Here is a 120,472-nt window from a genome sequence, read left to right as displayed (position 1 = left end):
CAGCCCCAGTCTCAGCCCCAGTCTCAGCCCCAGCCCCAGTCCCAGTCCCAGCCCCAGTCCCAGCCCCAGTCCCAGTCCCAGTCCCAGTCCCAGCCCCAGCCCCAGTCCCAGTCTCAGCCCCAGTCTCAGCCCCAGTCCCAGCCCCAGTCCCAGTCCCAGTCCCAGTCTCAGTCTCAGTCCCAGTCTCAGCCCCAGTCCCAGCCCCAGTCCCAGTCCCAGCCCCAGTCGATACAGATGGCAGTCAGATTATGGCCGTCGTTTATCACGTTGCAGAGGGTAAAATAGGAGACTATCTTTAATAACCAGCTATTAGAATGATGAAAGGGGACTTTGTTGTTTTATGAACAGTGCAGTCACACTAATGCACGCCTGATGTGTAGGTACTTCGGCATCTTCCATCTGTGGCAGTCACGGACTGGAGCCGTCACATGCTGGATGGTCGATGGTCTGCTATGAGCAAGAGAATGAAGGACTATAAACCAGGATTTAAGACTATAGCCCCAATTCTATTTCCTTGTCATTTTCCCCAAATACAATTATTACGAAGCCTTCTATTTTCTTCAAAATCTCACATTATTTCACTCTGAAAGGCACTGGGCGATAAAAAATAGACCTTATTAGTTTCTCTCCACTCTCTGCCATCTTCTCTTTAATGAACTGGTTTCGCTCTATTTTAATGGACACATTAAAACATGTCGACGACTAAAAATCATTCGGTCTTAGAGTTTACATTTACTGTCAGCAATCAGTCAGGGACACATCCCCGGTCCCCCTCGGTAGAAATGTCAGACGAATAAGGTACAAAACTAGTGACATCATCCACACGGTTGTTAAATGACACAACGAAGCGGCACATTCCTCTGCCGTAGCCTGGCAACGGGACTATGTCTGTCCAGCGTCCACCCACAGAAGAGGAGTAAGGGGACGGGCTGGTTGCCGTGAGTGACGGCATCCCGTTTCATTCATCAGCTCCACTTTGGCTCCTTGCATGACAAAGTGGATGTAGGCTACTGTACACTGATGACTGAAGCTGAATGGACTTGAGCTGTTGGTTAAACCAGGGATCCACAGTGAAGCACCTGTTGTGTCACTTGCATGCCTACTCCTTATTATCTGTAGGTCAAAACTACCCGAGGACTCACTCAAACCTTCTACTTCCTCATTGTTTACTGAATGGTACTTTCTCGGCCCTCAGCAGTTCAAAGTATCCCGGGATTTCCTAAGCTAACACACTAGCATGACGGGTCAGTGCTTAAAGACTGGGCTGAAGCACTTTGGGGAGCTAATTTACTGAATGTTACTTTCTCTGCCATCTCCCCTCAGTGGGAGGCCAGCGCACCAAACCGCTAAGAAATGACTAATAAAAAGCATTAGAACCCCACAATGGCTACGAGCCTGAAGCATTTGACATGGGACAAAGGGTTGCTGGGACCAATGTGAGTTGTGTGAGTTGTAATGTGATGAGGGATGCAGGAGAGCGGCTGTGAGGCTGGGACCGACTGCTAAGATTAAAGGATTATTTGCATTCTCGGTCCCATGGAAACTGTCGAATTTGAGACGGTAACAATCGCTTCCTGCAAGCAAAGAGGTTTTATTAATTAAATCTCCCCCCATGATCAGGATGGGAAAACGACATATGCAGAGGCCTCACGTCATCTCTTACTCTCAATGTAATCACATATAACAGTGATGTCTCAGAGGAAGGTACATGTATTGTTTGTTACTGTACGGCACCATCTACTATCCACTGTCTCCAAGGACCCCATCTTGTCATGAATCAACCCCACACAAGTCACGCTATTTCCAGCCAGCGGCAGCGGATGTGTCCCTGAACTCCACCTCCGCTCTGAGACGGATGCAGGTGGCTGGTAGAGGTCAATGGAGGATTATATAGTGCCTTTTAACCATTCCCATCTTTTATATGCCCCGCTAGCACACAGTTAATGAGGGCAGAATCCTTTCTCCCAGGACAGCGCTTAATATCCCCTATCATTGGGACAGAGGCCCTGTTGTACCATGATGGAGCATCACAACCATCCATCTTGGCTCTAAAAAGACTCCCAGTTTCCTCTAGCTACTACCTCCTTATCTGCCTGTGGTGTGAAGCTGGTCCTCTTCTCTTCCCTGTGCTGCCCAGAGCTTAGAGCCTATCCCAGCATACCACAGTGGATTAGGCCCCTCACCAGTGACAATGACCAATTCTGCACTGTAGGCCATGTGACCTACATGGAGACGGTAAATCTGTCACATTGGTTTGGCATCAACCTTTTTGTTCAGCCCTTATAAACTGGTCGCTACTCTAAACACCGTAGTCTGGAGATGTCTACGTGATGTAGTGCCTGCGTCTGTGATCTGAATCACATTGTATCGTTTCTTATCTCTCCAGAGTGGGTGTTTCCATAATTGTCCCCAGTCACCGTTTCAGGACATAGAAGAAGAAAAAAATCCATAACATGAAGCACAATTTCAGGAAAGTGATTGTGAAAACCTTCCTTACACCAGGAGCGCTTTCCTCGCTCGCACCATCACGAAGCCAGAGAAAAAAACTAATAACGATTTGAGTCATTGCAGAGCACAAATTCATCTCCCAGAAACAACCTTGTAATCACTCTCTCCCTCAGCTAGAGTTTAAAGGAAAGCTTGGGAATAAAAAATGAAAAGAAGAATGATATTGGGGAGGGGAGAGTGGGTGTTGTATTGACCCGTCAGGTGTGGGTTACTGAATTGATGTTGCTCCTTTAAACTCTATTTGCAGCGGTGGAGGTGGAGGTATGCAGGGCTGCACACCTAAAAACAGCTGGGCTCCCAGTGAATCCTGGAGATCTGGAATGTGAGGCCTGGCGACCTTCCAGAGCCCAAAGGAGGATGGAGTCTGAGTCCCAGGTTTCTCACCATTCTCTCCAAATAAGATTGACCTCACCTCTCATTTGTCCCCATGCAAGCCGTGGGCAAGACGTGTGTGTGTGTGTGTGTGTGTGTGTGTGAGTGTGCCTGTGCCTGTGCCTGTGCCTGTGCCTGTGCCTGTGCCTGTGCCTGTGCCTGTGCCTGTGCCTGTGCCTGTGCCTGTGCCTGTGCCTGTGCCTGCCTGTGCCTGTGCCTGTGCCTGTGCCTGTGCCTGTGCCTGTGCCTCTGCCTCTGTGCCTGTGCCTGTGCCTCTGTCTCTGTCTCTGTCTCTGTGTCTGTGTGTGAGCGAGCATGTGTGCGTGTATATTCCAGTGATCAACACACATTTGGCCTCTGAGTAAGAATCCATAAATAAAATGGCTTCTGGGGAAACTTTCTGCCATTGGTTTCATGTCTGTCTGAGATTGTTGTCAAGAGTTCCTCCACCCATACAGAGAAGGGATAAAAAAAAAAATCAATATGACCGAAAAGGTAACTGGTACTTGGTAAGCAGCCAGCCTGGCCAGTCTGGTGATATTGTGCATTTCATCCAATTTATATAGAGGCCTCAACTCATGTGTGAAAAGCAGAAATGAAATTCTCCTCTGATTAAATGGATGTGCTTGAGGTTTATTTCCTTTGACGCTGGTGGTCCTCTACTACTCAGAACGTGAAGGGAATGGAAATGATTGGTCGACACGTCACACAACTATTTTTTTCTGAGTAGGAAATATTGATAAGACCAAGACATACATGACATGACATACAGACCAAGCACCATGGCCTTCTTCCATCTCGGGGCTGTAACAATTACAGTTGTGTTTCAACTTGAGGATATTCATCTGCTAATGTCTTCCACTATTTACCCAAGGACTACTCTACAGGCCTGTTCTGTTGGTAGTTTCTCACTCTGTGATCATTTGAGGCGCTCTCTCTCTCTCTCTCTCTCTCTCTCTCTCTCTCTCTCTCTCTCTCTGTAGCACAGCAGATTAATACCTTATTGAATCGGTTTATACGAGGCTGCAATAAATGTGATACTCCGTTATACTCTATTGATAATAACATTATCAATAGAGTGGGCCCCAGCACCCTGTTCTCTCACAGGACACGTGGGAGAAGTGCCAGTGTTGTAGTACTCAGTCCAGGTTAGGGGCTTGACTACAACGCTGGGCAGTGCTCAGCACACTGTCATACTGTGCTCAGTTTTTTTTTTGGCAAGGAAAATATCAGATATCGGTATCGGACAAGAATATAATATCGGTGCATCACTAATAATTAATGTAGCAGGTTAGGAGACAAAAATGTCTGTCCCATGTACTATCAGCTCTGTAATGCCCTGATAGTGGTGTGAGACTGGTGGAGGGGTCCTGATACTCTCCAGAAGGCATCCGTCACTGAGACGAGTCCCAGGGAGGATAGTAAGAGAGAACACTGCATGTCAAACTGCCCAAGCTCATTAGAACCTAGGGGGATTGACAGCCATTCTCAGACCCAATGAGGCTCCTAGTTGCCTGGCTGCCTGGGAGAACATTGAACGGTATGAGAGAAGTAATGAATCACTAAGCCTGCGTCCGTCGCACTGCCTCCCTGCCACTCTCCATCAGAGAGAGAGAGAGAGAGACAGAGAGAGAGACAATACTTAGTTGAGGCTGTTGGAATTGCTTGCTAATAAGAGGACAGTAACCCTTGGTCTCTGACATATTTGAAACAAATTGGATTTACTTTAGGATCATTTTTCATCTAGATTTAAAAGTATGTAATATATAATAACAGCATATCTCATTGGGTGATCATGTTTGTATATTTGGCACAGGAGATTGGTGGCACCTTAATTGGGGAGGATGGGCTCGTGGTAATGGTTGGAGCGGAATAGGAAGAATGGTATCAAATACATCAAACACATGGTTTGATGCCATTAAATTCACTCCATTCCAGCCATTATTCAGAGCCGTCCTCCCCTCAGCAGCCTCCACTGGTTGGTAGTATTGTGCAAACACCCCTGAGCCTGAGCCTTAGTTTCTGTCTGGAGCAGGCAGGGGGAAATGTGACTGTAAGTTTTGGTTTTGTTGCCTAGCAACTCATGGGAATGACATATAGAAACTGCTGGTCATTGTGGGTGGAGTCCATTTCAACACTATCAAACTGCACTTTGATCCAGCAAGCCACCACAACTTACATCGCCTCGTTGATCAATTCTAACATCGAACCAAGAGGAGGAGGGCATTTAGGGACAGACACTGGGCCCCAGCACTCTGTTCTCTCACAGGACACTTGGGAGCAGTGCCAGTGTTGTAGTACTCAGTCCAGGTTAGGGACTTGACTACAACGCTGGGCAGTGCTCAGCAAACTCTCATACTGTGCTGTCAGCTTAAGAAGAAGCTGACATTTTGGGACAGGCACGGGGAACCAGCACCCTCTCCTCTCCCCAGGACCCTTGGGGAAGTGCACCGCACACTCACTTTGTACTGTGGAAAAACACTCTTTTCACCACAGACATTTTTTGGTATCCTTCCCCAGATCTGTGCCTCAACACAATCCTGTCTCTGAGCTCTACAGACAATTCCTTCTACCTCATGGCTTGGTTTTTGCTCTGACATGACCTGTGAACTGTGGGACCTTATACAGACAGATGTGTGCTTTTCCAAATCATGTCCAATCAATTGAATTTACCACAGGTGGACTCCAATCAAGTTGTAGAAACATCTCAAGGATTATCAATGGAAACAGGATGCACCTGAGCTCCATTTCAAGTCTCATAGGAAAGGGTCGTAATTTAATACATTTTAGAATAAGGCTGTAACGTAACAAAATGTGGAAAAGGTCAAGAGGTCTGAATACTTTCCGAATGCACTGTGTGTGTGTGTGTGTGTGAGTGTATCGGAGGGGTTGTGGAAAAAAGCAGAAGACATATTTTCATCTCATATGGACTAATACAGTATATCTTATCTTATTAAATCATTACTATACATAATATTATAAATTGATACTGAATCATTGTTATGTCAGGTCAACAGATTCTGTATAATGCAGTTTATTATGTTAGTGTACTCAGTATGTGCATTCTTAATAATACAAATTAATACATTAAATTCCATGTTGTGCTGTCCATGTCAATTGAATATTGTTTTCCCCATGTCCTTTCAACTTGTTCAATTGAATTGAACTCCCTTAAACGTGGTTGATTGACAGATGATACATGTATTGCATCCACTGCCATTTCAAATTCTCACAACTAGATGAGGATATCGATCTACACAGAGAATATAGTAGTTTATACAGAAGATCTATACAGAGACAGACATCCAAACCCAAGTGGACTCTAAACTGAACACTTGAAATGCAAACGTGAAATTATTAAATTAATCTGAAACACCAGAGTCCAGATTGAAGAATTCACTTCAACACATAATGCCTTATTGATGTTTCAAAGAGGCAACATATTGTGAAATCCAACCATTACTATCATTTAAAGGATATACTGATGATGGGGAAAATGGTCAAGATAAGAATTAAATATACATGTGAACAACACTAAGCCTGCATTCATCACTCTGCCTGCCTGCCACTCCATCTTAGAGAGAGAGAGAGAGACAGAGAGAGACAGAGAGAGAGAGACAGAGAGAGAGAGACAGAGAGAGAGAGACAGAGAGAGAGAGACAGAGAGAGAGAGAGAGACAGAGAGAGAGACAGAGAGAGACAGAGAGAGAGAGAGACAGAGAGAGAGAGAGACAGAGAGAGAGAGACAGAGAGAGACAGAGAGAGAGAGACAGAGAGAGACAGAGAGAGAGAGACAGAGAGAGAGAGACAGAGAGAGAGAGAGACAGAGAGAGAGAGACAGAGACAGAGAGAGACAGAGAGAGAGACAGAGAGATAGAGACAGAGAGAGAGACAGAGAGAGAGAGAGACAGAAACAGAGAGAGACAGAGAGAGAGAGACAGAAACAGAGAAAGAGAGACAGAGACAGAGAAAGAGAGAGAGCGACTGCAATAGCATTTAGTCTAGGAATTGTTTGTTAGTAGGATGTACGTTGGTGTGTTGAAGGGCAGGTTCAAAGTAAATTGACTATTTTCCAACTAGATTTAAAAGTACAGTACATATAATAACAGCATATCTCATTGGGTGACCATGTCTGTATACTTATACACTATTAAGCAATACTGCCATGTCTTCACCAGCAGTCTACAATGTCGTTTTGCAATGCTTTTCACAGTAATAACCGTTACTCTTTGCAATGGCTGGATACCTACTGACATCTAGTGGTAAAGTCCTTGTTTGATTTAACATGGTTTTTATTGTTGTTTTATATCCCTCTAGTGTGTGTTAGATAATGCATTATTGTTGGTTGGTACATTACACACATCTGCATTCCTGCCAGTTTAGCCTTAAAGAGTCTCTGTGAATCGGTCCAGAGAGGGAGTGAAAAGGAGAAAGGATCCCAGGATATGTTTTGATGACAAGCAGCCCATCTGTGTTGTCTGTCACATATCAAAGAAACATAAAGGCCATGACTGCTTTCCCACTGAGGAGGCTCTGCCTGATTTTAAGGTCAGTTTGTGAAAGTATCTGTTCCCTTTGCTTTTATTTTAACTGGTAATTTCAATATCATTATGTGACTGAGTAGAGAGTGACTGGCTGGATTAAAAGACTGGTCTGGTTTTTACCAGGTTTACAATAATCCCTTTTCATTTATCTTTAGAGTGAAATCCAGCGTGTGAGTTCCACTTTGAAGAAGGAATTAGAAAGCATGAACACAGCCAGGATGTGCCATCCAACCTGGGAGGAGCATATACAGGTATCTGTCATTAAAAAAAAAAGTGTTTTTAAATATGGAAACATTTGAGCGGTGTTCAAGTTTAATCTTGTCTATTAGGGTCAAGCCCAGTGTGGAGAGGAGCAGATAAGGGAGGAGTTTAAGACACCACCAGTTCCTGGAAGATGAAGAGACAGCCAGGACAGCTGCCCTGAGAAAGGAAGTGCAACAGAAATGTCAAGTGATGCGAGAAAGAGCTGAGCCTTTGACCAAGCAGATTTCAACCCTAATAGAGACTATTCAGATGATCAAGGACATGGATGTTGACCCTATCACATTCCTTCAGGTAAGGGTAAAGATTTTTTAAATTACAAAGATGTAAATTCCCAACATGAGCTCATGAACTCACTGCAAAAACTGATCGTCCAAAAGACACAAGCGTCACACTGCTAGGCTACAGTCAAATGTCGTATAACGCCTTGAAATTCTCAACCAGGTCGGAAATTGCTGGTGAATAATTTCACAACTGTAAATGATTTATTCCTCTGAGTTTTTCAATTATCTCAGTGTCATCTGACATAACATAGTGACATATGTCCTTGTTTTTGTAGAATTACAAGGTCATACTTAATAGGTATGTTGTAAATTAAGTCCCATTTCATCCCTACTAAATACATGTTACGCTCCATTTACAACAGCACTGATGTTAATTATTCCTATAGAGCCGAATCCACAGCAACAGACACTGCAGATGCTGAGGTAGTGTCAGGAGCATTCATTGACATAGCCAAGCATGTGGGATCTCTGAAATTCAAGGTCTGGAAGAAGATGCTTGGGATCATTTACTATAGTAAGTTTTTCACAAATGTTGTTTTTTAATATCTTGACTATCTTACTGTAGCAAATAAGGCCACATTACTTTGGAATTAAATGTATTTTTTCAATAGTTATTTGAAATGGTTTTATCTCCCAACACACCCACACACTTCAGTATTAAAGTACAATATTAAAGTACAATGAACTTTCCCCTTAAGCTTCGGTGACCATGGATCCAAAACACAGTGTCTGCAAGGCTCATAATGACTCATGACCTGACCACTGTGACATACAGCGAGGAGAGTCAGAACCTTCCAGAAAATCCTGAGAGGCTTAAAATGGGAGTGTTGGGTTCTGAAGGTCACAGTAAAAGGCAGACATTTTTGGGATGTAGAGGTAGGAGAAAGTGATAACTGGACCCTGGGAGTAGCCAAAGAGTCAATTGTGCGCAACAAGCCACTCAAAATGGAGCCTCAGAGCGGATTGTGGAGCATCAGGTATATTAGTGGGAAACACAGAGTATGTGTAAAACCACGCATCCAGATCAAGCTGGATGAGAGCCCACGAGTGATCAGAGAACATCTGGACTGTGACCAAGGGGAGCTGACATTCTGTGATCCCACTAAGAGCACTATTCTGTACACCTTCAATGATACATTCACTGAAAAAGTGTTCCCATACTTTTACAGTACAAATCAGTTTGTCCCACTGCACCTTTTGTCAGTTAGCCCCAACTTTGGGCAGAATATAAACATGAGTGGAGACAGGTTGCCAGGTTTATAATATGTGGGGACAAATATCTACTAACGTGTATCAACTAGAGGGACCCCATTGTGTGAACTTTAGTTGAATCCAGCTCCATGTAAATAGCTGTAAAACTTGCCTCAACACAAAGCATACTATGGGTATAAGTAGTGTAATCTAATTGATGCCAATGGAATGTGGTATGGTAACAACTGTCTACCTCATAATGCTTGTATGCTTGTACATAATGCTTGTTTAAAGCAGTTGTTACATTATGTAAAATATGTAAAGTACAGTCAATTATCTAAATAAAATTTTAAAGTTTCTGTTGCATTTCATGTTGTGCTTTTTTATTTACTGAATGGACCTTCCTAATTATTTAAGTGGGTTTAGCTAATTTAATTAATTTACACATTATAAAATAAAGTTTCAATTTGGTACCATTGCAAATGTTCACCACTAAACGGGTATCTCCAACTACCGGTATACAGTGGTATACAGTAGAGACCACTGTTGCTCAATGCCACACTGTAAAATGGGCCTATAGACAACGAGTGGGCATACAACTAAAATGTAAATATCAATGGAGAAAATACATCCCATGGCTATGACATTAACATTCAAATAGTCGTTGATTTATATGATGTATTTGTAGTGCTCGTGGCATGACAACTAATTAGTGAAACATGACTTTTAATATGAATAAATATTTTTTTTAGAAAGTCAACAATGACAAACACAAACAATGGAGTAACAGTCTAGTACCACCAAATAATTAAACCAATGTGAACACGAAGTGGAACTGGTGGTAAAGTGTTAAAGAATGGTCTGCCTGGCTCCACCCCCATAATGATGTGTCACACCATAACAGGAAGAAGGAAGTCGAAACTGGTCTTGGCGTCGCAGATCAAACAAGGAGCTAGTTACGTGTGTTTGGTCGCTGTCTCCTGTAGACGTGTCTTGGATAGCAGGTGAGTGTCGCTGTAACTTGTTCTATTAAAGCACTCCCAAACTAAACATCGACTTGGCCTAGGACCTAGGCAGTAAGTATGGCTATTTTGAAGTTCAGACAGTATGTTGTTGAGCCCAAATAATTAGCTGGATAAAGTTTAAGTAAATACTGTACCTTACAGAGGCCATTAGCTAACTAGAACACAAACAAGGGCTGGCTCTGGCTTTGTCTAATACCTAGAGCTCTGTGTGTCCCTTTGCCCTACATTCCCTTCCAGAGGAGGAGTCATTTTCGTGTGAAGAAGGCATGGCTGCCAGATTCTCTCTCCCAGAGAAGGACCTCTGTTGCCCTGTGTGCTGCGATATTTTCAGGGATCCTGTGGTCCTCAAGTGCAGCCACAGTTTCTGTGCAGCCTGCTTAGAGCAGTACTGGTCTGGGAAAGGGTCGGCCCGTGACTGCCCTCTCTGTAGGAGGGAGTTTGTGGACGAGCCGGTGGCCAGCCTCACCCTGAAGAACCTGTGTGACTCCTACATCCAGGAGAGTGGAGCACTTGGACCTACAGGGGAGCTGTGTGAACTGGGTGAGCTGTGCTCCCTGCACGGGGAGAGGCTGAAACTGTTCTGTCTGCAGGACAAGGAGCCCATCTGTTTGGTCTGTCACACCTCCAGGAAGCATAAAAACCATGAGTGCTGCCCGGTGGGAGAAGCTATAGGTGACATGAAGGTAATCTGGTGTTTTGATAGGCAGCCCTATAAATTGAGTTCTCTAGATAGCATTTTATGAGTTCAGAGGTGACCATGAAGGTAAAGGGGACAATGCTAGGAGTTTGAACTAATCTGTTTTATGCCTTCTGCAACTATTTGCCTTTGTAGAACTGATATGTTTTGTTTATTCTTAGTCCAATTGTCTTTTTAATGTTCTTTGAAGGAGGAGATTAAGTCTGTGCTTACTTGTTTACAAGAGAAGACGGAGGCTTTTGACAAAATGAAGCAAAACTATGAAAATACAGTGACACACATTCAGGTAGTGTTGGTGGTTGGCCATAGTATTAAATCTAAATATCTCGTATGTTAACACACAATCCTAACAAAGGTCTCATTTCAGGTCCAGGCCCGGTTTGTGGCAAAGAGGATTCATGAGGAGTTTGAGACGCTCCACCATTTCCTCCAAGCTGAAGAGGCTGCTAGGCTTGCAGCTCTGAAAGAGGAGGAGGAGAGTAAGAGTGAGATGTTGAGGCAGAGTATGAGGGAGATGGACAGAACCCTGGCCTCCCTGTCTGACACAATCAGAGCTATGGAGGAGGAGATGGCTTTGGAGGATACTTTTTTTCTCCAGAAATGCAAGCAGACGGTGAGAAGGTGAGTATATTACAACCCCTGGTGGTTTCACTGTCTACAGACCATTACATGATGAGTACCTACTCCTAGTTTTTCTGTCTGTATAGTGCTCAGTCTAGCACACTGCAGGACCCAGTTATGGTCCCGGGAGCACTCATCGATGTGGCCAAGTACCTGGGCTCACTTCAATACAAAGTGTGGGAGAAGATGCAAGGGATTGTTAAATACAGTGAGTACTAACTGCAGAGTGTGTTGAACATCACTCGGTGTCAAGACTAGTCTATTTCGTTACATGATAGACTGAAACCGTAACTTTTTAAGCACTTAAAGTGCTTCTTAATGTGTATTGACACAGCAATTACAGTGGTGAGAACCACTACATCATGGTAACTGCTGTACTTTCTCCTCAGCGCCAGTGACTCTGGACCCCAACACGGCTGCCCCCTGGCTCCTGCTGTCTGAAGACCTCACCAGTGTGAGGGACAGCGATGACAAACGGAAGCTTCCAGACAACCCCGAGAGGTTTGACCCTGACACAGGCGTACTGGGCTCTGAGGGCTTCAGCTCAGGAAAGCATGTCTGGGACGTGGAGGTTGGAGAGAACAGTGCCTGGGTCCTCGGCGTAGCCAAAGAGTCCATCCAGAGGAAAGACAAGGTCTCCTCCGTACTGAAGAATGGATACCTGTCCGTGTACTTTTACCACAAGATGTACTTTGCCGGGACCTCACCCCTGACACGACTCAATCTGAAGAAGAGCCCTCGGAGGATCAGAGTGCAGCTAGACTGGGAGAAGGGGAGAGTGTGCTTCTCTGACCCAACTGACAACACGCAGATCTACACTTTCAAACACACCTTTTCTGAGAGGGTCTTCCCCTATTTCTGGGTTGGCTGTAAGCAGTGTCCGCTGAGGATTGAGCCATTAGAGGTCTCAGTGAAAGCTGTAGATCACACCTGAGAATGTTATGGAATTTTCTGTCTCTAAAAAGTGTCTTTCTTGATGAGTTTCTGTCATAAGAAAAAATGGAATGGATAAATAATATTTAAATATCTGCCGCTCGTTGCCTTTAAATTAACACTGACATTTGATTTTCTAATGGACAAGTGTTGACAATTATTTTATTGTGCATGGAATCAGTTATTAGTTTTCTGTGTGGAATAAAACTAAAGAAAAATGGACTATATCAGACTTGCTGTGGTGATCTTTCTTTTATTAGAAAATACAAAGATGTGTTTGTGTGCAGTTGTCATCAATTTCAAATAGTTGGGCTAAACCATTCCTGTAATAACACCGTCAAATGGTATCCCCTGAAATCTACAAATGATCCTGTAAGAATATTGTCTGAAGACGACTTCCAGATCTTTTTTAGGCTTAAATTTAAATGGCTTATTTAGTTACTCACCAATCAATACTTTTTTTGAGTAAAGCAAAATGTGGACAGATTCATTAAGCCTGAAACACTGCACGTTAACAGATAAAAAGTTAATTCATGTTCTGTTTATGCGTCATGTGATGCAAGTCATTTAGCAAATTCGAGGACAGGAGAAACATGACAGTTTCAAGCATTTGTATTAATTGGTACCTTTTTCATTAAATGTCTACAGGATATCTCTATAAAAGTTTTTAGATTTCAGCAAATTTGATTTTGGTTATGTGATGAGTGTTGCTTTTCAAATTATTAGGCTTTTGTTTTGTCATTGACTCAGGATAGGATTGGGACATTTATTTAGTCCTTCGGGTACCATGCTATGCCAACAAACTATTTACCCTCAAAAGATATTGAAGATGACTGACCTTTCATCAATCAAAGGGAAGAAGAGGGGACCTACAACCGTGATCACAGAGGCCTGTCCGAAGTCTCCCAAGGTCAGCTTCCTCACTCCTGTACTGCTCATGGAGGTCCCTTCTGACACCAACACCAGTCTGCCAGTGTGGGACGCCATGCACTCCCAACAAGTGGACATTGTCTGGACTGTGACACCATACAGTATCAATGTCCGCTTCACTCCTCTCCCCTCCAAGTCAGGGCAGACTACTAATGCCAGCAATACGCCTATCTGCTCTCTTGGCAAAAGCAGCAACACCACCAGGATCATCCAGATGTCGTCAGACCCATCCTCAGCCAGACCCAAATGATCATCCAACCTCTACCACAGCAAATGACCCCAACCAAAATCACAGCCAGTGTGCTCCTCACCTTTCCTCAAAGCACCCTCTTTCCTCAACCTGGAGCAGTCACCATCTCACCTCACAAGCCCCAGAACATGACACCAGGCCCAGTCAAAACCACCTCTCTCATTTTCCCCGTCTGTCATCATCCCCCAGCCACAGCCTGTCCACCAGCCGACCACCCCAGCCCAAACCCAAGCCATTAGCACTAATCAGCCCCCTGGTCCATCAAAGACGGCAGTCAGTCTGACCTTCCACACAAACACCTCCGACGACATACAGATCTGCGACCACTTTCTCACTTACTTCTGCAGGACGGGGAGAAACTGCAAGCAGCACCACACGCCATACCCCTTCCACTAGCAGCTGTGGTGGGTCAACAGTCACCCATGGGTAGACTTCACCCACCGCGCCCAGGTTAATCTATAGAGGGCCTACTGCAATGTCAACCGGGAGGAGATTGGAGTCAAGGAAGGGTGAGTAGTACAGGTAGTAGATGTTAATCATAAAACACTGTCCATCAGTCCTCAAAATCTGAGATGTACATGCTTGTTGTTCCTCATAGCTCCATGAGTACTGCTGAATTTTAATTACACAATAGTTTGTCCATGTATAAAATATTGTGCATTTACAGAGTATATGAAGAAGAAGAAAAATACAGGAACTGAGACTCACCTATACACACACACACACACACACACACACACACACACACACACACACACACACACACACACACAGGGAAGTGCCAGAGATGACATCAAGGATTTGATGCCTGTCTTTTTTAACGTAGCGCTACTTGCTACTACACCATAATTCTTAATGTTTTTTTTCCATGTGTCAGTACTGATTAGAGCTGGGAATTAGCAGGTACCTCACGATATGATACTTAGGTGCGTTTTTACTGTTTTACTGTGGATATAGATACTTTTGTACTTGTTTCCTCCAGCATCTTCACAAGGTCCTTTGCTGTTGTTCTGCGATTGATTTGCACTTTTTGCACCAAAGTACATTAATCTCTAGGAGACAGAACGAGTCTCCTTCCTGAGTGGTATGATGGCTGCGTGGTCCCATGGTGTTTATACTTGCATACTATTGTTTGTAAAGATGAACATGGTACCGTTTGGAAATTGCTCCCAAGGATGAACTAGACTTGTGGAGGTTTAAAATTTCTCTGATTTCCTTTGATTTTCCAATGATGTCAAGCAAAGAGGCACTGAGTTTGAAGGTAGGCCTTGAAATACATCCACAGGTACACCTCCAATTGACTCAAATGATGTCAGTAAGTCCGTCAGAAGCTTCTAAAGCCATGACATAATTTTCTGGAATTTTCCAAGCTGTTTAAAGGCACAGTCAATTTAGTGTATGTAAACTTCTGACCCACTGGAATTGTGATACAGTGAGTTATAAGTGAAATAATCTGTCTGTAAACAATTGTTAGAAAAAGTACTTGTGTCATGCACAAAGTAGATGTCCTAACCGACTTGCCAAAACTATAGTTTGTTAACAAGAAATTTGTGGAGTGGTTGAAAAATAAGTTATAATGACTCCAACCTAAGTGGACGTAAACTTCTGACTTCAACTGTAAGTATTCACATAAGAGTCAATACATGTTAGAATCATCTTTGGCAGCAAATTACAGCTGTGAGTCTTTCTGGACAAGTCTTTAAGAGCTTTTCCCACCTGGATTGTACAATATTTGCACATTATTGTTAAAAAAATTCTTCAAGCTCTGTCAGGTTCGAAGGGGTGTCCACATACTTTTAGTCATGTAGTGTTACTCATAATTGGGGCCAGGAGAAATTCTCCACTATTTTTCAAACCAGTAGTTCTGTCCTACAGCACCAAAAGGTTGATAGTGTCATCTCAAGCCACCTGTTGGCATTTAGACCCTGAAGGGGACGCATCTGTGTGGGAGGGGCTAGAAAGATACTCCTGACCTGTAAAATGACTAACCACGACTAACCATGTGTTCATTATGTTGAAATGTGTTTGAAAGAAGCTGTAGTGTCACCAGTAAAATGATTGAATGAACTGCAGGTTAATGTCATAGGTCAGGTGGTAGAGCATTTCTTAGTGTCCTACTCATGATGCTGGAATCACACCATATTAGTTCTAGTTCATCAATAATAACATCAACTACATTCACTAAAACAACCATCTACTTGTCTTGTATAGGACAGGTATCCTGCTGGATGGTCTGGCCGGCACATCCACCGAGCCAACTTCAGTGTAGACCCCCGGGGGGAGTTCAGCACCTGGTACCCCCCAGTGTGGACCCCTAGCTCCGCCTCATATCAAGACTACAGCATGGTGGATGTGCCGGCCAGCACCCAGGCCTTCCAGAAGGTCTACAGCCTGTTCCACAAGACCCTGTCAGAGACCCGGGTGGAGATAGTCAGCCTCCACCAGATCCAGAATGTCCTCCACTGGGACAAGTTCCAAAGGTGTGGATGGGGACTCCCTCTGGCCCTCTTTGAAATGTATTCTTGTGAGAATAGCCATTCATTTTCCTCCTCTACTGTATCTGACCGTCATGTGGGAATGGGATAAAGGACAGGGAAAAGATAGATAACATGGTGCGACATTACATCACACAACAGATCAATATAATTGTTTTGATCAGGTTATCCAAAGGAGATGAAGGCTTTTTATTTTCCTGCTCCATTTGACAATGAATAAATGTAATACTGATAAAAACCGATTGAATTTAATTTAAGATGAATACATACATTAGGTGGCATTGTTTGTGTTGTAGGTACAAGGAGCACATACGGAAGCTCGGCGACACCAAGGAAGACGGGGCTCTGGACAGGCACCTGTTCCACGGGACCGTCGGGGACTTCATTGAGGACATCTGCCACAACAACTTTGACCCGCGCGTCTCGGGAGCCAACGGGTTCGTGTACGGCTACGGCTCCTACTTCGCCCGCGACGCCTCCTACTCCAACACATTCGCTGCGGTGTCACCTGACGCTGGGGTGCGTCACATGTTCCTGGCCAAGGTGCTGGTGGGATAGGTGAGCGCGGGCAAGTGCAAATACCGCTGGCCGCCACCAGTCAGATCCACGAAGGAGGACTACAACCTATACGACACCTGTATGGACCAGCTGGTCAACTCCACCATCTTTGTAGTTTTTGACCGGTGCTAGTGCTACCCCTACTACCTGATCAAATACAAAGAACTGCTAGTGGTGGACGTCAATGAGTAGGTTTACCCTGGGAGAGCTTGTGTTGCTGCCTGTGACGGTAACTGTTGTTGTTCACTGGATGTTCATTCCACACCAGACCGTAATGCAGCACCTTGCAATAAGGTGAAAGACAGCATTAAGAATAGATCAGTCAAAACTGCATCAAACAAAATGTTTGTGTATCCAGGTCAAAGGATAATGTTCAAAGCCTTCCAAAGACTTGGAATGTTTTTAGAAAAAATGTGTTTTATGAAGTTTTACAATTACCGTTTTTACAGTAAGTTTCTACAAAGTCCCATTTTAAAATGGAATTATAAATGTAACACGAAAACAAGTTTGATATATTTTCTAAATGTTTTAATAATCAAAGCAATTGTAACACTTGGTCATATAGAAAAAATAACTGTAAAGTTCTAGATGTTGCTTTCAACATGTTATTGAAAATAAATGGGTTTACTGAATACATCAGGGGCAGTCGGTTCCGTTTATGATTAGGGAGGACATTATTATTTTTTTAAAACAAGCATGGCCTTATTTCTATTACAGAATATTGGATAACTGTCATTCATATTCCATTCACCCAGTTGAATGTAACACCGATAGGTTTAGGCTACTACATGATACTAACATTCTCCCTGTACCCATCATGAGGTTGCTACAACCTGGCCTATGAATGGAAGTTTATACAGTCGTGCTGTGAAAAAGTTTTTGCCACCTTTCTATTTTTGATACTGAATGTTATCAGATCTTCAACCAAAACCCAATATTAGATAAAAAAAGCAAAAATAAATTGCTAAAAGGCAACCAATTTGAAGTTTTGGAATGGTCTAGTCAAAGTCAGGACCTAATCTCAATTGTCAGAGTTAAACCAGTTGTGCATGCAAGAAGGCCAAAATTCCTCCACAGTGACGTGAGAGACTGATCAACAACTACAGGAAGCGTTTGGTTGGAGTCATTGTAGCTAACTGGCACAACCAGTAATTGAGCTTAAGGGGACACTTTTTCCCACAGGGGCATTGGATGTTGCATAACTTTGTTTATTAAATAAATTATATAAGTATGTAATTGTGTTATTTGTTCACTCAGGTTCCCTTTATCTAATATTAGGTTTTGGTTGAAGATCTGATAACATTTAGTATAAAAAAATATGCAAAAGTAGAGAATTAGAAAGGGTGCAAATAAATGTTTTTTACTGAATACATTCATTACTTAAACTTACAAGGGGAGTCTTGTTCACTTTACAATATCTTCATTTATTCTATTTACAGTCATATTTCTGAAATTCAATTCCCCCAAAATCGTCAGAAAGTTAAGTTATGAATGGAATGCAATTCCCCTTAAGTATCTTGTAGTAAAACTGTATATTTCTCTTTTATATATTTTGTACAAACAAACCCTTTCCCTCTTTCTAACGGTACATCTTGTGAATTAACTTTGTTTCCCGACACTGTCACACATAATCAGTGGCCAGGAATCAAATGCATCCTGCAGGCTACCCCAGGAATGTTCCTCATCCTCCAAGAACAAGAATCACACTACTGGACAGAAGCATCTCTATAGCATATCCATCCAGCTGAAACTTCAATCAAAGCAAAATAGTTCAAACCTGTGCAAAAAAATACTGTAAAAGTAATAATTTGGCATTGTGATGTAATTTTAAACTTTTCTTCAGCAACGAGCGTTGTAAAAAAGGCCACTATTTATTCATTTTTCAGTGTACTAAAAACTCTACTTAAATGACTTTTTATTTATCACCTTTAAATATATTTTTTGCACATATTTGAACTATTTTGCACCTTAAATGTCGCCCCAAAAGTAATTTCCCACGGGGCACAGACGTCAGTTCAACATCTAGTTTTGATTTACATTTGGTTGAGTCGTGAATTCAACGTGAAATCAACAAAACATTTGACCCAGTCATTGGATTTAAAGGTTGGGTTAAAAAAAAATCCCTTTTGCAAATCCAATCAGTGTTCCACGTTGATTCAGGGTCATCACCTCAAATGTTGGGGTTGAAATGACGTAGAAACATTGTGGATTCAACCAGTTCTTGCCCAGTGGGTTCTCAATGACCTCATGGTACAGTACAAGTGTAGTCTGCTGAACAGAGTAACACTTCCAGTTACAGTACAAATAAAATGTGTTATTATTCAATCTGGTATCATTTAACATGGGTAGATAAGTTTGGCATATAATGTAGACTGAGTACAGGGCGACCGTTGTCACTTGGAATCCAAACGGAATATTCCTCTATTGTTTGGATTCCAACTTATGTATTCCACACATTGAAATGACATTTAGACTGATATTTCATGATATTTGAAAATGAGCCGTATGTCCAAACATTAAGATATATCTTATATAAAACTATAGTGAAATCCTTTAATCGTGCTTGCTGGGCAACTCTATTGACTTTCCCGTGTGGTTTTAACTTGACATGGGGCTAAGACATCACAAAATGACATGTACAAAGGAATTGCAGTAAGAAATGTTCCCTTCCAAACTCCTCAGAATGCTACTGAGATACTTTTACTAACGTGTTTTTTTAAAACAAGGAAACAAGATGAGGACACATTGGATGGACATGCATGACTTCAAGACTTTCTGATATGCAGGCAAATAAATGTGATTACGAGAAATTCATCTTCAAGAGGAAGAAAAACGATGTCAACCCTTTTTTATTAACGTTAGACTTATTGAACATCTTGATGCTGCTATTAACGTTAGACTTATTGAACATCTTGATGCTGCTAAATGTCTGGAAACCAAAGCCACGTGACCATTTGAAGACAGTGAGGTCAATTTTAGGATATAGACCATAAAGTTTCCAGAGTTCGTCAAAAGAATCGCACAACAGTGATTGTAGAAGGCAACAGAATGTAAAATGGGAGTAAAATGACACTTGGAACCAACATTAAAGGCAACTTTAAAAACATCTGCTAAAAACGAACAAACTCATAAGTTCATCAGACATGTTTTGAGGCCTATAAAACATTCAAATCTGATATAAATCAAAGACACCATCTCCTGTGACCTGGTCTAGTCTGTGTTAGAAGTCCTGTCCCTAACAGGGAGTACCCACGACAGTTTGGTCTATGATGCTTGGTGTCATTTTTCCCTTTCAACCAATTTCAATACACATAAAATCACCAATATACAACAGCTAAAGCAACAAAAAGCAATACAAACTCAATGAAACAGAACTACAGATAAATACAAATGAAAACAAAGGCGCCTTGATGATTTGACAAGTTTCCCTTTGCGGACGGTAATTTCATTTTTCTGCCGATAAGGAAAATCCTATATCCTCCACCCAAATCTACTTGCTTTAGTCCTCTCTTTCACACACCCACTCTCTTCATCCGCTCTCCAAGTCAGCGTGATTTGTGTGCCATGATTGGATGTACCACGTACGGGTGAGAGGTCATAATTCATGATTATTTTCATAGTGGCAGACTGTTGGTGAGCTGTACAAGGAAGGCGCTGAATCCTGTGAGGGGGAGGTGGAGGGGCGGTGTTGTGGAGTTGGCGTTGTCCTGGAGGAGGGGGGGGGGGGGTTGAAAAGGCCATGGAGGGAATGGCGAGTTAGGAGTCGTGATGGGGTTGGTCACTCGCAGGCCAGTTTGCTGTCGAAACTGGACAGGCCAATGGCGAAGGCTTGCAGGGCACACATGGGGTAGTTGTAGTCTAAGGTGAATACGTCCTCGGCCACTCTGCCAAACTGCATTACGATGTAGTCCGCTGAGGGAAGAGAGAAGAGATGACTCAATAATGTGAAATCATTATTCCATTCTACTCAAGGAGAGGGAGTGAGAGAGTGGGAAATAGAGAATGTGAAAAAGAGCAAGAGAGAAAGAGTCAAGAGAAGCACTGACGGATCGACTCACGATTGTTGTCGTGGACGATCTGAAAGTTCTTGACGGAGGCCTGTGTGACGCGGCCGTGGAAATTGAGCACGTAGGACTGGGTGTCGTCATTCCACACGGGGGCCTTGTTGTGCAGCTCGATCAGGTTCTCCAGTGAATGGTTCTGCCACTTACTTAGAAGGCTGTCCTGTTCCTGGAAACACACAAACAGGGTTGTATTCATTAGGACTGAAACAGGGAGTGACAACCTTGACTTATCCAATAAGAACGCTCAATTTAGTTTTCCGTTGCGTGCCCTAATAAATACGACCCAGACATCCAAACCATCTGACATCACTCCCCAGTGACCACATCTCACAGCACTTAGTGGGTTAGCCTCAGTTTCCATTACATGATGTTGACTTCAATACTCACTCCATTATTCAGATTGTGCTCAATGATTTTCTATTTCAAGGTGTAAGAATGCCAGAGTCTTAAAAACCTTTTAGGGCTAGGCGTCCCGCTAGCGGGACAACTTCCGGTGAATCTGGAGGGCGCGCAGGTCAAATAAATAATCAGAAACATATGGACATTAAACATTTAAGTACATATAAGTGTCTCATCAGTTGAAAGCTTAAATTCTTGTTAATCTAACTGCACTGTCTGATTTACAGTAGCTATTACAGCGAAAACATGCCATGCGATTGTTTGAGGATGGCGCCCCACATCAAAACATTTTTCCACCGGCACAGGTTTCATAAATTCACAAATAGCTATTAAATATTCACTTACTTTTTGAAAACTGTTCCTCTGATTTGATATCAAAAGGGTCCCAACTATAACATGGTGTCGTTTTTTTTAGATAAAATCCTTCTTTATATCCCAAAAAAGTCTGTTTAGTTGGCGCCATCGATTTGAGTAATCCACTCGTTCAACATGCAGAGAAAGGAATCCGAAAATCTACCCCTAAACTTTGTTTCAACAAATTAAAATATGTTTCTATGCACTCCTTGGATACCCTAAAATGTAATCAAACTATAATATTTCTTACGGAAAGAAGTATGTTCAATAGGAAACTGATTTTAGAAGGTGTGTCCTGTCTTCATGGCACGCACAAACACAAATTTCCAAGACTGTGTCCCCGTACTAAAACTGATATTTCTTATTTGTTTTTTAAATTACAAGCCTTAAACCTTGAACACAGACTGCTGACACCCTGTGGAAGCCATAGGAATTGCATCCAGGAAGATCATTTTCAGTATGAACTTGTACTTGCCATTCTAAGAGGATGGTCTCTCCAAAAAAAGAAAATTACGGTTGGTTTATCTTTCGATTTTCTCCTACCCTATCTATTGTGTTATATTCTCCTACATTATTTTAACATTTCTACAAACTTCAAAGTGTTTTATTTGCAATGGTACCAATTATATGCATATCCTGGCTTCAGGGCCTGAGCAACAGGCAGTTTACTTTGGGCACGTCATTCAGGCGGAAATTTAGAAAAAAAGGGGCCTAGCCCCTCAATCATGCCCTCTGACACGCCCCTCTCCCTTACTGTGCATAACAGGTACAGTGACTACAAATGTTAGGAGAAGTGATTGGAGTTGTACAGTCCCATGGGGCTGATACATACACAGTTTGGACGGACAGGAACCCTCTCAAAGTTCATGTTCATGCCTGGGATGATGACGGTCATCTTGCGGGGACCTTTGAACCCCAGAACGTTGGTCTCCTGCAGAGAGAACACAAGAGATCAGAATGTCACACAACCTTACAGGTTCAATAATATTAGCGTGTGTGTGTGTGTGTGTGTGTGTGCGTGTGTGCACTCACATAGCAGATGGCTGCGAGTTCCTGTCGTGTGTTGCTCTCCTCCAGCAAAGCTCCAGGGTTCTTACAGGGGTTGGTGCCTTGGTCATACACCGTGAACTTGGTCCCCATCAGGTTAGACCTGCAGGATGACCAGACCAATCACATTAGAGTCTACAATGACCCTCCAGCACTCACAATCACACCCAATAGAGTTATCAGATGCAGCCGAGGGCTCAAAACAATATGTAAATTGTTCATCAGCAAGGATTTAGAATTATATTTAGCAGAGTTGTGACAGAGTGAGACGAGTGAGATATGGTCCTACCTCAGTTTCCCCATGAAGCTCTCTCCCTCGCGTGACAGGTCCGTGGCGTCCACTGAGATCAGGTAGTTGGACGTCTTGCTCTTTTTCCTCTTCCTCCCAGCCAGAAGAAACAGCTGGGTGAAACAAAGAGAGTAAACTCAGGGTGAGAGGGAAACTCACAAACCATCATTTTAATCACTGCAGTCAAAACAGATGTTACTTTTACTTTATTTTCTCATACCATTTCAAATGTAGCTATTGAGGAAAAGACAGGCCCATGAAATACGATTAAAAATAAATCTATTTTGACTGTAAATCTATCTAGGTCTTCTCCATGTTAATCCCCCATGACATGATGTGAGATCAAATGTACCTTCCTGCCGTCCTCTCTCTCCATGTGCATAAAGTAGGTGGGGTACAGGCCGCGGTCCATTCCCTTCTTGTCCCGGGATATGCGGCACTTGACGGTGACGCCGCGGAGGGCGGGACGCACCACAAACTCCTCCAGGTTGTCCACTTCGATCAGGGCGCTCTCCGCCGTGGGCGACCCCGGTGTCACGCACTCCTGTAAGGGGGGGAAAAAAACACACAATGCTAAGTCACAAAACATACCGGCCAATCACTGTTATAAAGGAGATACGGTCCAGGAGTAGGGGGGACAACATTCATCTGCCATCTTGTTGTTTCAGTGTCTTCATGCATTTCTATACGTCTTCAAGTGACAAGTTGATTTGCCATGTGAGATTTCTAACGTATTCATTGCACAAGCCATAGCCACATAGCTATGTACAGTGGAGCAAAAAAGTATTTAGTCAGCCACCAATTGTGCAAGTTCTCCCACTTAAAAAGATGAGAGAGGCCTGTAATTTTCATCATAGGTACACTTCAACTGTGACAGACAAAATGAGAAAAAAAATCCTGAAAATCACATTGTAGGATTTTTTATGAATTTATTTCCAAATTATGGTGGAAAATAAATTAATCCTGCAGTGCCAGACGTGTCCCCCTGCTTAAGCCAGTACATGTCCAGGCCCGTCTGAAGTTTGCTAGAGAGCATTTGGATGATCCAGAAGAAGATTGGGAGAATGTCATATGGTCAGATGAAACCAAAATATAACTTTTTGGTAAAAACTCAACTCGTCATGTTTGGAGAACAAAGAATGCTGAGTTGCATCCAAAGAACACCATACCTACTGTGAAGCATGGGGGTGGAAACATCATGCTTTGGGGCTGTTTTTCTGCAAAGGGACCAGGACAACTGATCCGTGTAAAGGAAAGAATGAATGGGTGAAAACCTCCTTCCATCACCAAGGGCATTGAAGATGAAACGTGGCTGGGTCTTTCAGCATGACAATGATCCCAAACACACCGCCCGGGCAACGAAGGAGTGGCTTCGTAAGAAGCATTTCAAGGTCCTGGAGTGGCCTAGCCAGTGTCCAGATCTCAACCCCATAGAACATCTTTGGAGGGAGTTGAAAGTCCGTGTTTCCCAGCAACATCCCCAAAACATTACTGCTCTAGAGGAGATCTGCATGGAGGAATGGGCCAAAATACCAGCAACAGTGTGTGAAAACCGTGTGAAGACTTACAGAAAACATTTGACCTCTGTCATTGCCAACAAAGGATATATAACAAAGTATTGAGATAAACTTTTGTTATTGACCAAATACTTATTTTCCACCATAATTTGCAAATAAATTCATTAAAAATCCTACAATGTGATTTTCAGGATTTGTTTTTCTCATTTTGTCTGTCATAGTTGAAGTGTACCTATGATGAAAATGACCGGCCTCTCTCATCTTTTTAAGTGGGAGAACTTGCACAATTGGTGGCTGACTAAATACTTTTTTGCCCCACTGTATGTGCTCCTAATGATATGACAGGACAGAGACAACTATATGGTTGGACTCACTGTGTTGGACTTTGAGCTGGAGGCAGACGCAGGCCGTGTTGTCTCTGGGTTGGGGGACAGCGAGCGTGGCCGGTCTTCATCAACGTGTTCTTCATCCTCACCAGCCTCTTCGTAGTTCATACTGCCTGACAGACCTGGTCAGGGGAGAAAGAATGCACTATGGGAGATGTGGCCTACAGCTTACACTCCATTGGTTGGGATCAGGAGGACCCAGGGTTCTATGCAGACATGAGAGATCATCTCAGATGCCCAGTCAAGCTGAAAACTCCTCCATATCTCCTCAGTAATCCCATAGGTTCTTATTGCCATGACTCAAGGAGAGATTTTTTTTCTCCTGGGACCCATTGTGATTAGCCTGCATGTAATGGATATGGGCAATGCATTTCTTCAAATGTATGCAGATTTTGTTTTTGATAACATAGCCTTTGATTTGTTCCAACTAAGTCATCATACTACCCCAGTTGAAAATATGAACTGATGCAATATTTCCTGTATCGGAAAAGGCCACATATTACAATATGCAGCTAAAACTGCTCTCTATAACATTTAGTAGTCCCCCCAAAATTTGAGGAGACAACCTAACCTTAAAACAGCTGGCAGAGGATAGAAAGGAAAGCGGATGCGAAATAGTGCTGAGTAACTGTTGAGACCCATTGAGGACGAACTTTTCTGTATGGAACAGACGAGACTACCCAGTAACCAGGTTACGATAGAAGAGACCTGTTATGAACCTCTAGCCATCCCAGCAGCCTTCATTATCCCCAGACACCACTGTTAGTCCACTTCAGACCCCTATACATTTCCACAATGGAAAGAATACTGTGAAATACAAGACAATATATTCTCCATCTTCATTGTGTTTTATCCATCACTGAGAGCTGGTTTCCTGGGCCCAGATTAAGCCTTGTACTAAATGCACGTTAAGCATGCTTTTCAGTCCAGGAGTAATCTGTGTCCACGAAACCGGCCCTGATAGTCCAATGTAAAGGGGTTAGTTAGGAACGAGGGAAAGCAGAAATCCTATTGAGAGATGCCAGCCAGACAGACACAACACGGTGTGGTCAGACAGGCCTCTGTGGGAGCTGCTCTGGACAGGTGTCAGTAATGCTGCTAATTGGATTTACCAGCCGTGACTCTGGCTGGTGCTGTGGAATATTTTAATGAGAAAGCATTTTTTAGATGCGATAGCAGAATTCAAAGTGAGCAGGGGAAAAATGCCCGCTCTCAATGTGTTCCATTGTTGATGATACAAGAAATATTAACCTGTTTTCCTCGGTGTGTCTTGAAGCCAGAGTATGATATCTAGCACTTTACATCCAATGACTATGTTATTACCAGTAACTATATAATTCACTGTTGCTGTATCCTCAGTTTCACCTCTGCTCCATAGAGTTAGTGCTGCAGAGAGAGGAAAGGAGGGAGGGAGAGAGACAGAAACCCAACAACCTTCACTCCAGCCCTGTCACCATGGGAACGGCAGGCTGCTCTCTACTACCTGACTGGAGTAGTTTCTCCCTGGCAGACAGTGGGCGCTCTGGCCCCTCCTCCGGCCCCTCCTCTGGGCCCTCCTCCACTGCACCAACCAACTGGACCACCCTGCCGTTGGCGGGGTCAATCAGAGAGGGGGAGGGGCTGAGAGAGATGTCCCACGCCTCTGCAGACAGACACATATGTATTGGCCAACGTGGCTAGAAACAATATGTACACAGTGGTGTTCACTCCATCTAGCCCCAGAGATGTCTAAATGTCAGGGTACTGACAAACATTAAATACAGACCGCAAATGTCAGCTACATTCTAATAGTGACTCAAAGGCATCAATTAAAACAACAATGTTTTGTATAGTCACTTCTTTTACTAAACCAGCCAAATGGAAATGCCAATACGTTCTGATAATACAACTTTTCTAAAAAGAAAGGGCTCGATGCTCAGGTTGTAAAACCAAAACTTACAACGTGATAATTTCAACCACTTTCTCGGTCTAGCAGCACATGAAGAACTTTACCTTGGGAACTCGCTGACCAGTTTTGATTGAATAGCGTCCCCAAGTCAAATCCAAATGGAGGCAGTAGGCTATTACTAATCCTTTGCTGTTTCCATTTCAATTCGTTTACACTGGGAAATAAAACTGATTGGGCAGCCAGGCACTATCTAAGGCACCTGAGGACAGGCTGGATCTCAGTAGCACTAAGCAGACCAGACATTCATTCATGATGACGGTTTGCATTATTGAGAGGGGAGTGTCACCTCTGCCCTCTTGTTGCTGTCCAGGAGAAGATCCTTAAAAACTGAGGCTAATGCAGTAATACACTGCCCTTAATCTGGGTCTCAGGTTTAACTAGGTAATACATCTCGCTCCCAGATATAGACCTGGCTATCTTAATTTAGTTTGTCATTTCGCACAGTAACAGTACAAAATGATATTGAATTAGTCTCAGGAAATGAAAGAGACTTCTAACACTCTTCGTGGACCAGCCAGAAGGAAGGAAGGTAAGGTGGCATAAATAGGTACTGTGGTAGGTGGATGCTACTCTTGCCCCTTACAAAATGATCAATTTCTCATTGTCACCATCAACCTCGCCCTCCGCCGGCTCTCTAACTGCACACTGCAGCACCACAGCCCTGGGAGGAGAAAGTATCCCAGAGCAGGGAAAAGGTTTTAGCACTGTGCAATGGCTTTTAATGAGAGCAACTGAAAGGACAGCAGCAACAATAAACCACAACCTCCAAAGTTCTTGAGACTGTCCCTGAACAACGATGTTGACCAGATATGCTCCCATTTCTCATCTGTCCTCCTTATCTTCTCACCCCATCCTGCATTCTCTCTCTCTGTCAGTTCAGCCTGTCCTCTCACTAGACTACAAAGTGCCTCTACCAGCCCAGAGGTGTGAAAGAGACACTTATATCGAGTGCCCTGTCGGTGTAGCCGTGAGGCCTGCCAGAGCAGCGGACGGGATGTGATCTCTGAAGCTGTTTGGTATTCGACCCAGAGGATTTATCAGGGTAGATGATGATATAACTGACTGACTCGCATGTATACACACTCTCCTAGGTCTTCTGTCTATAGCACTACTGCGTATGAGACACTGTCTGTGCTGTGTAGGTCATAGGGCTAGGACTATTTCCTGGTCACATGGTCTGACCATAACTAGGCCCCAGAGTATTCACCTCGTTTCTGCAGCAGCTCGTGGATGTCCGTCTTGGGCTCCAGCAGAGTCTCCGTGTCCCCGTCCCGGTCAGGCTCCTCGGCGAGGGGAGACTGGTGCAGCGGCTGGGACAGCGACAGGGGCTGGGACTTGCTCACCGACAGAATCTGGATCTTGGTACCCAGGTCTGGGGCCTCAGAGCCCATGAAGGCAGCAGGGCCGTCGATACCTGCAGGGTGGGGTGCATTCATAGACAGGTTTTTTTATGTCTTGAATTATGTTAATGACTTTGCTTGTCTGTGTGTTTGAGCATCCAGCTGTTTACTTCTCCAAGAGCTGTTCTGTATTCCTGTCTGTGCTTCCCTGAGGTGATTTGATTTGTACCTACTCCTTATTACTTAGCCGTCTGCTTGCAGCTGCGTTTCTCTGTAGTACCTCTCCTCTATGTTCATGTCAGAGCTTAGCCTTGTGCCATGGAGTGATATGCTGCACTGAGCAGGTGGCCCTTTTCTTGCCTGAGAGTCTGAACGCTGCTCTGCCTCTCTGAATGTGACTCTCTCCTCCCCATCTGAAGGCCCCTCTGGGCATCAGAGAGAACAGCTTCCTGGGTGTCTCCTCCACTACCGTGAACAGGCGCTTCTCCACACGTCCCAAGACTGAGGGAGGTGTAATTAGACACACGCACCACACACACACCTCAATATATTAGTTTCCTGGTTGTTTGGAGGAACATTTTATAACATTGTATCCCAGTATGTGAGAGACTAACATACGTTGCATGCCAATGTACAGGTGATTGGTATCAGAAGTGGGATGCACCAATGTTTATAACCCTATTCTCTAGTCTTGTATTTCCTGACTGGTCTCCTCTACCTCGATCTGGAAGACCACTCTGCTCCTCCAGAGTGAGCTCCATGACTGGCCCTCTCCCTGCTTTCCTGGGCAACATGGGGCCTGGCCCCACCTTCTCCCACCACTCCCTCTCACTGTCCTCACCTGACGTACTGCCCTCACTCTGGACTGGAAAGCAAATGGATCATTAAAGTATTCTTCTTCATAGCCAACAACTGTTTATCTCTGACTGTGGACTGGGGTGCAATCACTCAGCACTGATCCTGCTTCCTCAGACCCATTACTTTATCCCGATCGTGTGATCTGACCCCGGAAAAACTAGCTAGCACAGTAGCTAACCCCAAGAACCAAGGCTCACCGTCCATGATGACATCGCTGGTGATGCTGAGGCGCGACTCCACCAGCGGGGCCTGCTCCTCACTGCGCCGAGGCCTGGAGCGCCTGGGCCGGGGCTCTGGGTTGGGCTGCACCATCAGAGGCTCCTGCCGCTTCCGCCGCTGCTTCTGCTCCAACAGCGCCCTCTGTGGACGGGGGGATTACGACAGTGAGAGTATACCATGCAAATATTGTCTGTCCGGCCGGCCGGCCCTGCCCCAGACTGACAGCTGGACTGACAGCTGGTGATAAGGCTCTAGTGATCCTCTCTCTCTGGACCCTACCTGTATCTGTCCAGGTATACCTGGCCTCTCTTCCCCACAGTCCATGAGGACACCATCCCTTTCCCTCATTAAAACACTCTTTAATCATAGAGGTCTGGCTGCTATGTAATGCATACCACTAGACTGTGTACTTCCAGTCATTGCTCGAACACTAGTTAGCATTGGCTCGCAAAACTACAGCTAACTTCCTTCCTACTGGATGAGGAGACATACAACTGGTAACCACGAGTTCATCTGACTGGGGAAGAATTACTTTATGATGACTTCCTCATCATCAAGCCAGACACTCATCTATATTCAACCTTATACAGACAGCCTTACACCTTTTCCAGATCACTCAAAATGCTGAGAACCAGACAATCAGTAACGACTCTGTCCTTATCAGATACTTGGGACACTGATCGAAAAACCACCGGTGTTGCTGTTTTGAAAAACAAAGCTATCTTAAGCAATATGACAAAACAAGTGAGCAAAAAACACAGTATCGTAGCTTGCCAGCTTCGTTTCAGGGGTGTCAAACAAGATGCATGTTCCTATGGTAACCGTGTCAGTGTCCTTGATAGACTCCACATTCTTTGTGGTTGTCTTTTCACCACTCCCACTGTTGTTGGGGGAGAGGACAGAACATGATGGCCATTCAATGTGTATCTCAAAATGGAACCCCAGATGGCTGGCAAATCATTCAGCCACAGTAAAATGTAATGTTTTCTTCCTTCAGTATCTTTGACACTAAATTGGAAGGCAGAATATGCAACTCGCATAGAAACAGAACAGGTGAGGTAAGGTTGGCTAGGCTATATTTATCTCATAGTAAAGGTCACAGAATAATGGACATTTGTATCCTAGCATTACCACTAGAGGAAATGGGATATAAGAGAGTTGGCTACTCAGTGAAGGAACCTTCAGCAAGTAAGCCTAGACTGTTGTAAAAGATGCTGAGACAAAGTAACAGGGTGCTTAAAATACAGTGCAAACAATTCAAACTACTTTAATAAACCTAGAGTTGGAAATGCTGCTTCCTGTGGAACCATATAACTCTGTGCTGTGCTGACTGAGGCTCTGTTCAGTACAGGGACAGAGAAACTGGGGACAGAGGACAGTGACAAGGCAGTGGGATCATTAGAGCTGACATTGTCACAGCCATCACAAACGCTCTGGGAAACTAGGGACAACAGCGACGAGGGTTGACCCCCTTTAGATTATGGCTACATAATACACAGCACAATGTCTCTATGAATATAATAAAGCTTCACACTAGAGAAATGGTCCATTTCCATGAATTATGGTGACATTTATCAGTTGGCCCTGCAGTCCTGGTCTCTGGTCAAAGCAGGCGATGGGTTATGTAACTGCCTCAATTAGTGGGGAGCATCAAAACAACAAGTGGTGTTTAGTGATGAACTGGGCTGGAAAGAGACGAGAGGTCCTTGTCTCTCTGAAGCCTCATTGGGCTGATTAACCACCACTACAGAAAGGTTTTATTACTCAGGGCTAACGCAACACACACATTCAGGGTCAATGCAACGCAGGCGCACACACACAAAAGCACAGACACGCACGCTCGCACCTACACACACACACGCACGCACGTGCACACACACACTACCATGGCCTGCTTCTATTTGACACCTGAAAAATAATATTCATTAAATACCCAGTCTTGGATTAAAATGCAAATAAGACCAGATGAAAGGCCTCTGGGAGCTTAATGGTTTCAACTTGGAGTCTGATGGTTTACATTTCAAACAGGCTTTGTTTTAAAGGGACATTTCGGGCTTTTGGCAATAAAGCCCTTTATTTACTTCCCCAGAGTCAGATGAACACATAAATAGCATTTTTATGTCTCTGCATTCAGTATGAAGGAAGTTAGAGGTAGTTTCACGAGCCAATGCTAACTAGCGTTAGCCAAATGACTGGACGTCTATGGCATCTACTAGCATGCTAGCCATTACAAGAGACTTCCAGTCATTGCGTTAACACTACTTATCTATTGCGATAACGCTAGTTAGAAACTTCCTTCAAACTGCACGTAGAGACATATAAATTGTATCCACAAGTTCATCTGACTCTGGGGAAGTAGATACAATCCCGAAATATCCCTTTAAGAGGGGAAAACGGCTCACCTCTTCGTTTTCTTCCAAGGCTAAATATAGCAGACAAATGAATAAATCATCTGAATGTATTATCATAATGAAACAGACTGTTAATTTGGACACAGGATAGAGATTCCATGTAAACAAGAAACAAAAGCCCGACAATGCTTCACAATGAGATCCTACTTAAAAATGAGCCACACATCTGACCCAGGATCTGATTAAACTTTGAAGCCCTTTTGTCTAGTTTTTTTCTTTGTCTTCCCTCTTTGCTCTGGCCAGCAGTAGTCATCCTGTGTAAACTGGCTAGCAGTAGTCTTCCTGTGTAAACTGGCTAGCAGTAGTCTTCCTGTGTAAACTGGCTAGCAGTAGTCTTCCTGTGTAAACTGTCTAGCAGTAGTCTTCCTGTGTAAACTGTCTAGCAGTAGTCTTTCTGTGTAAACTGTCTAGCAGTAGTCTTTCTGTGTAAACTGTCTAGCAGTAGTCTTCCTGTGTAAACTGTCTAGCAGTAGTCTTCCTGTGTAAACTGGCTAGCAGTAGTCTTCCTGTGTAAACTGTCTAGCAGTAGTCTTCCTGTGTAAACTGGCTAGCAGTAGTCTTCCTGTGTAAACTGGCTAGCAGTAGTCATCCTGTGTAAACTGGCTAGCAGTAGTCATCCTGTGTAAACTGGCTAGGAGTAGTCTTCCTGTGTAAACTGGCTAGCAGTAGTCATCCTGTGTAAACTGGCTAGCAGTAGTCATCCTGTGTAAACTGGCTAGCAGTAGTCATCCTGTGTAAACTGGCTAGCAGTAGTCATCCTGTGTAAACTGGCTAACAGTGTAGTATTCCTGTGTAAACTGGCTAGCAGTAGTCTTCCTGTGTAAACCGGCTAGCAGTAGTCTTCCTGTGTAAACCGACTAGCAGTAGTCTTCCTGTGTAAACCGGCTAGCAGTAGTCTTCCTGTGTAAACCGGCTAGCAGTAGTCTTCCTGTGTAAACCGGCTAGCAGTAGTCTTCCTGTGTAAACCGGCTAGCAGTAGTCTTCCTGTGTAAACCGGCTAGCAGTAGTCTTCCTGTGTAAACCGGCTAGCAGTAGTCATCCTGTGTAAACCGGCTAGCAGTAGTCTTCCTGTGTAAACCGGCTAGCAGTAGTCATCCTGTGTAAACTGGCTAGCAGTAGTCATTCTGTGTAAACTGGCTAGCAGTAGTCATCCTGTGTAAACTGGCTAGCAGTGTAGTATTCCTGTGTAAACTGGCTAGCAGTAGTCTTCCTGTGTAAACTGGCTAGCAGTAGTCTTCCTGTGTAAACCGGCTAGCAGTAGTCTTCCTGTGTAAACCGGCTAGCAGTAGTCTTCCTGTGTAAACCGACTAGCAGTAGTCATCCTGTGTAAACCGGCTAGCAGTAGTCATCCTGTGTAAACTGGCTAGCAGTAGTTTTCCTGTGTAAACTGGCTAGCAGTAGTCTTCCTGTGTAAACTGGCTAGCAGTAGTCTTCCTGTGTAAACTGTCTAGCAGTAGTCTTCCTGTGTAAACTGGCTAGCAGTAGTCTTCCTGTGTAAACTGGCTAGCAGTAGTCTTCCTGTGTAAACTGGCTAGCAGTAGTCTTCCTGTGTAAACTGGCTAGCAGTAGTCTTCCTGTGTAAACTGGCTAGCAGTAGTCATCCTGTGTAAACTGGCTAGCAGTAGTCATCCTGTGTAAACTGGCTAGCAGTAGTCTTCCTGTGTAAACTGGCTAGCAGTAGTCTTCCTGTGTAAACTGGCTAGCAGTAGTCTTCCTGTGTAAACTGGCTAGCAGTAGACTTCCTGTGTAAACTGGCTAGCAGTTGTCTTTCTGTGTAAACTGGCTAGCAGTAGTCTTCCTGTGTAAACTGTCTGGGAAATGCTAGCCATATTCATGTAAGCTGTTTTTCTCTCACTGATGTGATATTGATCTGTAACTAAGATGATATTGCTGCTGGAATCTTAGCAATGGCCACTCCTGGATTTAACTAATAATAACGTTTTTACAGAACGGTTACCTCACAAGAACTGACAGCAGTAGAGCAGAAACTGAACTGTCTCACTCGCTGACAGAACTCATCAGTGGCAATGACACTTCACTTCACTGAATTAACCCTATCCAAACTGAACAGAACTCAAACCTAGTTCCTAGCTTGCTTGGACTACACTCTTAGCACCTTTTTTCTATCTAGAACGTTGAACAGTTATACGGCTGTCCCTATAGGAGAACCCTTTAAATAACCCTTTTTGGTTCCAGGTAGAACCCATTGAGTTCCAGGTATAGAAGGAACCCTTCTGGGTTCCAGGTATAGAAGGAACCCTTCTGGGTTCCTTGTAGAACCCTTTCTACAGAGGATTCTACATGGAACCTAAAAAAGGGTTCTCCTATAGGGACAGTCGAAGAACCCCTTTGGAACCCTTTTTTCTAAGAGTGTATAACCAGAACATAGAGTATGGCTGGAAAATTAGGAATATTTAGGCTACTCATTGTTCAACTATGTGCATTTTCAAACAGTAACATAAAGAGTTGATAGAATCTGTTGAATAGGCTATTAGAACCCAGTACACCACCATTACACAGATCATACCTCTAAATAATTAAATATCAGAATATTTTTTGAAAAACTGGAGAAAAGAGAGTAGGCTACTTGAAACAAAACTGCCCTACAATTAAAACAATCCATTGTATTATTGTCAATTTAAAACAAAAGACTTAAGAGGATAGGATATGAGAAAAGGATATGACTCAATATACTGTTTCATTCACCGTCCTGAGGCTTTGGGAGAAAGACATTGTACAGACCTAAAACAAGACACAGGAGGCTAATGAAAATAGCAGACTAGGAGATATCCCACATCCACGGAAGTGTCCCCCACCAGAGACAGGCTATAACAATGATATCACCAGGATGAGCTGAAATCAAATGCTCGCACACATGCACAGTACACACACGCAAGCACGTACATATGCAAACACACACAGAAATATACACACCAAAATACACACGCGCAAGCATGTACCAGTGCACACAGACACACACACACACACACACAACTTCCCATGTTACTCTCAGATCAAAATAGTCAACCATAAATGAGATAAACAGAACAGAGAATAAGAGGTGCTGACCCACCCTGTCCATTGGTGTCCGGAGTGAGACAGAGAGTAACAGTGAAGTGCAGAAGTTTCTCTGTGGAGCTCAGGGTTCCATGCTCTGTGAGACCCCGTCACGTCTAAACTCTCCCCCACTGAGCAGCACTCTTGCCGGGCATGCCTCTGTCTCCCTGCCCTCCACTACCCCTGGATCAGGCTTTCAGATCAGACAACTAACACAAGGATAACCACGCAACACCAGCTTCCCTCTCACTCTGAGTCCGTGTCTCCTCCTCGGCGTGTGTGTGAGAGAGAACTAGAGTGTATGTGCGTGTGTCTGGGTGGTCACTGTCACTAACTGAATCAGCGGTTGTAAGCACCCCGGGGCAGAGTGAGGGAGAGAGAGAGAGAGAATGAGTGAGATGGAGAAAGGGAGGGAGGGGGATAGAGGTGCTGCCAGTGTCAGACAGCAAGAGCTATTTTTTGGGGGGGCTCTGTTTGTGTGTGTGGGTTGGTTTTTCTATCCTTGTGGGGACCTAAAGTCCCCACAAGGATAGTAAAACAAGGAAAATTCTCCCTTGTGGGGACATTTCTCATGTCCTCATAAGGACAAAGGCCATTTTAAGTTAGGGGTTAGGTTAAGAGTTAGAATTAAGGTTAGAGTAAGGGGTTAGTGGTTAGGGTTAGGAGTTTGGTTTAGGGTTACAAACTTTAGAAGCCTTTTTAAAACTCAAATGCACTACAAATCTCAGCAACAAATGTGATTAAATTCAGATCCTACATCTGTAGGCATACAGTGCACTACACAGACTCTGTCTACTGAAACCTTTCTACTGTTAATCCCTACATAGTGCACTACTTTGTTAGGCTCTGGTCAGAAGTAGTGCACCATGTAGGGAACAGGGTGCCATTTGGGACGCAAGCATCGAGTCAGTCTATGTGCCTACCAATCATCTCATCCATCTTTTACTCCATTGTGTGACTGTTGCTTTAGGCTGGTTTCTTAAACCAAATCAGTCCGTTTCACTTTAAAGCAGCGTGGTGATAAGGATACTGCAGGCAGGAGGGATTGTAAGGGACAATCATCAGACACGCAGACCAGGAAGAGCTGTTCGTTGAGAAAGGAGCAGATTTGTGCTTTATCTCTACAATGAGTGCTAAAACAATTAACTTCCGGACAAATACTTTTCTTTCTACTAATTGGATAAATTGTACTGCCTTCGAAAATAAAAGAGTTCAAAGACACCCTGTTTTCCCTCGGTTTCATGACAATCAGCCTTACTGTGCTGATGGTTGGAAATTCATAGCCTGAGTGACACCGGAGGCAGAAAACAAGGTCATTTATACACTCGCTGCCAGTCAAATGTTTAAGCTTGACAGGCTCACAGCTATAAACATGGACTGAGACCTCAAAAACAATTCTGACAAAAGATGAAAAGACACCAAAAACAACCAAAACATCAAACGCAAAATGCCTCTAGATATAAATAATATGGACTAGTCTGGTCATTTCTGCATCATAAATAGAATACTCATGACATATACCCTGAACAAGTCTATTGGAGCCGTAGTGTTTATATGGGAGTCGTAGTGTCTATAGAGGCTATGATGTTGAACAGGTGCTGTATGTGGCGTAACTAGTTAAATGTGTTTAATAAAGTTAGTCATTACCTGCTTTTCCAGCTTCTGCTGCCTGAGGCTGGTGCTTTCATCATCAAAGGCACTGAGAAGAGACGAAAGACAAAATGGTTACTATCCACTCATAACTCATATCTGACTGAGACATAATACAAGTGGTTCTGTGGTTAATATGAATCTGTTATCTGGGTCTCATCTGTTATCTGTTATTTTTCCAATAAGAAACTATTTTCTACAGTGGTCACTAATGAATGCACCCCCGATCGAGGTTGGGTGGCATGCAGATTTTCATACCGTTTCTGTGCCATACCGGGGGTATTTGGTATTACCGGAAGTGCACACAAGGGGCCTTATTTCTTTTTAAAAAAGGTATTGAAAATCATACCATCGGTATATCTAAATACCCCAGTACATGGTATATCGCCCAAGCCTACCCTGTTGTCACTTATAATGACATTAATGATTTTCAATGGAATTCCACCAGGGGGCATCGCTACTGTGAATAATAACTGAGGACAACGCACTGAAATCTCCTGGCAGAGCTAGAATTGAACGTTACCAAGGTGTTCGCTTGAAAAAGCAGTTACACTGCAGCGCATAACTAAGACTGTCATACAGGATTACTGTCATACCTTAGGCTATAACTGTTTGAGCTTAGCCTGACTGCATGATCTGCACACTGTAAAAAAAACATGTAGTTGTTAATAGATATCATTTTGTCCAGGAGTTGTTCATGACCACGTAGGCTAACTTGACTGAGAAAAGCTTAGGGCTCCAGCTACAAAACTCCTCACTTTCCTTGTGAGGTCAAAAATGATACTGTATCAGGACTGTATAATGCAATAGAACAACGCATCAGACAGCAGCACCACCGTGCTACAAAGCAACAGCAGTTACATCTAAAACACAGTTCTCTATAGAGTCCTGTCTCTGGCCGTCAGAGTGGTGGCTGTTGTTTGGGACTACTTTTCCTGGACTCCTGTGAAAAGGCCAGCTGGGTACATGTTGCTAAGCTACAAGGGAGAAGGAGAAGAAGGTGGGAGTAGCAGTGGGAGTCTATTCAGAGGCACAGAGCGAGTTAGAGGAACCCACCGCTACTCTACCCAGCCACAGACATAACCTACAAGACAGACATAACCTACAAGACACTCTCACTGACAGACATAACCTACAAGACACTCTCACTGACAGACATAACCTACAAGACACTCTCACTGACAGACATAACCTACAAGACACTCTCACTGCAAGAGCACAGCCTTGGGGGGGGTGATGGAGGATGGGGGGAGTGTGTGATGGAGGATGGGGGAGTGTGTGATGGAAGGATGGGGGAGTGTGTGATGGAGGGATGGGGGAGTGTGTGATGGAGGACGGGGGAGTGTGTGATGGAGGACGAGGGAGTGTGTGATGGAGGACGGGGGAGTGTGTGATGGAGGACGGGGGAGTGTGTGATGGAGGATGGGGGAGTGTGTGATGGAGGATGGGGGAGTGTGTGATGGAGGATGGGGGAGTGTGTGATGGAGTGTGTGATGGAGGATGGGGGAGTGTGTGATGGAGGATGGGGGAGTGTGTGATGGAGGATGGGGGAGTGTGTGATGGAGTGTGTGATGGAGGATGGGGGAGTGTGTGATGGAGGATGGGGGAGTGTGTGATGGAGGATGGGGGAGTGTGTGATGGAGGATGGGGGAGTGTGTGATGGAGTGTGTGATGGAGGATGGGGGAGTGTGTGATGGAGGATGGGGAGTGTGTGATGGAGGATGGGGGAGTGTGTGATGGAGTGTGTGATGGAGGATGGGTGAGTGTGTGATGGAGGATGGGTGAGTGTGTGATGGAGGATGGGGGAGTGTGTGATGGAGGATGGGGGAGTGTGTGATGGAGGATGGGGGAGTGTGTGATGGAGGATGGGGGAGTGTGTGATGGAGGATGGGGGAGTGTGTGATGGAGGATGGGGGAGTGTGTGATGGAGGATGGGGGAGTGTGTGATGGAGTGTGTGATGGAGGATGGGGGAGTGTGTGATGGAGGATGGGGAGTGTGTGATGGAGGATGGGGGAGTGTGTGATGGAGGATGGGGGAGTGTGTGATGGAGTGTGTGATGGAGGATGGGGGAGTGTGTGATGGAGGATGGGGAGTGTGTGATGGAGGATGGGGGAGTGTGTGATGGAGGATGGGGGAGTGTGTGATGGAGTGTGTGATAGAGGATGGGGGAGTGTGTGATGGAGGATGGGGGAGTGTGTGATGGAGGATGGGGGAGTGTGTGATGGAGTGTGTGATGGAGGATGGGGGAGTGTGTGATGGAGGATGGGGGAGTGTGTGATGGAGGATGGGGGAGTGTGTGATGGAGGATGGTTGAAGATTGTGAGAACATAAAAAAACAAGGTTCTGCAACAAGCTGCTGAAATCTCTCAGAACAATTTATCTCTGGGCTTCACTAATTTCTCTGTCAGTCCACATGCTCATAACATCTGTTGCTGTCAAACAGCCTGGGCTGTACTTTACCCTTTACATCTCCCATTCAGACACAATGTGTTAGAGGAGTAGGACAAGAAGAACTTCATTAAGCACAACTATCTACAGTAAATAACAATCTCTCCATACCACTGATTTACTCTCGCTCTCCCTCTGAGCTGTAAATCTCATACTTCTGGTGTCTGGGATAAGGTCCGTGACACATCACTCTGCTGGAGGATATAAGGGCCTCATTACGTCATCAGCACCGCTTCTGACGGACAGTCACCAAATGCCAAGAGGAATAGAAAGCAGAACGATCATCTGCTGAGAGGCATACATCATCCGTCTATTACGTGACCTCAGATTATTACAGACAACAACATAGATGACTTGGCTACGTCCTCTGACATCCTCAGAATGATTAATTCAAATCATTAAGCTAAGCAAGTAAGTCAACTATTACAGATTGAGATCCCACATTTTGTGGCAATAAGAATTGTTGCCAATGTCAACGAACCAATGAGTTTTGGACCGGACTTTGCGAGTTGCTTGTTTATTCATTCAACAACAACCCCTGTTTGGTCAGCTTAACATGAATGATCAGTCATCTCAGAAGCTGCAGAGCACTCCGTTTTAGTGTACTGATTGTTACAGCCCTCTTCAAGTCTAATGAGCCCAGTGCAGCGCTATCCATACAGGCGTGCAGATCTGTCCACAGGGAATCCATTACATGGCCCTGAGGTGTTGGTGACAGTAGTGACGAGGGAAGGATGATGGGAGGTGTTAATTACACATCCGGGATGGTCATTACACTCGTAGGAAGAAAAAAAAGGTGCTATCTAGAACCTTAAAGGGTTCTTCGGCTGTCCCCATAGGAGTACCCTTTTTGGTTCCATGCAGAACCTTTCTATAGATGGTTTTACACGGAACCAAAAAGGGTGCTACCTAGAATCAAAACAGGTTCTACCTAGAACCACAAAAGGTTATCCTATGGGGACAGCCGAAGAACCCTTTTAGAACTGCTTTTTCTAAGAGTGTAGGGTGGCCAGAGGAGGGCCAGGGGGAAGAGCGGAAGAGGAGCAGGGGACTCTTTCTTTTCAGCGGCTGTCCAGCTTGGGACCTGGGTGGAGACGCGATGGGAATACTCTCCACTGGGGAAAGGCTGGAGACTTGGTGTGTATGGTTACTACCAAAGGGTGTTTGACCTCTTTTGGAACACTGACCTATTGGAGCTTACTAGGAATACAAAAAGTATACTTCGGCCATGAAATTACTAGTTGGTGGAAGCTGTGGATGCCTGGGTGGATGGTTAATTATAGGTATTCTAATGGATGGGTGCTAAAGATGTAGGATCTTAATTTGAGCCAGTTTGCTACAGCAGGAGAATAATCTTGAAGCAACAGGAAATGTGAATTATTATGTAGATTATAATTAATGGACAAGTTTCAAAGTGGAAATGACAAACTTCAGAAGCCTTTATAAACCTCAAATACACTCCAAGTTTTACATTTCCTGCATTGCAGGAAAGTTCTCCTGCAACAGGGTGATCAAATTAAGATCCAACATCTGTGCTACTTACCTTGCTGTTGAGGTAGGGGAGAAACTGGCGGAGCTGGAGGGTCTTCAGGGCCATGGGGTTTTCGAACAGGAACACAGGACACAGAGAAGAATAGAGTTAGCAAGAGATCAGTGATACCAAAAAGAACAATGCTAAAACGGACCTCTGGCAGTCTCTATGGGGGTGCCACAGGATTCAATTCTCGGGCCGACTCTTTTGTCTGTATATATCAATGATGTCGCTCTTGCTGCTGGTGATTCTCTGATCCACCTCTACACAGACGTCACTATTCTGTATACCTCTGGCCCTTCTTTGGACACTGTTAACAAACCTCCAGACGAGCTTCAATGCCATACAACACTCCTTCCGTGGCCTCCAACTGCTCTTAAATGCTAGTAAAATTAAATGCATGCTCTTCAACCGATCGCTGCCCGCACCCGCCCGACTAGCATCACTACTCTGGATGGTTCTGACTTAGAATATGAGGACAACTACAAATACCTGGGTGTCTGGTTAGACTGTAAACTCTCCTTCCAGACTCACATTAAGCATCTCCAATCCAAAATTAAATCTAGAATCGGCTACCTATTTCGCAACAAAGCATCCTTCACTTATGCTGCTAAACATACCCTCGTAAAACTGACTATCCTTGACTTCGGCGATGTCATTTACAAAATAGCCTCCAACACTCTACTCAGCAAATTGGATGGTCTATCACAGTGCAATCAGTTTTGTCACCAAAGCCCCATATACTACCCACCACTGCGACCTGTATGCTCTCATTGGCTGGCCCTCGCTTCATATTCGTCGCCAAACCCACTGGCTCCACGTCATCTATAAGTCTTTGCTAGGTAAAGCTCTGCCTTATCTCAGCTCACTGGTCACCATAGCAACATCCACTGCAGCACACGCTCCAGCAGGTATATTTCACTGGTCATCCCCAAAGCCAACACTTACTTTGGCCACCTTTCCTTCCAGTTCTCTGCTGCCAATGACTGGAACGAATTGCGAAAATCACTGAAGCTGGAGTCTTATCTCCCTCACTAACTTTAAACATCAGCTGTCAGAGCAGCTTACCGATCATTGCACCTGTACACAGCCCATCTATAAATAGCCCACCCAACTACCTCATCCCCATATTATATTTTTTTTTCTCTTTTGCACCCCAGTAGCTCTACTTGCACATCATCATCTGCACATCTATCACTCCAGTGTTAATGCTAAATTGTAATTATTTCACCACTATGGCCTATTTATTGCCTTACCTCCCTAATCTTACTACATTTGCACACACTGTATATAGATGTTTCTATTGTGTTATTGACTGTACATTTGTTTATCCCATGTGTAACTCTGTGTTATTGTTTGTGTCGCACTGCTTTGCTTTATCTTGGCCAGGACGCAGTTGTAAATGAGAACTTGTTCTCAACTGGCCTACCTGGTTAAATAAAGGTGAAATAAATAACACTGACACAGTGCTGTAAAAGACTTACTGAGAGACAAGCAAACAAAACGCAGCCCAATAATAGCCTGTTACGTTGTCACGAACAAGTTTTAAGATACCCTTCATGTCATGGCATTGTCCTCGGTCTGTTGGGGAAAAGGTTTGTGAATAGGATGAGACTACTGCATTCAGATGACAATATGATGCAGTTCCAAACGTCTCTGGCATTTAGCATAAAATTAGAGACTTTATTATCAGACGAGCGACAACAGAGTATTAACAAACTGCAATAAACGGATTCTCATTCATATACTTCACAGCTTTGGACTAATTTAAATCATGTTTTAAAGTTCATTGAATAAAGTAAATGTAATTTCCCCTTTGGCAAATGACTTTCCGGGGTTAAAAAGAAAGACTGAACGAAGTCTAATTAAAATTCTATTTCCCCAGAGGTTGGACAGAATGGCTTCAGTTCCAGTTCAGCCAGTGAAATCACAAGAGAGAGGGATTATTCAAAACAGGGTGATGACATGGGTGAGATTAGGCAGCTTTTGATTACCTGGCATTCAGATCAGCTCCTCATCACGTTAAAGCTAGAATATGGGATTCGTTTTTTGTGTGAACCGGCAGCCCTGCTAAATACCAAGAATTGAAATGACCATTAAAACAGATTTCCAGATCGCAGATTGTGCTTTTAAGGAAGCCAGACGAAAAGACACCAGCTGAATAAATGATCAACTCATGGTGAGGTGTAGAGCATGAACAACACTGTTTAACTAGGCCTAGGATATTATAGGACTCATACAAGATAAACAACAGTCTTTTCAACACAAGCAACTTCAATCAAATTCTTTCATGTCAGCTACTTGGTCAAATATTATTCTTAGCACGTCCTTAGTTAGAGCAAACAGCTGTAAAACAAAACCTCACAAGAAACTAGTTACAGTACAAGTGGTAGAGCTCTGAATAAGTAACGACGATGCAGCAGATGAAACATGAGCGTGGGAGAGATACTTAAAGAGATCTTTTTTTTATTAGCCCTGTTGACACTGCATTTTGCCGGTGACACTTTGCTTCTTGAAATTCCAATATCTTTCAAACTTGACTGCTGACATACAAAACATTTTGGGGCTGTATCAACAGTGGACTAATGAAAAAAGTGGATTCCCTTTAACAGCAGGTAAGCCATTCAGTCCAAGGAGAACAGAGAACAGAGGTGTGGGTAAGAGGTAGGAGCAGTGGGAACAAGAGGAGATGCTCAAAGCCTATCTGTCTGTCACAAGCACAACTAACACCTGATTCACAGGACACAGACTCCTCTCAGTTCCTCTACCAAATTACAGTACACTTTTATGAGAAATCAAGCACACAGAGAGAGTGTGTGTGTGTGTGTGTGTGTGTGTACAATATGATAATGTCTACGAGCGTGTGCCTACGTAGGCCTGCTGAATACCTGTAGGACCAGCGGCTGTAGACAGGCTGGGAGACACCACTCTTTACACTGTCCATGATGCTGTATCAGCCAGTCTAGGTGTGTGATAGATAGTCAGTCCAGCAGCAGCTCCGGTAATGTATGCTACTCCCAACCTGGTCCAGAGTCAGTCTGAAGGTCTACCTGGAGCTACAACTACAACCCTGCTACCCTGATGCTGGAGGGAGTCCCATCCTGGGGATTGACAGCGCCACACAGCTGAGGGTGAGGTCTCTGAGTAGCAGCAGTTGCCATAACGCCACACTTGAGGCTAGCCTCTGAACACAACACAGTGAACTCACAGGGATTTGTTAGGGGAGTCTAAATGTGGTGTGAATTCATGCCAAGACAAAATACCGGGCATAAAATCCCTAAACTTGGTCCTCTGACTTAGTTATATGTCTGTCTTTCTTCAGTTTCTAAGATGTATCAGATATATAGACTGATAGGCCACGTGCTAAAACTGGACATGACTGTATCGGAAGAGCTAAAAATGCTTTCTGCAGAACTCCACAGACGCCATTTCCTCTGACTCGGAGGGAGATATTGCACATATCAAAACCGCAGACCATTGACTAAAAAACTGAATTTAACACCAATTGGGAAAGTTTATGTTTTGTGAGCTTTAACCTAGGCCTAGTATCTTAAGTTAAAATATTCCAACACTTTTATTTTGACAGAAAATGCCAGAACATGGAATTTGCTTAGTCATAGCAAAATGAACCAAACTGTTTCTTGTCAATGTGAAACCACATTATTCTGGTTTTCTGCCTTTCTACATAGGCTTTCCTTATATGCTCCTTGAATCCGTGTAAGTAGAGCGGTTTCTGGATGACAACCACAGTTACTCCCAATTACCAGAAGTATAAACAAACAACCCCCTCATTCCTAAAACTGGCAAGAAGTGGGGGACCTTGATCCTGTTGCTAGGAGACCACAGGACCTTTAAGTCATATCGTCTTCTGTTAGTGTACGTGTGTTTGCGTGCCTGTGAAGGGAAAATGGCATTCTCCTCAGCTGAGGGCAATCTGGGGAATGATTCACCTGAGAGTAATTAAACACCGTCAAAACAAATGATGGAAACAGGAGTTAAGTGTCGACTGGTAGGCACTCGGAAGCATCGCCTTACGTCCATATAACAATGATGAAAACCCAAAGACCGAAACTACAGAAGCTCGCTATCTCATGCATCCCATTGAGTCACGGCAGGTTCTTTGGTCTACACGCAGAATCTGCCCACACGGGATTAGGTAGGCTAAAATGGAGTAGCCTACATGATACAGTTGAGAACCAGCCTACCTATTGCAAATACCAGATTATTTTCCTCTGTCTGTCAGTCCCTGACTCAACTGGGTGGATTGTCCAAGCCACTGCGGAGGCATGTGTTCGGAATGTGCTGGAAAACAGAAAGTAAATTGCAACCCATTTTCTCACCCACAGGTCTTGTACAGTTAGATACTTGAGGTCCAGGTGGTTTGTTATAGGTCTGCTGAGCCATTGTGAAATAGGGATACAACAACCACACCTTTATGGAAAGGGAATTCCTGTCTGTGAGACTGTGAGTGCATGATTATCTTTGGTCACTGACCATGATAATCGTGTGCAATTTACCTTACAGACACCCTGATTTTCATTTGTCAGCCATGCGCTTGTTCAGTACAGTTTCATGTGAGGCATTTTCCCCTCTACTCTCAGGTTTGTGGTATCAGCCTCATATACTGCTGTGTTAAGGTCACTTTCCACCTCTCTGTTCAGCTCTTAAAACAGACACTCGTGTCCTCTGCCAATTGAGTCACCCAAGCATGAAACCCACAGCAGAGAGAGAAGAGAGCCCTTACGGTGAAAGAGAGAAGGATAGGATACTGGAAAGGGCTTGAGAGATAGGTTAGATGTTTTACATGCCAGGATTTAAAACTCCCATGTTTCCTCTCTGAACAGACCTTGCAGCTGTGCCATCTGCGTGTATGACAGCTGGACACAAACAAATAGTGTCTGGCTGGTTGGGGGGCTTGGACATGGTGGCGAACCAGGCCTGGTGTGTTGTTTTTGCCTGACAAACCCAGGCTCTAGGTTTCCTTTAGCCGGTAAATGACAGCTTCCGGGCCAAAAAATAAATAAAAAGCCGCTAAATAAAATTGTGACCGGACCCATTGTCCTGAAAAGAAATAAAATAATCTATTGCAAAATAATGAGTTTTATTTATTGATGAAGATACCAGTCAATGTGCTCCAACTTCATAGGCAAATACATTTCATTAGGTTAATAAATCCTCAAGCTGCTTGGAAATTAGTGTCAGTGTGCGTTTCTATTTTTACTCACGCAAAAAGATGCGAGGTCCTCACAAGGGACTTCAGCTAAGTGTACCCTGACTGGGCAAAATTGGTGAAGATTGTGTTGATGATCCCTGTTTCTAGTGTGCCCATCGAGAGGGGATTCTTTCTCCAAATCAGAGTAAATACGGCCTCAAGATCGCGCCTTCTTGAGGACAAAGTAACGAGGCTGATGTGCATCAAGCTGCTCCAAGGAGTTGGACAGTTTTGACTTCCCAACAGCAGCAGCAGCTCACTTTGAGCAGGCCAAGGTCTGCCGCAAATGCAAGTAAATTAGAAGCAAATTATTATGTTTGACAGGCCCAGTCCTAGCAGTTCTGCTGCCGCCCTAGGCAAGATCACCATGTATAGTAGGCCAGGCCTATATAGATTTGGAATGGATTGATAGACCAGAGTAGAGTAATGATGTGTATCGTGCACTATTGATGCATTTCAGTTGAGCTTATTCAGTGGCATTTAGAAACTAAACATTGAGCTTTGGAAACAAGTGCTTTTATAAAAGCATGGCGCATTTCACGTTTCACAGGAGCATTGTCATATAAGCTTTCTATTATTGAACCAGCTGTAACAATTTTTTAAAATTTACATATGAAATTTGATTGTCCAACATCAGTTTGATAATTTCTTCATTTTGTGGCCGCCTAGAGTGGCCTCTTACCACTGCTGTGGTGCTGAATCACAGCTGGAATTGGGAGCGAGGCGGGCTGGCCCCGGAGTTCGTAGACAGCCATGTTGTATTATTTATTAGCCTAATTAAAACCTTTATGCCTAGGCTAAATTAAATTAGAGAGGCCTAGATTGTATTTGAAACCAGCTGTGGCTTTTTATTTATTAATTCAAATGTTCATACAAATAGGACAGGTCGTTTGCAAATGATATTATACAAATATTATATTTTGAAGTTGTGTTTTATTACTGTGTAAGTGACTTGTTCTTCTAGGATAAATGTTTCTTTTTTTTTAATGATATTCATTTACGATTTATTGCAGGGATGAAGACGCATTGGGCAATGTTTTTCTTTACGATAAAACCCGTCATGTTGATATAAGAACATCAGTGTACTTTATTTTATTAAACCTTTACAGGCAAATTTCTATTCTGTTAAGATGAATTACAATAATCTAAAATGTGCTTTTGAGCACCATGGGAGGACACCCTATATTACGCACCCAATGCGTATGGATGTCCCGGTAAGTTTGTCATCCGGTAAATTAAAATCTTGCTGGTCAGTGTCCGGCACCAAATTTTCCAAACGGAAACCCTTCCCAGGCTACATGTCTGTTCTTTACACTAATCCTCTACACATATCCTCTGAAAGACTACACAAGCAGATTACATCAAATAATCACAGTCCACATTGCAGCATTCAAAACAGGAAAGGGTGGGAACTGCCCTCTCATTTTATTCTCCTCTCAGGGTAAAAATGGACCTATGGATTTCACACTTTTTCTGCCGAGCTTACAGTAACCTCCTACGCACACAGCACCATGCTCTGCTCTCAGGGCACCTCTGGCCAGCACAGTCCTAATGCACTGACATCAAACAGACATCAATAGGAGTGCTGGGGAACCATAGGGGGAGTTGGTTTCCCTCAGACAAGCCATTACATTAAGGACAGTGCCCTCAGTTCTGAAACTGATTGAGAAGCTAGTGTAAGAGGAGGGAGGGAGAGGCATGGTCCAACACGTCATGTCAGTGTTTCCCCTGTATTCATAACACGTTTTCAGTGTAAACTTAAACAACTAAAACCAGATATAAAGAATAGAGGTTGACCGATTATGATTTTTCAACGCTGATACCGATACTGATTATTGGAGGACCAAAAAAAGCTGATACCGATTAATTACATTTTTTTTGTAATAATGACAATTACAACAATACTGAATGAACGCTTATTTTTACTTAATATAATACATCAATAAAAATCTATTTAGCCTCAAATAAATAATGAAACATGTTAAATTTGGTTTAAATAATGCAAAAACTAGCTAGCCATTTCACATCGGTTACACCAGCCTAATCTCGGGAGTTGATAGGATTGAAGTCATAAACAGTGCAATGCTTGACGCACAACGAAGAGCTGCTGGCAAAACACACGGAAGTGCTGTTTGAATGAATGCTTACGAGCCTGCTGCTGCCTACCACCACTCAGTCAGACTGCTCTATCAAATATCAAATCATAGACTTAATTATAACATAATATCACACAGAAATACGAGCCTTTGGTCATTAATATGGTCGAATCCAGAAACTATCATTTCGAAAACAAAACGTTTATTATTATCGCATATACCCATGACTCTGTGTGCAATGAACGCAAGAGAAGTGACACAATTTCACCTGGTTAATATTGCCTGCTAACATGGATTTATTTGAGCTAAATATGCAGGTTTAAAAATATGTACTTCTGTGTATTGATTTTAAGAAATGTTTATGGTTAGGTACACGTTGGAGCAACAACAGTCCTTTTTCCGCGAATGCCCACCGCATCGAATATATGCAATGCAGGACACGCTAGATAAACTAGTAATATCATCAACCATATGTAGTTAACTAGTGATTATGATTGATTGATTTTTATAAGATATGTTTAATGCTAGCTAGCAACTTACCTTGGCTTCTTACTGCATTCGCGTAACAGGCAGGCTTCTCGTGGAGTGCAATGAGAGGCAGGTGGTTAGAGCGTTGGACTAGTTAACTGTAAGGTTGCAAGATTGAATCCCCGAGCTGACAAGGTAAAAATCTGTCGTTCTGTCCCTGAACAAGGCAGTTAACCCACTGTTCCTAGGCCGTCATTGAAAATAAGAATGTGTTCTAAACTGACTTGCCTCGTTAAATAAAAGGTGTATTTTTTTTTAAACAAAAAATAATAAATAGGCCAGATCAGTGTACAAAAATACTGATTTCCGATTGTTATGAAAACTTGAAATCGGCCATAATTAATCGGCCATTCCGATTAACCCGGTCGACCTCTAATAAAGAATGCGGAAACGATAATGAGGGTATATATTTTTAAATAAGATCATCTTTGAGAACTAGCTAACAACCACCAGAATAAAAACTGGCATGGGGCCCCTATTGATTTTGTTACGTTTGAGTCACTCAGATAGCATAAGAACACAGCATAAGCCCTGGCAAAATGTGTAGAATTGCATGACATTTGCATAAAAGTAGCTATCCAGTGTTTCCAGATTAATACGAAATATGACCTATAACGAATTACAATATGAGTAAAATAGCTTTCCTTCCCAAAAAATGCTTTTCTGTGTTGGAATGGTTTAGGCGTACCCCAACAACAGAATGGTGTGGGCATATACCGATCATTAAAAATATTAATACGAGTAGACTGCTGATTGGACAGCTCAACCTCCTTAGGAGTATTACATCATACTCCATCAGGAAAAATCAAGCATTTTTTAATAAACGGTCTGTTTGAGATGCAAGTTTGAAGTGTTTATTCTCCAATTTATGCTTTGGCCACAAATATGAGTATAGGACGAGTCTATAACATTATTTGGATATGAGTTAACAGAATACTAACTTTTAAAATGAGATTTTCACTGGACAGTTACTTTAAAACGGCACATTTTCTCACAGTCCCATTGTAAAATGTGTAGAATTGTAGGAAAGGATTAGCAAGTTACTAGAATAACATCAGCACAAATATGGAAAACATCAGATGTGATCCATATCCGATAGAAATTTAATTTTGTGTTAACAGGTTACCCTAGCTAGCTAGCTAACGCTACTTTAATTTGCTCATCAAAAGAACCTTGGATACTTTTTTAACTAACTGCTGTTGCATTGAAAGTCTTGCTTGCTAAGTTGCAGCCCATCAACACAGGTCGAAAGTTGTCAGCACCTGATTTGTCATCACCTCAACGGTATAGGTGTCATTTAGCCATTATAGCTAACCATCTTTTTCTGCCCCAGGTGGGAAAATGTCAATGTGGCTGTATTTTATGCGTTGGCCACAAATACAAGTATAGGACAAGTCAACAACATTATTTGGGAGTTAACAGCATATAAACTTTTTAAAGTGAGATTTTCTCTGGCCAGTTACTTTAAAACTGCTAATGCGCTCTCATCCCCATGGCAAAATGTTTAGAATAGCATGAAACTAGCTATAAAACAGTAAAATGTTCCCTCTGCCCCATGGCAAATGTGTAGAATTGCAGGAAATTAACTTTAAAACTGTAACATTTTGTCTCAGCGTCCAAGAGGGCCTCTAAAATGTTCGGTGGAAATCCTAGAGGAAATACTGCATTTCCTGTGCCTACATGTTTGCCTATTAATTTTCCTGAACCATTTTCCACAGTGTGCATTGATGTCACAAAGGGAATAGCCAATAATATTGTTTGTTGTGGGTGCAATGGTATTGCAACATTCGTGGGCACGCTTTAAAAACCAAAGACTGTGGAATTCATAACATTCAGCCATCCTACATTCCAATCCACAATCATATGGGGGTGGAGTGTCATTATTTTGACCAGGAATGCACAGCATATGGAAAACGTTTGCTAGTGTAATAAGCAGTAAGAATCCCTAAATTAAACTCAACTTCACAGGGTGAAATGAGATTGCAAAAGCAATGCAGTGGATTTCACTTGTGGGTGCTAGTGTAACACATTAAGCTGCTCAAAAGAACAGTGTTTGTCATAATAGCAGGGTCATAAACAGTATAAAGTCAGTTGTAATTTTAATGACAAACTGTCATGACTGTGTTTATGACAACTGATTCTGTTATGCCCAATGGTTCTGGTAGTGTTAAATAAGAATCATACTCTGACACATTATCATTTGTCTATTGCCTCCATGTAGCCTATCACATAACTATCACATCATTAACCACGAACTGAACCATCCAACACCCTAATCAACATCGGATTGTCCCCATGTTGGCCACAATTCCATACCATCATCATGCTATGACATTAGCTTGATTCACCTGCTTTTGTTGATGTTGTTCATCCTGTCACTTCTTCCGTTTCGGGAGACTTCTTCGGTAGTGACCGTGCCAAGTGATGTTGCCAAGATTGCCCCCCCTCATAGGCCCTAACACTGTATTTTTTAGCAAGCTACCCACATTTCTGCGATGCCGTCTCTAAGGAGAATGGCGCAAGCTCCTATGACAAAGACACAGTAACTCGAGAAATCGAGTGTAATATATTCCCCATCTGATGGCTTTCGTGACGCAATAATGTAACGTTAGCAACCCAACATATTCAAGACTTGAGCCTTAGATGTTTATAACGTCGTTATAGCTTCGTTGTCAACATGTATGTTCATACAATTTGGACATTTTTCAGATGGAACGTTATAGCTAGATAGCTAGTTAAAATAAAAAAAAAGATTCCCTCATTTTCAAACACATTCCTGTTACAAAAAAATATTAAAAAGTTTACGAGCAATCCGTGAAGAATTGTGCGCTTTCTGCTTTACCGTTAACAAGCACGCTAACATTAGCTAGCCAACAATCGATGGGGTTTTCCTAGCTACAATTCACTGCCCAATTCACTGCCCAAATGGTTAATGATACGCGTTTAACTCTGCTTGATTCTTATATATAATAGTTAGCTACATTTCAAGTTGTGGAAAATATGTATTTTAGTTTTTGCTTGGTATTATCTTCCATGATTGATTTACCACTCAGCGTGCTCGGCTATCTTCAGGCAAGCAAGAAACGTTAGCTAGCTAGCCTAACATTAGCCAAACTAGCATCAGTCTTCTCGAGCAACAGTGCCTTCTGAATAAGTTAAGTGAGACTAGTCTCGCGCACCACCCACCAGACACGCTTCGCCCATGCAATTTGGACACTGCATGTCTACATAATATAATGGGCAAAGAACTATATATATATATATATATATATATACACACATGTTTTACTTACCTTATGCTGTAGTAACTCATGTTTATCCACGGTTGCTATGGATCCCAGCTGGTGGTGCAGCATACAACTTTCCTTGACACGCTTGGAAAATTGTTCCCCACAGCCCTAGTTACCGCACATGACTACAACGGACTATCCTATTGGATGGCAGGTTATATAGACTTGAGTGATTGGACAGGTTTCTTTGCCTCTGCATTCCATGTTACCACAAATGTAGCTAGTAAATAGACCCCTCTATTTATACCAAAAGTTACTAGCTAGTGTTGTAACACTCACACCACAAAAATGCATTATGCATTTATGTAAAATTGAAAAACAACCCATTTTAAAAAAGATTTAATGTGGACCCATGATACAAAGAAAACAAGAACCTAGACAGAGCCGCATCCACAATGGGCTGAACTACCAACTGCACATGGACAACGTTATTCCGAGCAGCAAAACAATTGAGTGGACTCAATAATATTATAGTTATTGCAACATATCACTTTCAATCAGTGGACTAATTTATTCATGTGGTGTTAACTACAATTCAGTGTTAATTGCAGAACATGATAGTAAAATGATGTCAACATTTACAGTTATGTTGATTAGATGCTAATTAGTGCCTCTGCACTTGAAAGATAACCTCGGTCCATCAGCAACCTCATCAGCCCTTTCCTCCTCCTCCATGTAACCTTGACTCCATAGTCCCTCTCTGGGGTGTCTGTTGCTAAAATCTCTGAAGTCACAGTATGTGGCGGGGTCATCGGCTGTGGCAACAGGAGGCGAAGAAAGGAGGAACTTCCATCATGGTGTAACTCTGGAGTCACTACATCAATTGGGGAGAAAACATTGTCCGTGCCAGGGGTGTGGTGTGTTGCTGAGGCAGGAGTCTGAGCAGAGCATGACGTTGGGCTCTTGCCATGTCTGGCAACATTGGCAGCTGACGTTCTAAGGACCCCCACACATCTGCTGGAGGTTGATGCTGCATCTTCCGGTGTTACCTCTGACAACCGTCTCCTCTCAGCTGTCCCTTTCCTGAGAGAAGTTATCTGTGTTGGTGTCTCCGTTTCATCTTGGTTACTTAGGTACTCTGTACTTAGAGAACCAAGCTTATGAACTTGCAAGCCCTGCTGCTCCTCATGGGCCCCAAGAGCAGATTCTACAGCTTTCTTTCTATGTGCATGCTTTTGATGGAGAGGTTGGGCTGTTGACCTTCTCTGAAAGGATAAGGCTTGGAACTTGCAAACACTACCTTTTCTGGATAAGTGAGAACTCCTGTCAAGAATGCTTGGTGCAGAGAGGCACTTCTTCCTCCCTCGCCTTCCTCTGGGTGCAGGGGGCGGTAACTGATCAAACTGTGGACTCACCTGAAATTGAGTGAGTGAGAGACATCTTTGAACATGTTTGTCATACATTATTTATAGTCTATGGTTTGAAAGGACAACATTCAGAAGATAGTAAATAATTACATTAAAAACATGATCATCATCATACACATTAACAGTTATAAACTGTGATTACCCAAGAACTACAGGCTGTGCAGCTGTTCTGTCGCTGCTCCTCATCTAGAAATGACTTGGGATTGAGTGCGCCTCTCACTTGAGGCACATTGTGGTATCTGGCGTCATCAAGTGGTGGCTCAAAAAACAACAGCGACGGCTTCTGTGAGTATGGCAAAGATTTCTTTCTTGTTTTACGGGGCATCAGAGGTCATGGTTGAGGAGCTGATGGGATCAAGAGAAGGTTAAATATATGATGACGTATTAAAGGAGTGCAGTATGAAACAAATGTGGCATATAAGAAACGTTTTAACGCTATAGCTTGCTTTGGGTTAAGTAGCTAGTTAGCTACAACAACAAAAAATAACAGAGTGAACACATGGAAGAGTACTTACGCCTTCGTATATCACACGACGTACCTGGGTGTAAACTGCATGTCAGAAGTAGCTAGCTATCAATGTTTTGAATAAATAATGTCAGAATCAGAAAGGGCAAACATTTTGCATTTGCTTCGCTGTCCTCCAAGTCTTGCCGTTAACATAATGGTTAACACTGATTGGTTTTCACATCCACTGGGTTCACCCATTGGATATGCAAAGACCACATGACCGGAATCGCAAATACTGCGCCAAAATTCAAAATCCCATTCACTTTCACACTGAATGAAAGGAGATTGAGATATACAAACTGCCTGTCAACTTTCATTTTCGATTATTGTCATTGTTTAATTAAGGAGTCAAATAACCCAGAACAAAAGCGCATTGCATCACCATAATATGAAGGTTTGTGATATGCAACTTGGTTAAAGTTGCTAGCTAGCTTGCTAATTAACTGGACTAACGTTAGCTTGCAAACTAAACGCGTTAACTATTACCGCTATCTAACTAACTACTAGTTTAGTTTGGGGAATATTTTTCTACCTTCTTTGTATGTTAGCTAGCTAACTATAAACCCGTGGATTAGCAACTATCTAATTTAGCTAACACCATCATGTTCTAGAAGACTGCGTCATAACCATAGCTGATATTTGAAAGACTGGTATTTCTATTCTAAAATCGTTAGCTAGCTAGCTATAGTAACAATTATCTGGCTGCTTTATTTTTAATTGATACAATGAAATAGATTTCATTATAGTTAGGTTAGCAAGTTACTAGAGTAACGTCAACACAAGTATGGAAAATATCAGTTCATGATGTGATCCATACCCGATATACATTTAATTCAGCGTTGTTATCAACGCTACTTTAATTTGCCCATCAAAAGAACCTTGGATAATTTTTTTGAACTAACAGCTTTTGCATCGACAGGCTTGCTTACTTAGTTGCAGCATATCAACTCAGGTAGAAAGTTGTCAGCGCCTGATTCGTCATCAGATCAGTTTAGCTATCATTTAGCCATTATAGCTAACTAGCTCAAACCTAACCAGCTTTGTCTGCCCCAGGGAAAATGTAGTTTTGGCTGTAACGTTACATTCTAACTTTAACGTTACCTGTTATCTCTTCAGACATCAAGTGAAGTCAAAGGGCCAGTTCTGTAATCTGGGCAGAATGAGACAGAGCCCAAGAAGGCCCCTGATCCTTAGGAGGAGGAAGCTTCCTTTTCAGCTAAATGAACCAGCAATTGATGAGCCGGATGGACTACGACACAAGGAAGCATCCACATCCAAACCCTCAGGTGGCCAGTGTTTTCCTGATGGCATCCGTATCATGGACCATCCCACTATGCCTGGCACACAAGTGGTTGTCATCCCCAAAACTGCAGACCTCCAGAGTGTAATTGGGGCCCTCACTGCCAAGGGGAAGGAGTGTGGCTCTCAAGGACCAAACAAATTCATCCTTCTAAGTGGTGGTGGCTGTATCAAGGATGGTGCAGATTCTTTCTGTCAATCTAGCTATATGAGCGGTTGCAGCTCTGGTAGGGGTAGCATGGCTCTTGTCACACAGCCAGAGAAGGCAACAACAATGGACTGCCTAAAGGATACTAAGGCTTTGACTACAATTAAACCATGTATGTTTATTTGCTTTCATGATTTTGGGTTAAATGACCCTCTACTTTTCCAGTGTTGTTTAATTAACTGTTTGATGATGAACATTGTTGATGCGCACAGTTTTTATTATTTCACAGTGAATAGGGACCTTGATTGCAGTCCTCTAGATGACAGCCTTACTAACATCCAGTGGCTTGGGAGGATGAATACAGACGGTCTTGACCCAGATCCTGCTAAGAAAGCTGCCAACAAAGAGAATCATGACACTTGCCAACAGATTCTCCAGGTTTGGCTCCTCTTTTAGCTTCTCGGTGTGATTGTCAACTGACGTATGTAAACAGTGATGCTCAAGGAGGGTGTCACCAGCAACGTGTTATATGTTTATCTAGAATGTTTCAAGTGTTGCACTCAAGTGTGATATTAGCTCTGTGTGCTTGCTGCATATGTTGAGTCTTAAAAGAGTAGTATCTAAATAGGCCAAACAAAACCAACCTCTCTTTTTTTTTGTTCTGTTTTGCACACAGTCACAAAGTGAGCGAATGGAAGCACACAGGGTTGTCAAAGACCCCTTGTCAGAGAGACCACCCTACTCATACATGGCAATGATTCAGTTTGCCATCAACAGTAAGAAGAGCAGGAGGATGACATTGAAAGAGATCTACACTTGGATTGAGGATCACTTTCCATATTTCAGAAAGGTGGCCAAGCCAGGCTGGAAGGTAAACATCCACTATAAGCCCTTGGTCACATAAAGATTTTATTGGTGCCACTGTAGTAGTTGAGGACCAGATCATGTTACAATAGAAGCAGAAAAATACCCCTTAAGCACCAAACAAAAACTTGTATAATTGCCAATGGCATAAGCCACATCCTCTTAGTTTGATATTGTCTATGCTCCTCTGCCAGAATTCCATCCGCCACAATCTCTCCCTGCATGACATGTTCATCCGTGAGACAACACAAGATGGCAAGATCTCCTACTGGACCATCCGCCCAGAGGCCAATCGCTGCCTTACTCTTGACCAGGTTTACAAGGTTGGCATGTTACCCACTTTTCTGTTCTAAGTCATATTTTGTCGCTGGCCAATTACAACTATGGGACTCCACAAAAGGGCAAATGCCTGCAAATAACTGTCTTCACTCTGAAATCTACTTTTTGATTATTATCTTTATGATAACTCTGTCCCTTTTGACCAATTTTCCACCCCACAGACTGAGTCTGATCCAACTTCCACCTCGTCTCGGACCATGCAGGTCTGTGACCAACATGTAAGATCGTTTTACCCTTCTTTTCATCTGTGGCAGTCAGTCAGGGAGGACAGGACAGTCGGAGAGAGGACAGGACATGCTTTCCATCTGCTCTTGTTTAGCTCATTAAGCTGACAATTAATTTCAGGGGAGATGTGAGGTGTAGGCAGAGAGAGGCAGACGTCACAGTACATAGTAACTTCTCCTACACAGGTCGAACTCATGCCGTCTTCATATGTTGTCTTTGAGAAGAGAAAGGACCATTTCAATTAGAATAGTTGTGTTGGGAATAAGAAGTTAACATCTCAATTGTTTCCCGCAGCAACAAAAGAGAATTGCTCCTGACATCAAGAAAACATCTGCCAGTGTCCCTGGTGAGTGAGGGAAAGACGTGGGGGGAAACAAGCAGCTGGACGATTACCAAACCTTTGAGAGTTGGAAATGATTGATGTGTAGCTGTTGCCTCATTACTTATTTTTTTCCTGCCATCCATATGTTCAGAGAGGAAGATGAAGCCCCTTCTTCCTCGTGCAGACTCCTACCTGGTCCCCATCCAGCTGCCTTTCACCCAGTCACTCTTCCTGTCCTCGTCCACACGGCTCCCCCTCTCTGCCCCCCAGCAGAAATCTAGCTCCTCAGGAGGGGGCAAGAGGGTCCGTATAGCTCCCAAGGTAAAGTCTCACCATACCTTTTTTTTTATTGTAAAGTGTCTGGAGGTTACTTGATTCCCTATAATTATTAAATTAATACATGTTGTGACTGCGTTTGGCAGGTTACGTACAGTGATGCCTCCACAGTGATGCTGTATGCTCCTCCAGTTGAGGAGATGAAGGAGGAGCAGGTCTGTGTGCCCCTGATCTCCGTTACCCCTAGGGCCATTCTGACCAACACCAGGAAGGAAGTCAGCAGCTCCCGTCGCAAGCAGCGCCTCGTCCTGCCTTCCAACGAGGAGCCCGTGCTCCTCTTCCCTGACAGCACCTTCTGCGACTCGGGCCTGGCCTCCGACGGCTCCGCCTTACAGGACGCCGAGCTCGACCCCCGGCCGGAGCCTGACAGCCCCTGCAGGGAGTTCTCTTTCAAGACCCCCATCAAGAGCAGCCACCCAGCCTCCTCCACCCCCAGCAAGCCACCCACTGTGCTGTTAGAGCCCTGGAGGGTGACCCCGCTGGGCAAGGAGAGAGGCGGCATGCTGGACTTCAGCCCCATCCGCACTCCCGGCCCCAGCTTCACCCCGGACCGCCATGACCACACCCCCTTCAGCTTCAGTAGCACTCCCTTTAAGGACCTGCCCTTGTTCAACTCCCCTCGCGAGCTGCTCACCTCTGCACGCTCCACATCTGCGGCTGGCCCCACCGGCACCTGCTCCCCGGGGCCAGAGCGTCTGCAGGGCTGCTCCAGAGAGCTCCAAATCGGGGGTCCCTCCACATCCAACCGCTCCCTTACGGAGGGCTTGGTCCTGGACACCATGAACGACAGCCTGAGCAAGATCTTGGTGGATATCAGCTTCTCTGGCCTGGAGGATGATGATCTGGGTATGGGGAACATCAGCTGGTCTCAGCTCATCCCTGAACTCAAGTAGCCACTGCCGAGCAGAGAGCGCAACCCTTTCAAAGTTTTTTGCTAGATGAGGATGTCATAGTCTCATCATTACCCAAGCTGCTCACATTGTCTTCCAATCTGTAAATGTGGGAGTTTTCTTTCTAACTTAGATTTGACCTTTGTCTTTGGTTGCTTTTGTCACTACTAACCAGTCTTTTTCCTCTCTCTTGGTTGTGTTTCATGCCACAAGCTTAAGTGACCATATTTTGATTACAATTCACTGTCTCCCACGATAGTCTTGAAGGAACTTCTAGGGAACTGAAAAGTATGCCTGAGTTGTATGTTGATGTATGTTTAATTTGCACATGTTGGAATATGTTTTGCTCTTTAAAATGTACATTTATACATAGATAAATCATCACTATCCAGTGAGACCGACACTACCATGCTAGAATATAAGATGTGGTGCCTCCTCGGAAAGTGAGCGAGTCGCCATTTGATTGGACCTCTGAAAGGACGTAACATGATGTACAGATCAACCACCAATGAGAGAAAGTAATAAACAACAAGGACTGTCTACACCCAAAGGAGATGCCATTTTTGATTGACCAAGTCAACACTTATTCTAGTGCACTTTTGTAACTTATTCTAGGCATGACAATGTCCAATCTGCTTTGTGAACTTTTAAAGAGGGGTGGTGGTAGTAGTGAGTGAGAAACTATGTAAAAGCATGAAGTAGTATGGTGATGTCTTGCATCCGTCTGTAGAAGGGAAATATATTTGAATTTTTAAAAATGTATGTTTGAATTGTCATTGGAAGTTTTTTGGCTAGAAGATTAAACATGCATTAAATGAGTTTATGGTTTTATCTTGATCAAAGGGTCATAGTTGTTACTTTGTTATGGGAAAGGAAGACTGCATCATTTGCATATGACCAATTCTGAACGATGTATGGCTTTTTATAGTTCTTCTTGGCTCGTTTGTTAGCTGTGCTTGTGGTGGACACATTCAGGTTAAAGTTTGAGGAGCATCCTGTCTGCTAGTGTTTAATATCATGGCATGGGATTGCTGGTGATTGACTTGGCTTCCTCTTTTTACAGTACTGGTGTCTTGGAAACTAGTTAATGTAAACGTTTAAAGTGCCTTTTTTCTTTTTGGGTGGGTGTGCTGACTACAGTGAAACCCGCTGACTTTGCTGCTCCTTTTCACATTGGTTAGGTTTAGATGTCTTAACTTTAACTAGATTCCACACAGTCCTGGGTTTATTGTCCCATATTATAATTGAAGGTATGATAAACTGGAAGGGGCATGAACACAACATAATATGCAAGAACCTTTACATTCTGGCTCAGTATTTATTACATGACCGGTACAACAGACCCCAGAACGAGGTTTGGGGAGAAACTGACATGGGTCACTTTTAGGATGTTTAAGAAAAGAATGTCTGTTTACTGAATCCTATGTAAATGGAATAAATGAATACGTCACAGTTTCTCTTTTTGTGTTGAGTACTAAATACCAGTATGGCGACATTTGCTCATGATCGTCATTTTAAATGTAAATAATCAACACGAAACATCTGTCGTATTCAAAAGTACACCTCATTAATTCAAGTAAACAAAAACAATAGTAATTGGGTTTTTTTCAGCAGAACTAACTTACCCAGCAGTGAATGCTGTAGAGTTAACGGCTCATTATTTTCCAAATCTAACTAACATGCCTTGGTGTTCACATCTACATACAATATGGAAGGCACAGCCATGGGTGTCCGTTTGGTCAGTGTGTGTGATTAAAGAGGCGTCTTTAGTAGGTCTGAACTTCCTGCTGAGCCACCTCCAGCAGTATCTGAAGCTGCTTACTGCAGTAGTCTGGAGAATAGAGAGACAGTCCTGTCGGTGACTCACAACAGCTGTAACTATCCCACACAACACCACCCTCACCTGACATTTCTGCTATCAGTAATTCAGTATGATGACAACGACATTATAGTGGCATGATAAGGATGTGACTCACTGAAGCTCTTTCTCCATCGAGTGGGCAGGTGTGAGCGGTGCACGGTCAGGTAGTAGACAGGGACTCCAGACAGGGTGAGAGCGCAGCTGCCCCCTGTGTTCCAGGGGTCTGAGTACAGAGACAGCCCAACGATAAAGAAGCACACCACTGTGAAGGTGACTGCAATGGCCAGCGGCACCTAGTAGACATAGAATAGAATTATGAGCTGATCATAGGAATACAACTAGTAAGTACCAAACAAGGGGCATTAGATAATTATAGTAGTCATAGCGACCTTGAAGGGTCTAGGGTGGAGGGGGAAGCGGTAGCGATGGATGAGCATCCCCATGGTCGCCATGGCAATGAAGAGCCACCGGGAGAAGGAGGCAAAGTTGATCAGCTGGAAGATCTCTCCTCTGGCCACCATCACTACCACCATCGGATACTGCAGGAAGGACAACACAAACATCTCAACTGGACCATGAAAGCAAAGCCAATACAGATGTTTGTAAAGAGACTAATTGGGTTGGCAAGGTAGACTATGGGCAGTAGTAGTAGACCATACCAGCAGCAGAACAGCAGGCAGAGGCGTGTTTCGATGGATGTGGATCATTGAGAAGAGGACTGGCCAGTGTCCCTCCCTGGCCCCCACGAACAGCATCCTGCACCACGGACAGACAGACGTCTTGTGAATAGAACCAGCCAAGCGTACATCAAGGTGTATGTTTCTGAATTACGAGAGTGCAGCATTATTACCTGGGTGCTCCAAAGAAGCCACCGTTAAGCGCCCCAAGACAGGACACAGCTACCAGTACAGGAATCGCAGAGGCCAAGCCGTGAAGCGCACGATTGGCAAACGTCTGCGATAAACAGAGAGCATATACAGTGCCTTGCGAAAGTATTCGGCCCCCTTGAACTTTGCGACCTTTTGCCACATTTCAGGCTTCAAACATAAAGATATAAAACTGTATTTTTTTGTGAAGAATCAACAACAAGTGGGACACAATCATGAAGTGGAACGACATTTATTGGATATTTCAAACTTTTTTAACAAATCAAAAACTGAGAAATTGGGCGTGCAAAATTATTCAGCCCCTTTACTTTCAGTGCAGCAAACTCTCTCCAGAAGTTCAGTGAGGATCTCTGAATGATCCAATGTTGACCTAAATGACTAATGATGATAAATACAATCCACCTGTGTGTAATCAAGTCTCCGTATAAATGCACCTGCACTGTGATAGTCTCAGAGGTCCGTCAAAAGCGCAGAGAGCATCATGAAGAACAAGGAACACACCAGGCAGGTCCGAGATACTGTTGTGAAGAAGTTTAAAGCCGGATTTGGATACAAAAAGATTTCCCAAGCTTTAAACATCCCAAGGAGCACTGTGCAAGCGATAATATTGAAATGGAAGGAGTATCAGACCACTGCAAATCTACCAAGACCTGGCCGTCCCTCTAAACTTTCAGCTCATACAAGGAGAAGACTGATCAGAGATGCAGCCAAGAGGCCCATGATCACTCTGGATGATCTGCAGAGATCTACAGCTGAGGTGGGAGACTCTGTCCATAGGACAACAATCAGTCGTATATTACACAAATCTGGCCTTTATGGAAGAGTGGCAAGAAGAAAGCCATTTCTTAAAGATATCCATAAAAAGTGTCGTTTAAAGTTTGCCACAAGCCACCTGGGAGACACACCAAACATGTGGAAGAAGGTGCTCTGGTCAGATGAAACCAAAATTGAACTTTTTTGGCAACAATGCAAAACGTTATGTTTGGCGTAAAAGCAACACAGCTCATCACCCTGAACACACCATCCCCACTGTCAAACATGGTGGTGGCAGCATCATGGTTTGGGCCTGCTTTTCTTCAGCAGGGACAGGGAAGATGGTTAAAATTGATGGGAAGATGGATGGAGCCAAATACAGGACCATTCTGGAAGAAAACCTGATGGAGTCTGCAAAAGACCTGAGACTGGGACGGAGATTTGTCTTCCAACAAGACAATGATCCAAAACATAAAGCAAAATCTACAATGGAATGGTTCAAAAATAAACATATCCAGGTGTTAGAATGGCCAAGTCAAAGTCCAGACCTGAATCCAATCGAGAATCTGTGGAAAGAACTGAAAACTGCTGTTCACAAATGCTCTCCATCCAAACTCACTGAGCTCGAGCTGTTTTGCAAGGAGGAATGGGAAAAAATGTCAGTCTCTCGATGTGCAAAACTGATAGAGACATACCCCCAAGCGACTTACAGCTGTAATCGCAGCAAAAGGTGGCGCTACAAAGTATTAACTTAAGGGGGCTGAATAATTTTGCTCACCCAATTTTTCAGTTTTTGATTTGTTAAAAAAGTTTGAAATATCCAATAAATGTCGTTCCACTTCATGATTGTGTCCCACTTGTTGTTGATTCTTCACAAAAAAATAAGGTTTAAATCTTTATGTTTGAAGCCTGAAATGTGGCAAAAGGTTGCAAAGTTCAAGGGGGCCTTTCGCATTGCACTGTATGAGGCTCACATGCAGTTCATTTCACATGTAGTTATTTTCCTTTTCTTGGATTTTACCATCTGGTGCCATATTACTGACCACAGCCACAGCGTCAGACACAAGAAGCTCCTCTGCTGTCATCATGGTGTAATAGGCCACGTTGACAAGAACATAGCACACAGTCACCGTCACCATGGAGAAGATGATTGCCAGTGGGATGTTTCTGACAAAATAGAGCAGACAATCAAAGACTTGAGGTTACTTGATTTTTTGTGTGTAAATAATTGGTCAATCACATTGTTTTTTTAATGTAAAATACCTATTTGGGTTAATGACCTCCTCTGTGACAAAATTCAGATAAAACCTGCAAAAAAAGTAAAAGATGTCCATTTATCAGTTAACAGTTCTTTATGGATGGTATGGTATGGGATTTTTTTTGTGTGCACTGCATACCATCCACCATAGGCATATAGACCAGAATAAAAGGCCAATGGTAGCTTATCCAGTGTTAATGTATCAATCTCAAAGCCATTCTGAAAGTTCTCTGTCTGTCCTGGGGAGGGGAGCGAGGAAAACGAGTTAGCAGGGTTTGACTGAATAGGGTCCTGGGTATATTGTGTACATCGTGTATCATGTAACTCTACCAAAACCACTACCCCACCTCTGGCTAATGCCATGATGCCAGGTACGATGATTAGGACCAGGGCAAACATCTTGATGAATGTCAGCGTGACCTGGGTGCGAGATGCCAGGGTCACACTCCAGCAGTTTATCGCCACCACAAATGCTACAGTGAGAGGAGGAAGATAAACCTTGTTGAAATAGCATACCATAGTAATCAAACAATTCACAAAGTCTTATCGGTTGTATTTTATCACTCACTCACTCCAAGGATGCTGACCAGTTTAATCAGTGCTGTGGGAGGAGCACAAGGGCTGAAAAAGGGATCCACCACATAGCGTCCGAACGCCAGGGACACGTAGGATGCTACAGCTGGCCTTTACAGTCCACATGGAGTACAGTATTAAAGTATTAGAAAAACTTGTAGTAAACCATACTGTCTCCTAAACTATTCTAAGAGTGTATGCAAAGAGACACGGAGATACAGGCTGCTGACCTGATGAATAAAAACTCTGCCCAGAGACGCAGGAACGCAGGCAACGGTCCTAATGTCTCTAGCAGATAGGTGTAGTGGCCCCCTGACTTTGTAAAGGTGGTTCCCAGCTCAGCATAGCACAAGGCCCCTGGAAAAAGGACAGAGACAGATGACACATCTCCCACAGGGCATAGACGTCAGTTCAACATAAAGTTTTGATTTACATTTGGTTGAGTGGTCATCTAACGTGAATTCAACGTGAAATCACAAACAAAATTCACCATGTCATTGGATTCAGGTGAAAAGTTGAGTGAAAAAAATGCTCAATTCCCGCACGTTGATGACTTTTTTCAAATACAGTCAGTTTTCCACATTGACTCAACGCCATCACATTGGATTTGTTGGTTGAAATGATGTGGAAATCATGTGGACTCAACAAGTTTTTGCTCAGTGGGCTGGGATATTTTCTATTGTATAACTATCTCTATACATTCAGGAAACATATTTTTTTTAAATATTCATTATTCAGTGCATATCACTAGTTATAGCTGTGCTTATAACTGTGGTATAATAAAGATAAAACTGGAGGAATACCTGGGAAAGGTCAGCCACACATCCACCCCATGCTTTCAGCCCATTCTACCCTTTTCATCAGTTTATTTGGTCAGCCATAGGCTATTACCCTATAAACAACCTTGATGAATAGTACAGATCTTAATTTGATCACTTGTTGCTTAGAATTTTGTTGCTTAGAATCTGTGCAGGAAATTCAAACTTGTAGTGTATTTGAGGTTTAAAAAGGCATCTAAAGTTTGTAATTTCCACTGAAATTTCCATTTCAGACTTGATTTGCTCTAATGAAAAATGCATCAACCCCTACAAAAATGGCCATTAATTATAATCCACATAATAATTCACATTTCCTGCTCCTTTTCCTGCTGTAGCAAACTGGCTCAAATTAAGATCCTACATCTGTATATTAAACCATCAGTTTAATAGTAAACATTTGGACATCTGTGCAAGGACTCATATACTTGAATGATAATAAATATTTTAAATTATGTTAATGGTATAAATAATAGTGGAGGCATGTAGTGACAATAACCTGTACAGGAAACTGTTATTATCTTAATTAAATAAGATAAGTCAAAGTTACTTTATACAGTTGAAGTCGGAAGTTTACGTCCACCTAGGTTGGAGTCATTAAAACTCGTTTGTCAACCCCTTCACAAATGTCTTGTTAACAAACTATAGTTTTGGCAAATCGGTTAGGACATCTACTTTGTGCATGACACAAGTAATTCTTCTTCTACGGACAGATTATTTCAATTATAATTCACTGTATCACAATTCCAGTGGGTCAGAAGTTTACATACACTAAGTTGACTGTGCCTTTAAACAGCTTGGAAAATTCCAGATAATTATGTCATGGCTTTAGAAGCTTCTGATAGGCTAATTGACATAATTTGAGTCAATTGGAGGTGAACCTGTGGATATATTTCAAGGCCTAGCTTCAAACTCAGTGCCTCTTTGCTTGACATCATTGGAAAATCAAAAGAAATCAGCCAAGACCTCAGAAAAATAATTGTAGACCTCCACAAGTCTGGTTCATCCTTGGGAGCTATTTCCAAACACCTGAATGTACCACGCTCATCTGTACAAACAATAGTACGCAAGTATAAACACCATGGGACCACGCAGCCATCATACCACTCAGGAAGGAGACTCGTTCTGTCTCCTAGAGATAAGCATACTTTGGTGCGAAAAGTGCAAATCAATCCCAGAACAACAGCAAAGGGCCTTGTGAAGATGCTGGAGGAAACAGGTACAAAAGTATCTATATCCACAGTAAAACAAGTCCTATATCGACATAACCTGAAAGGCCGCTCAGCAAGGAAGAAGCCACTGCTCCAAAACTATTTCACAAAATAGATGGCATCATGAGGGTGGAAAATTATGTGGATATATTGAAGCAACATGGTCGCAAATGGGTCTTCCAAATGGACAATGACCCCAAGCATACTTCCAAAGTTGTGGCAAAATGGCTTAAGGACAACAAAGTCAAGGTATTGGAGTGGCCATCACAAAGCCCTGACTTCAATCCTAGAGAATTTTTTTGAGCAGAACTGAAAAAGTGTGTGCGAGCAAGGAGGCCTACAAACCTGACTCAGTTACACTAGCTCTGTCAGGAGGAATGGGCCAAAATTCAGCCAACTTATTGTGAGAATCTTGTGGAAGGCTACCCGAAACGTTTGACCCAAGTTAAATAATTTAAAGGCAATTCTACCAAATACTAATTGAGTGTATGTAAACTTCTGACCCACTGGGAATGTGATGAAAGAAATGAAGCTGAAATAAATCATTCTCTCTACTATTATTCTGACATTTCACATTCTTAAAATACAGTGGTGATCCTAACTGAGCTAAGACAGCAAATTTTTACTAGGATTAAATGTCAGGAATTGTGAAATGTTTAAATGTATTTGGCTAAGGTGTAAGTAAACATTCGACTTCAACTGTAGGTGCAAAGGTTGATCGCATGTGCAAATACCAGAGGATTGTGGTCCTTGACCAGATCATTCAACTAAGTGAATATATCCTGCAGAGTTTATTGCCAAAGAAAATACAGCGAGTACTAGAATACACCTCTGAGGTAGCCTAAACTTCCATTAGGGGAGTGAATGTTGTGTGCTGTCTGTGAATTAAAGGGGCAGTGCTGTCAAATGCATGATTTACCTGTGTTTTATATATATTTCCACACTATGAGGTTGGAATAATACTGTGAAATTGTGAAAATGATGATAATGCCCTTTTAATGTAAGAGCTGTTTGAAAAGACTGCCTGAAATGTCAGCTTGTTTTGCCATGCCTGGCTACATCAACAGGTAGTGTAATAACAGCTAGTTTCCAGGTTGCATATCCCTCCCATTAGGCTCCTCCAATTAGGCTCCTCATTCAGACCTTTCCCATACAGTCCTAGCAAAATTCTTGCGAGATAAATTGCTTTTTGCTAAGAAGCTATTTTTGTATCTTTTTAACCATTTTCTTTTTTTAAATCACAGTAAGTTGCTTAATTGTTACTCAGAAATGTTTTAACATTGAGATAAAAACGGCTGCATTGGACCTTTAACAATACTGAATCAGACTGATGTGTGAATATCTAATAAAAATGTTTCAAGACGGATATTGTGTTAGCAACTACCACTCTCAAACATCACAATTATGCTCCTCTTGCTCTCATAGGTACCCAGTACCTCTTTTAAAATGACAGTTGGTGCTTACCGAAGGTGGAGAGGACCCCACACAGTGCCCAAACCACCAGTGACAGCCCCACACTACCACTGTTCATCAGAACCCCTTTTGGTGCAATGAAGATGCCGCTGCCCACCACGGTACCGATGATGAAGGAGATAGCCGGAAGCAGACCTATTGTCCTCCTCAGGTGGATCACTTCATCTTCTTTCTTCTCCTTCACCTCATCCCCCTCTTCCTTCAACTGAATTCCATCTATGCCCATGCCTATGCAGCCTTGAAGGTGTGAACACCTTGTTTAGATATCCAGCCTTACACCAACAAGTTCCAGTGAATAAATCAAATACCAAAAATTACTTTTAAGCAGCAAAAATCCTTTCACATTCCAGTTTAAAGAAAACACAGAAGTAGTCCATTTAAGTGAACAAAAAAGTATTTTGTCTTTAAGAACACAAAAGTATGGTCATTCCCTTTATGGATAAACTATAAAATTCATATATCTCTCTTCTTATACTGAAACTGCTTGTATTTATCCAATGAAGATTGCTGTATGTAGAGGACTAGCATAGAAGATGAGACAAGCTAAGAGACGAGACAAGCCGAGTGGAGCTGTATGAGCTGAACGGGTAGACGAGTATAACCCTCACACTTGCACAAGGCCCTCTCCCCTGAACTTGTTTTTTACCCCCTCATTGGTTCTTGCAAATCAGCACAGTCAGTAACCATAGAAACTCACCAATCCTGCACAAGCAGGAAACAAAGCCAGTAGTCTTCCCAAGCTTCAATAACATGAGTAATTAAGGCAGTTTAGACAGGTCAAAGCCATGGTGCATTCATTGTACTGAGTATGAGTGTGTATGTGTTTGTGTGTGTGTGTGTGTATGTGTGCGTGCATGCGTGCATGCGTGTGTGTGCGCGCATGCACTAAAGTTTTTGTTGGTCTTTGCATGTGTGTGTCAGTGTGTGTAAAGTTTTGCTTGTGTGCACAGCTTTAAACACGGACTACCATGGGGAGAGAACCCAAACACCCCTTGTAGAGGCAGCTGTACAGATAACAGGAGGGTCACTTTCAACAACAACTTCACAACAGAGAAAGTATACGTGCTATAGGAGCAGATGGCCTTACTGATGTTCTCACTAATATCCACAAAATATCAGTAGAATTTATTCATAAGCAAATCATAACCAGATAACATCCAATATGACACAAATGTCAACACTAAAATGGGGTTGAATGCAACATCAAATAATTGGCATGTAAATTCTGTCTCTCTGCACACACGCCTGATGAATAAAAGCAAGGTCATGTAGTTTGTCCCTGTGTGTGTGAACTGTGAAGTATTTCTGTCATGAGCAAGGAAACTTCAGCGTAAGATCACATGTGAGGGATCCAAAATAAAACTGTGAAAAAATGTATCTGGCCTCTCTTTTCTTAACGCTTGGGAGACTGTGGCTGCCCATTTCAGTTAATCCATTGCTTGTTAACAGCAGTTAACAAAGGCATCATAGCTGCTTTATTTTCATTTGACATGTTTAGTTGTAATTGCATGTCTTGACGATGGGTGTCGGCATTTCCGGGAAACTAAGGATCATATTCACAATAACTTATCTGACATTTCACCACTCTACACCATCACATTATGTGGCTAGAATAATACAGAAAGGGATAGTATGGCATTTATTTGTCTTATTTTCATGTTTATTCAGCTGAGAATTGTGAGGATGTTTTGGAGAGATCCCTACTGCTATGAAAAATAAGTATTTCAAATTGCTTCTGTCCAACATCAAACATCACGTCTAATATTTAGAACCTTCTAAATCGGTCTCTCAACAGAAAATGGAGTAAAGGAAAGTCCTTTAACACCCAAACCTTACTTTGCACAGTATAATCAGCTCATGCCATAGAGTTATTTTGAGTTCTACAACTTCATCACTTTCTGTCCTTGTCTTACAAAAACAGTGATGCAAATGTATTGCAAATGCTCTGTTGTTCCAGATATCCCACAAATCAATTATCATATTCTGTGGTTATATTTATGAATGAATTAATACTTTAATGTCGCATAGAGAACTCTGCTTGGCAACATTCATTTTTCTTTGAATTGCAAGCATATTTTGGGGATGTCAAAATAGGTCCCAAACGATAAACTGGAACCCCACTCATCCGGCACGCCGAGCTAAAGCTAAATCGAGCGCACCTAAAGGGTTACGTATGAATAAGAGCGCAAGTGATTGGCTGCCTTGTGTTCATGAGTAATCTCCGAATATGATTGGTGGCGAGTGCGGAAGCCAAATAAGAGCGTGTATATTGCCTCAGCATGTAAACAAATTTGTACAAGGCAGGTACCACCAGCACATAATTTACAGCACGTTTAACATATTGGTAAAAACATTACTAATGTTTGGTTGACAGTTGGTGATTCGTCTTACAATTTATCGGCACAAACAACTAAAATAGATATAACGTTAGCTACCAACAGTACAATGATGAGCAACTCGTCCACCTCAATGGCTCACACTCTCAGCTTCGGATCTGTCCGTCAAAGCCCCCCGCTGACTTCAAATTTTGCACTGACACATGGATTGTTGGATTCAGCTGCCGACCAGTTAATGGTTCAGAGGGATTTCCAAGCTGCTTTCGACACATGTGAGAGAGGTCTGGTGAGCCTTTTAAACGCGGAGCAAGAAGACAGCAGGTGGGTATTAGTTCTTAGAATTTGCTCTGCTTTTATGACATGGTCCTTGTTGCATTGCATTATTGGACTAAACCGTTGTCCATCTGACTTTCAGGTTTGGGGAGTTGAAGGCTGCACTCTGCATTGTGGGGATTCAAGCATTGGCTGAACTCAATCAGTGGCCTGGTGTACTGGCATGGATTCTGCAGCATTATGAGTGCCCTGAGAAAATACCTGCCAAAATAATGCTGATGTGGTGAGGAAAATGTAACATGGTTAATTTGCAGGCTCTCATTTCTTCCATTATAACAGTTTTGTACACTGCAGACACTGCACATTGTGATTTATGTTTTCAATTGGCATGTAAATGTATTCCCCAATTCACTCTACAGTCATGTTTTTCTCCATGTCCCTCTTCTTTTTTTGTAGCATACTCCTCTACACCAAAGTGGGTGAGCAAGCTATGATGCAGGAGGCAGGCCATGTTTGGCTGTGCTGCCCATCCAATGGGAGATTGGCAGGATTTGGGACTGTAGCAGAGCTTTATTTACTGCATATTCTAGTGCCTTTAGGTCATATGACAGAGGCACGGGAGTTGGTTTTTGGTGAGGTGGGAGGTATTGCATTCACAGAGGACCAGAAACAAACAGCACTGGATATCGTGGAGAATAAAGAGAACCTCAGCCAAGAACAACCTCCAAGCCCTAATCCCAACACCAGTCCTGTGGTGGTGGTTGCTGGACTTAACACACCTCAAGGTGCATCTCACTTACAATTGCATTAACCATTTGTATTGGCTTTAATGTTGCCAGACAGTGTGACTGACTGTGTGTTTGTGCTTTATAGGTGCTGTGATTCAGAAACTTGAGGCCTTGCTTAGGCTTTTGAACAGAGGACTATCAGTAGCCAGTGGTGGGTTATTCCGTCTTCAGAGATTTTTTCTGGCTGCGGTCCTTCTCTACATGCTTTTTGTCCGAATGGATCCAGGTACAAAATAAATAACGTTGTAAGCCAATTGTTCAATCATTGAAAGAAACTGTCAACATCCAAATAATGTGGTTGCTTTAGTTAATACTAGTCTAGCACTTAGCATACAGCTTTTGTCTAACTTTTGATTGCACCCAACCTACCTACAGTATTTAAACACATAAGAGACTAGATATCAGCACGAAGAGCAGAAATGTTATGATGATTCTTGGATATGGTTTCTCCACAGCTCATCCCTCATCTTTCCCCTGGATCTCACAGATGCTGCAGATGCTAAAGCAGATGTGGGATGCCATGTTTGCTCCTTACTATCGAGCCAGAGCTCAGAGCTAAGAACTGTAAAACCATACAGGCTGGTGCTGGGACATTATGGTTTAAAATTGACTGAGAACCAAGAGCTCACCATTGACCCTCACCATGTAAATACGAATTAGTGACTGAGATAAAGAGAGAAATTAGGGGGGCTTTTGTTGGCAACAACAACATTTATACCTGTGAAGGCAGAATGTGAACAGCATGGATACCTGTGAAGGCAGAATGTGATAGTAGTAGTCAGAATTAATTTCCTTGGTGTTGCAGATTCAGTTGCTCCCATATATTTGTGTGTGTGCGAGCGAGCCAGAAAGCGATTGAGTGTGTGTAGCGACACATTTTGTGTTGATATGAATTGCCCAATCCAAAACAACTGCTGTAAGCAAGCTAATTGTAATCAGATGCATGTCAGACAAATTATAACTTTTACATGACAGTGATAGATTTTTAATTGGGAAAATGATAATTCTCTCATTATGAATTACTCCAGTATCTTTCAATAGGGTCTGGCTCCAGCAGATACCTTCTCAGGACACAGATGCTGTGAGGTATACGGGCTCAGACTGGTTGAATGCTGCCAGAGAGGATGGCGCATGTATTAGATAGCTAGTGTGTACTAGGTTTACTAGCTAGCTAGTGTGTACTAGGTTTACTAGCTAGCTAGTGTGTACTAGGTTTACTAGCTAGCTAGTGTGTACTAGGTTTACTAGCTAGCTAGTGTGTACTAGGTAGCAGTGGTGTAGTGGGAGCTATACGCAGGTATACCCACTTTTTTTCAGTGGGCATTGCGTATTACTTCTTAATCCCCACTGATGCATATCCAAGTTATACGCCATACCAATTATGTAGTACAATAGCAATTATGTAGTGCAATAGCAATTATGTAGTACAATAGCAATTATGTAGTGCAATAGCGACATCATGCACACAGTAGCCTACATAATCGCAAAGCATGTGAAATATATTCACATGCGCAGCACACACACAGCTCATTTCTGCAGAATATCAGGCAGCAACCACACTCAATTGGTTTTCGCATTGGAGCAGCTCACAGAATTGAACGACATCAGTAGCTGGTATTGTAGGAAAGAGGTTTCAACTTTTATCTACCAGGAACTGAGGAAACAATGGAACCAGGTATTGAAAAAGTTTGGTCCGAATTCTTGGTTGAATCTTTGTAATGCACAGTTCAGTCATCAAGTGCTGTTTGAGTGAACATTTCTATAGGCTTCACCAAAAAAAACCTTGGTAAAGGGTTACCTGGCAGAATTAAATCATGATGATTTGTATCCATTTGGAGGGCATTTGTTTTGCAAACTCTGCCATGTAGGCCTACATTGTACAGTACAAACACATGGCTAGCCAAATGGTCACTTGCTAGGTGAGCAATTCAATTAAAAGGCAACTACACCCTACAAATATTTATATTTTTCCCAGACCAGAGAAAATGGACTCCTGATGTGTTTTAAGCATTGTTGTGGACTTAGTTGTTTTCTATTAAAAAGTGTGATTTTGGGTGAACCTGAAAAAATATAGTAAAACAGAAGAAAAAAAACCTAGCATTTTTCACACAGGGTACCCACTTCTCCAAGCACCACTGCTAGACAGGGTTTCCAGTTAGCCTGTAATAGCTGTTTTTTATTATTATTATTTTTTTGCAGATTAAGTAAAATTGCCACCTGACAATTGTCCGGGAGAAGGAAAAAAATCCCATTGCGAAATAATGCTTTTTAGCCTATTAATTGATAGAAATACCAGTTGATGGAAATACATTTGACCAGTCATGCTTATTGGCCTATGTCTTAATTTGCATATTTTGTGGAATTGAATTGGCATGTGTGTATTATATTCCTTATGTATGTTATTTATCACATGCACAGCATACAGATACACAGCCTTTTAGCGGAACATGTGTCAGAGAGCTCTTTTATAAGCCCAATCAATGAGCAACAATTCTAAATGCAGTCCTGTGGTAATAGTTTTTTGGGCCTCCCGAGTGGCGCAGTGGTTTAATGCACTGCATCGCAGTGGTTTAATGCACTGCATCGCAGTGCTTGAGGCATCACTACAGACCCGGGTTTGATCCCAGACTGTGTCACAGCCGGCCGTGACCGGGAGACCCATGAGACAGCGCACAATTGGCCCAGCGTCGTCTGGGTTAGGGGAGGGTTTGGCCGGCCGGGATTTCCTTGTCCCATCATGCTCTAGCAACTCTTTGTGGCGGGCCGGGCGCCTGCAAGCTGACTTCAGTTGTTAGCTGGACTGTGCTTCCTCAGACATATTGGTGCGGCTGGCTTCTGGGTTAAGCAAGCAGTGGGTCAAGAAGCAGTGCGGCTTGGCAGGGTCGTGTTTCGGAGGACGCATGGCTCTCGACCTTCACCTCTCCCGAGTCTGTAGGGGTGCTGCAGAAATGGGAGAAGACTGTAACTACCAATTGGATGTAATTGGCCATGATAAAAATAGCAAATATTTGTGTTTCTCAACTGGTAATTGAAGCATGCTTCCCATTTGCACAGAAGGCAGGCTTCATCAGGGTGTCACACACCACTTTGCAGTGAGCTGGAGGAAGTATGCATTTTGAAGTATGCATATTTAATTGTTTGAAACCTGAAGGTTTTACTACATACAGTATTATCAGTACATGTCTTGGGCCGGAGCTGTCCGCAACCCACCCACTTGTGAGTCAGGCCCAGCCAATCAGAATTTGTTTTTCCCCACAAAAGGGTTTTATTACAGACAGAAATATACCTCAGTTTCATCATCTGTCCAGGTGGCTGATCTCAGACGATCCCGCAGGTGAAGAAGCCGGATGTGGAGGTCCTGGGCTGGTTTGGTTACATGTGGTCTGTGGTTGTGAGGCTGGTTGGACGTAATGCCAAATTCTCTAAAATGACATTGGTTGAGAAATTAGCATTACATTCTCTGGCAACAGCTCTGTTGGACATTCCTGCATTCTCGCTCCCTCAAAACTTGAGACATCTGTTACATTGTGTTGTGTGACAAAACTGCATATTTTAGAATAGCTTTTTATTGTCCCCAGCACAAGGTGCACCTGTGTAATGACCATGCTGTTTAATCAGCTTCTTGACATACCACACCTGTCAGGTGGATGGATTATGTTAGTAAAGGAGAAATGCTCACTAACAGGGATGTAAACTAATTTGTGCACAAAATCTAAGAGAAATAAGCTTTTGTGTGTATGGAAAATTTCAGGGATCTTTTATTTCAGCTCATGGAACATGGGACCAACACTTTACATGTTGTGTTTCTATTTGTGTTCAGTATACATATCAGTCATTATCAGAATGACCTTCAGTGCATGTCTGTGGTCTGTGTGTGCCAGTGCGAGTGCGAGTGGGCCGTTGCTCGAGGAGAGAGAGCAACATTTCAGCAGCAGGTGCATAAAATAATAACAGACAGACTAATTAGAACATTAAAACATTAAACCATAACTTGTAGCAGTTATCTCGCGAGTTAACTATAGCTAACTATGCATACGTTTTGTTGTTCCTTTCCACCGGCACTGTAGAGCCTAAACAAATCTACACTATTGGAAAGCTGGGATTCCCAAATTTAAAATGAATTCCCCTCTATTAAACAGTAGCCATGTAACTGCAACAACGTAAAAAATATTCTAAGAATAGCCTGATTGGCAAATAATTTGCAGTGCATAGATCTCCCCCAAAACATGAATATTTTAGCCTTATATATAAATATGTCTAGTTAGATACCTTGCTTTTGAAGTAGCCAACCTTATCCATTTGATCTCTGATTCATTGAATGAGGGAATCATTGTATAAAGACAAAAGTATAAAACAATGTGGGAGGGGGACCCCCGCGCCACCCTTGCCGACCCCTTGCTCCACAGTTTGGGAACCACTGGTCTAATGGACAGACTTGGAAAAAGACAGCTCCTGCACTTAAGGCATAAGGCTATGGGAAGCAGCTTTCCCGAAGTAAATTGAATGAAATTGTCAAAATTATATAGCGTACTCCTGTCTATACAGAATTTTAAAAATCATTCCAAATAGGCTACTAAAACATGTTTTGGCCACAGAGGATCATTAGCTGCCCCTAGCCTTAAGAATCATTTGAAAGTGATGCAAATGGATAAAAAATTGTGCAGTCTAAGCATATTTTCATTAGAGAATGCTAAATTCAATCTGTTGAAATCGCACTGTGGATGTATTAGACTTCAGAATTGCATTTCACTGTACAGCCTATGGATTGTGGATCAATGAAATTGGTTATCGGTCTACTCAGTGCCACACAGAACTAAACTGTGAAGAGTTTACACAAATATTAGTACCATAGCTCTTATTGTGGGACTTTGACTGTAGTAAATCATCAATACACATAGTAGGATGTCTGGTTAGCTTTATGTGGCTCATTTCACAGTGGTTTCAGAGTCCCGCAATATGAGCTATCACGCTAATATTTGTGTAATCTCATTGCAGTTGTGTTCTGTGGGTGTCACTGAGTAGACTGATACCCCATTTCATTGAGCCACAATCCATAGGCTGTACAGTGAAATATAAGTATGCCCCCAAATGCAATTCTGAAGTCTAATACCAGTCAAAAGTTTGGACACACCTACTAATTGAAGGGTTTCTTTTTTAAAACTATTTTCTACATTGTAGAATAATAGTGAAGACATCAAAACTATGGAATAACAGATATGGAATCATGTAGTGTTAAACAAATATATTTTTGATGCTTCAAAGTAGCCACCCTTTGCCTTGATGACAGCTTTGCACAGTCTTGGCATTCTCTCAACCAGCTTCACCTGGAATGCTTTTACAACAGTCTTGAAGGAGTTCCCACATATGCTGAGCACTTGTTGGCTGCTTTTCCTTCACTCTGCAGTCCAACTCATCCCAAACCATCTCAATTGGGCTGAGGTCAGGTGATTGTGGAAGCCAGGTCATCTGATGTAGCACTCCATCACTCTCCTTCTTTGTCAGATAGCCCTTACACCGCCTAGAGGTGTGTTGGGTCATTGTTCTGTTGAAAAACAAATGATAGTCCCACTGTGCGCAAAACAGATGGGATGGTGTATCGCTACAGAATGCTGTGGTAGCCATGCTGGTTAAGTGTGCCAAGAATTCTAAATACATCACTGACAATGTCACCAGCAAAGCACCATCACACCTCCTCCTCCATGCTTCACGGTGGGAAACACACATGCAGAGATAATCCGTTCACCTACTCTGCGTCTCACAAAGACACGGCCGTTGGAACCAAACATCTCAAATTTGGACTCATCAGACCAAAGGACAGATTTCCACTGGTCTAATGTCCATTGCTCGTTGTTCTTGTCCCAAGCAAGTCTCTTCTTATTGGTGTCCTTAAGTAGTGGTTTCTGGGCAGCAATTTGACCATGAAGGCCTGATTCACACTGTCTCCTCTGAACAGTTTATGTTGTGTCTGTTACTTGGAACTCTATGAAGCATTTATTTGGGCTGCAATTTCTGAGGCTGGTAACTTTAATGAACTTATCCTCTGTAACAGAGGTAACTGGGCCTTCCTTTCCTGTGGTGGTCCACATGAGAGCCAGTTTCATCATAGCGCTTGATGGTTTTCGCGACTGCACTTATAGAATCTTTTAATGCGGGAAATTTCAAGAACTTTATCTGACCTTCATGTCTTAAAGTAATGATGGACTGTAATTTCTCTTTGCTTATTTGTGCTGTTCTTGACATAATATGGACTTGGTCTTTTACCAAATAGGGCTATCTTCTGTATACCACCCCTACCTTTTCACAACACAACTGATTGGCTGAAACGCATGAAGAAGGAAAGAAGTTCCACAAATTAACTTTTAACAAGGCACACCTTTTAATTGAAACACATTCCAGGTGACTACCTCGTGAAGGCGATTGAGAGAATGCCAAGAGTGTGCAAAGCTGTCATCAAAGCAAAGGGTGACTACTTTGAAGAATCTCAAATATAAAATATATTTTGATTTGTTTAGCAATTTTTTGGTAAACTACATGCTTCCATGTGTGTTATTTCATAGTTTTTAACCCTTGAATTAGTGGGTGTGTCCAAACTTTTGACTGGTACTATATGTCATAACACACAATAGGCTGACTGCGGAGGCCATTTCCCACAGTCAAAGTCCCACAATAACAGCTACAACACTAATATTTGTGGAAATTCTTTACATCTGTGTTCTGTGGGTAACACTGAGTAGACTGATACCCCATTTAATTGAACCATAATCCATAGGTAAGGCTGTACACAGTGAAATATAAGTATGCCACAAATTATTTGGGAGTTTAATACATCCACAGTGCTGTTTCAACTTATTTTTTTGCCAGGTAGCTAATTATTGTCTTTTATTGAATTTATATAACAACATTCCCAACTTGTTTAGCATTATCTAGTCCAAATATGGCATGATTCCACAATTTGCAACCAGTTGCATCACTTTCTATTAGGAACCTTTATTTTGAAGGCGACCCACAAATTCCACTAATGTGGCTAATCCTTATTGTGGCTAGCTTCACATAGGTAGAAGTGGTTTATTGCAGGTACCTGTTTTGAATGCAGAGGAAAGTTCTACTTCAGCGTTGTCAATGTTTGCTGTCAATATGTACAGTCATGCATTTGAACCGATTTGAACAGTCAAGGCAGAAGATCTACGGTGACGGACATGGATACAACAGCTCTGGTCTATAAGATCCTCTGTGCCCATAATGGGTATTTTGAGCTGGAAGAAATGCGTGCCAACTTTAGCACGCCAGAAGATGACCTGGAGAGTGTTTTAGGGAATCAGGATATGTTTACCAGTGCTGTCTTTGAGGGAAACAAACTGATATTTGCCAAGACGAAGATGAGATTATGCAGAGACAAGGAATGTAATGGCTGCAGCAATTTACATCTGTGTATATTCTACCTTTATGGAACGTGTCGATTCAATGAAGGGTAAACCTTGTTATTACTTTGGTCAATAGGCCTTGTCAGACTCCCTAATATGCCGTTTTTTAATCATATTTCTGGGATGTCACCTATTAATTGCCTTGTTTTGAAATGTTCTATTTAAAAAATGGTCTTGTATTATGCAACATGTAGGCTAACTTAAATGACACGTTGTGAACAGTTGGTTGTAGTGGCAGTAGTCCGGTTAATATTGTTTGTAGATTGTTTTTCTCTATATATAATGTGGTTCTAAATATTAAGATTTAGAGGTTGCAGTATGTCTTTTGGAAACTGTAAAACGTTATTGCAATGTCATTAAGACAAACAAAATGGTGTCATTTTACTCTAGCTAAAACACGGCCATAAAAGCTGGGGCGTGTTATAAAGCAACACAGCTGTTCAATAGCCATTTTCATTTGATATTATATGCTTTCGCCAACATTTTCCCGTTAGTATTATCAATCTCAAAATGCTGTTTAAAAAAAGAAGGGCAGTAGGCCTATTAGGAAACTATTGCTTTATTTTGATAAGGACTCCATGAAAGTGCTAGCCACTGCCCTCATTCAATGCCATTTTGACTACGCTAGTACTTCCTGGTTTCGGGGTTTATCGACATTTATGAAGGGGATGCTACCAGATAGCCCAGAATAAACGGATCAGGGTAGTATTAAAGGTGAGTCCACGTACTCACATAGGCAGGAGCTGCTTTCAGGAATTTAACTGGAGAATAGGGTGTCCCAGATTAGACTAGGTTTGGTTTACAGGAGTATTTATGGTCGTGTTGGGATGCACACAATCACAGCACCAGGTGAGGTGTTCCTGATGTGTGCTTATACAGGTTCAGGAGTAATGCAGGGGAAGGTATTTTCTTGTTCTGGGCAGCTTTAAACATTTAAGTAATAATATGTTTGTCTTCTGTGCCCATATGATGTAACTGCAATGAAGAGAGAGATGTTCTTCTCTGTTATTGTTTTATTATTTCACTGCCATACTGTGTTTAACTGTGTTCGATCTTGTCTAGCCATCTTGTCTCAAGGACCACAATGGAAATAAGTCCCAGACTTTGTGTGTTATCCTCTGATTTTGCTCATGTGCATGTATGGCTTTTTCAAGTTTTATGTGTGCTTGTTTTTTAAAATGGTCCAATTAATAAACTAAACAAAACTTTGATTTTCAGACAACGGTGCCACTTCTGTCATGAGCTGACGTCAGAATACAACATCAGAGTCCTGAGAGAGCATCACCTGGAGAAATTGGACAAGAGGGAGCTGTGTATATTACTACTGCAGAATGACAACACCCTCTTACCCCCAGTAAGCTCGTATTTTCAGGCTCCTTGCAACTTAGTGGAAGCAATTTAAAAGCACACACACAAACATACTTTCAGAAGATAAATTATGTTATATTCTTACTTGGAATTAAAAAAAATAAACATTTGTAAGTAAAATGGGTTCATACGAGAATGTACTAATGCATCTTAAATGCATGACAAAACATATTTTTGAGCTGGACATGGGACGGGTTGGTAACCAACTGGCAGTGTTTTCTTTACTTCATTCTCTTGAGTCTTGTTCATATTTACATCATAATATAATTACCTAATACTGTATATCCTCTAAATTGAGCATGTAGATATCCAGAGTAAAGAAATGTGATTTCCATTTAATACATTTGATGTGCACCTACTAGGAGTGGTCTGTGTTTGTCTCCAGGTTTGCTTCACATACAACAAAGGTAGTGGAGAGTACGGATACTGTCCTGACAAGGAGAAATGCAGAAGACTCCACGTCTGTCAGCGCTACATTACAGGAACCTGTGCTGCAGATGTGGACTGTGACAGGTCTCACGACTTCTACGAGCCCCACCCGCTCAACACCCTACAGCAGAGGGGAGTACCTAATGAACTGGTGGCATCCATGTTGTACACCTACCGCAACAACCAGGCCATTCAGTATGAGGAAGGCTCTAGACCTGTGTGTCATCCTCCTCCACCACCACCACCCCCACCCCCACAAACATATCTCCCGGCCCCCAATGTTGTCCAAAGAGAGACCCACTACATCCACTTGCAGCCAATCATAGTACACTCACAAGTGACCCCTTCAATGCTCTGCAATTTCAAGTTAAAATCACGTCCCTTTGTCCAGACCAAATCCAAGAGCCATACTAAGCCATCATCAGCTTCACACCAATCAAAACCCTCTAAACCACCTACACCAGCTCCACACCAATCAAAATCCACGAAACCACCTTCACCAGCTCCACACCAATCAAAATCCTCTAAAGGCCCTCCACCAACTCCACAGCAATCAAAATCCTCTAAAGCGCCTCCACCAACTCCACAGCAATCAAAATCCTCTAAAGCGCCTCCACCAACTCCACAACAATCAAAATCCTCTAAACCGCCTCCACCAACTCCACAGCAATCAAAATCCTCTAAACCGCCTCCACCAACTCCACAGCAATCAAAATCCTCTAAACCGCCTCCACCAACTCCACAGCAATCAAAATCCTCTAAACCGTCTCCACCAACTCCACAGCAATCAAAATCCTCTAAACCGCATCCACCAGCTCCACACAAATCAAAATCCTCTCAACCAGCTCCACATCAACCAAAAACAACCAAAGCTCCTCCATCAGCCAGGCGAAGATGAATTTTTGTCAACCCCGATGTAATTTAAAAAAAATAATAATCCACATTTCCTGTTGCTTCAGGATTGTTTTCCTGCTGTGAAGAAACTGGTCAAATTAAGATCCTACATCAGTATCATACTGACAAGATATACAGTACGTACATGGGTCAGGATTTGAACCCTTGGGGGTAGGAGAAAACTGAGACTGTTTGACAGGAGCATTATCTCTCTGCACCACCCCTAAGCCTTGCTTGTTAGAATTTTATGATATCTTGATAGTTACATGTGTTTCCAGAATACATCAGAAGAGAGCAGCCTTGGCTGGATTTTAATTCACAACATTTGCGCTTCTAATATGTATTTGATCAACTTTCTAATATAGAAATGAAGAAAGTGTTTATTGTGCAAAATCCTTATGTTTTGAGACTGACATACTTCATATCTCAAGGCTATAGCCTGACAGAATTTCAAAAGAAACAAAGAGAAAAGTATTATTTCTCTACTGTGCAGTGACCATTCCTCTCTGCCACCATAGCACTTGAAATGGAGGTCATACATTTGGACACCACAGAAACACTTTTTATATACAGTACAAATAGTATATGAAGTCAAATGCATATCACCTGATCAGGGGTTGCTGGGCACAAAGGATCACCTGACGAAGAGGATTAACGTGCGAGTCCTACTGTACAGACGTAGGATCTTAATTTGAGCCAGTTTTCTACAGCAGGAAAATAATCCTGCAGCAATAGGAAATGTGGATTATAATTATGGACATTTTTGTAGGGCTTGATACATTTTTCGTTTGTGCGAATCAAGTTTGAATTTTCAAATTGGAAATTAAAAAGTTTAGAAGCATTTTATTAACTCATACTCTAAGTTTGGGGCGGCAGGGTAGCCTAGTGGTTGGAGCGTTGGACTAGAAACCAACCGAGCTGACAAGGTGCAAATCTGTCGTTCTGCCCCTGAACATGCAGTTAACCCGCTGTTCCTAGGCCTTCACCAGAAATAAGAATTAGTCATTAACTGACTTGCCTAGTTAAATAAAGGATTTTAAAAAGTTTGCATTTCTTGCCAACGTGGTCTCAGAGCATTTCATATTATTCTGTACGTTATGAGGTTTCTGTGTTATGCACTATAGACCATTACCATATATATGATTGAATATTATCTGCTGTTGGCTTGTGTGGATGTATGTATGTGTTATGCAACATAACTGACTTGAAACATTGTTAAAAGTGTCAGGGCCATGGGACTTTCTCATGATGGAAAAATACAGAAGACAGGGCACATTCAGAGCGTGGGGTTGCAGAAAAAGCGGTATTTTGTTAGATAACAGGAGCCAGGTGCGAGATAACGGTATGGAGCATGAGCGCATGGATGTTCTTCACAGCAACAGTTACATCTATCAACAGAAGCGCCAAGAGGCGGGGACCCGCCTGAGCGCCTGCAATAGGCTGAGCAAGTTTAAACCACGCCCAGACTCTACTGTGAAGGGCCAACAGACGGGTTGGAACTGTCTATCACAGTATAAAGAATTCTCTGTTTTTGCCCTGCAGGTGGGACAGAGAGTCCGTATATACGAAAATTGCATTAACCACTTATTGCTTAGCTAATAAAAAATACATAGTATACAATCGGTGACTCATTGTCATATTTATCCTGATACCAGATTCGAATTGACGCAAATCTAACAACGTAAATCTGAGACACTCCATTTAGTATATGTTACGTTTCGTATGGTATGTATTCATTTGTGGATGTTCATCATCCATTTCGTGTGATATGTTACGAATGACAATTCATATGATATGTTACGAACTGCAATTCGTACAATACGTTACAAATTGTAATGCATACAATATGTTATGAAATGCAATTCATACAATACGTTACACATTTTCCAAATATAATATATGTTACAAATTTGCAAACATATATGTTACGAATTCCAATTTGTTGTGGCTAAGGTTAGCTAGGTTGCTAGCGCTAACTTTAGCTAGGTTGCTAGCGCTAACGTTAGTTAGGCTAATGGTTAGGTTAAAGGGTTAGGGGAAAGGTTAGCTAACATGCTATGTAGTTACAAAGTAGCTAAACATTAGTATGTAGCTGCTAAAATTGTCTGTGATGAGATTCAAACACACAACTTTTGGGTTGCTAGACATTTGTGTTATTCATGCAGACCAACCACCCTCCTTTCGATTTTGCCTTAATGTAACTTCTATCTTATGTTACATTTGGTATGGTTACATATCATACTATGTTACTTCTAGTCTATTAGACCCATTCTCAGCAACAAAAGAGTGATCAAATGAAGATGTCCTAAAATGGTAAATGTGACGTAGGGCACACACACGTGCTCCAACACATACCTTTATTGGTAAACAAACAGTCAACTTCATTAATATTGCCACTGTATTCAACCTTAACAGCAACGATTCCAAATGCGTAATGGCCAACAAACAATCCACGGCAAACAACGGCAGAATAAAAAAAATTGGGTTTGGCTGGCAGGGCCAGGCTTTTGCCGAGATACACGTCCAGGCTTTGGAGTATGATTTGTCTGAGCTTTAATAGTGGAGTTACCATCACTGTTCTGTATGAGGCACTGGGGGTAAACCTGATACTTTTCAAAAACTACGAACACATTGGGGTCTTGGATGTTGTCCACACAGCTGTCATAGAAGTTTCTTTAGGAGGTGGTTTCACATAGCTGAAGTTTCCCTCAGTGTAGTCTCCCACCAGCACATGACAAACAAACATGGACCTTGCTCCTGACTGTCTGGTGTAGCCGTGGGAGAACTTAGCATCCCTTACAGTAACTTGTTTTTAGCCCCAATATGATCTATGATGTTCACAGACATAGGCAAGCACATTTTCTGTGCCAATTCAATAGTTATTCATCTGAATTCATGGAAATATTGCATATACACTGTAGTGGCATCCCACCTTTTCCGTAGGCAGTTCTATTTGCTCCACATAGTCTCCAGTCAATGTTGTCTCTGCAAATACTGTCAACATCTTGAGTCAATCACCCCAAAAAACTTTCTCATTGATGCTTCTTCCTGAGGATTTGATAATCTGAGCATGAATGGACCTTTTTCAGTGTGGAATCATTTACAATTAGTAAGACTAACAAAGGTGCCATTCAAATGGTAAATTCCATTAGAAGCTGTTCAATAAATGAATATTGATATAACTATCTCTTTAAGAAATCTACAGTGTATCAATTCTTTTGGCCAGAGTTTAGCACTCTCCCAACAGTGGGTTTGTGAACCCCCACTGTCATTTTCTCAAATGTTCTTGTGTACAGCTTTGTATTGCTTTGACCTTGAACACGTTACTCTCTGATGAAAACATATTTATGACAGCAAGGCCATTCTGGCACTCTTACATACTCTTATTAGATGTGCTTGCTGATTTTTTTTATTTTTATTTGCCTTCCCCTGCCATCTGTAGTGCCAAAACCGTAAAAGCTACCAACACCAAAACAACTTTAAAATGTGCATGCTGACTGTCTTAATTTTGCTTGAAAACAACTTTTGGATACTACTTATACTTTCCACACTACAACCATATTTGCAAGAATTCCAATTTTTCAATGGCCATTGGATTGAATGAGGAAAATTGTGGTCACTACTAGTTTTCAACCGTTTAAAATAGAAATACCATTCAAACTTTAAAACGTGCAGACCAGGCTTGAATAGTGTGCTTGTGTACAGCTTTTTGATACCGTTTATACTTTAACTATAACCATTTAAAGTTTGCATAAACACTCCAAAGGCTTAAATGTGAAGTATTTGGATTAGCCACTGCTCTTGAATCCTTAAAGATGCAAACACCAAACCAACTTTGACATGTACAGACTGACTCAACTTAGATTGTTGATGCTTTTTGTACTTTTTGAAATATAACCATATCAATTAGCATAAAACCTCCGTAGACTTCAATGGTCAAATTTGGAATTGCCAATGTTCTTGAACCATTTAAAAATGAACCAATGTTAAAATGTGCAGCTTGTCAATAGATCAGGTTGATTATATTTAGACTTTATAAACTGTAAAACTTTTTTTATCACCAATCATTTTATTTTATTTTGGTAAGATTAAATTTTTTATTTTGGTCTTGACATAGGCTGCAGTCCAAACATGTAATTTTTACCCCCTCAGCTCTCGCGCTAGCCACTTTCCCTCAGGAGAATCGCCATCAAAACCGGATGCAGTGCAGTTTGATTGCCATCTTAAGTGGAGGTCTAATTCACAAACATTGCCCCCTCTACCCTCGATTTAGCTAGAGGGAGCAAGTGAAGAACTTTGATCACTTGTGGGGTTAATATGACCCACAATTCAGTGAAAACTGTAGTCACGTGTCAAAGTCCGGTGACCGTGAAGGGTCCAACTTAATCAACATGGCTGAATTTTTGCCATTTGTGAGCTTGACAATAGCTTACTAAAAATATATACTGTATATAGATTAAATTGATTTTAGCATTGGCAAATAGGAATGATGCTCAAATTGGCTTAGTCTCATTGTGAGGAGCCTATAAAAAGTAGCTAGCTTCATATACATATAAATTAATTAATAAATTACATAACTATAAAACTAGCTAGCCAGCTATGGGTAACTGTATACCCTGATGAAGACAGCATGTCTGTCGAAATGTTGGATATTAGGTTTTTAAATGATTGCATTTGAGCTAGAGTGTGTGGCTCTCCTTTTAATGTTTTAACTGTAGCTAGCTACCTGACAGGAGTGACGGGGAGCTACATTAGCTTGCTAGGGGCATTAATAGCTTTAGGTTGGTTGTTTTTATGCTCAACTTCTCTCCCTACTTTGATACTATTTTATACTTTTCAACAATAAGCATTTCAAATTTGCATTAAAACTCCATAGATTAGAGTAGTACACTTTTAATTTCAGATGAGCGGGGCCTCCTGAGTCGCGCAATGGTCACTACAGATCCGGGTTTGATCCCAGGCTGTGTCGCAGCTGGACGCGACCAGGAGACCCATGAGGCGGCGCACATTTGGCCCTGCGTCGTCTGGATTAGGGGAGGGTGTCACGCCCTGGTCGAAGTATAAATGAAAATAAACATAGTGAAGTCTATGGCTGTCTGAAGTGGTTCTCAATCAGAGGCAGGTGTTTATCGTTGTCTCTGATTGGGAACCATATTTAGGCAGCCATATTCTTTGGGTGTTTCGTGGGTGATTGTCCTTAGTGTCCTCTGTGTTAGTTTGCACCAGTTTAGGCTGTTTCGGTTTTCACATTACGTTTATTGTTTTTGTATTGATTCGTGTTTACGTTGTTTTATTAAACATGAATCTCAATAGCCACGCCGCATTTTGGTCCGACTCTCCTTCTACCAAAGAAAGCCATTACAGAGGGTTTGGCTGGCTGGGAAGTCCTTGTCCCATCACGCTCTAGCGACTCCTTGTGGTGACAGGGCTCATGTATGCTGACTTCATCGCCAGCTGTAATGTGTTTCCTCCGACACATTTGTGCAGCTGGCTTCTGGGTTAAACGAGCACGTGTCAAGAAGCAGTGATGCTTAGCTGGGTCGTGTTTCGGAGGACACATGGCTCTCGGCCATGGCCTCTCCCGAGTCTGTACGGGAGTTGCAGCGATGGGACAAGACTGTAACTACCAACTGGGGAGAAAAAGAGAAAAATTAGAGAGAATTTCAGATGAGCAGACTGACTCAACATAGATTGCTTCAATAAAGCGTTACAGTACTATTTAGTGCTAATACTACAACTATTGCAGTAAACCTCTACTACTACCACCACCACTAGTGTTGCAGACGCTACTGATACTACCATTACTACTAGCCCACTATAACCCACTATAATAACTCCACACCTACAAATCACCCCAAAATAGATCACTATAACTAACCCATAGCCTATTGTCATGAATGAACCTGGTCATTGTGACCTGATAACTCCTCCAGCCCCAACCGGACTGTTAATACTGAAACAAAGAAGCAGAAAAAATACTGAAACAAAGAAGCAGAAAAAGAGGAACCAACAGCAAGCTGCTGAAGAGGCAGGGAGGAAGTGGCGGGTGCGGGTAGACTACAGATGTTCCACTGCCGGAGGGCGGAAGTTGATCTTACATAGCGTCACACTCGTCGAACTCAAACCCTGAGTTAGAGCCACAGGTTGGCGGCACCTTAATTGGGGAGATTGGGCTGGTGGCAATGGCTGGAGCGGAATTGGTGGAATGTTATAAAATACATCAAACTCATGGTTTCCATGTGTTTGATGCCATTCCATTAGCTCGGTTCTGTCGATTATTATGAGCCGCTCAGCAGCCTCCTGTGGTTAGAGCTGGTGGAGCTGCCGAATGGCACGTGGGCGTTGAATTAGATGTCACCGTGGATCATCGTCATATGTGAAGAAGACAATGTGTTACCTAACTCTGTTTAGACATCACGTGTAAAGGAGACAACGTCTTGTATGCCTGTAATTAAGAAAGGCATGGGCAAAATGTATAAATAGCAAAGTAAGAGATAGGGAAAGGGCAGATGCTGGGGCAGACAGAGCAGGAGCAGATTGATTTGTCAGAAGCTTGAAGATTTTGGTTAAGCCCTTTCCTGCAGTCGAATTACCTAGTGGCTTAATGGGTCGAATGTTAATATTTTTCATAATTAATAAACATTTTTAAATACCTGACGAAAATCCGGTGTTTCTATGTCTATGTTTCTACAGTGTTGTTTCAGTCTTCTGGGCTCTGCCCCACCTGCCCTAAATGACAGGTCACCTCTGGGAAAGAGTAAGCTAACATCTGTGGGCAAGCAGGGATAGACCAAGATGGGTGACCCGGTTGTTTTGAGTGGAGCTTAGCGCTCTCTTTTTGAAAACAACTAGTTGTTGGAAGACCCCTCACCGGGAAATACATTTATACCACGGGATAATCCAGGCCTACAACAATTAGTAAGAGTTGACCCACCCTTTGTGGTTAGTTGAAGATCCACAGGCAATAATTGCCCACGTGGGAATGAACCTTAGTAGGGATGTTTTGGAGACAGCCCACAGCACTATGAAAACGTTATTACTACCATTACTACTATCTTATAAATGTTTTATTTAACCTTTATTTAACTGCTACTACCATTACTACTGCCGTCACTACCACTACTATTTCACCACCATAAATACTTTAAGACATTTACTAGAGGAAATGTAATTGTCTAGTTATTATTTGCCTTCTTCCAACTGCTCTTGTGCTTAAACTGCTTTGGCTATCAACACTAAACCAATTTAAGAATGTGCAGACAGACCGGTGTTCAGGTTGCTATTTAGACTTTTTTGTATTAAAACCATATTTGCATAAAAACCAGTGCACGTCAATGGCCATAGACTTGAATTGAGAAAAATGAATAAACCCGCACACTGCTCTTGCCAGTATCACCGCTCTTTTTTAAAGCTTTACATATCGGCCTCAAGGCCTTCGTCAGAGCTTTTGTGAGTGTTTACAACTTGCACCCCTATGTAGACACTGCTCCGCCCACATCTATCCAATGCGCTGCATGGGTTTGAAGTCTAGCGAAAACAAGCAAGTGTTACCAAATATAACAATGTGCACCTCACAAGTATTCCGATAAAGTGTGCACATAAAACGCTCCGAACACGTCTCCAAAACCCGAATGAGGACATCGACCCACCAAGCAAGCCTTCACAAATCATTGGGCACAGTGCAAGAAAAAAATTCAGAGCAGTCTGAAGTGGTGGCATTAATTCATGTTCACATTTACATAATAACATGCATGGGCATTTCATCATTAAGACCTTTTGGGACTAATGTCTGGAGGGTGAAAAAAATATATATATTTTGTTCAGAGTATTATTTATATAACCTCCCGTGTCTGATATCTTGACATTCTCTATGCCACAAAATCTAAAGGTATGAATGTTTTTGGTCATAAAAATGTACTGCGATTGAATAATCCCTGTTTGAGAGGACGAGAGGTTTTACCTATAAAATACAGCCCACGTGGACATGTAATCATGTAGGTAACATGGGTGTTGGAGCACGTAATAATGTAATTTATTTGGAACCGTTTTCATGTATGTGAGTGGCAGAAATATTCACACTTCATCTTGTTGCGCAACCTCTGCATTTATAGCTACCATTCAGGAGTGGGCGTAATAGAGCCGGGCTCATTTTATTTTGTGGCTGGTTGTTGGCATGGACCAATTTGTCCCGTAATTTGCGACCTCTGGTGGGTTTCTTAATTAAATTAATCTGGCAAAACTGGGTCCATGCCAGTGTTCCTTGCATCTACCACTTTGCACGAGTTCAAAGTATATGTGGTGGTTAACATTACAGAGCGTTCTTTAGCGCTAGTTGGTCTTTTTTTTTTTGTAGAAATTAATCTCGTGTTTTCCCTAATACCAAAATAAGAGCTTCATCCACACATTGTGTAGCCTCTTCTTAGAAATCTATTGCGCTTCTCCGCTGCTTTTCGTAGATAGTCCTCATGGGAGCGGGACGTGGGTCATTCTTGGGCTCAGGTAATATTTTAGTCCCTCTGACTTTTTATAATGTATTTCAAGTATTGGGTCACCAAAATGAAATGTTAAAATATTTTGTATATACATTTAAATGTTCAGTATAATGAATTTAAATACATATATAATTAATTTCAACTTTATTATTAAAAAAATCGTATTTTTTTACTGACACTAAGAATTGTGTCATGTCCCCCAGGCGTTTCACTTAATTTTTAATTGGGAAATTAATATTAAAATGTGCACATAATTAATAACTTTGGCCATTACTTTAAACATACATATTTGTGTTATTTTGTTGAGAAAGTATTTTTATCAAATAAATGCATGATTATTGATTAAAATCACACAGTTTAGCTCTGTCCCTCAGTCTTCACTCAATCCCGTCACGGCAAACAAACTCCGCTAATAAAAATTGTCAGTCCACCCTTATGTGCCATCAATAACAGGAAGTGACATCATTCAACACTTTTCAACTGCATGGTACAGAAACAGGCAAGTAATCACATTATTTTATGTCTGTATTTAACATTTTAAAAATTTAAGTCAGGTGGGGGATCGTCGAGCTGACCAACTCAACCCTGTTACATGAAATAAAGATGGAAACTATTATACTTTAACCCATAAAAATATACAATCTATTAATTCCATGCACACCATGTGATCTCCTGTCATTCACCACATGAGGAGCAGAGGCCAAAACTCAACCTGTCATACTCAACCCCATCACATATTTCATTGTAAAGGGTTGTAAACCTGTGACAGGGTTGAGTTATTGACTTTATTTATGAATGTTGCTGGCTCCTCCAGAACAGCCAGCCAATGAGGAAAATCCACAACCTGTGGACGAAATCCAGTGGGGAAATCCAGGTGTTCTTGGGCAGTGGTGTGTAGTGGAATATGATGATGACCTTTTTCCAGGCTTCATCCTCTGCACGGATGAAATGAGTGTACAAGTGAAATGTATGCATCACGTAGGACCAAACAGATTTTTCTGGCCTCGACATCCCGCCATGTAGAGGTTGAGAGAGATGTGTGGGCCAGACTCTCAGGAAGAAAACCATGAATGAATGAATATGGTGCTCCCGAGAAGAAGCATAGTCATGCTGACACTAGTGCTGTAGTTACAGCTGTTCTAGCATTCTAAATGCCCTTGGAAAATGTTCATACAGTTTGATGACACAATCTTTTCTGAGGTGTTTTCATTTGTTTCAATATTTACTGCAGTTTGGTTAATAAAACCCAAATTATTCTAAATATATCTAATGTCCTTATTACATGGTTGCATACAATGAAATGCAATGCTTTGGGGTAAATCTTGGAGGGATTTTTGATAGTAAACTAAACTAGTTTATATGGAAACCGATGCCTCTTCAACCCCGTTACAGTATTCAACCGTCACCCTAGTCTAAACCCCCTCACATGACAATATTTGTTAAATAAAATGGCAAAGATGAATAAATATTAATTGAATGTTTTCTGAGCTCAGTCTGAAATATTAAGGACAATCTCAAGATTAGATTCATGTTCAAATTCTCAATTGAAAGCATTGTTTTATTTACATGATGAGCCTGCTGACACATAATGTGTATATTTCAGGGTTTAATATAGCAGAATTCTGAGATTTTACATATATTTTATATTTATACTAATTTAATTGGTTTGGGGGGACACATGAGCATTAGGTAAATTTTGATTTTAGAACAAGTATCTTTTATGATCATAGTCAGACAAATTCCATATTGTCTGTGACTGGGTTGAAAATAAAAACTTTTTTTTCCCACCATTATTTAACCAGGTAGGCTAGTTGAGAACAAGTTCTCATTTACAACTGCGACCTGGCCAAGATAAAGCAAAGCAGGGAGACACAAACAACAACACAGAGTTACACATGGAATAAACAAACATACAGTCAATAATACAATAGAAAAAGTCTATATACAGTGAGTGCAAATGAGGTAGGATAAGGAAGGTAAAGAAGTAAATAGGCCATGGTGGCAAAATAATTACAATATAGCAATTAAACACTGGAGTGATAGATGTGCAGAAGATGCGTGTGCAAGTAGAGATACTGGGGTGCAAAGGAGCAAAATAAATCAAATAAATAACAGTATGGGGATGAGGTAGTTTGATGGGCTATTTACACATGGGCTGCAGTGATCTGCAGTGCAGTGATCTGTCTATTTTACCTCTGACAGCTGGTGCTTAAAGTTAGTAAGCGAGATATGAGTCTCCAGCTTCAGTGATTTTTGCAGTTCGTTCCAGTCATTGGCAGCAGAGAACTGTAAGGAAAGGCGGCCAAAAGAGGAATTGGCTTTGGGGTTGACCAGTGAAATATACCTTCTGGAGCGCGTGCTACGGGTGGGTGCTGCTATGGTGACCAGTGAGCTGAGATAAGGCGGGGCTTTACCTAGCAAGGACTTATGAAGCAAGGGCCTGCCAACGAGAGCGTACAGGTCACAATGGTGGTATATGGGGCTTTGGTGACAAAACGGATGACACTGTGATAGATTGCATCCAATTTGCTGTGTTTACTATTTTGTAGTTGACATCGCCAAAGTCGAGGATCGGTAGGATAGTACGTTTTAGGAGAGTATGTTTGGCAGCATGAGGGTAATTTGGTGTCCATATCAGACAAAAATGGAGGGCTTTAATGCCTGAGGTGGCAACATTTGTATTCTTTGATGTTTAATATGTATTTAATGTTGTGGGGTGTTCAGAAAATGCATTTATTCTAGTAAAAAATAAGAAGTTTATTTACAAACAAACATTACCGCAGCCCAAGAATAACCCATATATGGCGCAGTCTTCTTGCTTCTTGGATGTCCTCTTTTTAATGGCTCAGGGTGGAAGCTGTAAGGGGACACAACTGAATGCGTTCAACTGAAATGTGTCTTCCGCATTTAACCCAATCTGTCTGAATCAGACTATTTATGTCATTTATTTCTGTACAGAGTTGTAACTTAGCATCCCTGGCAAAGTAACTTCCTGAAAGTAGCAGTTATTGACCATGTTTAGCTCAGTGTTTAGATGCTTTCATTTTGTAAATCTTAGCTGTAAAGTGTCTTTGTTCTTACTGACAGTAAGGGAAGGCTTATTAAACCAGTTGCAACATTTTTCTATAAGAATATGTAATTGGCCATTTGAGCAAAACATTTGAAATTATACTGTTTATCCATTGGTGTTTAGATCGATGTACACCCTCTCTAGGTCCTCCACAGTCTTAGGAGACACACACACACACACACACACACACACACACACACACACACACACACACACACACACACACACACACACACACACACACACACACACACACACACACACACACACACTATAGACACTTTCTTATTTTCTTTGTGCCATATTAGAGGGAGAAATTAGGTATCATCACTACATACTGGTGACAAATATGGAGTCCAGCCACCATGGTTTTCGGCAAACTTTGCGGTGCCCACGAGTCATGGTGATAAAGTTAACTGCAAAAAGTATCCTGCAACAGGGTAAAGTATCCTGCAACTGTAGGACAAAGGAACATCTTCAATGCTTTTATTTCATTTTTACACATCCCCATTGTCTCACATGTGTGAACATACATACCTCTGTGTGTTTGCTGGGTCACAGTAGTCCCTTTCTATGCTCTCATTGTCTGGGATACGTGACCAGCCACGTCCATTCTCCACCTCTCGTTGGTATGGCATAGTAGAATGAACGCCCATGCACTTGGCTTAAATAGAAATCAATATCAGTTCAATAGATCTTGCTGATTAAGTCTGGGAAATTAGAACATTGTGTTATTCAAAATACTGTAAAATACTGTAAAGATAAAACACCAGTGCTATTGTAACTGAGTTGGATTGAAAACCTCACTCCATTGAATGCCTAACTTTTTGGTTGCGCAACATGCTAAGTTGTTGTCAAGAGGGCCGGCACTTGTGTTTGCAAGTCAGAGGATTTGAGATCACTAACCGGTAAGGACTTGTGAGAAAGTTAGCAATACTGTTAAGCAAGCAGTTACTGTACCTTGTTGAGAGCAGCGTCCAAAGATGAAGTCATGACAAATGTCTTTTTTTTTCTGTGGTGAATGTAAGATTTCACATTTAATTTGACATTAGGTTGTAAAGTAAGCTGGTCATTTATTTGAAGACCACATTAAACCACAATGCAGCAATACAGTTAAATAAACAAAGCATGACATTGTAAACTTTTAACAGTTATCTGAGTGGCCAATAAGGTCAACATAAAGGTTTATGCAGTATTTCACAATAATATTGATTCTGTAAATCTGTGCATTGCATTACCTCATGTAAAAAATGTAATATTATTTACATCATTACCAAAGTTGGGCGCATTTGCTGAACCTTCCATGATTTTGAAAAATTGCAAACTCTGTTGGTAAATCTTGGTCCACATCCTCCATCGTAGGATAAACACGTATAGACATACTGTGTATAGAGAGACAAGAAGAACAACAACGACAACAGACTTCACTCCTCCCGCAGCCGTTGCATAGGCCTATAATGCTGATAGGCTATAGTCTAATTTACTTTCACATTCCCACTCCAGCCTACTATTACAGGTTAGGGTAGCTTATTCATCTACACTCTTAAAAATAAAGGTTCCAGTTGGAATGTTTTTCAGAGCGATACCAAAACCTTAAATGGGATGGTTCTTTGAAGAACCGTACACAAATCAATATAAGGTTCTACAAGAAACATGATGGTTCTTTACCGAACTGCATTGATAAATGCAATTAGGTGTTGTTTTAATGCTGTAGGGAGTTGAGCCATATTTTCATATTTCCCAGTGTGCCTTCCAAGTGAATTTTAGAGTTGCCAGTATCACTTATGACTGTTTGCTAGTGACAGAGACATGGTTGTTACATTCATTCCTGTTCAGTCCTGTGACCTTCACCAAGTGAGATCTTAAGTGAAAATGATATTTTATTAATCAGTTCTGTTTAGATCCCCCCCACATACAACTCTTTTAGCTCTGGAGTGGATGCTATTTTACTTTCTGTGGGGAAGCAAGTGGGAGAGGCTGAGGAGGGAGGTGGTTAAGAGGCCCAGGTCCAAGGGGGGGAAAGTCTTGTCTGACGTCTACTTGTTCTTGGGCAGCTGCTACACAGCATGACATCTCACTCTTGCCAACTCCCCGGTCAACAACAAGACCCAGGCCCTTGCACGGTTCTGGCTGGGATCATACCTCAGGACTAGGGCTGATCCCAGTTGACATGCAAGCCCCAGTCTCTTTCCTGCTCCCCACACACTATGTCCAGCTCCAAAAGTTTTAAAAACATTTTAAACTGGAAAAACAGGCAATCACGGTTTTAACTAAACACAGCTCTCTTCTCTCTCTCTTGTGCAGGAGTGGGAACCAGTGTATCGAGTGTGCGGGCTTGCTATAGGCGAGCCCACAACGGTTTGGTGCAACGTGGCCCATCCTGTTCTGCTGAATCGGCAACGGGACCTGTCCTGGATGGTCGCCCACGAGATCCTCCCGGTCAGGGCCGTTATGCACTCCCGGGGCATGGCGAGGACATCCGCATGCCCCAGACCAGGTTGCGGCCAAGATGAGTCGGTGAGGCACTTGCTCTGGGAGTGCAGAGCCGCCAGGGACCTGTGGAAGGAAGCAGGCCCCCTGATCTCCCCGTGTCTGCCAGCAGGGGAGGACCTAATGCCCCAGCTCGTGCTGTATGGGGTGGGCCGAAAGGCTTATTCCACCGAAGGCCTTCACCAAGCTCTGGCCCACACTCACATGTCTGAAGGATGCACTGCGGTCCTCCCGCAACCTGCTGGTAGACCACCCCCAGGCAGTGGCCATGGTAGCCACGGAAGCCCTGGGGTGGTACAGAAGAAATGGGGCCTCGACCCCAGGCGAAGGGTCCCCCACAACACCCAAGGTCCCGGCGGCCACGGCACCAAGGGCGATGCCCCTAGGGGAGGGATCTGCTCTGGGCCCCGAAGGACAGGACGGTAATTGATTCAGAAGAGCAGGAGGAGGCGAGTTTGATAAGGACTCACCCTGTTCCTGTACAAAGGACGGAAGACAGCTTTTTAACATGTTTTCCATATCTTAAAAATATTTTACCTTTGTTAAATAATTTGTGCACATTTTAAAAGGCTTTTACAAGAAAATGTACTTTTATTGATGGTTGTTTTATTGTTTTATTGTACTTTTTAACAAATATAAATGTAATATTCAAATGCTGTTTTTTGTGCCTTTATTTATTTTTTTATGTGTAAAAATGATGTATAAATATATGAGCTGTTTTTAAGGAAGTTTATAAATAAAAACTTTCCAAAACAAATACAAATAATAATAATTAAAATACTATTATTTTGAAGGCCTCATTTAACCCTAGTACAGTGGCCTGAAACTCATCACATCCAGCCTGCAAGTCACATTATGCTGGCTTTCAAAGTGATGTGTAATTCCTATTGGAATCCAGCCAAGTATATCCAACATTTTACATTTTTATTCACCCCTAACCTATATTCAGAATGAATGCCAGGGTTGGGAATACTAAGTTATGAGACTACCTAACACTTCTAAACGGGAACAACCATTAACAGTTGCAAAAAGTCCAAGTAATAGATTGGATTAGCTAAGAAAAAAGTGTTATTTATAATTGGGGTAGCATAAGATTAATTAATCAATCAATTACATCCAAAAAACATAGATATTGGAAGATAAAATAAAAAGTCTACCTGCAATAGAGCATGCTGGGAAATATAATGATTGGCCTGGTTTTGGTTCAAGTCTGGTTATTAACACCAACACGGGGGATAATTTACACCACTTGGTGTTCATTTAACTCTTTAGTGTTAATTTAACTCCTGAATCAACACTATAAATGTTAAACTGAAAAATTAAAACTATAGGTAATTAACTTCCAAACATTTCAAGTAAGTATGTTTTAGAATTCTGAAGAATCGTGGATGCCACGTCAAGAACCCCCCACTTAACTCAAAGGTTATTTATTGGGCAAGAGTTCTCCATTTAACCTTAAGAGCTTAAGTGCACTTTGGACAGGCAAGATTGCACTACAGTGTAGATAGGCTAAGTTGAGCTCCCCCGTCACTGTAGTGGTAGCATCCACTTGACCTACAGACTTAGAAATTACTCTGTTTTTCCTACTAACCACAACAATATTTCAAGATTAGAAAATGGAGAAAAATAAAATAAAAAATAAAATGGAAAACTATTTATATTATACCGTTTGAATTAGTGGGTTGGAAAAATGACAAATTTAAGGGTTTAAAACTACAATTCAATTATTCAATTTGACAGTAGTATTAGATCATTGAACTGCCAAAATATATGCTGGCTATTAGTTACCTACAACTGTATGAGATCTGTGTACAGGTGTTAGCTTTGGCTATGTAAAGCTCATCTTTAGAGAAGGCATTGCCTGTACTTAAAGACTGGACTCTTATCCATTGTCAGATATTAGGTACTGTACCATAGACATCTTGATTCTATACAGAGAAAACAAAGTAAGTCAGCAACTACATCTGATTCAATAGGATGTGTGAATGCTTAACCCTTGTAGCGAGATACAGCCTCAAGTGTGCTCAAAGACTATGACACTAAGACAAATGCTGTGTTATTCCTACAAGGAAATGGAATATGGCTTACCGTAACTTAAGCCAAAGAAAAACGCAAAAATGCCACTCTGAATGGTCAATGGACTTTTCCCTTTGATTTAGATAATAAGGAAATACCTACATCACACCTTTGACCCCTAACTGGTCTATAGTAATACAATATATGCCATTTAGCAGACGCTTTTATCCAAAGACATACAGTATTGGCTAAGGTGTTGAACTGACAGTCACGGGGACCGGGATCGAATCTTGGTCGGTACCCCCTGAATTAACTACATTGGGTGTCAGAAGTGGGATGGCAATGCTGAGAGGTCATACAAATGATTTCCCATCAGTACGGGCACAAGGGACTTGTGAGAGTGAAGCAGAGGGACTCACTTTCTAAAGGAAGAGGGTAGTGTAAGGACCATAGTACTCCTAGGGACAATTACACTTGATTGCATTCACATACATATGTTTTATATTCCATCTGAATTGAAATGCAGTTTCCAGATGTTCTATATTTAAGTCACGCCTATAGATGACGATTACAAACTTTCAAGATAAAAACATAAGTTTCATATTAAACTTTGTTAATGGGTTCAGATTTGTTTTTAATGTTTAATTGCATTGCATGGTCAGAGCCAAAGAATATCAAAGTTTGACATGCAGTTTATTCATTTGCTTTTCTGTGCCAGATTACTTGATTCTTTGCACATGAAGCCATGATCTTCCCTCACCCAAAACGTGTAATAATAATCAACACTGCAGGAGTGCACACGGGCATTACAATTCAAGTCATTACGGATTCACTGATATTTCTCCCCTTTGTCCCTCATTTTGTTCCGCAACCAAAATTGCAGAACAAAACGTACAGTGCATTTAGATTGAATTCCAGCAACACAGACTTCATTTATTTTCAAGCACTTGGATTTGAAGTATTTGGAAGGTGTGCAAACTTCACACAGAGAGAAAGTGATGCTCTGTTCATAGCAAAGGCAGACACGGTATCGAGATTAGTTCTGGGACTAAAGAGGCTTTCGCAATAGTTTGCTGAAGCGAGGATCAAAAGGTTGTTTGCAAGCATTATTTTCCTTGTCTGGATTAGTTTCACACCTCCACATTTCAAACAGACTAGGATGTGTTTGTATAAGGCAGATGCACAGGGATGTAGTGGAAAAGGATTCAACTGGGTAAGACCTGAATGCTGGTTGTGATGACGGGCAGTGAGTATTTTATTTGATCATTAAAAAGTTGAAGAACAGATATTTAAAACCATTGAGGACAAAACACAATCAAGCCCGAGAGCTTATTTCCATTGTGTTCCTCTAGGATAGGCAAAGCACATGCTATTGCTAACAACGCTAACGTTGCGGAATAAATGTGTAAATGCTTTCAACAAAATAAAAAGTTGTTTCTGTGCGTTTAGCCTCCATTACATCCCTGCAGGTGCATCTTAAGGGTGTTCTGTTTCAGTGTAAATGAAAACATTTCAAGAGAAGCAGCTCTACCTCTTGAGTGACTTCAGAAAAAGGAATGCTGGTGTCTTTACAATAGACACCTACACAGAAGCCTACAATGCAAGAGCAAAAAGACAGAACAATATACAATTTCACTTTGTAATAATAGACCATGACAATTTGAGTGAAGACACGTTTGTAATGTTTCATTTCAAGTTATTCACACAAGTGATCAGTGTTCAGAGTTAATATACTTTGCAATTGATTAACCTATGCCTCCGTCCACTACCTTGGAATTTGGGTTGATCACTTTCACACCGGCGCGAACCCCAAGAGTACCGAACTGCTATCGATCTGTGACCCCCCCCCAGATATAGGCAAACTCGGGTGGTTTTAGTACACATTCAGTTACATTGAAACATTGATCAAAAAAATTCCCACCAATTGAACCAGCTGTGTAAGCCACCAAAGAGTTAGCTGGTTTTAGCGCAGGCTAGATTTCTCTTGCTGAAACTTAAACAGAGAGCTGTAGAAGTCCCTCAGAAGCACATAAATCTGTTTCCTTGGTAGCGGAGCACATGAAAATAGTCCCTGGATGGAGTTCGTCTAACCATAAACTACGGAGTTAAGGACTGATGGAGTTGGGGGTCAATTCCATTTCAATTCTGGAAGTGAATTCAAATCCCAATTCAGGAATTGAACGAAATCCTCTTTGAAAATGCTTAAATAAATAAATGAAGTAATGTAGATAAGAATAAATATCATTTTTCAATTCTTGAATTGGAATCTAAATTCTTCTCCTGAATTCATGGCATTTGAATCTATGCTAGTGAGACCAGTGCATGTTGTCAAAGTCTACTGCGTCCCCCAGGTTGGCATCAGTCTCCAGCAGGCTCATGATGACGGCCATGGCAGCCTCGTCGTTGCTCAGGATACCAAGGCCTGGTCCCACCATGCTGTCCAGGTCCATCTGGGAGCTCTCTGCTGGGGGAGAACGGGCTGTCATCAAAATCAACCAATACACAAAGTTATGTTAGTCATATGCTAACCAAGGATAACTCTAAGAATAACTAAATAACCCAAACATACACTTAAAACCGTCTGATTGATAACAGTCTAGGTAAATGAAAGATCATGTAAATGCATTGCTTCTAAGATTATTTAGTATAGGATTTTGAATGGTAACTACCTGTGTCCATATGTGTGTTGCTGCCAGCGTATGTGGCCCCCTTTGAAGCAGACTGTAATCTAGGCTTGCTCACTGTATCAGTCACCTCCTCATTTGACATCTGCAAGAGGACAAGTAGGTACATAATAATACAGAACATCTTTTGCTCTATAGATTTTTTGATACAAAGTTCCATTTACAAAACTCTTCAAGCGCAACTATTAAGAGGTGTAATATTTACCCTGGTTATTGATAAGTTAAAGTACATCAAAATATTAGAATCAGTATTAAAAGTATTTAATCTATGCAAGGCATGTGTTCATAGGAAGAACTCAAGTGGTTATGGTTGCGACCTGCATGAAAAAAAACACCATACTCTCTCCCTTTATGCCGTAATGAAAATAGTAAAAAAATATATACAGTATATCACAAAATTGAGTACACCCCTCACATTTTTGTACATATTTGAGTATATCTTTTCATGTGACAACACTGAAGAAATGACACTTTGCTACAATGTAAAGTAGTGAGTGTACAGCTTGTATAACAGTGTAAATTTGCTGTCCCCTCAAAATAACTCAACACACAGCCATTAATGTCTAAACCGCTGGCAACAAAAGTGAGTACACCCCTAAGTGAAAATGTCCAAAATGGGCCCAATTAGCCATTTTCCCTCCCCGGTGTCATGTGACTTGTTAGTGTTACAAGGTCTCAGGTGTGAATGGGGAGCAGGCGTGTTAAATTTGGTGTCATCGCTCTCACACTCCCTCATACTGACTGGTCACTGGAAGTTCAACATGGCACCTCATGGCAAAGAACTCTCTGAGGATCTGAAAAAAAGAAATGTTGCTCTACATAAAGATGGCCTGGGCTATAAGAAGATTGCCAAGACCCTGAAACTGAGCTGCAGCAAGGTGGCCAAGACCATACAGCGGTTTAACTGGACAGGTTCCACTCAGAACAGGCCTCGCCATGGTCGACCAAAGAAGTTGAGTGCACGTGCTCAGCGTCATATCCAGAGGTTGTCTTTGGGAAATAGACGTATGAGTGCTGCCAGCATTGCTGCAGAGGTTGAAGGGGTGGGGTGTCAGCCTGTCAGTGCTCAGACCATACGCCGTACACTGCATCAAATTGGTCTGCATGGCTGTCTTCCCAGAAGGAAGCCTCTTCTAAAGATTATGCACAAGAAAGCCTGCAAGCAGTTTGCTGAAGACAAGCAGACTAAGGACATGGATTACTGGAACCATGTGGTCTGATGAGACCAAGATAAACTTATTTGGTTCAGATGGTGTCAAGCGTGTGTGGCGGCAACCAGGTGAGGAGTACAAAGACAAGTGTGTCTTGCCTACAGTCAAGCATGGTGGTGGGAGTGTCATGGTCTGGGGCTGCATGAGTGCTGCCGGCACTGGGGAGCTACAGTTCATTGAGGGAACCATGAATGCCAACATGTACTGTGACATACTGAAGCAGAGCATGATCCCCTCCCTTCAGAGACTGGGCCGCAGGGCAGTATTCCAACATGATAACGACCCCAAACACACCTCCAAGACGACCACTGCCTTGCTAAAGAAGCTGAGGGTAAAGGTGATGGACTGGCCAAGCATGTCTCCAGACCTAAACCCTATTGAGCATCTGTGGGGCATCCTCAAACGGAAGGTGGAGGAGTGCACGGTCTCTAACATCCACCAGCTCTGTGATGTCGTCATGGAGGAGTGGAAGAGGACTCCAGTGGCAACCTGTGAAGCTCTGGTGAACTCCATGCCCAAGAGGGTTAAGGCAGTGCTGGAAAATGATGGTGGCCACACAAAATATTGACACATTGGGCTCAATTTGGACATTTTCACTTTAAGGGTGTACTCACTTTTGTTGCCAGCGGTTTAGACATTAATGGCTGTGTGTTGAGTTATTTTGAGGGGACAGCAAATTTACACTGTTATACAAGCTGTACACTCACTACTTTACATTGTAGCAAAGTGTCATTTCTTCAGTGTTGTCACATGAAAAGATATACTCAAATATTGACAAAAATGTGAGGGGTGTCCTCACTTTTGTGATATACTGTATATAGTCTATGTACAACTACTGCCTAGGGCCCTAAAGACACTGTAGGATGAGAGGTGAGGTAGGTAAGGTGACTCACGTTGGCATGAGAGGAGACCATTGGAGACCTGTCCTGAGGTGGACAGAAAGGACTGGAGGTTTCACTCGATGGAGAACAATTGACCCTGCACATTTTGGCGGTGAAAGAAAGCAGGACTGAGGCAACAAAATATTCAAAGTCATGTGCCAATAAAACAAAAAACGATGTAAGCCGACTGTACAAGCACCAGCTTCCTCCTGGTGGTCAAAGAAAGCTCTGTAAAACAATGCCATAATACACGCAACACACCTGTTGGAGTCCAAGAGCTCGTTTGCTATCTGGGTCCCTATGCTGCCAGCGTAGATCATAGTGGCCATGCCACTGGAGATGCCAGGGATAAGGATAGTATGTTTTCTCTCTTCTGTAACAGAGGGAGGGGTTAGGACAGTGAGCTGAGGTCAGTCAACTACACCCAAACAACATCCAGAATGACCAGGACAAATATTCCTTTCCTTACCGTCCAACAGCTTGGAGCTGCTCGGCTGTTCAGCTTCTGTGTGACCAGGTCCACTGTGAGTGGAGAGGGTACAGATGACAAATGACTGTACATCCCTTGTATGATGTCATTAGTACAGCGCTGAGGACTCTCGAACAACAGCTAAATTTTGGGTCCAAAATGGGACAATTTTGACTGAACTTGTGTCTTGATTCGAATCAGATTATTAAATGAAATGTATTTTACTGAATATCATTATAGATTGTTCAACTCACAATCTAGACCTAATGTGAAAAGGCACTTACAAAACTCGGTTTGTTGACACAATAAACTCAATTTCTTTGGTCCACGGGTTTATAAAACTAAACCACTGACTTTGAAGCATGACGAAGGAGCCAAGTTTTGTTTTGAACTTGTAGCAGCTGGTCTCAATCTTCTCTTTACTGCGGAGAACTGTTGAGACACAAAATGCCACTTCGATCACTGCAATGTGCTTGTTTTAGTCATGAATCCCCCCTACCCCCCCAATAAAAAACTAATAATGCACAGGTTATTATAGTGTAATCACCATTTTACCTTGCGACAAAGGTAAGAACCTGTTCATCTTCTGCAACCCAAAATAAAGTGCAACCGAAATATAATTCATATCTGTTTGAGCACCTTGCACATCTGGAGAACATATGACTCTCACCTATACGTAGATACGAAAGACAACCAAACTATTCTCCATTACCTTTCCTGTGTGTCTCTGCGAGGGGTCGCAGGTCGTCCTGGTGGAAGTACTCATAACAAGACGTCCCCAGTAGTTCCTGTGGCAAGTAGCCCAGAACAGTAGTGGCTCTGAAGGACAGAGACAAGGAGGCTGTTATTCTCTCTACACCTACTACAGTCCGAGGTTGATATCTTCTGTCCACTTACCAGCTCTAACTATGTACATCATTTCAGAATGGCACAATAAATACTAACTATAATCATCAATATACATGATGCAGACTTTCTGTTTCTATGGAAAAGAGTAAATGGAATGGTTGTCAAACATTTGACCACGGTAAAGTGAGCTGGGTTCTTGTTCCCTGAATTGGGATGAAATGCCAAAGTAGAAAGAATCTCACTCAAAAGCAACAAAAATAAAACTACTTACAGATAATATGAATTATACTGTAAACATAAATCAAATTGGACTGACGCGTTCAATGCACTCTCTGCTGTTGGTCAGAAGATCTCACCACCAGTGTTACATTTTAGGACAGCCTGGGTCACAATAACAAATCCACATATGTTAAAGGGAAATGAAGCTAACTATTTGACAACCGATAAGTGAAAAGGTCTTTATCTTGACATGCTTACTATGTGAAAAACAATATTTCCAACACAATGTTCCAAGTAAACATTTTTCAATTTATAATCTGTATTTCAAACCAATAGTACTAGTATTGTACTGCTGCCGTCTCTTGAAATAATCAGTACAGTCATCTCTTCAAGGCGTATATTGTCTCACTTGGAATGCATTCAGACCAGTTGCCGGAAAACTTGGGGTAGCCCCATTACACTTACAGCCACTGTGGTATGGGTAGGGGGTGCCATGGCAAACCCTATCCAAGATGACTGCCTGCCAGGCCTGCCTTAACCAACGTCATTGCTTTTCTCTTTATTTGTTTCTTTCTTTCGCTGTTAATACAAGCACAGGTTGGGTTACCCAGGGTATAACTGTAATGTTAGCCAAGGCCAATTTAACTTACCGTAGCCTTGGCTAACATTACAGTATGTATCAAAACATACTCAACTCAGCTGAAAGAGATCGAATATGAACAAAAGACTGAGAACAATACTCTATGAAAGTTACCAGGAAGGGACTGCCCCTCAGCCTTGTAGTTTTTTAACTTTTGTAGGCTTTTTGAATGGTCTTCAATGGGCAAAAACGTAGCGCAATGGTCTTAAGTGCAAAAACTCAGTAAAAACAAATATAACTGTAATATATATATACATATATATACTATGAATTTGATTATATAATCGGTAAGCCTGTTCAAAAGATTAGCGGACTTGATCCAGAAGTAAATCGAAAGGGGCGGTTACTTTCACAGGGTATAGATTCAGTTTTATTTCCCTCCCAGTGTTTTTTATCAGGTGAAGGATATGCCCACAATGCCCCCTTATGAACAGTATTGGTTCAAAATTATGCCAACACTTTCCAAGAATATTTAATAATGAGCAAAAATCGCAAAAAGGTTTGTGGAGGGGGTAAGAGGCACAACTTACTGTTGGTCCACGAAGGTGAACTTGCCGTCAATTGCAAAGCGAGTGACAAACTGGGTGGGTTTGACCTTGACCTCTAGTGAGGGCTGACAGGCATCGTTAGGGTGAACACGGCACACAGCGACCAGGCAGGACAGATGGGAGAACTCGTTATCGTCACTCTCAGCATCCAGCTGGGTGGAAGGCCAACTCCGCATGTAACCAGTGCAATGGACAGTGCAGTATCGTTGAGACTCTACAGGGGGAGACAGTGTACATAAAACACGTGTTTACATTTAACCCCCATATGCAATTCCAATCATGGCCCTATCAGGGCTAACCTCAGTGAGATGGAATCAAGAAAAATAAATTGTGCTTCTGGGTTGATGACCAACACATTTCGCTCTGTTCTAACGATGTATTTAGTGAAGGTGTCTCTGCATGGCTCTCTCACCCTTTTCCTTGGAGCTGCTGGGCTGGATGGTTTTGTCTTCTGTCTTCATAACTGTTCTGCTGTGCTTCATGCGGCAGAAGAAGGAGCGCCGTGCCCCTGTACACAGTTGAACTGCTCCCACAGGAAGGTCCTGCACCTGTAACCCTGCTAAAGAACCGGGAGAGCCTATGATCCAACAACATCATATTATATTTACAATATAAAAAAACACATTGAAGACATAATATAAAAAGTACGAATCTGTGACCTCAAAAGAGAACGAGGGCAAAGTGGAAACCAGTAAAGCAACAACAAACAGAACCCAGGCTCTCTGCTCTTTCCCCTGTGCTAATAGAACTGAGATAAAAGCTGCAACTTTCTTTAAAGTAATACCGTTATAGTGGTGACATAGCTTTAACTGCATCTCAACAAGACACAAACAAATCAAAACACAGAGAGAAATAGATATGAAAGTCCCAGCATCAGATACATTTAAATGAAGTCTTTGCAGACTTACTTTTGGCATCTATGAGCCGTTCGCGAGGGTATAATCCTGAGGCTGACAGCTGCTCTTTCACTTTACTAATGTCCTTCGGGTGGACATAATCAAAAAGACTCTGTCCAATTAGTTCCAACTGTAAACAAAAACAGCACTTTAATTATCAGAACCAAACTATTCATCTCAGAACCCGGAACCAAATATTGTGTGAGCTAGCTAGCTAGCCAACTATAGTTCTGAACTAGGGGAAACAACTGATTCAGATCCCCACTTCAGAACCACCTGAACTTTCTGGTTAAACCTCCGGTCTCCACTTCAAGCATCACCTCCACAATATAAAGCATGAAACAGATTCAGGTATAACTTTACTATGGTACAGAAATTACAAGGTACTAAAAGAGAATTTCACTATTTTACAATTTAATGTTAGATAGTTCCTCACCCTGTAAGTAATCAATGGGCCAGGAGAAAATATAATCCATGGTTCAGTTTTCTTTAGACAGCCACTACAAACGTCTGCTAACTTTAGCCACCGTTAGCTAAAAATCAATGGGAGTGGTAGGGGCATGGGGTGCCTGTTACAAATGGCCAAAGAAAACCAAACCATTGAACTAAATGAACAGAATAAACACTGTTAAGTAATGACCTCTTCCTAAAGTTGTCATTGAGAGTTTTTAAGTGGATAATAGATAGGATTGAGTGATGGGGACATTGTTGGAATCCACCTCAATAATTAGCTCAATTTAGAATTAAGTAGTAAATTAAGACTGCCAGACCTGCTTATTGTATATTATAAACTGGGTGAAGTGAATGCTGATTGGCTGAAAGCCGTGGTATATCAGACCGTATACCACACCCCCTCAGGCTTTATTGCTTAAGTATAACCAGTTCACTGACCCGACTGTAGTTGAGGAACTTCAAGATGGATTCTGAGGTAAAGAGGATCTTCCCCCTGTCACAACTCACCACGAACAGGAACCCATCTGCAGCCTGGGGAAATGAGACACGGCACGACCTCAATATATTTCAATCTGGATCCATGAAAACGCTGACACTGCTACAGTATTTTGAAACCATCCGTGTGTATCCACTCTCTCGGTTTACTCTAAAATGGAAGACTCTGTGTGACAAACATGCACACTTGTGGGAGATCAGAGCTGGCAAAGGTTATACAACAGAACACTCCAAGCGAGCGGAAAGAACTGGCTACTTCTATATTTAATTCTACATTGAACTGAGCAGTTGACACATCCTTTTCTAATTAGGAATTTCCCAGAGTAAAGTTAGTTAGCAACTGAATGGAAAAATACTGTAGCAAACCAAGAGGGTATACCTGTGGTACTGTCCATAAAATAAAGTGTAGTCTGAAGAAGAAACATGTCCACCATGTTCTCATAACTGGATAAAATGTGGCACTTTGAAAATAAAAACCATTGTAGATTTGACCTCATTATTGTAATTATAAAGGAATAACCCTAGACCCCTTTATTATTGGTTAATATTATATTTCCCATATCCCAAATTCTCAGCTAGTTTTGGAGCCTAGTAGACCCAACACACAAAAACTATAAATCGACACACTACATAATCCTACCCCACTGTTGTGACTGCTGCCACAATACCAAATGGGATTGATTTTGGTTGATTGGAGAAAGAGATTGAAACAGATTGAAGGGCGGCCTACCGTGAGCACCAGGTGCTTGAGATCATCCTGAGGCAGAAACGAAGGCTTGCGTTTGTAGTTAACGTCAGTAAAGGAACTGCTAGCACCTGCTGTGGAGACGAACACAGCACTGAGCTGTTAGTCTGTGTTGTACCTGTCCCTTAGGAGCTCAACATTTCTATCATAACTTGAGTTAAAAATACATATGAATATTAAATCTTTATACAACACCAGTGTTTGGACACACATACTCCTTCAATGGTTTTTCTTTACTTTTACTATTTTCTACATTGTAGAATAATAGTGAAGACAGCAAGTCTCTTCTTATTATTGGTGTCCTTTAATAGTGGTTTCTTTGCAGCAATTCGACCATGAAGACTCCTCTGAACAGTTGATGTTGAGATGTGTCTGTTACTTGAACTCTGTGAAGCATTTATTTTGGATGCAATCTGAGGTGCAGTTAACTCTAATGAACATATCCTCTGCAGCAGAGTTAACTCTGGGTTTTCCTTTCCTGTGGCGGTCCTCATGAGAGCCAGTTTCATCATAGCACTTGATGGTTTTTGCGACTGCACTTGAAGTTCTTGACATTTTCTGCATTGACTGACCTTCATGTCTTAAAGTAATGATGGACTGTCATTTCTCTTTGCTTATTTGAGCTGTTCTTGACATAATATGGACTTGGTCTTTTACCAAATAGGGCTATCTTCTGTATACCCCCCCTACCTTGTCACAACACAACTGATTGGCTCAAACACATTAAGGAAAGAAATTCCACAAATGATCTTTAACAAGGCACACCTGTTAATTGAAATGCATTCCAGGTGACTACCTCATGAAGCTGGTTGAGAGAATGCCAAGAGTGTGCAAAGCTGTCACCAAGGCAAAGGGTGGCTACTTTGAAGAATCTCAAATATAAAATATATTTTGATTTGTTTAACACTTGTTTGGTTACTACATGATTCCATGTGTGTTTTTTCATAGTTTTGATGTCTTCACTATTACTTTATAATGTAGTAGAAATAGAACAAATATTGAAAAACCCTTGAATGAGTAGGTGTGTCCAAACATTTGACTGGTACTGAATATTGTCAACAATGAACCGAGCGATTTTTGTGCACAGCTGTGTATTTTGCCGCCATCGTGTGTCCTAGGATCTAACTGCATTAGTATAGCTTCATGAGACCTACCTTAAAGAGATGTGTGGTGCTGCAAAGATTGCCTGGTGTGGTACTGTGTTGTAAGGACAGTTTAGGGATGATGAGGCCTACCTTTCAGGGCTTTGAGGTGCTGCACAGCCATTCGCAGCACAGTGAGTTTGTCAAGCTTTCTGGCCATGGGGTTACAGGAGGGGATCATGGCTGACAGCTCGTCGATAAGGGTGTTCATTTTGTCCCTCCGCCGCTTTTCAATTTGGCTGTGTGGCTCCCTTTGAGTGAGGGCATAATGACACTTATTTGTCTCTCTCACACATATCTCACACACTTAAGTATACAGGTGTCTGATGGGTTGCTATCAAGTCAGCATGATATAATTTATAAAAGCAACAACACATGAAAGCATGTGTGTTATTGTTATTATTGGCGTTACATTTATGTGGTCATTCACATCATGCCACCAGCTTCAACTGTATTATTAGAGTATTAGGTTATATATAATATTAAAGTATCCTCCTGTTTTTTTAAAGCCAGTGCAGTCAAAAATGTGATTTTCCTGTGTTTTATATATATTTTCACATGAGGTTGGAATAATACTGTGAAATTGTAAAAATGATGATAATGTCCTTTTAGTGTAATAGCTGTTTGAAATGACCGCCTGAAATTTCAGCCAGTTTTGGTGGGATGGAGTTTTGGCCTGCCTGGTGACATCACCAAATTATCACCAGTAAATTAGTTAAGAGACCAATAAGAGAGCCCACTCCCAGACAGTCCTAGAGGAATTCTTGCTTGAGAAATTGCTCTTGCTAAGAAGCTATTTTTGTTTGTTTTTGACCATTTTGAATGAAAATAATCCCAGTGGGGTACATAATTGTTACCCAGAAATGATTTGATATTGAGATTTTTTTAAACGTCTGCATTTGGCCTTTAACTCCCTTTCAATATACCAGATGAATATGTATGCCCAGGCTCTTACCTGAAGCATTTTATTTTCACCTGTTGATCATCATCTTCCGATCTGAATTGGAATGGGAAATATATATTATTTAAAATGATTCATTTCAACACTTGGCCTGGCCCTGAGAGATCTTGCCAAGATTAGTGCTGAAATAAAATTAATTTCTAAAGAATCTTCAAATACCTGCTCTGTTCCTCCTCTATTTGAGCATCACCATTTTCCCTGCAAGACATGGAGAACACAACATATAAGTCCACCGGGTAAGAGACAAAAATAAGAATGTTATTTTTATCCTGCTTTATGAAAGGTGAGGTCTCTTTGCTCTTACCTGTTATCTAGATCCCCCTTCCGTTTCCTAGACAGCTCTTGAATTGGCATGGCTCCTGCCAGGTGGGGGGTTATGACATCAGGCATGGCTCCTGCCAGGTGGGGCGTTATGACGTCAGGCCGAGAAACAGGAAGGCTATTGGTTTCTCCTAACTGCAAGGGTCCTAAACCACAGGCACAAGAACCATACAAAACTGATACATTAGTTTTGATTTCTCATAATTTGTAATTCATCCAATGTCAAATGCAATGCATTATTGTAGCACTGACACCCTTATGGAGGCCTTGAGACAAAATTGGTTGGTGTTTTGTTTAATTCCCCTGATTTTTATATTTGCCAATGTTGAAAACCTCCATGAAGAACAATCTCATATCCCGATCCTCAACTGAAACCCTCAACTGAGGACTGAGAAAATAAAATAACGAAAGCTTGTAGTTACTTGCTTTCCTCAGAAGATGGCACAAATACCAACTCAATGGATGTTGACCTCAAGCATCCCATACACATGGTTGGAACTTTGTATCATTACAAGCTGCCTTGGAGTGTAACTTAATATTGTGTAAAAAGTTTTTAAAATAATAATAATTTTAAACCATCTTATAAATATAAATGTTCTTGTGGTGATCAGTCACATGATAAGTGTGTATGCACTAACTAACAACCACTTGAGAGGACTGTAAATAAACTCTCAATTGTAAGCTCATTGACAAATGTTCCTCAGTGTAAATTCATTTCAGTTCAGTTCAGATAACTGGAAATGGCCTTCCAGCTTGTAACTAGTAATCTTGAAAGCCATAAACCTGGCAGGTGGGGTGAATGAACTCTCCAATCTAAATCAGCCTACGAGACACCAACCTCTGGCACTGACAGTTTCTCCCGGCTGTCATGCAGCACGTGATGAGTTTCCATGTAGCAAGTAAAAGTCACCATAAGAGGGCGTCTAACCACTCACTGGCTTTATCCCAGTTTCCCCCAGCATGCGGCACGTGATGGTTTCTGCTATCGCCTTACTTCACTGCTTATATAATGCTGTAACATTGACCTACTTCCTGCACAACTCCCCATTATACTGTAAGCCGTGATATTTTTATATAAAATATTGTTTAAAAGGGGGAAGATCTTTTGGGATTCTAATGCAAACAAATGTTTACGAATAATGAATAATGAACTAACCTTGGCTATGTCTAGAAATTTTGGGGTCATTTCTGATATAGGTGGAATGCAGAAAATATTCCAGCCCTGCCCTCTCTCTTCCTTTTCCTGCAGGCATCTCACCAAGCATGATAAACTGTAGTAGCATAAAAGCAAAACAAGTGGAAATATTCCACAGGTAGAGATGGTAGTGGAACTATGGTAATTGTAATAATTTAGCGAATTCTGTAGTTGTATCATCATGTAGGGTTAATCTTTATTTATTTTTCAATTTTCATGAAAATAGTTAAGACAAATCTGACAAAGTTTGTTGCCCAATCAAGTAGAAACATTGTGGCTTTTGGATGTTTGACTATGACAGTGAGCAGCTCAGGGTTGAGGTAAATTTAGAATGTACATTAACATTTATTGACTAAAAATGGATATAAATTAGAACATCATACATTTCATAAAATCCAACACAATTCTAAAGGGAAGAGTGAAGATCCCTATTTTACAGTAACTAACTTAAGGGGAAGACAATGTCATATCAAATACAATTAGGTAGTTATGTGGGGTAATGGTTGTGCTACACATCCGTTTCGTTGACCCAGTTTGGATCAAAGTTCATCAGGGGACCGGAGCAACCCCTGGTAAATACGCAGCAGTCATTTCCTGGCTAGGCCAGCCTCTCTCCATGTCATCTCCTGCTGTTGTGACTGAGCAAAGCAGTTAACCCTTAAATGCTCAGAGTGCTTCCGAACCCTTAGGGTGTGTGTGTCTTGGGGGGATTGGGATACAAGCAGAAACAAATTTCTGTTCTCTGAAAGTAAAAATTCACAGTACTCTTCTTAAATGTTGATCCAGTTCTTGACGCTAATAGGAGATGCAGAGGGAAACGCAAACACACTGACAACTGAGAACCAGACATCAACAAGTTCCCTGGTTGTGCAGGACATGAGTGGGTGGTGCAGAAACCAGGTCAATTGAATCACCTTGATTACACTTCTGGTCCTGGCTTCCTAAGAGATGACTGTATGGCAAGTGAGGCCTGTGTGGCGAAGTGAGAAGGATGTGCACTGGAGCTCGATAACGCAGCCACTGAACCTTCCATGGATGATGCTCTCTCCTGGCTGGATAAATGTGGCGAGGATCGCACTACTCCATTGGTCCAAGTCTTCAGCTGATGATGATAATGATGAAGACCCTGGCAGTCACAGCCATTTAAATGGACCCTCAAAAGGACTCTCCCTCATCAGATGAGCTTCCTGTGGCTGGTTCTACTGGTGCTGGTGCCTCATAATCAACCTCCCCTATCCCTCACTACTCACCTGTCGCTCTCACACAAGAATCCCAGTGTGTCGATAGGGTCTATGGTACAACTAAAACATTCATGTCTAAAAGTTGATTAGACAGCACAGCAGTATGATGTTATGGCAGTATATTGTTATGTCAGTATCTAGTTAAAGCTGTATGCCATTATGGCAGTATCTAGTTAAGGCAGTATTGGTCAGTGGTGAGTACCCGAGTTCAGATTCCCTATTATATTCACTGGAAAAAAGCATGTAGTTTATTACCTGATAGTTATTAGGTAATAGTGTCCAGGTTTACACTAGATATTAGTGTCCAGGTTTACATTATGCACTTTATTCTCATCTCCCCATTATAACCCCGCCCTCTCATGGAAAAAGGGAAGTTCCATTGAAGTTGTCCTGCATAAACCTCTTCATCAATCTTACATGTAAAAGCCTAGAATTCATTATGGGTTAATCATTAATGGCTAATCATACCTCCTTGTGTTTGCACATTTTCTTTCAGAGGAATCTGAGCTTAACACGTCACTTAATTTAAGGAAGCTTGTTTTTCTTATCTGAAAATAGATCCAATCTGGCTGTCTTTTAAGCCAAGAAAAGAAAGGCAACTCTACACCGGTCACACTGGCCAATCTGACTACTTCACCTGAGAGCCATTCCCCTTCACTCCCACAGGAATCGCCCCACCCCCACACCAACCTCTGCACTGGTTTTGAATAATACTATAGCCAGGCAAAATGGCAATACCATGTTGGACACATGCATACATGAGATGAAGTACAATATTAAGAAAGAGGGCTGACAGTAGAATAAATTTTGTTTATTCAATATACAAAACAGAGGGAATACATCTTGTAATGGAGGAATCTATGCTATTCAGGTGAAGTACAGTTGACTGTTGGCAATACGGTTTTAACAATTGGTTGCCTAACAGAGTGCTATGTAATACATTATTTCCTCTGCCCATTCTCTTTATCCGTTCCTGTGTAACGTTTGTCATCCTAGAACACCTTTAGGTCTGGTACTACTTTAAGTGCAATCATTATTAAGTCAGGAATAAATAAATAAATATTGTTACAGAAATTGAGTGTTAAGCCTACAACACCATTAAGAATTGTCAACCAATGTTAAAATGTTTGCCTCATATTTGACACGTGCAGCTTGTGTTTGAAAAGTTATCAAATTATAGGCTCTGGTGTTTTACAAAATAACTGAACACTAGCCTACATAGCCTAAACAAGTGACTACAGTCATATTGGCCAAAGCGCAGCTAGACTATCTGATGTAGCATATAGGCTCAATCAAAATGTGTCAGGCAGGCCTATACATTTTTTACTAATGTTTTATGCTGCAAATAGGTATTATTTTCAAAGGAGCGTCCTGGGTGACCATATTCAACTACATTCATAACACGTACGGTATTGGATGTTATGGTCAAATTACAGAATGGGAAATTGCGTTATTAAGCATGAATGCAGAAAATTAGCCTAGCTTGTGCGTTCGGGAAGGAACAATACTTGTTTTGGGCTGCGTTCCAATAAATCCACCCACCCACTTTAAGAATTTGGAAACTGTTTCATAATCCAATTCTTGGAAATATTCTTTAACATTTTACCATGCATCGCCAAAATCACAATGGGGTCATGGAGATCAGTTTACGAACATGTGGCAATGCATCAGAATGCTTTAGACATCGGAAATTCTCGTCACCAAAAGTACAAACTTGCCGCGATACATTGAAATTCTACAACTATGAAAACCTGTAAACTAGGCTATGACTTTAGGCTATCCAAACACATATATAAAACACAATTTAGGCAATACGTGCGACTGAACAGGATATGGTGCAAGCATTATCCACGCATAAATTACGTGATTGGTGCCATTTTTATTTGATTAACAGGCTAACCGACATAGACTATTAGTCTAAGCAAAAATATCAAAGGGATGAACATAATATCTATTGACCGCCAATGAAAAGGCAGCTGCATAGTTTTACACCAGGTTTACCATAAATACAATTCCACCATGCACTTATTGTAATAAAATCACACCAAATCCTACCTGCGAAATTACATGGTAGAATGCCACAAATATGGCCAAAATTATAAAATTTCCACGAGCGCGTCCCAGGACTTCCTCGAGTGTGCGTTTGCTCCACTGATCTACTGACCTACATTTTGGGGAATAACCAGAATTGTTTTCAAAGCGAAAGAAACAGCTCCCCTCAAATCCCACCCGGCGCATAGCATCGACTACAATCAACTATTATCACCTCATAGTCTAGAGAATTCAAACGTGGTGCTTTCAAGACAACTCGGAAAGATCAGAACCTCCAAGTGAGAATTTGCGTACGGTTTTTGCGTAGATGTTCCTATTGGTTGATTCTGATCCTTTTCAAACGTGAAACCCAGAGCTCAGTTTCCGAGTTCCAAGTTGTCTTGAACGCGGTACAAGTAGGTCTACCAGTACCTGTTCGTTTGTCTGCGGTCCCGTCATTGCCGCCGGCGGCAAAATTCTCTTTGGACATGGCTGGAGCCGGTCAGCAGCAGCCCGGCGCCGCAGAACATGAGGAAGTGGTAGTGTAGCCTAAATGTGGTAGAAATAGCCTACTGTAGAAGAGGCGGGGGATTGTAAACGTACTTTATTTTTTCCTCCTCTCTCTGTACTAAGGCGGGGAGGGGGGTAGACATAAAAACGTAGACCTACACGTGCAAGGATAAAGTAGCCTCCTGGGTAATGAGGACACAACTCCAGGAAAACGCGGAAGAGGTCAATCTGTCTCCTCCTATATCACCACTACACTCGCATTCATTCACCCAACCACCCGTGAAGGGGACACTGTCCATTGCATTCGCACACACACACACAATCGTTTCGTAGGCTATGGTCTAACCCAGAGCAAGTAGGACAAACATTCATGAAACACAGATTCGTTCATTTTATCCTCTAAAATGATAGGCTACAAAGTGTCATTTTTCATGTATTTGAGGGAAAAGTGGTTGTCTAAATAGGCTACGACACAGGCTCCCTATAATTGAATGGTTTCGTGTTGTGAGTGTAAATATCCGTGTCCAACCTGAGAAATTACCATATAAATCAACTCATTCGAGTGGTATTTTTCCCCCTCTTTCGAACATGTTTTTTGTCTCTCACCTCAGTGTTATTCGAGACCTCTGCACGAGACTTTATGTAAGTGTGCACGTGCCAAACAAGAATCGCGCTGACCTAAATATTGTTGCGTTATACAACCATATAACCGTCACGTGTAGCAGCTGTCTCATTAACCCGTCTGAAGCCCGGTGTGTAATCATTAGTCCAAACAGTTGCATTCCGTTTGGCAACTAAAACGAGAGTTTCTGTTGGACAAATTGAGGCAAGTCACTCCACATTCGTTCCGTTTAAGAAACGGTTTGAAACAGAATCGGCGGAATTGAATACACCCGTCTACAGCGAAAGTTAACGTGCGTCCCAGAACACTTTTACAGCCCCGCACACAACGTTATATAAATGTGTGTGTGTGTGGGGGGGGTTGAAATTGTATAGGTTAGTCTTGAGCGTCATCGATTGAGGACATTTATAACGAGTTGCCTTTTACGCATGACCATCGGTCACTGTGATATCTTAAATTGTCACGACACTACGAATAAATAATTTGAACCACAAATTTGCTTACATATATTTACGCTACTATCTAGCCTACAAAATATTGTCACATCTGTAAAATAGGCTGTGTTTTGGCAAAACGTCTTGCCTTGGCGAATAAAATAGGCCTATGTCTCTGAGTGACAATAGGTAAATCCAATGACGGGAAAATAGGCACAACTGTATTTGCGTCATCAGTGGCTAAGATCCGCCCCGTCTCTAAAAGTGAATGCGAACTTCATACATGAATGTTTGGAAATTAACAAAGGCTACCATCAATAGAATGGTATATATTCCTTACTGTATATATTCCCAAAATATTTTTGGGGGAGAGAAATATATTGGTAATACTTTATAATAAGCGTAATTAATAATGTATAGTGTATATAGCATTAATACATGCATTTTGTTATTTGTGAACATTTAAAAGCATTATAAGCGCTAACAATTCAGTAGTAGTGTAGCCAAAAGACCAGCAGATGCGATATAGAGTAATTTCATCTTACTGTCCAAAGGGAATACATGCAGCCTTCTATCCATTCAGGCTGCTAAGGTCAATTTCCTCCTTAACTCGATTTAATGGGAAGGTGAAAAAAAGAAATTGACATTGAATTCTCTGGCAACAGCTGATGGACATTCCTGCAGTCAACATGCCAATTGCACACTCCCTCAACACTTAAGACATCGGTGGCATTGTTTTTGTGTGACAAAACTGCACATTTTAGTGGCATTTTCTTGTCCCCAGCACAAAGTGCATCTGTGTAATGATCATGCTGTTTTATCAGCTTCTTGATATGCCACAACAGGATTATCTTGGCAAATGAGAAATGCTCACTAAAAGGGATATAAACCAATTTGTGCACAAAATTTGAGAGAAATACGATTTGTGCATATGGAACATTTTTGGGATCTTTTATTTCAGCCCATGAAAAATGGGACCAACACTTGAAATGTTGCGTTTATATTTTTGTTCAGTATACATACAGTTGAAGTCGGAAATTTACATACACTTATGTTGGAGACATTAAAACTTGTTTTTCAACCACTGAACAAATTTCTTGTTAACAAACTATAGTTTTGGCAAGTCGGTTGTGCATGACACAAGTGTGCATGACACACTACCTTCAAACTCAGTGCCTCTTTGCTTGACATCATGGGAAAATCAAAACAATTCAGCCAAGACCTCAGAACATTTTTTTTTGTTGCAAAATGGCTTAAGGACAACAAAGTCAAGGTATTGGAGTGGCCATCACAAAGCCCTGACCTCAATTCTATAGACAATTTGTGGGCAGAACTGAAAAAGCGTGTGCGAGCAAGGAGGCCTACAAACCTGACTCAGTTACACCAGCTCTGCCAGGAGGAATGGGCCAAAATTCACCCAATTTATTGTGGGAAGCTTCTGGAAGGCTACCCAAAACTTTTGACCTAAGTTAAACAATTTAAAGGCAATGCTATCAAATACTAATTGAGTGTATGTAAACTTCTGACACACTGGGTATGTGATGAAAAAAAATAAAAGCTGAAATAAATCACTTTATTATTCTGACATTTCACATTCTTAAATAAAGTGGTGATACTGACCTAAAACAGGGATTTTTTACTAGGATTAAATGTCAGGAATTGTGAAAAACTGAGTTTAAATGTATTTGGCTAAGGTGTATGTAAACTTCTGACTTCAACTGTACATACGTAACATGTTTCACAAGCACGTGACAAATGAAAACTACCTTCGACTTCATTCAGAAACAAGTTGACTGTTTTTTGATTGAATTGTCTGCGCTCGACTGATATTGTTTTTAGCGCAAGTCAATGGCGCACCCTACTGGGATACTTTCAGCAGCAGAAATCTGACTGCATGCTCATTATTCCTTGTACCTAACACAGTAAGATCGTCAACCGATGTAGTGACTTATCCATTTAAATCCTTTTTGTACCAATAGGAGCCTGGTTCTCAAAATTGTAAATCATTCTGGGCTTTGTAGTTTTGGAATCGTTTATTTTGAGTATGAGTGAACTCAAATATTCAAAAGGCTTTGTACATATATCGTTCTACAGTGAATATATTAATTACCCCATCCATCCTTACTATACCTATTACAAACAAGCAACATAAAACACTTAGACATCCTTGGTCAGTATTCACTGACAGTTATTTCCTTTACCATTCAGTAACACTGCATCATTGTCCTGAGGCAACATGGGCATGCAAAAACAATGGCCGATTAATGCTAAGATTAGAACCTATTGAATAAAACACATCTATAAAACTAAGGCTGCGTTCACAAATGTCTATTTTTTTTTTAACCAATCAGACCATATCTGAAAAATATCTAATGTGAAAATATCTAAATGTGTTTGGTCAAAAGACTAATTAGTGGGAAAAATATCAGAATTGGCCTGCCTGTGTAAGACCTTCTTTGACAAGAGGCCATTAGATCAAGTTCATTTGGTTTTGGCGAGGTACACTCAGTCATTACCATTTATCCCCCAGTGAAATATATACATCACGTTAGGTTTCCAGTTCAGTCATATCCTCTATGTGGCTCCCTAACTATTTAATAAAAACAGCGATTATAAATGTAACAAACAAGCAATCTATTGCACTTATACAATATGCACTACAATCGCTTAGTCCAACTGTCTTCAAGACCATCATTCAGAGTAGCCTATATTATGAGATTGTACCTATGGAATATACTGCTGTTTGCTGTGAAAGACATTACAACTAATGATTTACTCTGATAGAAATCAAGTCTTCCAAGGAAATCATCTTGCGATTTCCTTTCCCAGGAATAGAAAACAACAGGGTTCATTAAAACACTTGCACATACCTCACAGGATTTTTTTGGGGAGGGGGAAATAATATGTTACCATCCAACCTTTTTACGCGAGTAAAATAGTTTGATAAAAAATGTGACGACACATGTCGACAAAACACGGTAGACAAGGTGCGATCTTTGTGCAGATAAAATGAATTACCGCTATAAATGGCGGTGGAAACTCCTTTATGGACGCGTATTGCTATAATAAACATCATTCGAAGTAAATTTGGAGTCACGCGATGATATTAAATGGTCCTCCCACAACGACTCGGGAAAACATGCCGTTTATTACACTACAGATTAAATAAACTAGGATTAATTCCACCCGTAGTGAAAGTGAACAGTGATGAGCTTGATGCTCCTTTCCAATATACATTGAGGGTCTAATTCTGGTGACATGATGATCGATAGTTGGCTGCCTTTTCACAAAACAAAAAAAAATAATCTTGCGGCAAGTAGCCTAGTGGTTAGAGCGTTGGGCCAGTAACCGAAATATTGCTGGATCGAAACTCCGAGCTGACAAGGTAAAAATCCGTCTTTCTGCCCTGAACAAGGCAGTTAACCAACTGTTCCCCTATAGGCCGTCATTGTAAATAAGATGTTGTTCTTAACTGGACTTGCATAGTTAAATAGATGTTTTTTACAAAATGTACATTTATCCATAATAATCTCATCATGTAGGTGGCCTTCCCGCACTGTAAATACGAGCTGTTGGCTAGAGCGCACGTGCCAATACCAGAGTGGGCACATTCACCATATAACGCAACATTTGTTGTGACAAAACCATCAGTAGAGTTGAAAATGCGATAGAAACCAATCTAACATGTATTTTTTATTCGGTACATAGGAATTTAACCGCAAAAGTTTTTGTATGTGCACTGTGTCATCACGCACAGTCTTTTATCCACAAGTCAATTTGATGGAAACCTTTCTGGTGGGAAAATGCACATATTGTTTTAATGCAGATTGGAGAATATTCACATGAAAATCTGTCACCAATTGGATGGAAACCTATCATAATTTGGTGCAAATCACCTACCACACATACACAACCCGTCCCTGTTCCCGCCCAGTGCCAACCAGTTATATTAAAAGGGATAGTTCACCCAAATTACAGTTATTTGTGCCACAAATACTAAAACATTAACATTTGGTAACAGTGCCAGGGAAATTAAAACCAAAGCATAGACTGCTTAAAGGGTAAGGTAACCAATGTGTAATTTGGGTGAACTTTCCCTTTAATATATTTGTAACATGTTCCCGTGAAAGACAAATGAAGTTAAGAATGAACAAATAATGAATTTGAGTAAAGGTAACTTTTATAAAAAAAAGTAGTTTAACTCTTCTTCTCTATGTAAACAATTCGTTTTTATTTCCATTATTGAATCATTTACAAGTTAAAGGGATACTTTGGGATTTTGGCAATGAGGCCCTTTATCTACTTCAATGCTTCAATGCTAACTAGCATTAGCACAATGACTGGAAGTCCACGGGTATCTTCTAGCATTGTTATATTTTAGGTATTTTGTTTTAGTTATCAACACTAATTCCTCATTAATACATGATGCACCCTAATTTGTGGTGTGTTTGGTTGTTTATTTCAGCAAACATTTGGGGATTTATCAATTTGTTCATGGTCAAAATAAATAATTTGATACATTGAATTTACACCTGCTCCAGATCACATTGCATTTGAACTTTGACCGGTGCCAGATAACAGTGGCTTGGGAAAGTATTTACCCCATTTTGTTGCCTTACAACCTGGAGTTTGTATAAATTTGATTTACACAACATGCCTACCACTTTGAAGATGCAAAATATTTGTGTGTGTGAAACAAACAAGAAATAAGACACACACAAAAAACTTGAGCTTGCATACCTATTCACCCCTCCAAAGCCAATACTTTGTAGAGCCACCTTTTGCAGAAATTACAGCTGCAAGTCCCTTGGGGTGTCTCTATAAGCTTGGCACATCTAGCCACTGGGATTTGTACCCATTCTTCAAGGCAAAACTGCTCCAGCTCCTTCAAGTTGGATAGGTGTACAGCAATCTTTAAGTCATACCACAGATTCTCAATTGGATTGAGGTCTGGGCTTTGACTAGGCCATTCCAAGACATTTGAAATGTTTCCCCTTAAACCACTCCAGTGTTGCTTTAGCAGCATGCTTAGGGTCATTGACCTGCTGGAAGGTGAACCTGTGTCCCAATCTCAAATCTCTGGATGACTGAAACAGGTTTCCCTCAATAATTTCCCTGTATTTAGCACCATTGTCCCTGCCGATGAAAAACATCCCCAACAGCAGGATTCTGCCACTACCATGCTTCACTGTGGGGATGGTGTCCTTGGGGTGATGGGAGGTATTTTTCCTTGATGGCCAAAAAGCTCAATTTTAGTCTCATCTGACCAAAGTACCTTCTTCCATATGTTTGGGGAGTCTCCCACATGCCTTTTGGCAAACACCAAACATGTTCGCTTATTTTTTTCTTTAAGCAATGTTTTTTTTCTGGCCACTCTTCTATAAAGCCTAGCTCTGTGGGGTGTACGGCTTAAAGTGGTCCTATAGACAGATACTCCAATCTCCGCTGTGGAGCTTTGCAGCTCCTTCAATGTTGTCTTTGGTCTCTGATTAATGCCCTCCTTGCCTGGTCCGTGAGTTTTGGTGGGCAGCCCTCTCTTGGCAGGTTTGTTGTGGTGCCATATTCTTTCCATTTTTTAATAATGGATTTAATGGTGCTCCATGGGATGTTCAAAGTTCAGATTTTTTTATTAACCCAACCCTGATCTGTACTTCTCCACAACTTTGTCCCTGACCTGTTTGGTGCACTCCTTGGTCTTCATGGTGCCGCTTGCTTAGTGGTGTTGCAGACTCTGTGGCCTATCCGAACAGGTGTCTATATACTGACATCATGTGACAGATCATGTGACACTTAAATAAAGTCCACCTGTTTGCAATCTAACTAATTATGTGATTTCTGAAGGTAATTGGTTGCACCAGATCTTATTCAGGGGCTTCATAGCAAAGGGGGTGAATACATATGCACG

At 41.9% G+C, this 120,472-nt stretch overlaps 8 protein-coding genes and 1 long non-coding RNA gene across 23 annotated transcripts; 5 read left to right on the top strand and 4 right to left on the bottom strand.

The window, feature by feature from the left end:
* The first annotated feature begins 7,849 nt into the window (after positions 1-7,849).
* Positions 7,850-9,422, top strand: LOC118942908. The gene is made up of 3 exons (XR_005038555.1): positions 7,850-7,979; positions 8,356-8,483; positions 8,668-9,422. It is a non-coding gene; the product is annotated as an uncharacterized LOC118942908 (long non-coding RNA).
* Positions 9,423-10,064: 642 nt separating this feature from the next.
* LOC110499970 (tripartite motif-containing protein 35) lies at positions 10,065-12,661 on the top strand. Its single transcript, XM_021577052.2, has 6 exons — positions 10,065-10,164; positions 10,423-10,868; positions 11,073-11,168; positions 11,250-11,503; positions 11,590-11,711; positions 11,893-12,661. Exons 2-6 carry the CDS (start codon positions 10,452-10,454, stop codon positions 12,435-12,437), a joined length of 1,434 nt encoding a protein of 477 aa, XP_021432727.1. The 5' UTR covers positions 10,065-10,164; positions 10,423-10,451; the 3' UTR covers positions 12,438-12,661.
* A 4,521-nt stretch (positions 12,662-17,182) lies between these two features.
* LOC110499967 (tubby-related protein 3) lies at positions 17,183-51,491 on the bottom strand. 4 transcript variants are annotated; one of them, XM_021577043.2, is made up of 13 exons: positions 50,373-51,181; positions 40,201-40,242; positions 36,206-36,257; positions 29,069-29,231; positions 27,881-28,087; positions 26,209-26,367; positions 24,714-24,847; positions 23,175-23,366; positions 22,823-22,935; positions 22,519-22,636; positions 22,319-22,417; positions 20,728-20,899; positions 17,183-20,581 (listed from the first exon to the last, which is right to left on the bottom strand). In XM_021577043.2, the coding sequence occupies exons 1-13, from the start codon at positions 50,393-50,395 to the stop codon at positions 20,448-20,450; spliced, it is 1,608 nt and encodes a 535-aa protein (XP_021432718.2). In that variant the 5' UTR covers positions 50,396-51,181; the 3' UTR covers positions 17,183-20,447. The 4 variants fall into 4 exon arrangements, with proteins under 4 accessions (XP_021432718.2, XP_021432722.2, XP_021432721.2 ...); XM_021577044.2 differs by lacking the exon at positions 50,373-51,181 and adding an exon at positions 51,318-51,491 and having other exon boundaries at positions 19,556-20,581; XM_021577047.2 differs by lacking the exon at positions 26,209-26,367 and having other exon boundaries at positions 50,373-51,178.
* Positions 51,492-51,637: 146 nt separating this feature from the next.
* Positions 51,638-54,427, bottom strand: rhno1 (RAD9-HUS1-RAD1 interacting nuclear orphan 1). Of its 3 annotated transcripts, none has more exons than XM_021577058.2 (3): positions 54,291-54,427; positions 52,824-53,026; positions 51,638-52,669 (listed from the first exon to the last, which is right to left on the bottom strand). In XM_021577058.2, the coding sequence occupies exons 2-3, from the start codon at positions 53,004-53,006 to the stop codon at positions 51,908-51,910; spliced, it is 945 nt and encodes a 314-aa protein (XP_021432733.1). In that variant the 5' UTR covers positions 53,007-53,026; positions 54,291-54,427; the 3' UTR covers positions 51,638-51,907. The 3 variants fall into 3 exon arrangements, with proteins under 3 accessions (XP_021432733.1, XP_021432731.1, XP_021432730.1); XM_021577056.2 differs by lacking the exon at positions 54,291-54,427 and adding an exon at positions 53,221-53,358; XM_021577055.2 differs by lacking the exon at positions 54,291-54,427 and adding an exon at positions 53,197-53,347.
* LOC110499966 (forkhead box protein M1) lies at positions 54,310-58,449 on the top strand. Its single transcript, XM_021577042.2, has 8 exons — positions 54,310-54,808; positions 54,926-55,074; positions 55,313-55,507; positions 55,695-55,823; positions 56,001-56,057; positions 56,359-56,410; positions 56,538-56,707; positions 56,809-58,449. Exons 1-8 carry the CDS (start codon positions 54,349-54,351, stop codon positions 57,613-57,615), a joined length of 2,019 nt encoding a protein of 672 aa, XP_021432717.1. The 5' UTR covers positions 54,310-54,348; the 3' UTR covers positions 57,616-58,449.
* A 446-nt stretch (positions 58,450-58,895) lies between these two features.
* On the bottom strand, positions 58,896-67,267 carry si:ch73-352p4.8 (cystine/glutamate transporter). Of its 3 annotated transcripts, none has more exons than XM_021577051.2 (12): positions 67,141-67,267; positions 63,175-63,301; positions 62,940-63,055; positions 62,719-62,844; positions 62,511-62,610; positions 62,377-62,421; positions 62,157-62,280; positions 60,324-60,427; positions 60,133-60,229; positions 59,863-60,012; positions 59,589-59,766; positions 58,896-59,443 (listed from the first exon to the last, which is right to left on the bottom strand). In XM_021577051.2, the coding sequence occupies exons 1-12, from the start codon at positions 67,193-67,195 to the stop codon at positions 59,379-59,381; spliced, it is 1,287 nt and encodes a 428-aa protein (XP_021432726.2). In that variant the 5' UTR covers positions 67,196-67,267; the 3' UTR covers positions 58,896-59,378. The 3 variants fall into 3 exon arrangements, with proteins under 3 accessions (XP_021432726.2, XP_021432725.2, XP_036813118.1); XM_021577050.2 differs by lacking the exon at positions 67,141-67,267 and adding an exon at positions 66,435-67,041; XM_036957223.1 differs by lacking the exon at positions 67,141-67,267 and adding an exon at positions 66,523-67,041 and having other exon boundaries at positions 63,175-63,302.
* A 1,403-nt stretch (positions 67,268-68,670) lies between these two features.
* Positions 68,671-72,286, top strand: pex26 (peroxisomal biogenesis factor 26). Of its 2 annotated transcripts, XR_005038554.1 has the most exons (6): positions 68,671-69,100; positions 69,195-69,335; positions 69,509-69,837; positions 69,926-70,066; positions 70,296-70,998; positions 71,107-72,286. XR_005038554.1 is itself a non-coding variant. In XM_021577059.2 (5 exons), exons 1-5 carry the CDS (start codon positions 68,889-68,891, stop codon positions 70,397-70,399), a joined length of 927 nt encoding a protein of 308 aa, XP_021432734.1. In that variant the 5' UTR covers positions 68,671-68,888; the 3' UTR covers positions 70,400-72,286. The 2 variants fall into 2 exon arrangements, 1 of the variants encoding a protein (XP_021432734.1); XM_021577059.2 differs by having other exon boundaries at positions 70,296-72,286.
* A 4,580-nt stretch (positions 72,287-76,866) lies between these two features.
* LOC110499972 (protein mono-ADP-ribosyltransferase PARP12) lies at positions 76,867-81,572 on the top strand. The gene is made up of 3 exons (XM_021577054.2): positions 76,867-77,308; positions 78,480-78,615; positions 79,015-81,572. The coding sequence occupies exons 1-3, from the start codon at positions 77,037-77,039 to the stop codon at positions 79,954-79,956; spliced, it is 1,350 nt and encodes a 449-aa protein (XP_021432729.2). The 5' UTR covers positions 76,867-77,036; the 3' UTR covers positions 79,957-81,572.
* Positions 81,573-96,623: 15,051 nt separating this feature from the next.
* On the bottom strand, positions 96,624-113,756 carry LOC110499965 (aryl hydrocarbon receptor nuclear translocator-like protein 1). 7 transcript variants are annotated; one of them, XM_036957216.1, is made up of 17 exons: positions 113,434-113,756; positions 108,518-108,680; positions 108,373-108,411; positions 108,208-108,249; positions 107,346-107,503; positions 106,096-106,184; positions 105,309-105,401; positions 104,430-104,547; positions 103,934-104,077; positions 103,504-103,735; positions 101,978-102,084; positions 101,550-101,697; positions 101,266-101,318; positions 101,058-101,169; positions 100,809-100,893; positions 98,690-98,789; positions 96,624-98,499 (listed from the first exon to the last, which is right to left on the bottom strand). In XM_036957216.1, the coding sequence occupies exons 1-17, from the start codon at positions 113,489-113,491 to the stop codon at positions 98,327-98,329; spliced, it is 1,914 nt and encodes a 637-aa protein (XP_036813111.1). In that variant the 5' UTR covers positions 113,492-113,756; the 3' UTR covers positions 96,624-98,326. The 7 variants fall into 7 exon arrangements, with proteins under 7 accessions (XP_036813111.1, XP_036813112.1, XP_021432715.1 ...); XM_036957217.1 differs by having other exon boundaries at positions 103,934-104,080; positions 106,096-106,181; XM_021577040.2 differs by having other exon boundaries at positions 103,934-104,080; positions 113,434-113,749.
* Between the last annotated feature and the right edge of the window lie 6,716 nt (positions 113,757-120,472).

This window comes from Oncorhynchus mykiss, chromosome 21 (genome assembly GCF_013265735.2).
Source record: "Oncorhynchus mykiss isolate Arlee chromosome 21, USDA_OmykA_1.1, whole genome shotgun sequence".
Lineage (NCBI taxonomy): Eukaryota > Metazoa > Chordata > Actinopteri > Salmoniformes > Salmonidae > Oncorhynchus > Oncorhynchus mykiss.
The sequence above is the reverse complement of the archived record's forward strand: the minus strand, read 5'-3'. Positions and strand labels throughout refer to the sequence as shown.

What these genes read in the sequence shown, in the direction of transcription:
- LOC110499970 (XM_021577052.2), top strand. Translation starts at nt 10,452, where the DNA reads ATGGCTGCCAGATTCTCTCTCCCAGAGAAGGACCTCTGTTGCCCTGTG. An exon ending in AAGCTATAGGTGACATGAAG is followed by an intron (nt 10,869 to 11,072) that starts GTAATCTGGTGT and finishes TGTTCTTTGAAG; the next exon opens with GAGGAGATTAAGTCTGTGCT. An exon ending in GCAAGGGATTGTTAAATACA is followed by an intron (nt 11,712 to 11,892) that starts GTGAGTACTAAC and finishes CTTTCTCCTCAG; the next exon opens with CGCCAGTGACTCTGGACCCC.
- LOC110499967 (XM_021577043.2), bottom strand. Translation starts at nt 50,395, where the DNA reads ATGAACAACATCAACAAAAGCAG. An exon ending in TCCCCTACCTCAACAGCAAG is followed by an intron (nt 36,258 to 40,200) that starts GTAAGTAGCACA and finishes GTCTCTTCTCAG; the next exon opens with TGCCTTTGATGATGAAAGCA. An exon ending in AACTCGCAGCCATCTGCTAT is followed by an intron (nt 22,418 to 22,518) that starts GTGAGTGCACAC and finishes TTCTCTCTGCAG; the next exon opens with GAGACCAACGTTCTGGGGTT.
- rhno1 (XM_021577058.2), bottom strand. Translation starts at nt 53,006, where the DNA reads ATGCCCCGTAAAACAAGAAAGAAATCTTTGCCATACTCACAGAAGCCG. An exon ending in GCACAGCCTGTAGTTCTTGG is followed by an intron (nt 52,670 to 52,823) that starts GTAATCACAGTT and finishes ACTCAATTTCAG; the next exon opens with GTGAGTCCACAGTTTGATCA.
- LOC110499966 (XM_021577042.2), top strand. Translation starts at nt 54,349, where the DNA reads ATGAGACAGAGCCCAAGAAGGCCCCTGATCCTTAGGAGGAGGAAGCTT. An exon ending in TTTGACTACAATTAAACCAT is followed by an intron (nt 54,809 to 54,925) that starts GTATGTTTATTT and finishes ATTATTTCACAG; the next exon opens with TGAATAGGGACCTTGATTGC. An exon ending in TGGCCAAGCCAGGCTGGAAG is followed by an intron (nt 55,508 to 55,694) that starts GTAAACATCCAC and finishes CTCCTCTGCCAG; the next exon opens with AATTCCATCCGCCACAATCT.
- si:ch73-352p4.8 (XM_021577050.2), bottom strand. Translation starts at nt 66,669, where the DNA reads ATGGGCATAGATGGAATTCAGTTGAAGGAAGAGGGGGATGAGGTGAAG. An exon ending in GGCTTCTTTGGAGCACCCAG is followed by an intron (nt 60,230 to 60,323) that starts GTAATAATGCTG and finishes TCCGTGGTGCAG; the next exon opens with GATGCTGTTCGTGGGGGCCA. An exon ending in TCCACCCTAGACCCTTCAAG is followed by an intron (nt 59,767 to 59,862) that starts GTCGCTATGACT and finishes TATGTCTACTAG; the next exon opens with GTGCCGCTGGCCATTGCAGT.
- pex26 (XM_021577059.2), top strand. Translation starts at nt 68,889, where the DNA reads ATGATGAGCAACTCGTCCACCTCAATGGCTCACACTCTCAGCTTCGGA. An exon ending in GCGGAGCAAGAAGACAGCAG is followed by an intron (nt 69,101 to 69,194) that starts GTGGGTATTAGT and finishes TCTGACTTTCAG; the next exon opens with GTTTGGGGAGTTGAAGGCTG. An exon ending in TGGACTTAACACACCTCAAG is followed by an intron (nt 69,838 to 69,925) that starts GTGCATCTCACT and finishes TGTGCTTTATAG; the next exon opens with GTGCTGTGATTCAGAAACTT.
- LOC110499972 (XM_021577054.2), top strand. Translation starts at nt 77,037, where the DNA reads ATGGATACAACAGCTCTGGTCTATAAGATCCTCTGTGCCCATAATGGG. An exon ending in ACGTGTCGATTCAATGAAGG is followed by an intron (nt 77,309 to 78,479) that starts GTAAACCTTGTT and finishes TTTGATTTTCAG; the next exon opens with ACAACGGTGCCACTTCTGTC. An exon ending in ACAACACCCTCTTACCCCCA is followed by an intron (nt 78,616 to 79,014) that starts GTAAGCTCGTAT and finishes GTTTGTCTCCAG; the next exon opens with GTTTGCTTCACATACAACAA.
- LOC110499965 (XM_021577040.2), bottom strand. Translation starts at nt 113,491, where the DNA reads ATGTCCAAAGAGAATTTTGCCGCCGGCGGCAATGACGGGACCGCAGAC. An exon ending in GCACCTCAAAGCCCTGAAAG is followed by an intron (nt 106,185 to 107,345) that starts GTAGGCCTCATC and finishes TCGTCTCCACAG; the next exon opens with CAGGTGCTAGCAGTTCCTTT. An exon ending in CAGCTCCAAGCTGTTGGACG is followed by an intron (nt 101,170 to 101,265) that starts GTAAGGAAAGGA and finishes CCTCTGTTACAG; the next exon opens with AAGAGAGAAAACATACTATC.